Source organism: Semicossyphus pulcher, unplaced genomic scaffold (assembly GCF_022749685.1).
Source record: "Semicossyphus pulcher isolate SPU_LCO1_2020_fin unplaced genomic scaffold, fSemPul1.0.p SCAF_18, whole genome shotgun sequence".
NCBI lineage: Eukaryota > Metazoa > Chordata > Actinopteri > Labriformes > Labridae > Semicossyphus > Semicossyphus pulcher.
Window position 1 is genome coordinate 6,533,744 of NW_027211691.1, and position 144,179 is coordinate 6,677,922.

The window sequence follows — 144,179 nt, forward strand, 5'->3', positions numbered from 1 at the left end:
ATTTAAATGTCTGCACGGTTGTGTTTCAGGCAAGAACAGGAAGGAGACAGAGGTGGTCAAGTTAAATTGCAAGTTCTATTTTATTTAGACTGTATTTAGTGTGTTTAGAGGAGCACAATATAAGAGGAAAGAATAGAAATGTATTTAAATCTTTGCAGCAACTAATTTTTCACTGTACAGTAACCGCCACAGCAGGAAACTGTGTCTGAAATGTAAGATGGAAATTCTCTGTCTCTCTTACTCACCCTGCAAGTCTCTGTCCCACTGTATCCACTATCAGACTTGACAAGAGAGAAAACATAAATGAAAAGATACATTAAAGGTTACTTTACCAAAGCTTTGATCCCGTCACCACAGCAAAAGACAAAAAAAAACAGTAATGACGTAGCCTGTTATTGCTCACACAGCTTTACCTTTGTGTTTCCTGCAGGAACTTCCTGCTTGTTTGTCTGACTTTTAATGGCTTCAGTGCAATATGATTAAGAAAGCCAGTTTTTTTTTTTAGCTGTTTTCATAATTGGTCTTGTTAAAGGAGTTTAAAAGTTTTTGTCCTTACTTGTTTCCAGACATTTGCATCATGTCTAAAAACAGTCCATCATCAGATCTTAAATAGCAGCAGATTCTTGAAAATCAGATCAGTCATCCATACTTTGCTTGGTTTTTGTTACCTGTTTAATTTTGTCATGCACCCATCCCTCCTGTGTATGTTGCTGTACTTCCTGCCTTTGTGTGTTTTCCCGTTCTCTGATAGTAGCTGTGTCCCAATCCATGGGCTGCAGCCTTCGCAGGAGGCTGTCCACGGAGGATGCTCCATTCATAGTCTGCCGTAGACCGTTAAAGCCGAACTGAAATGAGACAGTCTGGTCTACCCTTGCGTCACCAAACGCCGCTCCTGTCGCCTAGCAAAAGGTAGCTAGCAAGCTAACAGGCTAGCATGACTAACGTCAAGTACATTAACATATAATTTTACAGATAATTTGTTTCAAGGACCCTTTCATTTTTTTAAACATGTAAAGCTAGCTATTCGATTGAGTTGAAACCAGAAACTTTTACATACACTTTTTAAAGTGTATTCCGCAATGCATCTCGGGATACGTTGGGCCCGGGAAACAGAGGACGCATTTGTCAGCCACATCTGAAGGAGCCTTTAAATTGGGACAGCCTTCGACGCGCCTCTGTGACGCAATCAAATACGGCCTTCGAAGGCTGCAGCCCCTGGATTGGGACACAGCTAGTGTGCTCCAACCCTCATTGTTTTCACCTGCTCCTTGATTGTCTCAACTGTGCCTCATACCCTCATCTTCCAACTGTGAGATTTCCTGGCCTGCCAATGACAGGGCTGCCTCCCTGTCCTCAATTCTAGAGGCAGGTTTCCAGTCATTACAGATGAGGTTGTACTTCACCTCACTCAGCCAAACTGAAAGTCTATTGTTGGCAAGTTTGGGTCCAGAAAACACGGTGAAAACAGATGAAAGCACTCATAAAGCCACAAGGAATACATCCACAAAAGGAGAAACAAACAGGCACATAGACAGGGCAATACAAAGACTAAGGAAGTGATGGAAATTGTGCACAGGTAGGACAATCAAGGAACAGGTGAAAACAATAAGGGCTTTACATTATCCCACTTATTACATGGCTACTGAAAAATAAAAATAAATAATTTTATAGATTAATGCACATTTTAATTTTAAAAATAAAAATAAATAATTTTATACATTAATGCATATTTTTAATTAATGCATAATTTAAACATCAAGAGGCCTGCCACCAGCACAACTCTCTCCCACCAATCTTTGCTGCTGACCTTCATCCAGCGATTTCTGGTCTTGGGAGGAGGCAGGGGGAGCAATATGTTTATGCTTCGCAGAGTAGGTCTAACAGCTTCTTGTGCCTGTCTTCTTCTCTCCGTTGCTTCCATTAGCAGTAAGCTTACGTTGGTGTCACACTGTTGCTTGCTTAATAGCAACACAACAAAGGCAACCACTGCTCTGTACAGACGATAGATCTCCCTACTGAGCCGAAATAAAAGGCGCCGAACCGAATGTACAATGTGCGCAAGACACACAGTTGCCGCAATTAAAAGCGTTGGCGCATGTAAACACCAGATTGTAATGGATCACACCCCATGTGAACAGGTGACCCGAAATCTTCAGTCGCAATGATTTCAATCAGAATGACAAAAAAGTGTGCATGTAATCTCAGCTACTGTGACTCACATTGAGCTGAACATGTCCCATTGATGGGACCTGATTAAGGTTTCCTGTCCAACAACTGTCAAAGTCTGCAGACATTTTCTTTTCACGTTAACAAGTCTCAAAACATTACCATAGTCCAAATCATGCTCCCTTTCTCTGTACTTGCTGTGTCGTCTTATATTTTGTCGATTTCTTTGTTGTGCAGCCCTTTTGTGTGTCTCAACCTCTCCTGGTTTTGCTTTGCAGTTTTTCTTCTTCTCTTTTTCTTTTATTTTTCTGCCATACTAATTGGGCAGATGTGAAATTGCATCCGGAGCAATAACAGGGTATAAAATGCCGTAAAGGACCATATAGAAATAAGTATTTCACAAAGCCATGATGTATTTTAATTGTACAAACATTCATTTTCAAACTGAAAATGTATCAAATTCTATTTAAATGTCCATAAACGGAACTCAAAACCCCTCCTAAAAGTTACAAAATACTCAAATCACATCAAACAATTGTCTCTGAGTGTGATGGATAAGAAGCACAGGAATGAGCACCTTTGATTAGCTGTAGGCAGGTAGGTAACTGCATAAGGACGCACTTCTGGAGCAACTTGACGACTGTGAAGGATATTTAGGTAATTGTTCTGAAGGTTTTTTTTCTGTCTGTGTATTCCATGCCAGCTTCCCTGAGCAGCAGTTGAACACTGAATGTCTTAAAATGGTCTGGTACACATCCAGAAGAGAGAGCTATTAATAATGGAGAGCACATTAGAGCGTATGGCCCCTATTATCTCTCTGGACAGTCCTGTGGGGATAATGTCAAGGGGACTGGATGAGGGTCTCGTGTGCAACTCAATATTCATAAGTGCATGCAGGGATATTAGCCTGAAGCAACTTAACATAATTTAGAAAGAATTCAGGTGCAACAGAAGCCCACTGCAGAGACAGGAGGTGTGATGTTTGCCCCAATACAGTCAATCTTACTGACAAAGAAGCTAGGCTAACTTTTCTTTTTTTTCGCAATAAGTGGCAGGGGAAGCATTAGAGTTAAGCTGACTTGTGTTAGGTGTTCTACATGCAAGACATATGCTGAACTCTATTACAGTATATGTTTTTATACATATATACATATTTTCTACATGTGGCTGTACATGTGACATTTTAAATAGTATCCTTCATATTTGGATAAAGTCACTCAAGAGAAAAAAAGAGAGGGTGAGAATGCATACAAAAACATAAATACATTCTATGGTAAATGGACTGTACTTATATAGCGCTTTTCTAGTCTTTGCGACCACTCAAAGCTGCTTTTTACACTACATATCACATTCACCCATTCACACACTGATGGCAGAGGCTGCTACGTAAAGTGCCCAACTGTCAATCGGATATCACATTCATACCCGTTGGCTATGCCACCGGGAGCAATTTGGGGTTCAGTGTCTTGCCCAGGGACACTTTGACATGTAGCCTGAGGGAGCTGGGGATGGAACCTCCAACCTTACGATTGAAAGACGACCGACTCTTCCACTAAGCCACAGCCGCCCCTATATATGCAGTACACACGTATGTATACATATACACACACATTTTACATTTTGTTCTTCCTTATGATATACTGTACATCATACCAAAGCTTTTTTTGACTGGGTTGGCCAAAGTGGAGAAAATGCTTATTCAGTTGTGACATGAGAACACAAATACACAACTTTTTTCTTACATTTAAGTGTAGAAGATAATTCTGAAAGGAAACACTATAACATTTGTGTAGTACCACTTTGTTGAGTTTGGATTGGTTGTTTAAGACTCAGTAAACTAATGTTAGAATCTTCTGGTCAAAGATCTAACCCGATCAAGTTCCCAATTCTGATGTGGCAGAGAGCCATAACAGTAGAGGACAATAGGGTGGCACCTGGAGTGACTCGGAATTCAGCAATGGCCTGTGTCAACCCATCCACTCCTTGGACGTGCCCCCTTGTGCGTCCAAGAATCCACATCCAGACAGAAAAATAACTTAAACATTGTTGGCAGCATACCTTGTAGGGCATCATTAGACCAACTTACAAATGTAAACCGGTCAAAAACCTGTCAGCTCAATGATTGTAAACGGGTCCAATCTTCAAATTCATATTACGTTGTTATATAATACCATGAATCATCTGCACTATGTATTTACAGCTAATATATGTCAAATATTGGCCTCATTTGCAAGTATATTGTAACTTATCTCTCATTCTGAATGCATCTATTTATATGCAGCCACACTGCGTGCTGTGTAATGATGCCCCCTTTATGTTTTCCAACATCTCATCAGTGTCACTGGTACAAATGTTTTCTATTTAGGCACTGCTGGAATCAGATTTATTTTTGTATCCCAAGAGTCAACTACATGGTTTCCATTGAAAAAAAACAGGCTCTATATGGGCATACACAACCTATCGTAGGTCAAAACATTGCTGGATTTGGCTGCATTATCAAAGCCAGAAGTGGAACTAAATGAAGAACTGTTTTGGAGCTGATAAAGCCAGATCTTATGGCTCCGCAGAGCCAAATGATCTGGCTCACTACAAAGAGCCTGAATTCCCATTACTAATATCTTGTAGAGTTAATTAGAAGCAATGTAGTCTGGCTTTATTTTTGCCTTTTCAAGAGAGGAATTTCGTCTTTCTGTGAACATTTTGTGCTATATGTGTCATAATTGGGTAAAAGTTTTACATTTTTCTTGCCTAAAATATTTTTGACCTGTTATTCACTATAAACTGAACCCTGGTTATGTGGCATATAGTGTTTTTCTTCCACAGTGCAATAGCACTTGTTCTACTGGGATCTGGCCGCCTTTTAAAAGATCATGTTGGGTAACTGTTGTTATCCCTTCCTTCCTGCTGGGAAAACCAAGAGCCGCTCATGTGTATTAGAGCTCCACACCAATTTCTCTCTCCGCCTTCCACTCTTATGTGACTCAACATTCTGAGTGAGGCAGAGCAAACAATAGATGGAGAGAATTGGGGTTGAGTGTGGCTAAAGATCTACATATATACAATACAACTAGCTGGTAGAATTACAGATATTATAATCATGTAGCAGGTGAGGTTAGGCAAGGTGAGGTGAGGTGACTGCATGCCCCTATCCAGACTGTTTCAATCATGTACATCATCCAAGACTAACATCAGTGTTTACCCATCTCCAAAGGACACAGATCTCCACCCAGTCATCTACGGATGAATTATTGACACATTCCTAATTGAAGTTGTGAGCTGTGGGCACTGCAATACAACTTCGTATATTATGGCTGCAGGAAAGAAATGGCTATTTTTCCAATACGTGGAGACTTCTGTGAACATGAAATTTCAAATTAAAATTTGTATGTATGATACCCAAAGTATTAATAAACCAGACAACAACAAAGGTTAAAGCTGATTAAAGAATGCGCCTTCAACAGAGAACACATATTTGGCTCCAACAGCTCAGGACAACTTTATAGTTTCTCACCTAACAAATTAATTTAAAGTTGGCTCTCCCAAGGTCCTAAAACCACATTAGCATTGATAGGGGCCTACAACTTTTTTTATGGCTAAATTATTTTGCACAAGTTTGGGGACAAGCGCAAGGACCAAGAAAGCAGCAGAGACAATTATTAGGGCTGAAAGCTCACCAGGTCTTTTCTTTCTTAGTCATGCCTTTGGTTGATGTCTGAGTTAATACATTTCCTAGAAGCGCCAACGGGTAAAATTTACCCGTAGCTGTCTTTTGATTGTATGTAACTTTTTTTCCAGGAAATGTGCCATCAAGTTGCTCATCAAGTCATAAACTCCAATTCGACATGGTTAAGAGGAAGAGATGCATGGCTGTAAATCCGGCATTAGAGTTACTCAATGCCTTGAGTGAAGGTGAGTCTGATGGTGGGGAGGTCTCTGGACTATATGCTGTTCTTTGGTTTGTTTTCTGCAGATAAGCACCTTGTTCAGAAAGTGCTTTGCAGATAAAGTTTATTGTTATATATATATTTCATTGTCATGTTGTCATTTTGTAAGCTGCATTAAGACACCACATCTAGCATTTCATTACACAACTTTGTGTTGTAAAATGATAAATAAATGAACCTTGTACCTTGAAAATCAATACATTCTAATAGCGGGTAACTTTTACCCGTTGGCGGTTTTTGGTATACTGTGACCCCTGGCGGTTCTAGTGTTAATTATGTTTACACGTTTAAATGAAGAAGCATGTTGTCAACACATTGACACTTCATCACCTTGCAAGTGTTTGAACCAGCTCCAGTCATATTTTAAGACATATAAAATGCTCTGCTTGAAATAATAAATTGTGTCTGTTATGTTTTTTCTGCAAAATACGTTTAATTACCCTGTAAAAATCCTCCCAAGACATCTCCTTCTTCTCCCTCATTAAAAATTCCAGAATCTGCATACGCCCCGCCCACTATGCACATTTCCAGCTGGCCCCTCCGTTGCAAAAAAAAAGTTAAGCTAGCTTGAAATTTAGTAATTAGTAGTAGTAACATTAATGTTAGTAGTCAGTGGTGAGTTCGCAAAATGCCATAGGTTGCACATAATGATATGTATAGTGACACCCCATCGATTAACGGGATTGGCTCCTTAGGTTTGTGACGTCTCAGACCCTGCAAATCTGAAAACATTTTGTTCAGCCTGTCCTTGGTACACTGCAGTTTAAAAGCAGACAGGCCCAGCCATGGTAATTACTGCTTATGTTGTGTCTGTATGTTATGTGCCTGATATCAATCAATCAATCAAATTTTATTTGTATAGCGCCAAATCATAACCAGGGTTATTTCGAGACACTTTACAGAAAGAGCAGGTCTAGACCGACTCTTTGTTAAGTTATTTAAAGAGAGGCCCAACATCAATCCACCATGAGTAGCACTTAGCAATTCGGCACATTGGCAAGGAAAAACTTCCTTTTAACAGGCAGAAACCTCGAGCAGAACCAGACTCATGTTGAACAGCCATCTGCCTCGACTGGATGGGCCGAAAATGGGATAGAAGGAGATGCAGGATAGAGACAGGCAAAGAGAGCAACAACAACATATGTTCTTGTTACCACAACAACATATGTCCTTGTTACATGAACAACAACAGACACATACTTATGGTTACAATGCCAATAATAGTGGTAGACTAGGGTGAAGATTGGCTAAATAAATAAATAAATAAATAAATTAGCGAGAGAAGCAGAGTAATGATAAAGGCTGAGGTAATCGTAATTGTAACAGTTGAAGTCAACAGGTCTACTATTAGCATTAGCAGCAACAATAATGATACTATGGGGAAGGCTGATGTTAGTAGTTGTTGCAGTCGAGCAGGTCCACAGCAGCAGGTGGTCTGCAGCAACGATCCTCAGGAACCTTCAAGACAAGGGAGCACAAGAACTCCCGGGAAGATATGTGGTTAGTAATGTTAATGGGACCAGAAGATACAGAGTTAATGAGCTGCATTAATATGACAGAGAGAGAGAGAGAGTCAGAGAGAGAGGAAGAGAGAGAGAGAGAGAGAGAGAGAGAGTCAGAGAGTCAGAGAGAGAGAGAGAGAAGCTTGGTGTGTCAGATCCCCCAGGCAGTCTAAACCTATAGCAGCATAACTATGGGCTAGTCCAAGCCTGAGCCAGCCCTAACTATAGGCTTTATCAAAGAGGAACGTTTTAAGTCTACTCTTAAAAGAAGAGAGGGTGTCTGCCTCCCGGACCTTGACTGGTAGATTGTTCCAGAGGAGGGGGGCCTGGTAATTGAAGGCTCTACCTCCAACACTACTCTTAGAGACTTTAGGTACCACAAGCAGGCCTGCATCCTGGGAGCGCAATATTCTAGAGGGGTAATATCGCGCTATGAGCTCTTTAAGATATGATGGTGCCTGACCATTAAGAGCTTTGTAAGTAAGAAGAAGGATTTTAAATTCTATTCTAGATTTTACAGGAAGCCAGTGCAGAGAGGCTAATACAGGAGAGATGTGATCTCTCTTCCTAGTTCTTGTCAGCACACGTGCTGCAGCATTTTGTACCAGCTGCAGAGTTTTTAGTGACTTATTAGGGCAGCCTGATAGTAACGAGTTACAATAATCCAACCTGGAAGTAACGAATGCATGGACTAGTTTTTCTGCATCGTTTTGAGACAAGATGTGTCTGATTTTTGCTATGTTGCGAAGATGAAAGAAGGCTGTCCTTGATATTTGTTTTATGTGGGAGATGAAGGACATATCCTGATCAAATAGAACTCCCAGATTCCTAACAGTAGTGCTGGATGCCAGGCTGATGCCATCTAGGGCAGCTATATCATTAGAGAAAGAGTCTCTAAGGTGTTTTGGGCCGAGCACAATAACTTCAGTTTTGTCTGAATTAAGTAGCAGAAAGTTTCTAGTCATCCAGATCTTTATGTCCTTAAGGCATGCTTCTAGTTTAGATAGCTGATTGGTTTCGTCTGGCTTCATTGATAAGTATAATTGAGTATCATCTGCGTAACAATGAAAATTAATGGAGTGTTTCCTCATGATATTACCCAGAGGAAGCATATATAAGGTAAAAAGAATCGGTCCGAGCACAGAACCTTGTGGAACTCCATGACTAACTTTGGTTTGCATAGAGGACACATCATGAACATTAACAAACTGAGATCGATCTGATAGATAAGATTTAAACCAACTTAGTGCAGATCCTGTAATGCCAATTAAATGTTCTAATCTCTGTAACAGGATGTGATGGTCTATCGTGTCGAAAGCGGCACTAAGATCTAACAGGACGAGTACAGAGATTGTCTCTTGATATGTCTTGTAGCACATGAAAAACACCACATGGAGATGTTTACAAGGTTAAAAACTTGATTGTCACTGGAGGGGGCATAAAGTTAATAAAATATAATTATAAAAGCAACATTATCATTAATTTTAAGCCATATCTCTTGCCATCACATGAATATTATTCAAATTTTCACTCTTTTCTGGCTCTATTTTGGTGTCTACCAACTCTTGAGGGAAATATCTGGGTTATTAGCTGCAAAATGCTTCACTATGTTCACCAGCTTATCACTAGCTGTGTCTGACTGCTGTTTGTTTCTGAGCAGGTCGTGTAGCCTATCGTGGGTGTTTTACTTGCCAAGGACAAACTACTAGAAAACACATCCCCTGTTCTTCTACTGATTTTGCTTCACTTAGATCTTTCTTTTTTTATTGGAAGGAGATGCTAAACAATTAATTTTCTTCAATTTTTTTTTACAGTGTCCATTTTTCAGTTTTTTTCCTGAAGTTGTGCTTTTCATAGTCCCAAGATATGTATCAGTATTTCCTTAAGGATGATTTCTTCAACATCAATTATCCATTGGTCCTTTGTGCGTCATTCTACCTTCCTCTCTTTCCCTGCAATAGTTTTTTCACTTGCTGGGCGGCTGTGGCTCAGTGGTAGAGTTGGTCGTCTCTCAATCGGAAGGTTGGGGGTTTGATCCCTGACTGCTACAGTCACATGTCAAAGTGTCCTTGGGCAAGACACTGAACCCCAAATTGCTACCAGTGTCATAGCCATCGGACAGATCTGAATGTAGATTGGTACTTAGGCCTTTGCCATCAGTGTGTGAATGTGACATGTAGTCTTAAAGCAGCTTTGAGTGGTTGCAAGACTAGAAACATGCTTTAAGTAATGTCCATTTACAATTCACTTTTTGGGCCATTTTTTGTGTTGTTCTAGTTACTGCTAAGCAATTTTTGAATAATGCTTATTAATTCACCTGAGTTTGCTGTGTGTTCAATTACTGCCTTTATTTTGGGATATATTAAAGCAGAAATAAAAGTCAGCATTTGTTAAAGTTCCACTTTACTCTGGGTCTTGCCTATTTGGGTATTTTCCTCGTCACTAAGGTGATAAGATATAAAGACATTATAATTTATACGCAAAACTAGCTTAGCGGCTAGCTACCTTTAAAGGACCAGTGTGTGCACTATACAACATCAATGCTAGATGCCACTAAATTGAAATCAATGGACATCCGCTCTCCCCGCAACCTCCCCTTGCAAGCGTGTAAGGGTACCTACAGCGGACTGAAAGTTTGCAACAACAAAAAAAGGCCCACTCTAGAGCCAGTGTTTGGTTTGTCCTTTCTAGGCTACTGTAGAAACACTGCGGTACATCATGGCTGGCTCCCTGGAAAAGGTCTTGCTCCCTTTTTAGAAACAAAAACACAACCATCCTTATTTTGAGGTGATGTACACTAATAAAAACATGTTTGCAAATATTTATTTAATATCTGCTACGAATCCCCCAAACTTGAACAATGGACCTTTAATTCTTTCGAATATGAACAAATAAATATTGCTGTAAAAGTAAGATGGAATATAGAGTACACAAGATAACTTTGGCCTGTTTGCAATGGTCACACTGCTCACGCAAGTTTAACACGGTTAATTATGCTTCCACTTGCCATGCCATCAGATCTAAATATTATGTTTATGTATTTAAACATACATAATTTGGTTCAGTGTTCTGTCACTTTAAATATATTTGCGTGGTTGTCCACCAGGGACAGACGCACCCTACTTTCTTCCCAGTTTAACCTACCAATGTAAGAGCTTCATCCTGAATGCATGTTCGAGAACATTCCGGTGATTGCCTTATTTGTCCATCACCAGAATAAACAACCGAACTGGGAATCCTCGTCTGTGACACTTTTAAACAACACAACGCATGATCACACCCAGTACTTTCATCAAGTACATTTGAGAACAATTGATTCCTCTACAGCAGTCTGCACTGAATACTCTTCAGTGTCTCAAACAAACAAACAAACAAGTGCAGGTATGATTGTTTGCATACTGCAAGAAGAAGGGCTTGATATAAAGCCTTTACATAAACAAAGCGGCTACAGACAACATCAGAACTCAAACGTAAAAGGTAAAACACAACATTAGTTTCTTTATCATGTTTGCATACCTTAGAGTAGAAGAATTAATTCAATCTGGGAAATGCACAGAATTAACTTCTCTATTCTTGTCAACAGTGAGATTGCCAGTCTTAAATGATTGCCAAAGAACGCACATGCAGAGGCTAGAATATGTAAAGGCATGTGATATTTAGTCAGTTAAATTTGAGCGGAGCAAAAATCAGGGCAGTTCACACCAGTATCCCTGGGCAGCTGCTCAGGGATCATATTAGCACTCGTCATTGAAAAAAAAGGTCTTCTCTGGTGCTGTGGGACTGTCAACAGACACACTGCAAATTTAAGGATAATTGAATTAAAGAAGGCTATTTCTGGCAAGTCTCAGCTACAGGCTGTCTATCACCACTGATGACCCCAGTGACGGTTATGCTTGAACAGGCATCATGAAGAGATACTAAATTTAGCTTTTTTGACTGTTTTGGAGAAAAGTGCATGAAAAAAATATGTATAGAATATATGTATTTCTTTGATATATTCCTTCCATCGGTGCTGTCTGCAACTGCCTGCAAAATAGGTAGACAGTGCATACTTTATCCTGCAGGCGGATAGAGGCTAAACCATTTGTACATGCATGAATGGGAAATTTCAGTCCAGTTTAAGGACTCTTGTTTAATGTATTTTCTGAACCTTTCCTGTACCTGCTGTTTAAAGTGGAAAGCAAAGGTAAAATACTTTCTGCCTCTCGTTCAGGCAGAACGATGCTGTGCTGTGCTGTGCTGTGCTGTACAAGTCATTCTGTGGTTACTCAGCTCTATTAAAAGAAAATTTTAACTTCCCACTTATCAGTCCATCTAAATCAGCAGTGCATAAGTTTGCTTTCCAAACTGCTGATATATCAGCATCATGACGTAACCCCTCTGCAACTAAGTCTGCAAACTGGGCCGTTCCATTGAAAATCTTTACATGAGCACAGCGTGTATCTGTACATCTCGCCATCTAAAAAAGCAAAGACTTAGATCTTAATTAAATCAGCAGAACATCTCAAACAGTTATTTTCCTGCAGAACCAGAGCTGACTGCACTATTGACTTCTTTTCAGCTACTCGGCCTGTCAGTTAATGATCAGATTGGTCAGAGTAACTTGATCAAAATCAAACAAGACAATGAACACCCAAATGACCCCCCAAACACTGGTGTTGATAGTTGGTATTTGTAAGTAAGCTTGTGTTTTGTCCCATAAAAGCCAACATGCTACTACAAGTAAGAACAGCTCCAAAAAAATGGCAAAGAATCACCTCCAAAGAGGAAAATGTGCACTAAATAAACTCTGACCCGGAAGATACCAACTTCTACACTGTCCTTTAGCAGATGCTTTTGTCCAAAGCGACGTATATCTGAGAGTTATGAATATCATTAAGTGCAGAAGTGTTCATGAAAGAGCTGGGTCTGTAGCCTCGTCTTAAAGGTGGAAAGGGACTCTGCGGACAGAATGAAGTTTGGTAACTCAGGGGATTACAGAGACAGTCCAGCTAGCCACTTAGGGCCATGTTGTGATGGTAGTACCAGACGCCGCAGGAGTTGTGTTACATGCTCTCACAGGCAGGGCCTGATCGACACAACCAAAAATCGAGGCCACATGAACCTTAAAGGTTAGCTGGTTGTCGCTAATGACACCCATGTTCCGGGTGCACTTTGTGGGTCCGAGTTCAGTTTCTCCAAGCTGGATGTTATCTGTGGTTGCATAGAGGAACTGGCTGGGATGACAAGGATCTCAGTCTTAGATAGGTTGAGCTGAAGGTGGCGTTCTTTCATCCATTTGGAGATATTGGCAAGGCATGATCAGGGGCCAAGACTGAGTGTCCACTTCATATCATAGTAGCTCTAACTAACCTGCTTGAGTCATTTTTGCACAGAACAAGGACTGAAGTTCAGTGTATATTAATAGACATAACTCAATGTACATTTACTGGCTTTTTAAAAACTGTTTATACCATGTGCTGATTTTGGAATTTTGAACTTCTAGCAATTGCATCTATAGTTGTTTCAATAGTGGTACTATTAGTAGTTGTAGTTGTTGCAGCAATAGTTGTCTAGTGATGATTGTAGGAGCTACAGAAGTCATACTGATAACATAGACTGTATAAGTGGACCTATAAATGTGGTTCCCTTGACGCTGTGTCACGAAAGCCGTTCATCGTTCAGATTTCGATCCGACCTGCATTCAACAAACAAACATTTTAAAAGTTTTCTTCCTGTCTTGATGACAAACCTGAGAGAGCTTGAATTTTTACGTCTTACAAATCTGCATCATGATTTCGGCGAAGGTGAGACCCGTTAATAACAAGTAAATCACAAGAGAATGGTTTCTCTTTCTGTAACAATGCAGCGGGAAGTCGTTTATCACTTACCGCCTGGCACGGTCTTGGGTGTCCCCAGAGGCTATATCATTTCAGATTATAGCCGATGGGATCTGAGATTGAAGTGAAGCCAATGTGGAAGTACTTTAGACTTGCAGTCATTCCTATGGCGGGGGGGGGGGGGGTTACCCAGCTTGTTGAGGAAGCAGACGAGAACATGAACCGACTTCTCACTTGAGTCAGAGAACATGAACCGACTTCTCACTTGAGTCATTACCTCATTAAAACATTTTCCAAAAAAATGTATTGCTTCAGGTGTTACTTTCAAGAATTCTTCAATACAGCATGATGTATATTTTTTCAATTATGATTCCTTTTAAAGTAAAACACAAGATATAGCGGGGGTTTGCTTTAAGGCGTGGCTGTCTAGTGATTGCCAAGTCGCTACCATGTCAACCTGAAATATGCCTTCGTGTACAAGAAGACACTTTGAGGAGTCTGCCTTTCATTTTTTCAGAAAGTACACTTTTTTAACACCTGTCTTTTTGCAACCAAGTACAGCATCCTAATTAATATCACAATTTACTGTGAATTTCTCATGCACCTTTCCAACCAAGTCAGCACTACTGTGACTACTGAGACAATTTTATTAGCATTTGCTAACCCCTGGCTCCTCTCCAGTTCCACTCCTTTAGTCAAAATATGGTCACTTTTGGCTTACAAAAAAAGGAGATGGCAATGACCAAAATGCGAAAGTTGAGGCTTCTAAATGTTAGTAAACCATAGCTGACATCACACTAGCTACATACTGTCTATGAGTGACTTACAGTGATAAAAGCAGCATGGGTTTGGCAGAAGTAAGAGTATTAGTAGTGTATGTAGTAAAATACACCTACTGCTGCTAGCAGTCATACAGCAGTGAGAGCAGCAGCAGCAATATTACTAGTAGATGTAGTCATGATTATTACAGCAGTGGAAGTTGTAGTAGTAGTAACAGTAACAGCAGTCATATTAAAATTAGAAGTAGGTAAGAGTTACTACAACTACTATTACCACTCCAACAGTGTGACAGGCAGGAGGGCTACAGTAACAGCAGGAGTCATTTTAGTGGAAGAGCCTGCAGTCAATCTGAAAATGATAAATATGGTGCTGCTAGTTTCAGCAGTGGTGGTGGTTGAAGTTGTGACAGTAGTTGAAGTAGGGAGAGGAGCAGCAGCAGTATTGGTAGTCAGCTATTCAAAGCGTCTCTCTAAAAACACTAGTATGAGCCTTTAAAAGCTTCTATCAGTAGAAAGCCTGTTTGATTGTGTCACCTTCACAGCGATGCAGGATTTGAGAAGGAACAAGACAAATACAGAAGAGAGAGCAAAGAAAGGAGTGAGAGAGAGAAAAGAGAGAGAGAGAGGCAGAGCTGGTGGCACTAGGAGATGTTTTGTTCGTTGCAGCAGATGCTGTGCCATGACGCCGCTGGCCAGTACAGGCGAGGCAAACCAATACTGCGACTAGTCACACACACACACAGACACACACATCCACACTCCTCCTTCTTATGTAAATAAAAGATTGTGCAGCGGTGTGAGAGAGGGAGACAGATAGAACCACATGATGTTACAGAGAGCACACAGTGAGCCTTTTCAATACTTCAAAAACAGCGAGAAAAAACACGGCAGGGTGCTGGCTGTGGAGAATGACCACACTGCCCTCTAGTGTTGGAGTACGGTATGACACAAGGGACACTGCAGATGATTTCATTCCTCCCACTCCAACAAGATAACAAGTGGTTTCTCTCTCTGACACCTTGTTTTTTTTTGTCTGCCTTGTTTCTCTCTTTCAGGTCTGAACTTGTGTGGGTTTCAAAGTGTGGCATCTTTAAAATGATGGTTCTATTTTTGGACCGGGCTTTATGATTAGACTCGACAGAATCTGTAAAGCTGTCGCAGGTACTGAGGTACCTTTTAAGCATTTGATAAAACATGGTTTTAATGGAGTGACATCAAGGTAATGGACTCTAGAAATGGAATAGAAAGAGGTAAATGTTATTGGGGTTGAGGTCTGGTGATTGTCATGGCCATAGCATATGATTCGTATCATATTTATACTTGAATTCAGTATGTTTCTTCAATCATTAATTCATCTTTTCTGTTCAGTTTGTCACCCATGTCCATATTTATTATATTAACAGTAGATCAATGTGTAATGTGTGATAAGAAACATGTTGGATATTGACTATTTTGGATCATTCTTTGGGTTTCACTCTGCTGCTTTCATCGACCTCACTTCAGCAGCAGCATATTTCAGTGAAAAACAGTGCCAGATTTATGAAAACCACCCATATCTCCTGTATTTTCGACAAAATTTGGTCTTGACTGACAGTTTTTCAAAGAATCAGACGGCTTTTCTAAAACAGTATTTCACTTTCTGCACTGATGATATAACCAGGAAAGTTTCCTGCCAGCGGAGGAGCTGCAACTGTGCTTCAAGTTATTGTCTACAGGGGAAAAGAATGAGACTTATTTCTGGAAGCAGAGCTGCTAAAAATAGCTTCTATACTTCACAACTCCACAGAGTGATGCGTCAATGTGGTGTTTAATTCGCTGACCACAAATGGCTCAAAAAATCTCAATCAATGCATCTTTCATTGAAAAACTACTGCATATAACACCCCCTAAATCAAGTACATTAAACACTCATAACACTGTGATAATGTACATACAAATGTACGACCTACATTGGCCCTTATTCATAACATTTTCTGAACTTATATCCTAATTTACCGCAGACTTGTAAACTTTGGCCTGGAAGCACAAAGCTTTGAACTTTTCAAACTCCTATAAATAAATCAGGAGTTTTGACTTTAAAGCCCACATCTTTTGTCAGTTTTTGCTTTTGCACCATCCCCAGGTACCCCTTGATGGTTCCACTAAATCTCGGGAGAACTGACTCTCTAATAAGCAACAGAGACAGCATTTTAATTACCCTCCGCAGTGCTTTGCATCACCAGCCCAAAGCGGAATTTACAGACGTTAGTGTCAATTTGAAGGTAAACAGAGCGGGATCTGGCTGCTTTAACTGCAGTCAAATTTATGTCAGTGCAGTAATTAAACCCAAAACACCTCCGAAATGTTCACACCAAGGGCCTTCACCTCTCTGCTGCTTAATCAAGATTTTATTAATTGGGACATCGTAATATTTAACTGTCAATAAAAGCAGCAAAACTTCTTCACTACTTTCTTTATACTGCTTCTTTATCCCTCCCAAACTGGTATACACACTTATACGGTATGTTGCAACATAAACACATTTCCGCATACTGTTTATATGTTCCGCCGAATAACTGACCAAAAAAGATAACATGACATCACTTGTAGCTACGGTTTAATAGCAGCAAATGTTATCATTAATAAAACATTATTGTAAACGGCTGTTGAAAGGCAATCTCAGAAACACTTCTACTGGAGTGTGTGTGAGACAGGTTGAGGGAAAGTGGGAACACCAAATAATTATCCCACTTAATCCCAAAGTAACTCGTTGACTATATTTGGCATCATAAATGCCTGACTGATAGCTGCAGTGTACATTTTTCGTTAACTCTCTACTGGCTGCCTGCCGGAAGCTCATTTAATGAGACATGTTGATCTAATTCCATATAAATATGCATGATTGTGTTTTATTATCAGAGGTAGTGTTATTTGTAGAGGAGGTGGTGGACACCGTAATAATATAAATTAGTACTAATAGCACAAGTAATTATAATTAACAAAGAATATACGTTATGATTGCTTCATTAGGAAAAGGGACAAACATGATTCTTTCAATGCAGCAACACATTATTAATGTAGGAATAAAAACGTATCAGTTGATGTTGTACTTTTTGAGTGACCCCCAACCCTGTCAAAGCTTTGCTGGAAATGATCCATCTATCCATTATCTATACCGCTTATCCTGTTCAGGGTCGCGCGAGGTTGGAGCCATTTCCCAGCTGTCATTGGACGAGAATCGGGTTACACACTGGACTGATGGCCTGCCAATCACAGGGCTGACACATAGAGACAGACAACCTTTCACGCTCACATTCACAGCTTTGGGAAATTTTCAACAATTAACCTAACAAGAATGTCTTTGGACTGAGGGAGGAAGGCAGAGTACCTGGAGGGAATCCACACAAGTACGGGGAGAACATGCAAACTCCACACAGAAAGGCCCACTGCATTCAAACCGGGATTCGAACCAGGAACCTTCTAGCTGTGAGGCAACAGTGCTGTACCACTTTACCACCATGCAGCCCTGCTGGAAATGTTTACTTAGAATTAGAGAAAATGTTCTAATATGACAATGGGTAATTATAAATACACCTGATTTATTTGATATTGGCTGAAAATGCAGATTAGACTGCCTTAATAATATAGTGAAATTCCTCAAATCCTACTGCTTCAGTGTATTGTGTGCAGTGTATGCATGCAGGCTTTACCACTAAGGGCCCATTTACATGGCGGAAGGCGCACAGTCTATGCGCATGGCGTTAAGTGATTTAGGGTGTGTCCAACCCACTTTTGCTAGTGACACGGCGCACAATCTGGGCGCAAACCAAGGCGCAAGGCGCAGAGAGGTTGGCTTAAGTCCCTGGATTATTCATAGGTGTGTTTTCACCATAACATGAATCAAACCAATCATTCCCTTTAAGAGCCCGGTGCAGGCATGTTAATATTTACACAACGAATTTCAGTCATTCTTCTTACATAAACTGGACTCAGATCGGCATATTTAACTTGTTACTTTGCACTGGGCCCCTGCACACACAGAACACACACAGTTCACTGTACAATACATGTCGAAGCAGGGATTGATGTTAAAGCCACTGAAGCGATCCCACTGCCCAGCAGAAACAAAAATGAAGAGACACGCTGTGAACGAGGCTCAGCAGCATAGCTTTATTAATTATTTAAATAATCAGACAGACAGGATGTTATGTTTATTAAAGTTCTGTGTGCTGACCATCAAAGAAAGGTCAGTTTTAAATGTTTATTTAGTTATTGTTGCTGCTGGATCACATGGCTATATTCTCCAGTGCGTGCGTAATGGACACTGGACAGTGTATTAATATCTGTGGGCAATTGTCAGTGCCACAGATAGTTAAGTTTTAGGATTATAATACATTTACCTCTTAGTTGCATGTGTGTCTGTTTCTGCGTATTAAAGAGAGCGTGCATCAGAACGAGCATGCGCGATGGAGAGCTTGGTGTCTCGGCAGTTTTTGGCCCGTGCGCGGCTCGAGCAGGAATCTCCCTAAAGTGAAGCAGGTGTGTGTGGAGGCAGCGGTGAGCTTGTCCACACCTTCCGGCACTTCTCACCATATCGGTAACAAACCGAAAGCAGTATCAAGATTTGAGGAGACGCGGGAAACTAAAGCTTGCTGTTTCACAGTCCATTATTTCACTGTGTCTACAAATTCACTGCTCTTTCCTTATGAGTCAAAGCGCTGCTGTGTGTCCCCGTGTGAGTGACAAGCAGAGACGCGTGTTGTGAACTCGCTGATGTGTGCCCATAATGCACCCTTTAAATACCAGAAACATATTGCGCCATAGACTTTAGACCAGGTTTTTGTTGGTCTATTGCACAGTCGCTTTCTGCTTCCTCAAGATAGCAACGTGCCACCCGTTTGCCTGACCGCACCTCATTTCAAAACCAACACAGTAATGGGTGCTAACGTGGGCTTAAGATCACTTGCTCTTTACACAATGTTGGTGCTGGGTGTGAAAATGACTACTGTGTCAGGTGTAAAATAGCAATGACACTTGCGCTGAGGCGGTGTACAACAGGGCCCTGAATCTATAAGATAAACAGACAACAGAATTGCCATCTTTATTGACAAACTGAGAGTAATTTTAAGCAAATTTAGTTCTCCTGCTCCACTGCTGAAACTGGTGATCAAAAGCAGCATTTTCAGCCCAGCAAATTTCTTCCTGGTTGTTACTCACTTAAAGACTATGAAAGCAACAGAAACAATAACTGCAGATATGGGCCTATTAGCTTTATTATCAGAGCTGTACAGGTAGTACAAAACTGAATGCAACAGCTCGAACAATCAACGCACTGAATCAGCTCAACATCACAGTAACATTCATACATCCATTCACTGTTTTACATAATGGAGTCTATGCAATCACTAAGCTTAGAAAGAGGTGAACAGGTGACACAGACAGTGACGTCTTTGCATCAACAAAATGATTCTCATCTCTCAACTCTGTTTTATAACATATCAGAGAAAAACTACTTCAGCTGAGGACGATCTGGATTTAGATCAAGGTTTACATTTTTGAATGAACATATTGCTTTTCCTCCATGCTGGCTGACAGGTCACTGTGGTTCTTGTCAATCACAGGTGGTCACAGCAAACCTTTCTTTATTGTCTATTTTACTCTAAATGAGAACTTTATTTACTAAATTAACTTCATGTTGTACTTTCTAAAAATAATGATTTAGACAACAAAGACAAAACATTTTGTACTGAGGCAATAAAACTAAAATGAAAATTAATAACTGAAAACATGATAATTAATATGTTCTGTCCTGAATGTGTGGTGCATACTGTATCTTGACAGGCAGGTAAACGCTCTCTAACATCACGACTCCTGACAGTTATCTGTTTGATCACAGGTTTAATGATGTTGCAAGGAAAGTTGTAAAACTAAAACATACAAAAAAGCAGCATCAGATCTATGGTACTTTCACATGTACATTACACACAATGTAAATATACACAATATCCAATGTAATTTAAATTGCTGTTTTTAACCCAAAATGAAATATATGACATCCTGTTTTTTAACCTGCTATCAATAATGAATTTACCTACTTATTCGTACTTATTTATATGAACTTTTAATGGCCGAAGAACAATTTGGCAACTCACAGTCTTCGTAGCATTAAAGGTCCCGACAATAATCATCTATAAATCAGACCCATGATGCTATCAAAGGCCTGAGAGGTATGGCAGATGTAACTGGATTCACTCTGATGCAATCACACAATGCCAGTTAGCCATATGCTCATTAACTTCCTGAAACATCTTGACACACTTCCAGCATATCAACTGTGTAACAGCACACAATAACTGAGAATTAGGTGCATTTTCTTGTAGACTTACAATCGAACTTATTTTGCAGCCATGTCACCCCCTGCTGGCCATTAGAAAGAATGCAGTTTAAGACAATGTAGCTCTGACTACACTTTAGAATTAAACAGGGTACGTCCACTGCCTATGCACTTTATTAAGTACATACAAAAAATTATTTGGTGTTTACCTGCAGAAGAGTCCATTTTTCTGTCCTTGTATGGACTGGACATACCGCTGCTGTCGGGCAGAAACCTTAAACCTGATCACAACCAGAATACTAGTGGGCATGTTACATTCACACACTCATTGTCAAAAACACAATACCACAGCTCATGACAGTATTACAGCTTCATTCCAGCTGTGATCACATATGATAAGAATATAAGAAACATATATGTGCCTGTCCGTCATGTGTCCTGTGTTCCATGGGCAACTTTGGAGGAACTAGCAAGAGTAAGAAAGGGTTTGAAACTACAAAAAATGTCTGAGTATTTGATTGAGTTATTGTTGTGGAAATTAAATAAAATAATTTTAACTAATATAGCAAAACTATTAAGAATTATTGCATTTAATAATAATACAAATCACTTATGTGTCTTCATAAATTTAATACATTAAAAGCATTCCTTTATTATGTGTGGTTCTATTTACTTTTTCCCTGCAGAGCACATTTTTTATCACCCCTGTGACAGCAGCCTGGCTTATAGACTGCTGGCTGCACAACAAATTGCCTGGCTAATGCAGGAATGGTAATCACTTTTAAACTATAATAAAATAATGAGGAGAGTATTTCAGAATCACCATCTCCACCCCTCTGTATCAAAGCTGGTCAAACGTGTCAAAGCTTTAGCTGCACTGCGCTTTTGCTTGATTTGCTGCATTTAAGGAGTTGCGTGATAGGAGTTGACTCGTGTGTGTTTTCATATGATTTACTGAAGAATATCAAAAGTCCAACCTCCCGATCAACTGATTGTCTTTATCTCAAATTGAAAATTGAGTCAAGCAATAACAGCTGTAGGCGGGATTCTGTGGTTACAGGAAAAAAAACTGAAAAAGGCAATCCTGTAATCCTCCTCCTCCTCCCTCTTACATCTCAGTCAGGGGAAAGATGAATTGGCAGCTGTTGCTCCTTGTACTTCAATGAATCAACCCTAATGGAGAGGAGCTGACGGAGGGACCGGGAAAATGAAACCTAGAACTGGAAGTGGGAGGAGGAGGTGGAGCAGGAGGAGGTGACAGTGTAAGCCTGAGGAAGAGAGGGATGAGAGAAGACAGTGAGTGAGTGAACTGAAGAGGAATAAAAGTGACTGGGAGATACTGTGAGGGGGTGGAATGACAGATGATATCAGGGGACTACAAGCACAGCAAAGCCAGGAAGATGTAAATGTTGGTTACTCATTTACATTCATATGGGCAATTTCTCTCTCTCCCACTCCCTCCTCCTCTTGATCTCCCTTTCCCCCCTACTACAACGCACACGACGAATATAAACTGATTCCTTCCATGGTGATCCTACATGCAGTGATTGTGCAGCTGCATAACAAAGTAGATGATAAAATGTCATTGCTGAAACGCCGCACGTACATTTGAGTTCACGCACAGTCGTATGAACTGATGATTCCTGCGGTATCGTATCATTGGCAGAGCAGATATTCAGTGATGTCATATAGAACAGAGGCATTAATAGCTTCTGTCCAGCAGATGCCACCAGAGGAACAGTCCACTCTATGATCTCTGCAGTAAGGATTTCTACCACTACGGTAGATCTGAACCTGTTGTTTCCAAGTATTTTGGGGGGGCTTTTAACCCTGGAAGGCATGTCTTATCACAGGCTGCATGTCATTTGAATAGCTCAAAGTAAGGTTTCCATTTGAGACCATTTTATTTGGATTTTTTTTATGCCTGTTGAGAAAATTTCAATCATCAGTTAATTTTCTAATTATGGCCTTCTACTAGGCTTTTATTTGTGATGGGATTAGAGACAATCAATGGCAAGCAAAAACATCTACCATGTTTATTTGTCCTTATTGTTCAGTATAATGTTAATTACCACAACATTAATTCCCTCAGTAGAGCACGAGTCGTGTCAGGCATCCCAACAGCCTTTTCTCTCTAGAAAATGTATATTAAATTCAACCAACATTAGGTCATAATATTTGTCCGATACCCATGTAAAAACTTCTCCAAAAGAATCCAGCACTCCCCAAAAGGTTGAGACGTCAAGTTCAGTGAGAGAATAAGACTTAATTCATAATAACCATTTAAGAATTACTTTTAGTCTTAATTTTCACTGGTGAGTAAAGTTCAAGTAAAGTAAAACTTCCAATCAAGAATGGGGAAATGAGCTATGGAGACCAAAACTGTTTTTTTGTACCAGGCTGTATCCATATTTATTTCTGCTGTATAGTTGGGTATTGTAATATTGCGCTCTTCGGAGATAAGCTCACTGTTGGAGCCAGCCTCAAGTGGCCACTCGAGGCCCTGTAGGTTGACACTTGGCTGAAATTAGCTGAAACCTGTCTGCTAGCTAACGTAAGCTAAGGTGAGGGGGACTTTTTTATCGATAAGGACTGTTTTTATTGTTTTGAATAATTTATTGAGTTTCGAGTGAGGGCAGTCGCATGCATTTATCTGCATGTGCAAGTACTAGCCGTTTTGTTCAGCAACTGTTCCGGCTCCACAAATCGCTTTCAAAGATTTTATACCAAATGTTAGAAAGCTACTTGGATATTTTGTGAGTGCACAGTGGGTTGCAGATATTTTTACGTTTATTAGACACCTGCAGTGATCGCACTGCAGCAGAAACAAGGAGTCTCTCCAGCGTGGTGCACGACACACAGCACTGTTACTTAATTGATTATTCAAATCTAAAAAGACAGGATCAGTCAGTATCTAATTATAATTAAATGAAATGTGTTTTCTACACATACAAAAGGTCCCACAGTCGGTCGAGGTTACAGTGAAATAGTTTGGAGTGTAACAGCAGTCCTCCTTATAAATCCTGAGCTCCATCAGAGCTGTCTTCAGGATTTTATTTAAGATGCTTTTTTCAGTTCTCTCTGGAGCTTCCTCTCTCCTGCCAATTTATAACAGTTAAAATCATTTTTTAAAATTTTGCTGCTTAAATGTCCCACGGTATTTGCTGCAGTGACATTACTGCACACATGGAAACAATTATAACTGCTGTAAACAGCTTCTCTAATCTTTTAAAGTTAAGAGTTGAAGAATACATTCATACATCAATACAACACAATGACCTGAAAGCTGCTCAACTTCATTTATAATAATTTATTGATCATTTGGACTTTGACTCGGATAATGGGGACTGGACTTGGACTCGAACACAGATAATGAGGGCTCGACTCAGACTTGAACACTGGGGACTCGAGACTCGACTTGGACTCCAGGTTTGGTGACTCGACTACTACACTGATACCTGTTGTGTGTTCCTGCCAGAGGCTTTGTGTGGATGGTGGGTTTAGTGAGAATGACTCTCACTCCTCAATACGCAGATATGTTCTGTGTCTTAATTTGGATACTGCCTTTAGTGCAATTTACCATGTCAGTGGTCATATTATTTTTTTGTTTCTTTGATAATACATCTTTTATTGCCTGTCGAAATTTTTTTGGTTTTTGGTGTTGTTTGCATGTTTGTTTTTATGTGAAATATTGTTCATTTAGAAGAACATGACAAATGTACAGCTGAGACGATGAAGCTTCGGCAAGGCACAACCATATTTTGACATCTTGCTACAGTTTTTGAAATATACTGTCCATACAGAAATCTTGGTTTGGCTTGCAGATTTGCATAGTCGACTGTAGCATTGGCAGAGGCATGTGCCCTCCAAATGCCTTTTTTTGGAAGATTTTTCACCCGATTCAACTATCATCAACTAATGCCTTATGTGTTGTTACAATAATCTAGAAATTGTGTTCACAAATAAGAAAATTCACTTGCACAACCCTTTATGTCAGAACAAAAATTCGGAAATTTGGAGGAACTTTTGGTACACAACTCAATGTCATAATATGTAGAAACATTAATGTACTGGATATCAATTTTACCCAGTGAATGTCTGAGAAAATTTGCAAGTAAGTGCATGTAGATGGTGTGGGACTATTTGGGTTTTGATTGACCAAAAAAGAAACATCCATCAAATTATTGCTTTGTATTTTTTATTTTTTTGGTAATAGACAAGTTTTGTAATTCACACAAAAAATTGCTGAGGTCTGGTTGACCCAATTGTAGACAAAGCCCAGCATGTGATTGGTTGTAGGTAGCAAAAAAAAGCATATATAAATATATATAAATATATAAATATATGAATATATATATATGTTTCAAAAGAAAAAAGCATGTAATTAAAAAGAAAATAAAAAAGAATATTTACCTTCTTAGGGCTGAGGTGAATAGTATTGAATAGTAAAGTATTTTAAAACGTGAAAAATAAATTCCAGCAGCATACTATTTACTACCTTTTAAATTAGATGACAGTAGGCCTACTTTTAACGAAACTACACACATGGAAACTTAGTATTAGTATAGTATTTATTCGTATTTTCTAGAAATATTGACCCCCTAAACGTGTTGACCACCTAAAAGCTCAAAGTTAGCCAAGTATTCTATATATATAGGTTAGAATTTACTATCCTACATAAAATTAAAAGTAAAGTGTCTTATTTTGATTTACCTCCTGAATGCTGAGTTGAACAGTGTTTTTCCTGCTAGAAACTGCAGTGAACGTAATTTTCCACCAGGAAGCTATTATCCGCGCTCCGCCTCAAATCAGCTCTGTAATAGAAAAGGATGCAGGATAGAGTGTTGTGGATAGTGACTGCGTGCGTGCCCACGGGAGCGTGTGTAGCCTACACGTTCATGTGTGCATTGGTAGGTGGAGGGCTTGGATTTAGACGAGGAGGCAGCAGCGCACGCGAGGAGAAAACGCGTTTTCTGATTGGCTATGAGGGATTGGTACCCAGCTCTGTCAAGCCAGAAAGATTGGTCTCTGTATGACGAGAAGTGGGGCCTTCAAAATAAAAGCATACTCTACGTCACAAATAGCTAAATTGATAGGGAAATGGCATTTTATAAAAAGGCCAACTCTAATAGACGGATTTATCATATAATTATTAAGATCAAATGCATTTTCCGTCACCAATTGTGACCATAAACCCTATAAAAGAACTTAACAGGTCATGGTTTGTAAAGCACAATGATAGCGCTGCCCGGAAATGCATGTTGTATTTTTCCAGCTTTACATTGGTCCAGAGAAAGAGGAAAGGATGTGACTAGATCCTCTCGCGCGTGCCTCGTCGGCCCTTTACTCGGTACGCTGTTTGTTTGTGTTCCTCCTGTCTTTTACCGTCGAAATGGAGCTCGGTGTAAACTAGCAGGCGTGTACCTCTTCGAGTCCCCATCGTTACTTTTGGAGAATGATCCACCGGCAGGTTATTTTATCCCAGGTAGGTCGTCTCCATTGTTGCTGTGTAACGTTAGGTGATGTAGCCTATCATATCAGTCTCCAGCAGCGGCCCAGCGCTCTGTAGCCCATCACTCTGTGTGACATTCTCTCCAGTGTGGAGGAAACGACACACTGAATTATGTGCAAAACGTCGAGTGATTTTGTTGAATATAACAGCCAGGGAAATAGGCTACTAAAGAACAAACGGTAGACTGGGGTTCTTCTCAAGTATAGGGCACATATCCTCAAGCAGCACATCAGTGAAATTGTTTATTAGGGTTGGTTCACCTCACGTCCGAACACGGTTCTCCTGTAGCTTAATTTCCTGTGGCTGCTAACACATCATTCCTCAAAGTTGGTATTTGCATCAAATGAAAAGGCTACATTGAGTCATTGTTAGCTGTTGGACGTGTGCCGAATCAAAGAGTGGATAGGGATATGAGGAAATCTTGAGTCACCTTTCATGTCAAATTTCCACAGTCGCCACTTAGACAATGCAACACTAAAGTAATTAATTTTACGAATGATGTTTGGTATGATGTATCGGCACTAGAGCAAAGAGCTACATACTCGCCCTAGTTGCTCTTGATTTTGATGTGCTAAGAGTCCCAGTGTAAGGAGAGGCTTCCCTCCCTCTTTGTGTGGGGATTCCCATCCTCAAAATCCTCTTAAATACTGAGCAACACACAACGGATGTATGTTCCCTTTTGTTTTCCTTTGTTTTTCGGTGTCATGCTATCAGTAGCCTATAAAACAACAAATAATAGACTAGATGGAAGTGTGATGAGAACAGCTGCTCCTATATTAAAGTCATCAGTGCTTATTGATGAGACTTTTGTCCACATAAAACCCATGATGATGGCTGTCAAGCTTTTAAGACATGTAGTAAATTATAATGTCATGCAGTTGTTAAGCAATATATCACAAACCAATAAGCAGGGGTTTCTTTAAATGTCATCTTTATGAAATCACAATAAGTTGTAATGTTTTGCGGCCTATTTTATTTGTTTCTCATACTGAACAACTTGAGGTGCATAAACTCAATTTCACTAATAACAAGGAGGGTAAACTGGGTGTTGTTTTTTCCTCTTCCACTCCATTCCTGAAGCTTAGGATGAGAAAGTTGTGATTTTAGGGTGTCTGTTTAGCCACTGTATTCTCAGCTGTATTCTGTCAAGCCACTTGACAGAATACAGCTCTGCAAGGGTTGACCGAGGTCCCAGAGGTGAACTAAGTATATGGAACATAAGTCCTCCATTACTGAAGGACTAGTACCATTGTATCTTTAGTTAAAACAAACCCAAAACAGTGGTTTATCTTTAAAATCACTCCCATTATCTGTTAAATAGAAGTGTTGGCACATCTATTAAAGTAAAGTAATTCTAGTAAATCTCTCATATTTTCTCTCGATTATCATGTCCTGAGTTCTGTAGATTAGAATTTTATGTGCTGGAGCTGCCTTTCTCTGTGCATTGTGGAAATTAAAATGAACAGCTACTTGAGATTGGCAAAGACTTGGAGTGACTCAGCTTCTTAAACAAAAGATGCGGCTTTGTTATATTTCTATCTCACTGGCTCTGATCAGACAGATGTAGACCCAGCTGACAAAACTCTTTTTTTTTTGGTTAATCACAGTTTGAAGCATAACAACGCAGTGGGGTGTAGTGAAAGACCTACTTACCTGTGACGTTTATCAAAACAAACTTTGAATCAGACTCTTTATTTTCATTATTGTGCATAAGCAGATTATTATCATGTTAATTAACATTTTAGTGTGTAAAATATAAGAATGGTGTGGTGTTGGTTGGATAATTTCAGGGGGTCTAATGTCATCATTATGCTTTAACACTTGACTGAGGTACTGTTCTTTGTGCACAGATTATTGGGCAAATAGTAGGTTTTTCTTCCAGATCATAAGCATCAGTAAAACCTGACCAAATGCTTACATATAAACCACGTTTCCAGATGGAAAAAAAAACCAAGCACTTCTGAGGTATCACCTTAACGAGAGAAAAGTTGACTTATTAGTATGCTGTCATTGCAAAGTCAACGTTGCCTGTAGCTGCACCAGAGTTGGAATATTTCCTCAGAAGCAAGTGGTTGTCACCAAGGTTAGAAGTGGGTCTGAGTTCAGTCATTTTTTGCTGCAGTTTGGCAGTGAAAGGTTTGACACAGTTGGAGCCCTGCAGGTACTTAATGCAGTTTGGGTAAACATCAAAGCTCTAACACACCAAATCAAGTTAAGCAGCAGCCTTTACTGTCCTTTTGATGTCTCACTGTCATGTCAAGCCAGAGAAAACCATGTGAGAGAAGAGAAAATTAATTCAGCAACCACTCTAATAATTTGAAGATAATTTCTTTCATTTTTTTTATGCGAATATGCCAAACTCCCATTGGTTCCAGCTTCTCAAATTGGAAGATTTTCTACTTCTCTTTGTCTAATATGTTAGTAAAATAACATATTATGGGTGCTGGGAAAATTGGCAATGTAGAAAAATACAACAAAAAGAAAAATAAGCATTTGGTGCAACCTGTAAAGTGCACACATGCGAAAGTGATAGCATGGAGTGTAGTAATATAATACCAGAACTGAACAGTAGAACAGAGCCTCCAAAACTTGGTTCCTGTTATGGTATCACAGAACCCTGTTCCAGAGAAGGCACTTAAATAGTCGGATAAGCTGCAGGCTGCCTTCTTCATACAGTGCTGTATATAGAATTTGTATTGATTTACAGTACAGTGCTATACAGAGTTATACTGTCGACACTCTGGAGCACAGAGGAGACGTGTGTTGGACGAGTGGTAAAGTATTAGTGTGTGTGTTATGTTTGATTTGGATGTTTAACTTGTCAGGACTTTTCTATTTTAAAGCCAGACTTGGATTATTGGTTGCTTTTTCAGAAAAAATGGAAATAACATATTGTGAGGCTTAATTTTATTTTCTGTCTGAGCCAGTTTCTTGTAGAGTTGGTTAGGCTGACTCCAGGGTTGGCACACAGACAGACTGATGGCTACTTCAGTTTGTATTAGTCATGCATCAGCTCACATTAGGGGTGGCAAAATCTGGTCAGTCCACATTTGTTCTGACTAAAATATCTCCACAACTCCTTGATTGATTGTAATGACAGTTTGTACAGAAATTCATGAGGCCCAGACTATTGCTCTGGCTGACTTTGGGGGTCCCTTGACTTTTTCTCTAGCGCCACCATGAGACTGACTTTTGTAGTTTTAAGAGATTTCTAAACAAACCTTACACTAACATGGTAAGCATGATGGACATTGCACCTGCTAAGCATCAGCGTCAGCATCAGCAATGCTTTATCTCAAAGCATTGCTCTAAGCGCAGCCTCGCAGATGCTGGAATAGCTTTGGACACTTAATCTTGATTTCCTGCATGGCTTGACACCAAGGGCCAAATACTCTTTGCCATTTACTCAGTTTCAGTTTTTATTCTGGCAACAGTGACCTCGACATGAGGATTAGGCTACCCACTGTAAGGGATTATACTGTAGATAATTGGCTTTAAGACGTGATGTGAAAGCAACCTGTGTTTTAGACAGTAGGTGAACTTAAGATGAGAGATGACATTTTTGGTAGTATTGTAAGCCCCTCAAACTCTTCAGGGCAAGAATATTAGCGATGCATTTCTGTATTTGACTCATTAGAATACACAATGTTTAAAACATGCATGTTAACTCATCAAAGTTGAAATCAGCCTTTTTATAATGCATGAAATAAGTTGGCTAGTTAACTTAGCTATTGTCAGGAAGTGGTTCAATCAAGGAAAGTAAACCAGTGTTCAGAAAGGAGATGCTGTGTGTGGTTGTGCCTTAGTTTCTGTAAAGCTTGGCTCTGCCACTGACTGATGATTGTTGTTTTTTGCTCCCACTAGCAGCCGTTCCTAAGAGTAGCATGTGAGATATCTCAATAAGTAGAGGCAAGTTTGCTATGAAAGTTGCTTCTGTTGCCAAACATTGAATTGTAATGGTTTTGTGTCAGAGAAGAAGTGATGTACAACCGGCAGGTGTTGGAGTGAAGAATGTACTTGCATGTATAAAAGGTAGACTCAAGAAAGTGACTGAACGCCTTCAGCCAGAAACATTTGTTGTTGCTGGGTTGATGTATCCACTTGCAAGTGTAATAAAACCATGAGAGTTGCTTTTCCTGTAGTCAGTCTTCTGACTTCTGATCTTTGCTGTTTGTTCTAGAAATGACCAAGACAGTTCTCGCCTGACCTTTCTTTCAACTTCTTGTTTTCACAATTTCATCGTCAAAACAAACTATGTTTTGTCTCTGTTACTAAGCTGGAGTACATGCAAACCCCTCACAGTAAGCCCTCGTCAATGGGCAATTTGAACAGAATTTGATTACTGTGAGGCGACATTGCAAACCACTGCACAAACCATGCCACCTCGTTTTGTATTAGATACAATATAATCAGATTTTTGTTCTTCCTGCAACTCATGGCCATATGGCTGCTCTGTTGTGAACAGCCTTCCCCATAGTATCATTATTGTTGCTGCTAATGCTAATAGTAGACCTGTTGACTTCAACTGTTACAATTACGATTACCTCAGCCATTATTACCATTATTATTATCATTACTCTGCTTCTCTCGCTTATTTATTTATTTATTTATTTATTTATTTAGCCAATCTTCACCCTAGTCTACCACTATTATTGGCATTGTAACCATAAGTATGTGTCTGTTGTTGTTCATGTAACAAGGACATATGTTGTTGTGGTAACAAGAACATATGTTGTTGTTGCTCTCTTTGCCTGTCTCTATCCTGCATCTCCTTTTATCCCATTTTCGGCCCATCCAGTCGAGGCAGATGGCTGTTCAACATGAGTCTGGTTCTGCTCGAGGTTTCTGCCTGTTAAAAGGAAGTTTTTCCTTGCCAATGTGCCGAATTGCTAAGTGCTACTCATGGTGGATTGATGTTGGGCCTCTCTTTAAATAACTTAACAAAGAGTCGGTCTAGACCTGCTCTTTCTGTAAAGTGTCTCGAGATAACCCTGGTTATGATTTGGCGCTATACAAATAAAATTTGATTGATTGATTGATTGAAAGTAGTGCTCATCTTTTAGCTTCCTCCTCTGGAGTGATCTGCTTGTGAAAAATGGTTGTGAGGAGTGCCGGCCTCCTCTAAAGTGATATCCTAACCTGCTGGTGGCTGCAAGTGAAAAAAGAATCTCAAAAACCAGTGAAGCACAGGGGCTGCATTTTATACAACCACGTTTCTTTTCACGAATGCATCCATCCTCTATGCACTGAGGTTTCATGTCGTGCTGGAGGCTATATGTCTAGCTTACATGGCCCTTACACAGAGTTTTTGAAAAAAGCTGACCCATAATTAAATCAGTTTAAAAGGAATGCTTCCTCATACTGTACAGGTCTACATTCCATTGAGAAGGGGGTGTTATTTTGTTCACTACAAACCAAGATTCATTATAAATAGGACACAATAACATTGAAGAGGTTTGCCTGTTTTGTTGCTTTGAGGTTTACAACTGTGAGCTGAGCCTCCCTGAGGAGGCTAGAGAGTTGAATGGGGTGGCATTGAGGGAGTGACTTGATGAAAATATACTGCATGAGGTGAAGGGGACTACTGCATATTCTAAAAATAACAGTAGGCATTTTAGGGCTTTAACACCCTTAGCACACTCTACTATGAGTCATAACTCAGCCAAATATGAACACATAAATATCAGAAAATTACTGAGAAATCATTGAAAAAGGACATACCGTTATAGCTCACATATGACTCACTAAATCCAATGCAATATTATGATTCCTTTTAGTATCCCTAACGCATTATGGGAACTCTACTTCCAAACCTTTCAGCATTATCATCCTCCAAGTAGAAGTAAGATCTGGCTCACATTTAAGTTTTAAAATCCTAACCAGTTTCAAAAAATAGGCTGCATTGCAGACAACAGGAGCAATTTAACAGATAGTCTTAACACTACATAATCTAAAGAATCATGGTGCATCCTTCATAACAGGATATTATTGTGTATGTGTAAGTGGGAAAAATGTACCACCTCAAGTGATGTGTGATTTCACGTGATCTAGCAGGAAACAGACAACCTGCTGTAGGAAAGCTTTGCATTGAGAAAAACAAAGCAGAAGGCTGAACAGGTCTAGATGAAGTTGGTTGGGTTGATGCAGTAAACGCGGGTTGCCTATTCTTCAGGGAGAACTGGAGGTGAGATTCTAACCGCCAGATTTAATATCTGTCAAAAGAATGCTAGCTAACTTTAGCCTCAGGGGCTACAATTTTTACCATTGCTTGGAAACACCGTCAGCTGCCCGGTCTCCTTTTAGATTGCTCTCTCACTGGCTGTTGTGGTCCTGCTCAATGAGTACAGACTTCATCATCCAGGTTTTCAATCCTAAATATCAAATATTTTTAATATATTCTGCACAGCCCCAATTAGTCTGTTAGGCTTAAGACTGAATCTGTAAACCCCGACATTACCAGATAATCTGGACCAATACGGTGCTAACCAAGATCCCACACCAGAACCTCTTCTGATTGTAGGGAGGGGCGAATCAGATAAAAATCAGTCTGAAACCCCTCTAATCTGAGCCAAGCCTAAGACAATGAATAACAATAGAGATGACAAAACTCATTAATATTAATAATTAGAAGCTGCATTGAGATTTTGGCCAAAGGTCATGTTAAAATAACTAAAAACGAAGGTTATGTCTGTAGTGTTTTCCTACTGAATCATGAAAATTTGGATGATGCCATTACTCACTATTCAATCACCACACTGATCCCATCCCAAATCTGATCCCATTACCTCAGCAGCAACTCCATTGGAGACAATGGGCTCCAGGCATTGCATACATTTTTTCACGAGACACATCAGCACACGTTAAGTGCATATCATCTTTCACTCGCAGTGGAAAGTAGAGCAACCACACAGTCAAGGGTGCATGCGAACTATAATGATTGAATCATAGCTATGGTTGACCATCCTTAGCTGAACTTAAGCTATAGGAGGACGACTGTTGAGTGGTCAGGGAGATCATTACTGAGCTGTGGTTACAGTAGAGGCTTCCAGTCTCTCCCATCATATTGTACCTGCTCTACATGTGTGCTGAATTAATAATCCTGTAGTTTTGATCGCAATTATATCAGGTAATTAGGCGGTTGTCAGAACAAGTAGGGAGGACAAGTGGGGATATTTCCCTGGAGATTATATGTACGAATGTTAATGCAGCTAGCTAGATAGGGCACCATTCTAATATGGTACTTTATGACTAATGAGCTCTGTAGGGATTTGGTCATGACTGTGAAACACGAGTTGTATAGTTTTTGTTTGGTCTGGGATTTCATGTATTTGCATAGGTGTGTCACATAGCTGTGTCTTTTCATTTGCATTCCCAGTTCCTTAAGCAGTCGCTACAACAGGACCACTCCTGGAGTCTGCTACTAGATAGTTGAAGAGATATATTCATATTAAAGCTATTTTGATGTCATGGTGTTACACAACTACTGAAAGGGGGAATAAGACATTTCATTACATTTTCACCAACTGACATGTTGTGGGATGACATAACTTCTTTGAATCCTTGAATCTTGAACTTGAAAAAGCATCATGGGAATTTTTCTTTGATTTAAGGTATTGCTATTCAGCAGTTGACTCGTAGATCTCAGATGTCAGGCTGTCCTTGAACACACCAGCAAAAAAATAATTTCAGTTCACTGGCAGAAATTTGATCAGGAGGAAAAAAAGTGAAACTTATAAAGTAGATTCAGACCATTTCTTATGCTTTAAAATCCTTTAAAAACTCAGCACAGCTAAATCCAGAGTAAAATAGAACTGTTTTCTTATTGAGTGTTCGAAAAAAACATTTGCGCTTTTTGGAGAGTGTAATGGCTCGGTCACACTAGAAGCCTTAGTGCTCAATAAGGATTTATTGATCAGACCAAATTTAGCTAATATTCCAGTGTGAACTGGTCACAGTTCTGAAGTGACCTGCATGTGCAAAACAACAATAACAAAGAGATCACATGCAGCACTCTGTCCTACAGAGGTAAACATGGCTGCCACTGAAGTCAGTGTGGCTGCTTTTATAAAAAATGATGAGGAAGCCAGCAAATTTCTGAGCAGAGGATAATAAGGAGGAAGAGAAAAGATCCCCATTTTACTTGTGAAGCAATGGCTGCTACTTCTGCATGGAGGAGTAGATTCGGAGTCACAGCCAGGAACGGAAGAGTCCTCGCTAAAATGGGTTCACAGAAACGGATTTCATCCAAAATTTCAAGATTTTAAGGGCTACTTTTAAATACATGTTTTAGCATCAGCACAAAATTGTGATGTAGTGTTGCAGTGATTTTGATGACAGTTCAAAGTGAAGTCATTTTGCAAAACTGACTGTACCTAATGCTGTGTTGACGCTAGATTCAGGCAGACTGTAGACGGTAAACCGGATATCATTTTAGTGGATGAGAGCAGGATGGTAAAATGTGGTGAGGCTGGCAGAGATTGCAACGGTAACGGTAGACGGCATTCCTGTCCAAAGTAAAAAAAAAAGCTTTTTACTGTCCTCCGCAACGGAATTTACAACTGAATGTTATGTACCTCACACAACAAGAAAACATGGGCGATATGGACAATGAGAAGCTTATCATTTTGATACAACAACACCCAGAACTTTATTACCTGCGTTGATATGTCTGAAACCTTCTTTAGCTCCTGGATGAGCTGATGAAATTCCCCATACTGTATTCTGCGCTCTTGCAGAATAGGGTGCACCCATATGCACTTTTATTTTTGTTGGGGGTTTTTTGGCTGAACGCCAGGATCAGCCCTACACATGGGTCTGTATGTGACTGACTGATTGACTGACTGAGTAAATGACTAAGTGAGTGAGTGAGTGACGGTACTTTCAGAGCCGTAGAGAGAGAGAGTGGCAACATCGCAATGATGGATCATGGAGCTAATTGGACCTCCACTGACACGACTCTCTGTCTATACCGCTCTGAATACTTTGATTGGGGAGTAGGCGGGGCTGCTCCTCCGCTACTCGTCTGCTGTCCTCACCTACGTCCGCAGCACGTACCTGCTTTCAAACACATTGTTATCGGCCTCATAAGGACAGCCCTTGTAACACATTGCCCACAAAAGCACACATTGATCTGATGAGGTCAGCCACATACTAGGTTTTGCCACCATTCCATGGGAGTGTTTGCTTTTTCCCGTGCCGTCCAAAAGGTGTTGTCCGTCTGCCTGAATCCATGTGAATGCAGCATAAATAAGGACAGTATATGAGTGTGGCGTTAAGTGGAACTGAAAAGATTGCAGGTAATTTGTGCTGTTCTCATTGTCAGATGTGAGTCACATAGGAACTAATCTCTCTTAAAAGACATCTGATACAAATACAGAATCTGTAGGCATGGACAAGATTTAGCTGTTGGTTTTGTAACTTCTGGCATCAGTTTAGCTTTATTACACTCCTAAAACAGATTTTATCAGGGCAATCTGGTAGACAAAGTCAAGCTGCTGTTTGTAAACAATGACCAGTTCAAGAAAAGGAAGCCCTGGCTTAGATATGCATTATTGCTTATCCAAATATTGCTTGCTAAACTAGGAGTCCCAACCTATTGCTGTCGCCCCAAGGGGCTGTATCGCCTTTTGCTCGCTGTCTGAATGCAGCCAAAGAGATACAATGTTCTGATATTAGCAGTATTGATCATCAACCAATACAAACACTGCCCTGGTTGATCCTGCCCTGGATGGATATGCTGTTCATATTTTCATGAAAAAGGTGGTTGAAAAAACACTATTATGGGATATGCTACTCCCTGTGCTCTTTAAATGATAATAAGTCTGACTTGTTGTTTATCATAAAGGTGAAATTGTTGGAACTACAATTTTAGTGTCAGTGGCTAACTTTCTAAGCAATGAGCTGAAAGTGGCTATACAGCTCCAGAGACCCCCTTTTACACCTGAGGTGTTCTAATAAGTTTTTTTAAAGTATTAAGTATTTTTTCTAAACCAGATCACATTTTAAAGAAGAATGGGCATTACACTATATTCCTGCTAACAATTTCTTCCTTTGCAGGCTTGCCTCCTGCACTGTAGCAATGCAAACCATGTGACCATCAGTAAATGTTTTGTCTGTTTCTGTGTTAATGCATATGTTTCATTTGATGCTCTGATGTTATGTCTGTGCACTGCTGTATATTCTGTTCTCCATGTTCCTGTGTGGAGGTCACTGTGTCTTTGTCTCTCTGTTTCCTCTTGTCTTTTGCTCTGCGCTTCTGCTCCTTCTTACATTTTTCATATTTTTATCTGACAAAGATGAAGTATGAAAGTTTGAAGATGCTGTGTCCTTTTTTTCTGTCTAACATACAAATGCCATAATTTGGACTTTCACCTGCTACATTCTGCTTTTTGTTTCTATTGTTTGTAACACGCCACCCTTCTCCTCCCACTTCCCCCAGGTTTTGGTCTGCTTTGGGTTGACTGGTCATTATGCTGATGCAGCTCTGTAGTATCAAGGTCAGTGCCCCCCTTGCCCGCCATCATGATCACCCACCACCATTTTCATTTGCCTGCCTACCAACATCCAGAGCTCAGTTTGTCTGCAGGAATATGGGATTCTGAAGGCTGGTGCCAATACAACACATATTGTTGTACAGTAAACAGTATATGTCCATTTTATTCTGTCATTCACTTTGTGTCTTTAAATGTGATCATGTTTTTGTCATGAACTGACTGCCTCATATCTTGCCTTAAACAAAGAACAGTATGCCAAATCAATAAAAAATCAATATATTTTGTATTTGTATTACCCCAGGCTGAATCAAAAATGATGTTTTCTACTAACATTCATATCACATGGTAAAACAAACAAGCGCATGAAAAATTGCAGCGTGCGTGGAGATAAATATTCTTCATCACACTTTTTGCACAAAGTGCTTCAGCATTTAGACCAATCCATCAAAGCTGGCTGAGTCGTGCCCTGAAGCTCCTCTCTAACTGGAGCATTCTCTGATCTGATCTGAGATCACAGGATGGAAAACTCTCGCTCATACTCGGACTTGCTGGTAATGATGCTATATCGTGCAGAAATCACGGCACTTGTGCTGAACAGACACTGAACTCTTAGCGGGTCAAGCCACACCTTTAAGCCCTCTTTGCAGTTGCTGAAAAGTTTAAAGGCTCCCTTTCATTACCAGCTTCCTTTCCTGAACTGAATCCGAGTTGCTGCAGTGTATTTTGAATAGGATTACAAACGAACTAACTGAACCACAGGGGAGTTCATTTATTTCCCTTTTCTTATACACTGTGGGGTATGAACTGAACTTTTGTTGCCAGTGGATACCAAGGGTGGATGCAATGACATCTATGACTTCTAGTAAGAGATTACAGCCATGCAAGAAGTCCTGACTCAACATAAGGGTGCTGTCTTATACTATATTATGTGGTGTCATGTTAAGGGTGTTTCTGCTATTTTGTCCACCCTACATTTTTAAATTCTAACAACATAACGTGCAAAGATGCAAGTCGATGTTCATACGGTTTCTAGCAGCCAGATAGCTGCTGAAGTTTGAATTGCTACATAATGGAATGCCGGTAGTTGGTGTCCATTCAAGGAATCAAGGTGCCAGACCCTGCCAGACCTAGCTAACAAGTTGGTGAACTTGTCAGTGACCAGAATCAAATAGCTGCCAGACACAGTCCTTGGAGAAGGGCTACACAGCTACTCTTGTTAGGCTTTGATTGGATGTTGATCTTTAGGGGCTAATTTCATCCCATGGGGAAAAGACAATTTCCATTATAACAATGAAAACTACTTCATGTAAAGAGGCTTAAACAGTAAATATGTGATGTTAAAAACATTTCATAAATTATGTTCTATGTTGAAGAAATTATGAGATGCCTTCTTAATCCAAAACAGCCACAGCAGAAAGATATCTTCAGTAAGTATGGACACATCCTCAGTCACCACTCCTGACCCAGGAACTACAAACAGTGTCCCAGATCTTACTGATCACACAAAGCCTTGGGCAAATTAACATCACGTAAACAGGTCAGGGATCTTCTGAGCCAGCCTTTCAAATGCCTTAAAAATACACATTTAAGAAAATCAATTTACAGTCTAAAAGAGCTAATGGATGTCTGCAGCAGAGGTACATAGTGATGTTTGTCAGTGCAAGAGATGACCCAAACAACAGGAAAAAGGCTTTAGGTTCCATCCCCAGCTACATATAGTACCTACTGCCCGTTCCACTGTAATGACCATGCAAATAGACCTTGACTCTCTTTTTAAAAAGCCACAAAATACACTTGGATAAGCTAAATTTGTGCTAACCTAAGTTAAAATCCCCATTTCCTCCCTCCTATGAACAGTCAGTGTCACTCTCATCACGACTGCTTCTCTAAAATGCCTTAATGATGGGCCCATTAAATAGCTTTTGAGGGAAATGGTCCATGAAGATGTCTTGATGCATGTATGTTCCTTTTGTGTTTGTACAGCCAGTGTTACTGTCTTAATGATTTCTCTGCCAGTTGGTGTGAAAATTTTGATCATTTTGACGAGATGCTATTTGTGACACCAGCTCTTAAAATGCCTTCTGTCATGCTTCTCAGATATGAATCTATGCAAGACCATCATAACTGTATTTTGTCATCATTTCGACTTTATTGTTAGCATTGCAACATCTTTATTTTATGTTGTTATTACGTTTTATAGCTTTTACCCTCAATGCATTAAATATGAGCAGTCATTGTGAATGAATGGACATGGTACTTCACTGTTATATTAGATGTGTCCATCAAAACCCAAGTACACAATGACAATGACAATGGTTGGCTGTTTTGTTAACACTAAAAACAAGACTGTAAATGTCACAGTAAAACATTATGTTGACATATTTCCTGTGCAGCTACAGAGAAGTTAAATTGAGAGTCTTTTCTAATATGTAAAACTTGTGCTATTCGCGTTTCAAATTGGTATAACCAGAAAAAAATATTAATCTGTACATCCTTGTGGCAGCACGGAATGACCTTATAGTCATTTAGCAGCATGCTTCTCAGCTGCTAGTTGCAGCTAATAAGTAAGTCGCTAAATCATTTAGATTCGTACTACTGGCTCATTGCTTCTCAGCCACAGAGTGAGAGAAAGACAACATGGACAAGTGTTACCCAACACAGGCCACTGTGCTTTTAGGTCAAATCTCAAACATGGATGAGAAAAAAAGTAGCCTTGAATTTAAAGCATCTTATAATTTTCAGTCCTTATATTATTAACAGATAATGACAAAACTGTTGTATCTTTTTACACAACCTCAGAGAAATCATGTAAACGTTTCATATCTTGGGAACATAATATTAGTTATTTGATCTTTTATTTCTATTATTTCCAAGATTAAATTGGATCTGATTACAAACCTGCCAAATGTCTCAATTTAATGCTAAGATAAACCATTTCCTTTTTAATGGTTTTAATGTTTATTGACAGCCAAGATAGCTCTGTTTAAACTTATATTTTAACATTGGTATAGCGAGGCATCAGGCAGCAGAAATAGAGAGTCTGACATATAAGTGAGTGGGAGAGAAGGTATATATTTCCTACAAAGACTGTAAACTACGAGCACTGAATTTCTGCTAGTAGAGGTAGCATTTCTATTTATACTACTGCTACTTAAATACCAGACTCACCACTCTGCTGACATTTGATTGCCGTATTTGAATTTCAGGGATTCTATTACAGGGATGGAAGATCCCAGAGCACTTCATACGTTATAAACTGATATTTTGGGGCCTCAAGTGAACCGAATAACTGGATTTCTCATTGGAAAAAGAAAAAATACTGCTGCAGTGTAGTCCAAGATCCAAGATCAACAGTGTAATATACTGTTTATTTTAACAACCAGCTCGAAAAAAGCTGTGTGGAGCTACAGTGGTCTAAAATAGTTTCTAACTTAATTGTCACAACATACAAGAAGAAAAATAATTAGAGAAGAAATGGAACAGAAGCACACAATTTGGGGCTTAATACTTCAATATTCTGTGTTCAGAACTGTGTTCAAAACTGCCTTTTTTTGTCTACATTTTTTTTGCTGTATATTTTGTCGTAGAACTTGTACCAGAATCGGTTCCTGGGCCTGGCTGCCATGGCCTCCCCTACCCGTAGCAGCCAGAACCGCCAGCGCTGTAAGGATGCGGTTCGTCACAGCTACGGCCCAGAGAGCTTCGCTGTCAATGGTCTGGACCAGGAGGCCTTCATGCTGGGGCTGTCACGGTCCACCAGCGACACTGATCTGGTCTCCCCTGATGCCCGCTCCACCCTCACCATCAGCTCGTCCCACTACACCATCGGCCAGTCTGAAGGCCTGGTGATCACATGGGACATCAAGGAGGAAGTGGATGCTGGAGACTGGATCGGAATGTATCAAGTTGGTGAGTGAGATGTGAGAAATAATGTGTTATCATTCAAACTATTGTTTGTAATGTGTATTATGTCATTTATAATGGCAATTAAAACCAAAACTATCTGCACGGCAGATACAATTTAAGATGTATGAAAAAAAATCTACATAATTTGGGTTTAATTGAGGCTATAACTCCAAAACACCAAGACAAATTCCTTGTATGTGTAAACCTACTTGGCAGTAAACTTGATTCTGATTACAGCCAGCCCTTGTATTTAGTCTGCGTGATACTGTAGATGTTGGATTCACAGGTTGTGGACAAGCAGACTGAGGCAGAGCTGCTCACACTGGTACAACTTGGCCAGCTGATGATTATCAGACTGACTTCAGCCTGTTGTTTGACAGACAGCTGTCTGCTTGTGCTGTCCGTTTTTCCTCACACATCCCCATCAGGCTGTGACTCACTCCAGCAAGCCTCTACTTATGCCAATGTGTAAAAAAAGCCAAAATTGTATTTATTTTTTTAACATTTCGAATGGTTTTCTGATCAATTGGTGCAAATGAATGATCAGAAAACCATTTATCTTTCCCACCTGTGTGTCAGACAGTTATGAGGCCCATCTCTAAGGCACAATAGCTTAGTATTTGTAGCGCCTCCTGCAGCGATCCAGCAGCATCATGACATTCACTGTCAGGTTTGTGTTTCTGATGGATATTGTCATAATCTGTATACCTCAGCATGTCACAATACCATTCATTTTGTGAAATGACTACTTCTTTGTCACATTAAGGTAAACATTTTTTATGATATGGCATACACCTAACTGGTGGAAATCAATGTGTTTTTTACATGGAGAATCAGTTGCAGTTATGTTACTGTGTTGTGTAATGGGAAATGGAAAATAAAAATGACTTATTCTCATAATTTGTCAGGGTTGAAGTGGCAGTGTGATTTCATTAGTTTTATCTCTGTTCCCAGATGAAGCTTTGTCTGAGAACTTTCTGGACTATAAGAATCGAGGCATCAACGGATCTCACAAGGGACAGATCGTTTGGAAAATTGACTCCAGCGCTAACTTCAGGGACTGTAAGTAGCTAAAATTCTCTCTTACTTTTCTTCACAAAAACTATTTCCCCCCTATGGGATTAGTGTCTTATTAAAATCAGCTCAAGAAACAGTTTGTATAGTTTTCTTTATAGTATCTCTCCAGCCAAGCTGCATATATTGTTTTATATGACTGTTTGCTTATTTCTGTTTGAACTGCTTGTTACCATTTTATTCAGGTTCAGTCACATGCAGCCTACCATATCATTTTATGATTTTTTTTGTTTTAAAATCAAACCATCTTTACATTATTCCCATAAATTACGGCCAAATTGTAAGTCATAATCTCGAAGATTTCCGTTTAAATAAATGTCTGTTAAGTCACTATCTATCACCGAATGAGGTAACACAATGGTGACTGAGCCTATGGCCCGCTGGTGAAAGCCTTTGCATTTGCAGAATCACAGACTGGGTGTAGGTGGCGACTTTCGCAATAAAAATCACAAGCGGCGCCCAGTTAGTGTTGCGTTTTCCATCACCCAGCAGTGGTTGGTCAGAGAGTGTAGGCGGAGCTAAGCGGCTGCTTTTCCTGGTCTCTGCAAGTGTTGCGAGTAAACAGTAATCTACTATGGCTGAACAAACAGAGAAAAAATCGATGACAACAGATACAACTTAAAAGTGAAAATCCAAAGAAAAAGAAACAAATTCAACGCTCAGATGAAGGCAAACAGTCTAAAAAGGAAAGCTTAGAAAGAGTTATAATCGGAGCCAACCGTGGACGTCACACATGCAACACTGTCTGGCTATCTGGGAAATGTGCTCCCGCAATTACCGTTTATCGCCATAGGTGCCGCCAAAGAGAACAAATCTGAGATCTTCGAGATTACGACTTTAAATGACTCTGCTAAAGATGTTGTAAATGTTGTAATCATGATATTAAACAACTTTATCTTGTATGGACACAGTGAAAAACAGAAACATGATGCAAAGCACAAGTGTGGTTCACCTTGTCTGGACTAAAGGAAAAAAACACATAATTGCTTTTTACTTATTATAGATTGCATTTACAATTTTGAGGTAGCAAGACCTCATATAGAATGCTAACAGGGTTACTGATTGAGCCTGTCTGAGTTAAAGCTTCCCTAGTGTCTTTAAACATACAATGGGACAAATGACTAACAATGTGAAATTAGGCTGTGTTGCACCCCCCCTCAGCTGCACAAGGCTGTTTGGCATGCTTGTCTTTGTTTTTCCAGGCCCTAAACATTGTTGCTTTGTTCAGGCAGCTTTACACTACCCACCAGCACCCACCAACAGCAGACAGGCAAAGTAAGAGACTAGCTGTGCATAATGGAGTAATATGCTGGATTTTGAGTTGCTGGGTTTTTAAAATGAAAATGAATGTTATTTTGCTAGAAATACAGACCGCTCTAAATGATGCTCTTTGTGTGCTGGATGTCTAAATAAGCAAATATTTGATTACGCATAGCCATTTCAATTTTATAAGATGATAATATGTCAATCTTGTGTTAACAGTGACAATAAATATATCAACAACTGCTGGTATAAGCTTTTATATCAACCCAAATATCAAATAGCTAGTATCACATATCCTGTGGTAGGTCCACTTTGCATTTGCACCACAATCGAACCAAAGCTGTCTCGGCCCTTTTTGTCCACATCAGAGTTTGACATATACCTCTTACACCAGCCCACTTAAACTGAACCAAACAGGCAAACACATAGAGCGGTAACAGACAGGTTCAGTGTGAAAGCACCCATAAGTCTCCACTGTATAAGTATATCAGATATAAGTGGTCCTAATGGCACTACATTCGCTACTGGTCTCAAGTTTTACAGCCAAGCCTGCGTTGTTTTTATACTCTCTCTCAAAGAACAAAGTGGATTAAGCCTATAAGCCCTGTAGCTGTATCAGCATGTGAGGTACAATTCTCTGGAAAAGAATTGGGGTTGCTTACAGAAGCACATCATCAGAGGGAGGGAGAGGGAGAGACTGTGTGCAGGGAGACAGTCACAAATGGTGCACCATCGCTGCGTTTAGGGACCTGGGGAATTGTGTTTATGTGTGAGAGACTATGTGGATTTACACAGGAAACAGAATAAATGAATGAGTGTAAAGTTGTCCAGGTGTTTCCATTTAGCAAAATCAGCCTATATTTCACAGGTGGTGTTTGTTTTCAGACTTCATGGTGGTTCAGGACTGAAGCGGTGTATATCTGTGTTTCCCACAGGATTTTGTGAGACTATGCTGGGTTTACTCCAAACTCTCTGTGGGGTCCCGGGGCACGCTCCCCCGTAACAAACTGTTGTACATTTTAAAGTTAAATGGAACAATCTGGTGCACTTTGAGACTGAAATTAAGAGGCTAGAAATGTGCGCTCTTGTAAACAAATTGGTTGTATAGATGTGATTAGTGATAACATAGCAAACCAGACAGAGTTCACAAATTATCAAAACACAAAATCAACCAATTCTAATAATTATCAATGATAACTTCTGCAGATAATTAGATAAATGTAATGATTTTTTTGTTACTTACTAGGGCTACACGATAGTTTAAAAAAGTGACATTGCGATAACTTTTTGTTTTGCGAGTTATGGCGATTTACAAAAATCTGGAAATTATACCAGATAAATGCAGTGTGTTTTTATGTCATGGTTCAGCGACTGTGACACCCCCATGAAAAAGTAGAGAGAGCACAGGTGGAGGGACACGTTTCTTTATAAAATAAATACAAACAGACTTGTGGGCTGCAGTTGCTTTACTTTATATACTTTATGCTTTAATATGTCATCTACCATTTCTAACAATGTTCAAATGTATGTTTAATCAGCGTGTCAGCCCAGTGGCGGTACATTTTGGAAACAAAATCTTGTAGCCCACTTCCTTTCGGCACACACATCCTTACGCTGTGTGTGAGCTGCAGTTATAGCTGCTAAAGTAAATACTCCACAGCAAGTCTGCTCCATTACCAGCCTGTATCTGTAGCCACAGCGCTAACGAGCACCAGGACACGGTGCTGCTGATAACGGCACGCACTCCAAAGCCGCCACGCGTAACTAAAAGCCTGCCTCAAAAGCAAGCCTGGTCATCCCGCTGACATTATTTGTGACAGCAGCAGTGTCGTGTGCATGTTTACAGTTGACAGACAGGTGACACACAGACTCTGCAGCGCAGCGGACAGTTCACTCTGTGATCTGATGAAGAGCTGCACTAATGTTGAGTCAGATGGACTTTTGTTGTAGATTAGTCATTGAAAACAAGGAAATGGCGAGTACTCTTTTGCACCGAGCAACAATAAAGTAGCAGCACAATCGCACGTCCTGCAATGTGACTATTGCACATGCACACTTTAGCACTGATGTCTAAAACCATTTTCAGTTCCTTATGAAACTGTGGCGAGACAAATTAGACTATGGCGGGACCACCTTTGTCTAGGTAATTATTGGGAAACACTGTATGTAAGAGTTCTATTAATGCTTTCCAGAATGTAAAAGCCTCTAAAACTGCATAAAAACATATAATATTCAAACTAATAAACAATATTGCTGCAATGGAGAGACCATATGTTTATCAACATATAACAAAACCACAATCTTTCCCTAACATTACATTAACATTTTTTCTAAATCTTGTGGCGGTGTGTATTGGCAAGAATCTGGTAATACAGTTCATCACATTACAGGGGTCACTATTAAATATAGTGTGATACATTGTGCTTATAATCCCTCCCTGGGATTTGTTTTGCATAAGTGTGCATCAGTGTTTATTCATTCAGATTATAATGCAGGCAGCAGTGAGGTTTGTAGCATGGTAAGGTTGCCCCGTGCTGCAGTTCTTACAATGATTATTACCTCTAATGATTGCAAGCAGCTTACTGCTAGCTGTTTTTTCTGTGTATATTTTTGTTGACTTTATTTTATCAGCAGCATGTAAAGTAATAGGATCCCTGTGTGTGTAACTACTCTCAGTGGTCTTCTAAGTACTTGTCTCCTTAAAAGGGTTCTTCAAGACTTTACTGTTTTCATAATGGGACTGTTATCAAACCACGCAGGGCTTTTTTGCCTCCTTCCGTTTGACCTGTAAATGTGACTGCAGACACTCTTGTGGACATTCAATTACTTGCACGGAGTGTTTCTGTGTGTGTCCCCCCCTGTGCTTGTCAAGCCATCACAGTGTGTCTGGCCAAACAAGCAGAAAAACATGGAGCTTTAGGATGACCTTAATCTCCCTGTGTCACCCAGGCCTTTTGCTTTTGTGCTCTACTTGCCTTATTTCTCAAAGACTACTGAGGCCCAGTAATGTTAAATATCACCTGTCAGCTGTCAGTAATAACTACACAAATGATTGAAACAAGTTACTAAATCTTTTTTTTAGCATATCTATTTAAAACCAAAAACATGTCGTGTTATTATTTCTCCATCATTTATGCATAATAATGCTTCATTTCTGTTTTATTCCTTCTGTGAATGATTCAAAAATCACTTCTGTCATCTGTCAGTGTTTGGTGTGAGTGTGTGTGAATGTGTGTGCTTGTTTGCTGGTGACTGTAAATGGTGCTGAAGATACTGTTTCACACCTAATTGATTATTACATACATTGGTGCACACAGCATACTTACAATACAATATGTTCCTTTTCCTTTTTACAAATCTCTACAAAAATGTGTGTATATATACACTTACTGGCCACTTCATTAGGTACACCTGAACAATCTAATGTAATCCAATACACAAGCTCAGCCATAAGATTTGCTTTTGTTGCCTGTGACGTACAGGCTTTTTTCTAAGCTGTCATAGAGGTGTTAATTCAATGATATTTCAGCATCAAGGTCATAACTGGTGGTGGTGTTGTACTGAGCTGCATTATAGTCAGAGGTGTTCCTAATACTCTGGCCCCCTCATGTATGTATCTAGGGAGGACACAAAAATAGAGATCTATAAGATCTATAACATCTCAATATACTTTAGTTCAGTACAACAGCACCTTTAACTATGGCCTCAGTAATAAACATCATTGAATTTACACACTTCCGACTCTCGACAAAACAAAAGTCAACAAAAACTAAACTTCATAAAAGCAGAATCCATGGCAGCATACATGGCAGATTTTTCAGGTGTACCTAATGTAGTGGCCGGTGAGTGCATTTATATAGTTATTTCTAATCTTAACAGTTTCTGCAAGAATCTCTAGGCCAGGAAAACGATTTTGTTATTGGAAGCGTTCTGGTGTGTAGTTGAAATAATTTTGACCAATCACGTTTCTGCATGAAGGAAAACAGCCCTTACTGAGAGCAAAAGTCATACCCACCCCCTGCTTGACAGCATTTAAGCTATTTACTAGCTTTTTTTTCTCAACTTATATGCAGAAATCTGTCTAAAGACTAGCTGTAATTGTCGTCTTTTGCTGTTAATCAATTGCATAGAATTATCGCGTATTTACGAGTCTTGACCTGGGTATCAATCCACACCCAAGAGGCTAAATCTTTGTCAGATGATGAATGATGGGTTCTGAGATTGAGTTATTCCCATCTCTTATCAATGCAGTTCAAATGGTCACACAGGACATCAAGCATGAAGTCATTGCTGGAGACTCATTCAGAATGTATAGAAATTAAACTATAAAACCACTAATACTGTTGTTAATACTGTAATTATCACCATCAATCATCAGATTAAGACTAAGTTTTAATATTGGTAAAAAATAAACTAATTGTTGTTTAATATTGTCTCCTGTTTCCCCTCAGCTGAGACTCAAGTCTGCTTCAGATACTACCACGGCGTCACTGGAGCACTGAGGGCAACCACACCCAGCGTAACCATCAAGAAGGGCTCTCCACCTGTGAGTCTCACCAAACCTTAAAACTTCATTAAGACAAATGGAGCTTTCTTATATTTGTGGGGCTTTATTGCTACAAACTGCACCTAAAGTAGCTACACTTCAGCTATAACTCTCATGATAATTGAACGCAGCTTTGCAAGCCACTGAAGATATTACAGTCACAGACATGTATAGAATTGACCATTCAGTAGAGTTTACAATTAGATTTGTCAGAAAAGAAATCTGCTCTTTAAGGGAACTTTCAAAGAATCTGAGCAGCAAGGATGTCTCGCTGAGAGCTAATCCCCTTTACTCTTATGATACAGCATCAGATATTCAGGAATAATGGACATAGAGCTTAGCAAGATAACAAAACTACAGCTTTAGTGACATGAGGAGAAGGTTGGGGTGGTGGATGGAGCTGCAGGAGGAGTCAGCGCTGGCATTAGAGAATCAGCAAAGTTATTGCGTAAGGAGCTGGCTACAGTTTATCAGGACACAATCATTGTCTAACTATAGGGTAACGGCCCACACCTCCTTAAAGACATTCAGAGCGATTGTACTCAGTTGTTCACATGAAAGTTGACCGAAGTAGCTGAGAAGAGATTGAAAAAAGAGAGCTGCGAGAGAAGTTCAGAATGTCAGATAGGTGGTTGTTTAGAAAGTTTAGAAAGTTGCCTGAGAAATATCACACAGGTGTAAATGGGTTCTCACCTGTCAAGACACGTAAAGGTTCCCATCAGTTGAGTTTTAATTGACCTTTAGGGACTTTTAACTCCATGTGACACTTTGTGCCTATGTTGTTATACAGAGTGGTTTGGTGGTAAATGGAATTTCTTTCATGGTGATTACACTATTGCCAAAATGTTTTTGTTACACTAGATAATTCAGAGAACACCATGTTTGCATTGGGTTAATTGTTCCTATGAAACTAACGCATGGTTACATACTGCTAGAGATACATGATAGTAATTAAAATGAGCTGGCCATTAGGAACAGATCAAATGTGAGTGTCAGTGTGATTAATTTGCTTAAGTTGGTTTACAGGGAGAGTTAGCACTGCTAACAAGTGAGGTAAACAACCTTTTACATAAAAATTACAGTGTGGTGTATGTGCCAAATGAGGGCTGTTTTGGGTTTGGTCACAACCATAACAGATGTCTGTGGGATGTCTCCATCCACGTTGGATGAAACCATAATTCCCACTGGTAAAATTGTAGAAGTCCCCATTAATTGTTAATCCCGCCTATGATCATGATGAATTAAATTGGTGGAAAAACAAAGAGAATTTAAAATAATTATTTTAAAACAGACATATAGAAGATATTTTCCAATGTCTTTGGGGGAGCACGATCAATTAGTAATGTAACCCCCTAGCTCTGGAAGGCAAAGAAAGGAAGTCAGTGTTTTTAATTGCATTGTCTGTACTTGTTCTAGCTGTGATGAGGACTTTGGAATTCCAGCTTTAGAGAAAACTTGTAAATGTCCAAAGAGATGTCGGAAAATCTGCTGCATAGAGGTCTTTGAGGACTTTCTAGTGCAGTTAGTTTGGCTGGAACTCAAAAAATAATATCATTCAAAACAGAAAAAAAAAATGCCCCCATAAATGTATGTTTTGTCATATAAAATGCAAATGTAGACCAAGTAACATGCTCAGAATGATTCATTTAATCACATTTTTTAAAGCACCTTTTTTTAGGCAATTGCAATTCAAAGTGTTTATCAGATGAAATACAAGAAGATAATATGAAGTAGGGCTGCAACAACTAATCGATTAAATCGATTATTAAAGTAGTTAGCAACGAATTTCATCATAGATTAATTGGGTCTATGTTATGATGCACGGCATGCACTGTGAAAACGTCACTGGGTGCAGCCAGCCAATGCCGTGGCTTGTGTAGCTCACGTGATGAATTACAGGAAGTTACAACATCTCTGGTCTCCTTTGGGATAAAAATGAATTATTTTTCAATGAGAAGTATCCGTTTGTTGTGCAATGCTGCATATGCAATGCCTCCGGTAGATTAGTGTCCGTTTACATGGACAAACGCATGATTAAGGTTTCTAATGTTCATTTAAAAACAAACGTAACAGACTGAAATGCCGTCTATTTTCAATACATATTGGTTAGTTACATTTCCCTATTATACTCAGCTCATGGCTGCATCCCCAATGTCCTTTTAACTGTAGTGGTCTTGTCTGTACTTTCCTTTTACAGAAGCAATTATTAAGTAAGTCAAGTCAAGTCAAATCATTATTAGGAAAATTATTATTAAGATATTAATTGAGTTACATTATGGATATGCTGTGTTAACATTGAATTGTATAAGAACACAAGATATCATTTTTGTGTTTTGAATACGATCCTGGAAATAAAATTATTATTATTTTTGTTTTTATCTGATGATTAATCAATTAATCGAAGTAATAATCGACAGATTACTCGATTATCAAAATAGTTGTTAGTTGCAGCCCTATATGAAAGTAAAATAAAGAAATATAAGCGTAATGCACAAAAGAAATACAAATTATGAAAATAATATTTTAAGAGGTTGTGAAACATAAATGCAACAAAAAAGGATTTGTGATATCAAATCATTCTGTAAAAAATGGAAAGGAAATAAATGATGTCTGTGAAAACATGCTCATCAAAAGCCAAGCAGGAGTGAGTAAAATCTATGATGAAATGTGTAAACACTTTCACCTGCCACAAAAGTTCCCTTTGCATCTTTTACTATTTCCTTACAGCACATAAGGTAACTATTTAATAAGATACAGTCGCTCACAATTTGTTCAGGCCATTGATAATCATACACTATTAATCCACAATTATTATTTTCTGTGAGAAATACCAGACTTTCTCATTCAGGTCTGGTGACCTGTGCATGGCTTTTGAGCTGTAGATGCAGTATGCAGCATGCGTCCTATGGTCTCTTTAATTTGTTACTCCATAATGCTGCCAGATATAGCCTGGCCATTGCACAACCAGGGTTGCCAGTAGAAATTGGATAGTGATCACAAGAAATATTGCCAAATGAAAATCTTTGGATGAGCCGTAATACTACATATAACTCATCAGCATTTCAATATTGTCATTGCCCTTCGAAAGTCTTTATCAGTCAGGGCCTCTTATCAAGAGGGTGTCCAGCTTGGCGATTGGATTTCAATGTTTGCCTTCCCATTCTGCTGCTGTCGGCCTCTGGAAATGCTGATGGACCCAGAACATGATCTGTACTTGCTTCCTGAGGACAAAGGAATAAAAATAACCGCCATAGGAAGGGAGACAGGGAGGGAGGGACTAGTAGAGATAGCAGGAAATTGTCCAGTCCAGGTAAGCCATTCAGGTTTTTGGAGGCGAGGGGAAGGAAAGCACCAGGTCAGACTGCTGGAGGCCGATAAAGCCGCGGGAGAATGAGGTGGAGAAGATAAGAGTAGAGGAGATGGACAGTCAAGGCGGTAATGGAGGGAGATATGCCTGCTTTGCCTGTTGTTTACTGTAGCCGGTAAAACCTGTCAGAGGCTGCAGAGAGAAGACAACATTTGATTTTGTATGTGGGTGATGGACGGCATGTGTCTCCAGCTGGGACTGCTGTCTCCCAGTCATCCTGAGAGAAGGAGCGGGTGGAGGACGAGGCTCAGCTGGATAGCCCGGGTAACCATAAATATTCACTCTGTACATGTCTTTGCCATTCCTTTTGACAACTCATGGGTTGTCTGCCTCATACTGCATCTTCTTGCCACATATTGAGAGATAAATACGCCAGATTGCATGGGCCACAAAGCCTCAATTTTATGTTAGTAAATCAGTCAATATTCAGAATCTCATTACAGTCTAGTTGAACTTGTGAAGCTTAACAGCCTAGTGTGTTAAAACACAGTAGGCTGTAACTTAAAAAGGATGTTATGCTTATGATAAACTGGTGTTGTGTCTGAGTTATTCTGTTATACATTGCTAGTATGGATTAATTGATTCAAACAAAAAACTGATTAAGAAAATTAAAAGAATAATTGAATACTTTGCAAAATTTGAAGCTTGTTTACTCGCAACACTTGCAGAGACCGGAAAAACAGACGCTTTACACAGAAGTGTGTTTGTTGCGTTAGCTCCGCCTACCCTCTCTGGCAGACCCACCACTGCTGGGTGATGGAAAATGCATCACTAACTGGGCGCCGCTTGTGATTTTCTGTGAAAGCTGCCACCGACACCCAGTCCCAGGCTTTCATCAGTGGGACATAGGCTCAATCGCGATAGTGTTACCTCATTCGGCGATAGATAGTGACTTAACAGACATTAAGTTAAATGAAAATCTTAGAGATTATTACTTTAAGGTTAACTTGTTGTGTTTAATTTGTTTAAGCTTTACACATTAAAAAAGGAAGACATCTTTATTTGCATAGCACTTTCTAAAACAGTTAAAAATGCTTCACACATACCGGTTTCAGAAGCTGCTTCAAACAGATGGCTAAATCTGATAGATTGGTTAATGTGATTCCAGACAGTCGGAGCAAATTAACAGTTTGAGATCCTAGATCCAGAAAGAAACAGAAAGTAGCTCACATGTGTTCACTTTTGCTTGACATATAACAGCTGTGTGTAGTGATTGACCCAGGGTCTTGTCATGAGTGAGGTTGCAAGGTTTTGCCTTTACAGAGATCTATACAAACACTTTAAAACATATGTATGTATCCATTATTAATATGTATAAATAATCATAAAAGTTTTTGCACACAGAGTCAGAAACCCATTTTTGGTATTTTACTTTGTTGTCTTCTAAGTAACAAAGATGAATCATTGTTCCTGTCACTCACCTCTGTCTGATGACGTTTGTTGTTTCAGGTTATGTTATTCTGGGATGATGATTCAGATATTTCCTAAAATACAATGTGTCATATGTAGGCTGATCTCATCCCTGTCTGTTTATCTAATAGTCTCATTATACAGTCACAGATTTCATTGGTGAAACAGCGATAGTCCTGACATCATAATTTCCAAAAAATCAATACAACTAGAAAGTTATCCTCTGTCACATGATATCACGTCTTATGTGAAAAAAAAGAAACAAAAATGCAAATCTAATCAATCTGCTTTGTTTGGTGCAAATCTTTTGTACTTACATTTGATCTTGAAGTTTGGATTTCTAAGGGTTAGGACACTTCTGCAGTTCTTTGATACATTGATTTAGATGTACTGTAACAGTGATAATATTATATTATTATAAAGTAGGTTGACCTTCTAGATGATAAATGCTCAATATCCTGATTTCAAACTTTGCCTCAAATTTAGAACTACTTTCTGGTTGTTGGTCTATTTGACAGCATACAGAAACAGGCAGATGACTATAGAGAGTGCATCTGCTGCAAGTCCCCTTCATAGCTGTGGGAAAGAAAATATTTCATCGCGCTCCAATGTCTTTGTGTTTTGTCAAGGTGCCTTCTTGTCACTTTCATCTGCTAGAAAATAGAAAATGTTGAAAAACTGCTGTTTGGTTGAATGCACTGTCAACAGGCAACGTTCTCATAAGCGACTGAACAGAAAAAATTCAACTTTGATAAGATGAGTGTGGATATAGGCAATAAGACGTGAGACATCAGCAGGAAGATTGGATAAACTGTGATTCTGACAGTCAATGATTTCACCAGACATACTCTAGAAGCTTAAGCTTTGCAAGGCTTGGTTTTGTTTACTTAAATGATAGTCTTACTGGTTGATTTGATAAAATACATGTAAATATAAAAGTATTTCTTGACAGGCCATTCAGTGGGATCATTTCTCCAAGAAAACCAGAGGAAGCAGAAGGGACATACATGTAGACCTTTCCCAGTGTGCTGGACATAGGGTGCTGAAATAATCCCTTGACATGCTGAAATGATTTATAGCTAACTCCAGGCGTTGCATAAGCCTCTCAGCTCTTAGTTACATTATGTTGCGCCAATTGCTTCCCCACTGATTGTGCTGATTTTGGGCTGGTTTTTAGAGTATGACGCGTTGTGCTCTGTCTCTATTGCAAACTGATCGGCATAAAGTTGACAAACCTCCCCTACCAAACTTCATCTCAAAACAAAGCTGACATAACGTCCTCTACACTTCGCTGTGTCTCTTTCTAACCACTCTAACTGAGTTAGATCCCTCGCCCTCTCAGTCTTGTACACTTTAAAATATCTTACACACACACTACCAAAGAGGTTGAAGCAGTGGTGTATCTGACCTGTAATCGGATGTGGATCCACTTTGTGAATGTTGGCTGTCTCTTTCAGGCTTGTCATGGTTGGGAGGATGGGTTCTTTTCTTGTGTGAAATCTCTCTCCTCTTACATCATTTAGAATTCCTGCAGCACTTAAAGGATGCACATGAATTGTACATACTGTTCCTTTAAGGCGCCTGAGCATTTGGTCTTTCTCTACCCGCTGCAGGAGGACAGTCGATTATATAAAGAGTGTTGCAGATGGATAAGGTTGTCATTTGGTTTATCTGTGAGATTAGAATCTTTGAGGAGACCTGCGCTGGCACTTTTCTCTCTGACTCTACTCAGCAAGGCAGATAAGAATCTCATTAAATGAATTGGGTTCAAACATCTGTCATTTCCTTTATCTTGTTGTTTCCACTGCCAGTTTGGTTTTTTGTTCCCAGTCAGTTGCGTAAGCATTCAGAGCTCATACAGAATTTTGTGAGGAAATACTGCAGCATTTTGGAAGACTGTCACGCTGGCTGTTAATATGTTTCTACATTGCCTTCATGTGTCACACTGCTTCTACTTTTAAAGTTTCGTGTCTAAGATGCCACTACAGTAGTAGTTATTAAAAATATGTAATAACTTTGTCAATTTTTTTATGTACAATGAAATAATACTGCATCAAAAATCTTTTCATTTCATATTCTGTTTTTCTATTCAAGAGTTTTGAGTATCAAGTACCTTTGGATAATATTTTCCAGTGTCCACATCTGAGTTTGTTAGTGTACTCACATTGGACAATTAACCATGACAACAAGGGAATGTCTTGGTTTTGCAGCTACTTGGTTATAAACCAATGTCTTCAATAACGAGAAACTTTGACTTGATGATGGTGCTAGTGAAAAAATGTAATCCTGAGGGGAACGTCTATGTATTTACCAAATTTGATTGCAATCCATCTTCTAGTTGCTTAGGCATTTCAGCCAGAACTAAAACGATTAACTTCATAGTGGCACCTGTGTCCGTTCGCACTTGAAGCTGTTTGTTGGCACATACTGACGTTGAGCCCTCCTGTCTAGATCCCCGCTTGTGCTTTATTAACTTTCAGATGTAAGTCGCTTTGGAAAAAGCGTCTGCTGAATGAAATTGTAACATTGTGAAGCAAGATGTCAGGTCACCAAAGGCAGGGAATTACTCATCGGGGCACCAAACATATCTCTCCAAATTCAATCGCAATGGATCCTGTAATGGTCAAAACAACTAGAGAGGTACTATACTACAAATATCACTGGTATTGTAGTACTGTATACCTTAATGCCTTATATCAGTATTGGGACGCTCCTTATTTTTCTGATGATGGCAGATTTTTCTGCACTGACTACACGCATCAATCTTGTTTTTCTTTGCTTGCCATGCTTGAGGGATGGCCTCAGGAATAGCAATGCCTGTCAGTAAGTTGGCACGCAAGACAAAAAATCTGAACAAGTATTGGTTGGATTTTTAAGAAATTTGATACAGTTGTTCACATTCCCCTCAGGATGATCTATAACGACTTCTTAGTTTTCCTCCATCAGGTCCACATTTAAAACTCTCCCACTTTTTTAATTCACTGGGCAACACTCTTGAAATTTTCATCATATATACTTAAAGTGGATTGGATAGTTTGGTGTACGTCCAAATAACTGCAAGACTGTCTTTCCAATCTGTGTCAACTCTACTTTGTGTTTACTGCCAATTAACATGGTAACATGCTTAAAGTGAATGTAAATGAATTTAACTATGTTTTAAATCAGGTCACCATGTTTATTCCATGTTATTTAAAAGTCATTGATGCTGATGTTGTTTTTAGTAATGCCAATTTAGACCTTTCCTCCAACACCATCTTAAAGACTAGTGCTTTCAAAATTGGCAGAAAATGAAGTTCGATAAGTCCTTCTAAAAACACATAGGTTCCAACTATTCAAATGTCTATTTTTGCTCAACATGTCCACAAAAGGGCATACCAATACAACGAGAGACAAACTGATTACAAATATATATATTTAAACATAAACATGCCTTTTAAAGACAAACATAGGCATCCTACACTTTGCAAAATAAACAAATTCACTTTCAGCGCTCCGAGCGAGCTGTGCTGCGACAGGTATATTTATTTAAACAAACATGTCTTTTAAAAAAAATCAATGTACCTAATACCTTTCTATTATGTTGGGGGTGAGAATATCTCGCTTTCTCCAGCTGGGCTAGGATTTGAATTTGCCGCCATCATTACCGTACGCCACACTGTTGTTTCATTAGTTCATTTCAGCTAGACTTAAGTTAATTAGTAACTATAAAGTGACCGGTGCATTCAAAGATGCTCCGTAACCAAGCGGGTGCACGTGAGGACAAACAAGAACCAAGCTAGAACACGCGAGTGCTCACGGGACAGCTGTCGCATCGAATATTAATTTAAATAATCAAATACTCTTTTTTTAATGCAATTCGGTTATATATTTGAATTTAGAACATTCGTTGACAGCCCTACTAACGACATTCAATTGCAGTTACAGCCTTAGGACTGGTAAAACTCCAAGAATACTGGTCTTGTTTTAGATACTTCTTGAAAGGTACTAATAGAGGTTCAAATTCAGAAGAAAGATTTGTGAAACTCAATATTTTGTCCCTGCGAGTTTAATAATTCACTAGGTAACCTCAAAATGTTGGCAAGCACATCTCATTTTTCGCTTGCTCATATTTGGCTGACTTTAGTATTGAAGGTACATCAAGCAAAACCTTTCTACTGTATCGGTGCAGATGACACAACACAGCAGTGTTTACACTCTTTCCCACTTCCTCCTCTTTCCATCAGCTCTTCTGTTTCTCCCCTCATCCCCCATGTCCCTCCTCTTCCTGGCTGTAGAATCAATGTCAGGATAATGAAGACAGAGTATTGATTGCAGGACGCTTTCAAGCCGACTGAAAATGGAGCTTCAGAAAAGGCTGTGTTCAAATGAGCTTTTGTCCCAACATAAAAATACATTGTGTTTTGGAGAGATAACAAAGCAGCTTAAACATTGTCTTTTTTAAACTCAAATATCAATCAGAAATGTATTTGTGTTCTATTAAATTGATTGTTTTTTTTAAATTCAGTTTTACCTTTTTCTTTATTGTATTCTGTTATTTATTTCGTGTTTATTGTTACTAGGCTGCACTGACCTATGTTCCTCATGGGCATCATTAAAATTTCATCTTACAGATAAGGAAGGAAAATGCTGGTGTAGAAGGGGAGTAAGGATGAGTTAGTTTTCATGTTCCTTTCATTTAATGACTGTTCCTAACTCTTGGTGTCTCTTTGTGTCCTCAGGTATTAAAGCCAGTGGTTAGCCCTGAAGTGAACCATGGACTGGGCAACAGGAGACTCATTAACTTTTCCCTGTCAGGTAGGATATCAACATCTGTCTTTATCCTTCCATCCAATCCTGTATTTGTTGACTATGACACTCAAAGCACTTTGATCAATGCATTCACACACTTTGTCCTCGTCTGACCCTTCCCTCGACCTGCAGCTCTCTTTGTCAATGTCTGTTGTTTTAGTGTTGTCTCTTTAAAAGCAGTGGTGCCCTTAAAATCAATGACAGCTGTCTTTTTTTGTCCTCTTAACCGGGGGGGGTTTAAAGTCTGACACTGTGTGCCTCCCATTAGACAAAAACACAAGAATTAGTGAGAGTTAGTGTTTTACCCTATTATGTTAACATTTTGCCAAATTAGAATTAAGCTCAATTAGCTAGCTAAAGGAAGCTATTAGCAGCTCTAATTTGAAATGTACCCATGGATGTACAGTAAACTATCACTGGAAGCCATGTTGTTTTCAGTGAAGTTTTGTAGTTATAAGAATTGTCTTCTTTCTGTCATATCTCCAGAGAGTGTAAGACACACTGATTCTAAAAATGTAGGCACAGTGTCTGTGTTCAGAAGAAGCAGCATTATTTCATGATTCCCTCTATTAGCTGTCTGTCAATCTGCCAATCTGCAGTCAGTAACAATAAGTTATTTACTGTTGGTTTTAGAATAATGGCAAGCTCCTGTCCCTTTAACCTCACGTTGTATTATCATCCAACAACTCTCTCATCCAACTATCACCTTTGAAAGAGCTAGATACATCTGCAAATGCTGTATGATGCAGTGTGGAAAATCTAAATGTGAATGCTGGATACTGGAGGTAGGTGTCGACTTTCGCAGAAAAAATCACAAGCAGTGCCCAGTTAGTGACGTGTTTTCCATCACCCAGCAGTGGTTGGTCTGCCAGAGAGGGTAGGCGGAGCTAAGCGGCTGGTTTGCTGGTCTCCGCAAGTGTTGCAAGTAAACAGTGGCTGAACAAACAGAGAAAAGATTAATGCCTACAGATAGAACTTAAAAAAATAAGTGAATATCCAAAGAAAAAGAGACAAATTTGAAGAAGGAAAACGACTGTCAGTGAGGAAAATCAAGAGTTACAAGGGAGCCAACTGTAGACGTCTGGTTATCTGGGATGTATGCACCCGCAATTACCTTTTATAGCCATAAGGTGCCACCAAATAGAACGAAACTGAGAACTTCGAGATTGTATCTTTAAGTTGCTTTTTACGTGATCCTGTTGATTAGTCCTTTGTGATGTATTTAGAAAGAGAAATTTACAAACCCAGTATACTGACAGGGGGCCAAAAACAAGAGTCACTTCCGGGTAGACAAAAGGCGGAGATAACCTTACAGTCTTTGGAGATAACTCTTTATAAATCAGTGACCTTTCTGTTTGCATTTTTAACTAAAAATTTTAAAGATATACAGATTAAAGCTGCTGTAAGTAACTTTCTGTTTGTTTGTTTCGTTTTGGCAACCTCTTATCTCTTTACTGATTTTGTCCTGCACATGCTTAAGTGGTGTCTTTTAACAAAATCTCATCCTGCTCTCTTTAACAGTGCATCACTCACTTAAAATTTTTGCCGTGGATAATGTAAACAAAGGCCGCGTACAGTTAATCGCTTCGCCTGACACCTACCCCATCAACAATTTCAGGCATTAAAAATAACTATATAGAAATAATCAATTACTCTGACAGTCACTACGATACTGACCTGGTGTAATACTTTTAAATCACAGGTAATGAAATAACTTAAGTATCTCTGTTTAATCTCATGCTTACCTTAACTTGAAAACAAGGCCTTGTCTTGCTAGCCTAATTCTTGACGGAACAAAAGTTAACCTAGCTTCTTAGCTTCTAACTTAGTCCCTTTTTAGACTGTCAAGCTGTCTTGCTGTCTTGAAGAGTGCTTCTCCTTGCAGATGGAAATCGTCAACCCTTACCCCATAACCAAGAAGACATATCCATTTGTCTTTGGACCTTTTGTACTGCATTTAATCTTATGTATGTTACACACGTGTTTTTGGGGGGGGGGGGGTGCATTTTACCTTTTTTGGATAGTGAAAGCTGTATCTGTAGAGAGACAGGAAATGCAGGGAAGAGAGAGTGGATGACATTCACCAACAGGTTGAGGGATGGGATCAAACCTATGGTCACTGCGGTGAAGCTTTGAAGCCAACGGCCACGCCAGCTGCTTCTTTGCTGCTTTATTTTTTACTATTTTCTGCCCCATTATCAAACAGGTTATCATTGACTTTTTAATTACATATTTTTCTCTCAGTCTCTAACCATTGATAAGATTAAATAAGAAAAGATAAGACAGACTTTATTGCTCCCCCATTGGGGGAAATGGGGGACAGCTCAAAGTAAAGACAGGGTAAAACAAGTGATGAATAAAAAAGACAAGGCAAAAAGACAATAATAATATAATACTGATAATAAATACATACACTCTGTTCACCTTTCACTTATTGTGGATGGTTAAGATTTTGTACAAAAAATTGCACCAAGTCAAAAACTCACACGGTGTGTATCATGGTGATATGGTTGATGATAAGTAAAGTGACCTACCGTATTGCAGAATAAATAACAATTGCACATGAGAAGTAATTGCACAGAAATAACTGCACGGTATGGATGAGGTAATAAAAAATGCCGAAGTATATGTACCAAAGTATGATATTATACTATAATAATATGTTACAGTAGATATGCATAGATATAAAAACAGTGCAAAGTAGCTGCCAGGTAGTGACTGGTGGATGAGTTACAGAGTATTGTGAGCCGACTGTGATACTGATGTTATAAAGTCTAACTGCAGATGGGAGGAATGACCTGCGATAGCGCTCCTTCTTGCAAGGTGGGTGTCTCAGTCTGCTGCTGAAGGAGCTGCCTAAGGCCCCCACAGTCTCATACAGGGGGTGAGAGGGGTGGTCCACTGTAACTGGTTGCCACTCACATGGTGCCATCTTGTATTTTTGGATCCATGAGACTCTCTTTTTTTTCTCTGTCAAACTTGAAGTGTAGTGCAGTACAATCTGTGATGTGTGATAAAAGTGAAACAACCAATTTTGACTGCATTAAACAACAATCCTTGGTTAGAATCTGCACCAGAAATTTACAATTACTATTACAAAAGAACACAAACATTTTTGTGTAATTTCAGTTCTCACATATCGCTCTGCCTCTTGGGTTTCATCACTTACAGACCTCCAGGCACTTGGTTTGAAGAAGGGGATGTTCTTCAATCCCGACCCCTACCTGAAGCTCTCCATCCAGCCTGGAAAGCACAGCATCTTCCCCTCGCTGCCACACCACGGCCAGGAGAAACGCTCCGGGGTGGTCTGCAATACTGTCAACCCACAATGGAGCTCGGAGGTACAGGCACACAGACGAAAAACACACTCTCACGCGTACGCTCACTCACAGCAGTTAGATAGATTTCTGTACTTTATTTAGACATGAAATAGTTTCAACTTATTATCCTTATGTATCTTGCGTCATTTTTGTCCTCGGCTGTGTTTAGCTTTAAGTCAACTGCTTTTATTGAGCTAGTGGAGAAGAATTTCACCTTGAACAGAGAGTCGTTTCAAGTAGAAAAAATTAAGCTTAGGATCTAGTTGTGATGGAAGATGGATGAAAGAAACATGATAAGCATGCTGTATGTTCTCTACTTTGAATACAAGGATTGTCTCGGAATTTAAAAGGAGATTGATAGCAGACACTATGGAGTACATTTTTAATGCTTTGAAGTTTTTCGTTTTTGGCAAAAATGTTTATTAGTTTTTGTCACATTTTTGTCATTTGATAAGTGTTATTGTTGTATATTGTTAGGTCATAAAAGCTCTCTGAGGCGACCTCTCTCGCCATTTTTGATGTGTAAAGTTACATAGGTTACAGGTGTTCTCATGTAACTCAAGGTCAACAGAAAAGACATCTTTACCTGTATATACACGACCAGTGAAAAGTTTGGACACACTTTCCCATTCACTTGTATGAGAAAATCTGTCCAAACTTTTGACTGGTAGTGTAAGTCTGTAATAGTACTCACACACAGTGTTCATATCACTTTGGTCTGCAGTAACACAACAGGCTTGTTCATCTCAGTGACTGTCTGGTGTTTCACTTGAGGACGAGAAGCTTAGACAATGCTTAAACACAGAACCAATCATGGTGTGTTTATTTGGGATTTTAATGTTTGATGAAGGGGTACATTTTGGTATAAAATTTTCGTGTGCATGGATGGAAAGCAAACAGTGGTTCTTTACAATATAATAGATTTTTTGTCCACGATTATTTGTCCTAATATCGGCTTGTCATTTAAAAGTTTTTCAAGGACAAAAACTTCGCTGAAATTCATACATTTCTAACATAACTCCGGCACAGCAGATTGCACAGCAAACAAAGGGGATGATTGGCTTCTCCTTTGGTTTCAGCTGTAGAGTAAGACGATCAATGTAATCCATGAAAATCACGTTTGCTTTGTGGAAAACAAGATCAGCCAATTGATTTTCTCATTTAGAGACTTTTTCTTGGAAAACCAGACATTTCTGGAATGTTCATTACCAATCAATCCTGTTATGGATTCAGCAGATTAGTGTTAATAGCAAATTAGTTTAAAGTAATATTAACATTCTACGTACTGCAGTATATGGTAGAATTACTTAACAAAATAATTATGCATATCATAAAAGCTTTCCAAATGACTGACATCAGTCTGTTTTTACTGATTTTCAACTAGACTTCTATCAACACTTATCCTGTGTATTTAGCCACAGAAGTACATTTTTCACTAGTTTGAAGAGAACTATGAACATAGCTCTGAAAATAATATGGTAACCATGCACCATTGTAAAGTAGCACTGTAAAAAAGACTGCAGTCAAAAACTCTGTTTCTGTGATCTCTGTTCATAGTTCTGGCCATCAGCATCAGTTGTGTGTGATATTTGCAAGTCTCAGATTGGTTGTTCAACATTCAGAAGAAAACAAACTTACAAGACACTAAAGGAACTTGATGTTGATAAATAGTAATAAATGAAAGAGAAAAGTAGTGCTGGGCCTAGACCAACTTTTACAGACCATGTTTTAAAGTTGGCATGAAATCAGGAGGTCTTTGCAAGTGTTTTAGTATTTTAGCATTAGCCTTTTATCTCAATCATTTAGTGAGGTGGTCATAAAACTCCTCGCTGTCTTAAGGTAGTATTTTTCATGTTTTGATGTTCCAATAAAAATCAAAGATGTCTTTGCCCATTCAAGTGAAGTTCAACAATGTGATCTTTGTCAGCAGTATGTGCGTTCTCTCCAGTACCAAACAGGAAAGCGCAAACTGGGCTAATAGCTAATATTAGGGCCTCAATCCCTGCAGAGAATGCAAACGAACGACACAGAAGCAATAGCAAGAATAGCTTAGAGTGTAAGTACTCAACTTTCTTCTCCTTTCAAGTTTAACAATAATTTCAATTACTGTTTATATTAAAGAGATAATATCATAGAGATAGAGATAACATCATCATTATAACAGCTTATTCCTTCCTATTTTTCAGCTGACATTTTAGATGCTTTCACCTCTTATATTCAACCTCGACTGCAGGGCTTAAACTCAATACTGCATTTTTAAATTGCTGTCATATATTACACTTCAACACACTCACACTTTGACTCTAGTGAGTGCTTCAAAGTCCTCTGAATGCTGACCTCCTTTAGTGACCATAGTGAGACATTTAAATGTGTTTAATATTCAGTATATGGGGTCAGGCATGATTACAATGATGCTAATTTTGGTTGGATGACAGCCATGGTCAGCCTTCCTGTGGGCATTGTTATAATGATTAATCTATTCCTGTGATTTATTATAATGGCCTGTACTCCGGTGTCAGTACCACTTTATTTCAATCACCTTGGCTTATTACCAACATTCCTTAATCATCTTTCTTCATAAACCTAATGGTTTATAGTTTGAGGCTTAACTGTATGAGAATGGCATTTAAGGTGAGTGATATCACTGATGTCAGCTGCTGTAATGTCACCTAAGAAGTGTTCCTCCAGACTTGCCAGTGCATCATAATCAGTGTCATTTCGGGTCACTCTTGCCTCTGAGTTTGCTCTACTTACACTTTCTTTGTATTGAATGAAATGTCTCAATTTTTTAAAATATATTATTTATATCATATATATATATATATATATATATATATATATATATATATATATATTATTTTCTGAAAACTTGAAGAAAAACAAAAATTCAGAATTCAAAGAATCTCCATATGGCAAAGTAATATGGACAATTTTTCAATCCTAGAAAATGTAACTCATTCATTTAACATGAACCAGGAGGCAGACCCAGTGTTTACATCAATGACGCTAAATTCCCAGACGTTGATGGACATTGTTTATGTACATATTAACAACACTGTCTTGTAGTTTTTGTGTAAACTCGCCCAGATGCAAATATTAGATAAAATAGAATTATTTTTTTACAGTGTATAGGTATATAGGCTTGATACATTTCTTTTTATAACTGGGTATATATTGTTTTTTATTTGTATTTTTTTTCAAAATTTAATTATGTCGTTTTATGTGTATGTAATATAAAGGTGATGCAACTTTACTTCATTGTGCAAAACTGTGCGGTTCAGTGAGATATAAATGACCTTTTATTAAGAATAAAAATGGTCCAAGCACTGAATCTTGTGGTACTCCTCATCTTAGATTAGAAGCATGGCGCCACCTAGAGAGCAGCTCCTGCCTGAAAAACCTCAACCTTTCTCATTGCTGCGCTGTTGTTACCCTGCAGGTTAAAGCTGCAGAACAACGATGTCAGACATACAACACTAGTAGTTTTGGCTAACATGTTATCAAGCAATTGACCACTTACACATCTAGCAGTCATGGAGCAATATTAGCATTTTGTAATTTTGGTCGTTATCAACTCCTGAAAAAAATATGTAGCTTTTTTGGTTGTGACATGTTCCTCTTTATTGTCCACTCAGTTGCTAACTGTGTCTGTCTGCTGTATATAATATTCCTTATAAATAAGCCTTTTAAACGTTTAGACTTTTCAAATAAAGTATAGATGCAGGTTTTTGGGAGTTAAGTACTTTACTCTGCAGTTTGTTTCTTCAGTGAACAGATGCATCGGTTTGTCTCTGCAGTTTCTTTAACTGATGTTAAAGATGTGTCCAGAACATCAACTTCATGTCCAATTAGTGGCTTTCTTTCTGGTGTTATGACAGTCTCTACCTACACTCTAATGATTCAGTCAAGAGAGCAACAGAAAAAAAGCTTTTATTTGAAGAAACATGGTTTGAGCTTTATAGACGTTCAAAGCCAAATAAGAGGATTGCTGTCGCAGATGACCCAGATTTACACTCAGCCATTGACTCAAATAAGCCAACTTTACTTTGGCTGATGTACAATGTTTTCTCAGGGTCTGCTGCAGCTAATCAGCTGTGCTGTCATCTTTGTGGCTCAGTTGTTTATTTTAAGCTTTAAAGGTACAATTGAACAATATTATGGATGTCCTCTATTTTTACATGTTTCTTGTTGATGGGATATTGTGGAAAAGCATGAAATGGGATTGACTGATGAAATGGTCATATAGAATCATAACAGCACATGAGAATAATCTGCAGCTGTTTTGTGTCTTGCTGCAGTGTCTGTCTCAGAATGCTGTATAGCACAGCCTCTATCTTTTTTATGTCCCTCAGGAGACTCCATACACTGATTTAATGCAGTGTCTCTCTTGGCAGCATCCACTCAGCTCAAAGCCACTCTACTTTTCCAAACAGCTCCCATGTTGAGAGGTGCTCAGCTTGCTTGGCAGTAGTGTACTGTATACGTCTAATGCAGCTCTGTACATGCTAACTCAGTCAGCATACTCCACATACTGAAGTCCACTACTGTGCAGATTTAAGAATACTTTTATATTCTACAGACGGTGTTGCTATAATACCTTTTGTTATATTTACATTAGATAAATATTCACCTTGAGTAATGCCATTTACTTGTCATGTGCAGGATCCATTTGATATGTCTGATTGATTTGTTAATGACGATCGATCTGCAGACTTTTACTCCTCCATAGTTTAACCTTTTTTTAATTTGGTCATGGGAAATATTCTGTCATGCTAAATGTAAAAATAGGTCACAGAGTGGCTAAGCTGGCTGGTGGGGTGGCCATCACCCTCTAGCAGTTGTCCCTCTGACAGGTAAAGTGGATCTGAGTTTTGTGTCTAGGAAGGAATTTTCTTTGTTAGGGTTATTTAGTGTGGTTCTTTGCCTCAGGGTGCAGTTTGCTGGCCCAATGATCATATTTTTAATTACATTTTTCGATGAATGTGGACTTTCTGGAAGTCGTTCAGCAAGAAAAGTTATACCGTGTGACATTTAAAGTATTTTCATGAATACGCTTGAGATATGCAGCCACAAATCTTGCACTGCTGCTATGTAAAGGCCTAAGTCCTAAACCCAACATACTCCAGTTTTAATCTATTTCTTTCTCGCACTGCGCTGTGTAACAGAACAAACAAATCCCTGACAATAAAATTTCACCACTAGATTATCAAGATTGTCAGAGTCAGAATCACAATTAATCTTAAAGTAATAAGATTTTCAGTTAAATAAAGTATAGTATTATTATAGACTGGGTGTCGGCGGAGACTTTCACAGAAAAAAATCAGTAGCGGCGCCCAGTTAGTGACACGTTTCCCAGCACCCAACAAGTGCGAGTAAACAGTAATCTAATATGGCTGAACAAATAAAGAAAAGATTAATGACTACAGATACAACTTCAAAAATAAGTAAAAAGCCAAAGAAAAAGAAACAAATTCGACGCTCAGATGAAGGCAAACAGTCTAAAACTGAAAGCAACCGAGGAACCAAGGAAAATCAAGAGTTACAACCGGAGCCAACCGTGGACATCACACATGCAACACTGTCTGGATATCTGAGAAGTGTGCTCCCGCAATTGCCGTTTCCCGCCATAGGTGCCACCAAAGATAACGAAATTGAGATCTTCGAGATTACAACTTTAATTCACGAACTACATGGAATTTCGTTTGAAACAGCAAAATGAAGAGATAAGATGAGATAAGAATATAATAATGGTTGGTTATAGAAAGAAAGATAATCAAAAGCCTATAAAGTTAATGTAGGTTAAACATCAAATATTTCCATTGTACAGGCAAAAGAAAATGACCTCTATGACTGTGTAAGGATCAATACCTCTCATGTGGCGAGAGGCATGCAAACTGATACTGTGTCTGACTCTGTGCCACGCTATAGCCTGTTCTGCCGCAGTGATAGCGTGTTGTGCTGAAATGTAGTCTCATTATCTACCTTTTTGCATGTGAGAGCAACAATACCTCGGCTCGGCTTGGTTTGTCACTGCAGGGCTTTGGTAATTTCACTGGGCCAGAAGGGAGAACTGAGCAGGATGTGCACCCTATGATAATTCAAAAGCACTGCTGCTGTAGCTGTGATTCACACTATAGAAACATGTATGCAGAAGGGATTTTCTCATCTCCCATGGTCTTCTACTTAACCACTCTTGTATCTCTTGCTTAATAACACTGACATCTGAATAGTGTTTCCTGTTATGTCATCTCAGAGAGGAATAGGAATGTTTTTTTCTGTCCAGGTTAGTGAAGATGAAAATAAAACATTCACTAATGGCAGTTATACTGACACGGTCACATCCATATAGTTTGATCCTTGGTTGTCATGCTAATGAAATGGTCTGTACCCACAAGCATTCAATCCAGTACAAGTACGCATAAAATCTTAAAAATAGTATGTTGCCATTTTTTGGTATGCAGCATGAATACAATTATGTCATATTTAAAAACACTACCCTTTGTTATATAATTACTTGTGGCAGTTTTATATTACACTTATATAGTTTTTAAATCTGTTATCTATAGACACATTATTTAACTGCACATAAAAGTCATTTTGTTTTTTGTCTCCAAGTTTGGAATATAAAGTGTTTCCAGGTGTTGTAAAGTACTACTTTATATTACGTTGTCTGTAACCTTCAGTGTCTGCAGAGGGGGTGTATGAAGTGTGATAAATAGCCTTGGAGTCAGCGTCACTTGGGTCTCAAGGCTGCAAATACAAATCTTTGGATATGGACCTCTGTAGCCCGCTGCTTAGCTCTGCTTATGGTGAGAGTCTCCAAGCTACATTAGCACCACTTGCAAAACACAGCCGAAACTACAACAAAACTGTCAATGGTTGAGTTGCACAGTGGCTAATGTTGGCACCAGGTTTTGACAAGGAAAAAGGACGCATGAAATATATATGGGTAGAGTCGGTTGTCTTTCAATCAAAGGGTTGGTGGTTAGATCCCCAGTCTACATGTCTAAGTGTCCTTGGGCAAGACACAGAATCCCAAATTGCTCCTGGTGGCATAGCCATCAGTGGTTGAAAGTGACGACTGATTGACAGTTGGACACTTTATGTAGCAGCCTCTTCCATCAGTGTGTGACTAGACTAGACTGGAAAAGTTCTATATCAGTACTGCACCATTTACCACATATCTGGTTCTGCTGCTTTGATTGAAATTAATTTTTTTACTGTCCATTGCAAGTTTGAGTAAAATTCTAAATCTGTGGAAGGCATAATTTACATCCAAATACGTCGTATGAGAAATCATCATCTTCCAATTCCTCCCAGTCCTTTGAGGGTACTTAACGGGCTCCTGTAAAGGACCACTGGATATTTTCCAGAAATTACCTTGTAGCAAGAACTGAGCTTGTGAGATTTAGGCTGACCATGTAAAGCTGGCTGGCTAGCACTATTCAAGTTCTCAGCTACAATGGAACAACAGGTTCAACTTCAGCAGTCAGAATTTTGTATAAAAGTTGATTTTTATTATGTGAATTATAGTAATTGCATTAGATTCCACCAATATTAACAATCTAAATCGGTGTACCTGTCAAGCAATGTCTTTGTCAAGTCTTGTCATATAGAGGATATCTCTGCTTGTATAATTTTAACTAAGAGAGTGAACTTTAAGTAGAGGGATGGAGCCTGAAAGATGTGAGCATTTACCAGACAGCAAGAGCCTAATGAAGAGACCCTGTCAGGTTGCATTATAGAAAATGTAGGATCCAGTGTTTTCAGAGCTTAACCCATACTAAGGACTGAAAGTTTGGATATTGCCGCTTCTGCTGCACAGATTCTGACTGTTTCATGTATAATCTGTCGCACAAAAAATATCACAGCTTCATGACTATGTTGGTGCATTTCCATTGTCTCTGATTGGCTATTTCTGCACTGAGCAGTAAGAGCATTAAGTTTCCTCCTTCTCTTTGCTGAAAGAAGCTGGATTAATGTATCTTACTCGTGATTAGCAAGGGACTTTTTACTCAAAGTTGCTGTTAACTGCAAATCTCACTTCTTTCATTTGATAAATACAGCCTCAGCTTCCCATATTCCTCCTGCCTCTCCTCTCCTCTACTCGTCCTTTCCCTTTCTCTCTTCATACTCCTCGCTCCTCTATCCTGTCTGTCCTCTGGTCCTCCTCTACAGCTACATTCCCCCCTTTCTTCCTACAGATTAACATTGTACTCTGCTGCTGCAACATCACCCACCCCCTCCTCCTCCTCCTCCCAGCATTTCCTCTCTCTCTCTCTCTCTCTCTCTCTCTCTCTCCTGCACAATCGCACCCTGTTTATTGAGTTACTCTTGCATTCTCCACTCACAAACACACACTTTTGCTCTGTCTGCTCCCTTCTGGCTCATCTTGTAAATTATTCACTCCGACTCCTTTTCATCCTGCTCCTTTATCACCCTGCACACTGATTTCCTCAGCCAAGCCTCTCTCTTCCCCTCCTCTTGTCATTTTCCTGTGCTCCTCACAAATTAAATTAATTTCATTTTATCCCATGCAACCAGGTGCATTTTTAAAAAGTTCGCTCTATTTGTCATTTCACTTGGTCTTGCCCTATTTTCCTTCCATTTCATTTTTCCTATTTATTTTCTTTTTTCATCAGTGTCCCAGCTGTAAAGTGGAAATAATACATGGGGACCACATCAGAAAACCAAACATACATACATACAGAGTATCACCACTTTAGGTTGAGTAGATTTAACTGTAATTTAACTGTATATCTACACATGTAATATAAAACAATGACTGACATAAATGTTAAAACACAATCAAACTGAAGTAGAGAAGAAAGTCTGCAGCTGGTAGAGAACCAGAACCTCAGAAAACGTATAGGGGAATGCTTATTGATGCATCAAAATAAATTTCAAACTAAATCAATAGCAGACCTCCTGAGCTCCCTGAACAACACATTTTAGTCCAAGAAAAAATGATGTATAGCTTTTATTTTGATGCTTAGAGAAAGTGGTAAAAGTAAGGGATTCTGAACGTTTGTCTTAATCTTTTCTTCCCCATAATTTCACATATAGTAGTTTGACAAATAATGACTCTAGTTTTGGTTTTTTGATGTCGTCTTGAAAACGTGTGTGTATAACACCAAAAACTGCTCATGGGTGACTTTCAAGTAATTTTATATCAATCAAAGCAATAATTTACCGTAAAATCCAGAATATAAATCACACCGGAATATAAGACACAATCTGTTTTTGGGGGTATCCCAGGGGTAAAAAGGTTTCCTATAGCTATTTATTAATAAAAACATGTATACAATTTATTTATTCATAAAAAAATGTTATTTTTAATAAGTTATTTCAACACTATTTCAATTAATTTTTATTTGAAACACATTTAAAACACACAAATTACAGCCTTTCATCTGTTTTCGCCATGTCGAGTTTGCAATCCTGCTAGCTAGCGGTGCTGTAGCTAGCGGTTGCTGGCAGCCTACAGTAACGTTGATTGTTGTGAGGGTGGAGGCTGCAATGGCGATCATGACGGTGCATGTCTGTGAAGCGTTAGCAACAAATAGTGTAGCAGCTTGGACCCAGAAACAGTTTAATGCAGAGATGTGACATTACCACTTAACAAATGGATAGCAGCATCACCTGGGTAAAATACTGAACACAATAAAATACCTCTCTCTGCATTTTATACTGATATATTGGTTGCACAGGTATATAGGATGCAGCCCACTTTTTAGATGAAAAAAAATGGATTAAAAGTGCGCTTTATACACCAAATGGTAAAAATGCTAAATGGACTGCACTTATATAGCGCTTTTCTGGTCTTCCGACCATTCAAAGCACTTTTACACTACATGCCACTTTCACCCTTTCAAACACTGATGGCAAAGTCCGGGATCGAAACCCCCAACCTTCCGATTGAGAGATGACTGACTCAGCCACAGTTTTTTCTTCAAAGCACAGACTTATTGATTATGCACAATAAAAAACACTTACTTTTCAAGGAAAATATAATACAAGACAGGATAGCCATATTACAATAACAAACCAGAAAGAGAGTCATATTGCTGTTTATAGAAGCACCCTGAGTTCATTATAGAAACCTGTGCATAATTTTATAACAGGGCCATACTGGGATGTCGGCTTCAGGCTTGTTCTGTACCACAGTGGAGTCCATCTGGTGCAGTAAAGAACTGTTTCAGAAAGGTTCCCTAAAGCTCCACACTGTTTACACATTTATGATGCTATAAAAATACCTTTCATAAAGGTCTTTGCAGCACTATATGGTGTGAGAACTGTTCAACGTGGCTCAACTGAGCCATTTTAAAGTGTCCTGTAAACTGCTCTAAAGAAAGCCCTCTAAAGATATATTCCATATGAAATGATCCAAGTTTAACCAGTAAATACTTGTGTTCAGAAACGTGCAATATTTGGCAAGTTTCTAAACATGTCATTTAGTTGTATTAATTATTATGGCTCGGTATATTCTCAGAGACGGACGGAAACGGTTTATTTTGGTGTTTTATGGCATTTGCTGATATTAAAATGAGACTATAAACTTTTGACAAAAGAAATAAAGCAATCTTCTTCTTATAAATGAGATGTTGATTTTATGAGAGCTAACTCACTTGCTTAAAACCCCAAAGCTCAAGGGACTTAATGTTACAGTGTTAATTGGTCTATTATGAGCAGTACCTTAAGCAATTCTTTCACTACGATAACAAATGTACTATTTTCACTGTGGTTCATAATTTTTCCTGTACTTTATTAGATAACTTTATTAGGAATACACTATACAAGCCATGTTATACCTAGCCTCATAATACTATGTGTAAATCTTCCTTTCACTGAACTGACTTCCCGAGACTAAGGCTTCAGATATCTTCTCTTTTTGTAGGCTTCTAATGGGGAAATAAATGATGTAGGAACACAAACTGAGGGATAATGTTCGGGTTTCTGAAGCAGATCTATGATCAGATAGGCTGTTTCCACATCAATTTTAAACTTTGAAAGCAAAAGCCTGATGTTGAACCCATAGTTTTATATATATGAACTAGCATCAAGCTGTCACTTATGAACACAGTGGCTATCAGACTTTGCTGTGTTGTTAAATGCTTGCTGTGTAAGAATACAGGTTGACATTTGAAGAAGTCATGAAGGAGGATGAGGATAAAGAGACAAGAAAAGAGGCATAATACAAAGATCAGTTTATATATATAGGCTAAATACTGTATATATACAGTATATGGATTAAACATGCTTGTACCTTACAATTAGTGCCAATATTAATTTAAGAATAAAAGGCTTTAAGCTGACTGTCAATCTGAAATGCATTTTGGTGGGATTTGAAAACCCTTTGGGGGATTTGGGCATTTAAAGTTTCAGGCTCTGAAGCGACATTTAGGAAGCTTGGACAGCGATCAAAGCCTCGCTTAGAAAGACAGAGAGAGAGGGGGGCAGGGAGCAGGAGAGGGAGATAATTGAATTCATCCAAACTAAACCCACATTTATATGTAATTGGCCGGGAGAATGAAAAATTAACTCTTCATTAAGCGAGTAAAAAGCTGGAAAGATTTTAATCCAGCATTAAACTGTGGCTTCAATGACAGAGAGCATCACTTAGTGTGACGAACAAGGACATGAAGGGACACAAATAACCAGTTGATTTTAAAATACGTGAAGAAAGTTATGAGCTTTTTTTTTTCTTGATCTAGTATAATCAAACATGAACATTATAAGTTTCAAAAGACAGGATTCATTGCAAAGCGTTGTATTATGTGTATTATGGTAGAAGGGTTTCCAGATACCTCATTCACTTAAATAAATGAAGCGTAGTAGATTTTCTTCATGCTGGCTAAAGTGGGCTTGAACAGAATCTAACAATGCTTCACCTCCACTTGTTAAGAATAATGTAGCATTGTCATTGTGGTCATGTTAGCATGATTATAATTGAAAGCTGAGAATTTAAAGTAGCTCAAAGCGTAGATTTATAGAAGCACAGCCTCACACACAAACATGCATACATGTACAATATTGTCAAAGAGATAGAGCTTCATGCTTAGATGTGTTTTTTTAAAGGTTAAAAAATGACATGATATGGCCAACATGCCTTCTAGCTTTTAAATCAGACCTGAAACTTGCAAGGCCAGTGCCGATGACGAGTCATTTGGTTGGATTTTTGTCATGAAATTAGAAGAAATAATGTCGATGCCTCTTGTCTATCACTAAGCAACTTCTGCCTCACACATCAGCCCATATTGTCTATCCTCCATTAAAGGCTAATCTGAGCCCTGTGCACTGGCAAACAGATGTTTTAGTCTAGCTGTGGCACTTACACAAATATCAAACATCATTCCAATTAAATGACAGTTGTCCTAACAATCCTAACTCTTTCCTCTGTGTCTGTCTGTGTCTCCAGAGGTTTAACTTTGTGTCCCTTCCCACTGACGTCCTGGAGATCGAGGTGAAGGACAAGTTTGCCAAGAGTCGGCCAATCATCAAGCGCTTCCTAGGGAAGCTCTCTGTCCCTGTCCAGAGACTGCTGGAAAAACACGCTATTGGGTAAAACGCACACTCAACACATACAGAAATATTTTTTTGAAGTTGAGTGCAGCGGGGCTGTCATTGTCATCAGTCCAAATATTACTCCAGTGCTGATGATTCAAGTCTGTAGAGCAGTGGAAGTTTTCCCACACACGCTAGCCCACACAGACAGTCGATGTGAGGAAGGATGTGGGTGGTTGTTGCTATTTTAAATCTCATGGGGCCATGTGATTTTGGCTGTGATATCACTGGTTATATATACAGACAACCTGCATTTTCTTTACTGCATGTACTTGCCAGTCAAAATCGATAATATCATTGCAGCCTCTGCATTTTCAGTGGTCCTATTTCGTCCTGCCTCTCCCTGCATTTCTATTTTACACACTATGTTTCCTTTTTCTCTGTACTGTCTTGTGTCTTCAGGGATCGGGTAGTGAGTTATTCACTGGGTCGCAGGTTGCCGACAGATCATGTCTGCGGCCAGCTGCAGTTCCGCTTCGAGCTGACCTCTTCTATTCACCCAGGTAAACGAGGCGTCATGCCATACAGCAGTGTAGACAGTTATGCTATCAATCCTGCCGTCTACCCTTGGCCCAGGAGAAATTAGTTTGCATATTTTATATCATCCATCGTGAGTAGAATGGAAAATTAAAAAATGTGTAAAGTGTATCAAAGTTCTTAATCCACAGAGGGGCAGCTATTCTTATAGCAGATGGCAATTTCTAGAAGCAATTTTTACAATAAGCTGAAACAGTAGGTACTGCATGTAGCCTTCAATTACAGGAAACAAGGAAAAAGGCACTTATTGTTGATTATGCCTGGGAGACTGAAAGGACCTGAAGCCTATGTAACATCGAACTCCAGGCATTGTGGACGGTTGTTTTATTCTAACTTCTCTCCTCCCTCCTCTCCTATGTCTCAAGTGCAAAATAGAACAGTCAGTCCCACCTTTGCTTCTGGTCCTCCTGGAGTTTTGGAATATTAATGAGCAATTGAAAAAATCATAGTGTAGAAAGGCATCCAGTATGCATCTTTCTTTTGATATCAAATAGCTTTAATATTAATAAACGTAACAAGAAACTTGCTAAAATACCTATCAAGAAAGTGCATCCCTTTGAATTGGACAACAGCAATGTCTCCCTTGCCTGTCTTCTACTGATCCAAAACGCCGCCGCTACGGTATTGACTCTGACCTGCTGGACAACTCTCATCACACCCATCCCATTCTCTCTACACTGGCTCCCAATTAAATTGAGAATTAATTTGCCCTGCACAACCAAGCAACCAAATCCCCAATAGATCCCTCAGGTCCTCTGACCAGGGTCTTCTTGTTGTTCCTCGTGTACGACTGAGGACAAAAGGTGATCGCGCCTTTGAATCTGTTGCTCTGACACTTTGAAACACTCTTCCAACTCATATACGGTTTGCGGTTTCAACTGATGCTTCTAAAAAGCAATTAAAGAAGGATTTTTTCTATTTGGCTTTTGACCATCTAACATCATTTTTGGGAAGCACTTTGTGACCTCGCTCTGGGAAAGGTGCTATAATAAATAAACTTCACTTACTTACTTACAACTCAGACACAGTGTTATAAGATTATACTTATTTATTACTAATATATTGTGTTGGATTACATAACATTGTTAGCTAGATTGTATTTACAATGTATTTCATAGAACACGCAAGCCTTTTATGTCCTATATGTTATTTATTTATTTTTTGCTGATGTTGTATTTTGTTTTCTTTGGAAAACGATTAAACATATCTGTTAAAACTAAGACGTCAGATGGACATTTAGCATCTACCTGTACTCTTATCTTAGATGACGAGGAGGTCTCCCTGGTCATCGAGGCAGCCTGTCCTGAGGGGGAAAATGCAGCAAATGAGAACCACGCTGCTCATGCACCTGATGATGACACACTCAGTGTGGGACCTGACATGCCTGACCTCCCGCTGGATGCCCCTCCTGACCCTGAGACCTTTGCGCCACCAGCATCCGTAGCTGAAGCCTCCACACTGGAGGAGGTCGTACCTGCTGAGGTGGAGGAGGCTGAGGAGAGACCTCAGGTGGAGCAAGGAGCCGTTGAGGAGGAAAGCACAGTGAGGGAGGAGCCCCCGTCTGCAGAGCCCCAGGTGGAAAATGAGGAGGGGCTCTTGGCTGAACAACAGGAGGTGAACGATGGAGCGGCAGGAGAGGAGGGAGGAAGGGAGGAGCGGCAGCAGGAGGAAGACGAGGAGGTGCAGGAAGCAGGGTCTGCACCACAAGCTGGGGAAGCAGAAGATAAGGAGATTGGGGAGGAAACGCAGCCAAAGCTAGACTCAGACAATCCTGAAGCAGTATCAACAAACAATGGGGATTCTATTGTGGAGGCCCCCTCAGAGGGAAACAACACATCCCAGGAGGCACCTGCAGAAGCAGCTGAAGGTGCTCCACAGGAGGTAACAGAGGGAGGGGAAAGAAGCGGCGTGCCCTGCACCTGCCAATCCATTTTTTCAAACTACAACTCCCACGCTCCATCCCGTCGCAAAAACCGCCCCTGCTCCCTCCCGGTGTCTGAACTGGAGACGGTGATTGCGTCAGCCTGCGGTGAGCCGGAGACACCCCGATCGCACTACATCAGGATTCACCACCTCCTTCACAGTCTCCCCTCGGCCCAACACAGAGCTCCCAGCCAAGAGGAGGAGGAGACGGGGGAGGGAGAGAATACAAATAACACAGATACAACATCACCGACACTTAAAACCTCGAAAGAGGAGGAGGGGCAGGACGATGAGGATGAAGATGATACAACCCTGTCTCCCTCTCAGGTATGCACAGTTGGACTTGCAGGACATGGGTAGTGTGTGCCCATGTGCAGTATGGTATAACGACTTGAGTAACTTTGACCATAAAAGAATTAAGACATAAGACACTAAGACACTTTCATAGTGCCCTAACATTGAATTCTAATGACTTTGGAAATTCCCCGGATTTTCATCTAACCATAGAATTTTAGTGAAAGTTTCTATTAGGTCGATTATGATAAAAAATGTATCCTAATGTTCATGCTTCCCTCAGGATAAAGCCTACCGACTTTATGATCACCTCACTTTTCTTCATATTTTCCTTTAGGTCCCTGAATGTCCGGGCCCCTGCTGCCGCCGCTCCCTACCCCGCAGCCTCTCCATCGAACGCCTCTCTGAGCTCAACCAGCTCCTGGAAGGTGAAGGGTTGGGAGGAGGACATGCAGCGATCAGGAGGATCTCACCATCCTGCCTTGAGAGCGAGGAGGGAGATTCCAGTAACGGAGGAAGGAGAGGAGTCGGGAGCACCCACAGACACCCGGGTGAGAACGAGTGCGAGTTTTGCGACACTTCCTGCTACAGTACCTCCTGCTACAGCACTTCCTGTTACAGCACATCATGCTACAGCAACTCAGGCTACGAGGGGAGAAGCCGCTTCTGCAGCCACACCCGCCTCTCCTCAGTAGACAGCAACAGACTCTCCGGCAGCACTGTGTTCTCCTCCCAGGACGAAGATGAGGAAGAGGAGAGCGCGTTCGAGTCAGTACCTGACACCAACCTCGGGCCAGAGGGCCAGGAGATGGGCGGGGTAGGAGGCGAGAGGAGGACAGGGAGGTGGAAGGAGGCCAGCAGAGGAGAGCAGGGAGAGCCAGCTGTGGCGGGGCCCAGTGATAGGAACAACTCTGGTGAGCTACAACATGACCTGCTTGTTGTTTATATGCTTGAGTCTAAGCTTGAGTCTGTGTTAATACTTAATAGCGTTTGTCATTATCCTCTGCTATATATTACAGTGGCTGAAGTAATAGTATACAACAAGCATAGATTTGTGTCTGACATTGACTTAATAAAAACAGGATGTAGCCAAACAATTAGAAATAATAATATAATTTATAAGTACAATGAATGTTGGTGTGACAGTGTTATTCCAGAGCTCTTGTTCCAGACAATGTGTGACTAGTGTTAACTGTTCATCAGGGTGACAGCCTGAGGAAAGAAACTGTTGTTGTGTCTGCTCATTTTGGCGTGCAGTGCTATGTAGTGCCTACCAGAGGGGAGAAGTAGGAACAGGTAGCTGTGATGGATCTGCACTGATATTTCCTGCTTGTTTCCTGATAGAGTTTTTTGCAGCCCTTACCATCTGTTGTAGTCTTTCTTGCTATTGTGTTTGATGACATAAGTGCAGGGAAGAGTGCATGACCAATTCGTACATATTGTAATATGGATATGAAAGGCAGGTATAAACTTTTACATTACGACATTTACATTTTGAAGCCTTTTGAAAATAGCTTTTGAAGGCTGTTCTGGCAGCATAATGGTTAAGACGAAAGCCTTATATCTGTAACATCAGTGCAATTCAACCCAGGGATGTTGTTGCATATCATATCCCCCTTCTCTCCAAACCTTTACTTCTTCTCTCTGTCTGCAGTGTCAACAATCAAAGAAGGGCCGAAAGATCCATTTAATTAATCAAGCTACAATGTGGTTCTTTAATCGATCAATTAATTAATTAATTAATTATGATTTATAACCTTCTTCATTAATCATTCCAGTGTCACACAACAGGCTCCATAACAGCATGTGTATAAATAGGAATTATGACAAGTTCTCAAATCGGGACCTTTTATTAACTTAAAGGGCAGGGAAAGTCTTCTTTTCCTTGTTCCTATATCCTTCCTACAGGTGTACTCTTAATCTTGACAGATTTAGCAATTCCATCAGTCAAATCTCTCTTAAGGTAGCTCACAGGATGTTGACTCTGTGTTTAAGCTTGCCATTGGCTGCCATAATTGTCTGCCTGTTACCAATTTCACAATACCTGTCACCTACACGCTGAGTTTAGTTTTGAAAAAGATTTGGAGCGTGCCATAAGGCAAGTCTGCTTTGATATTTCGGGCTCGCCTCCCCATCTGCAAATGATCTGCCAATTAAAGTCCCTTCCAACACTTGTTTTGGAAGGTACCAAAGCTAGTTTTGCGACTTTAATTGGCTGAAAGAAATACAAACAACCTCAAGCGTTTTCTTCCCCTTACTGGGAATTGTTATGGTTTCATCCAGACCTTTCTCTAGCACTGCCACAGAACTATTACACAGTGTGGAATTAGTTAAGCTTAAACATTGAAATTAGTTTCAGATATTTCACATGCAACACTTTGTTTAAAAGTAATTTCGTGACATAAATGGCATAATTCCTCACTGTCCTTGTAACTTTTAATTTGAAAAATCTGCAGAAAGTTTAAAGTTTAAAAGTAATTAACAGAGACTCAAAAACAGCAAAGTAGAAGCTGTGAGAATCATTATAATATTTTTGTGTTAAAAAAGAGAAATTAGGAGCAACAGGGTGGTTTACCATGTGGTTTTGCTGATGGAAATATGCATAACCCTGAATTTACCATACGCTGTCATGGTAAAGGGGATACCACCTGCCTTTAGGAAAGCCTTTATTAGAGGATATGCCCTTTGTTAAGTTTAACTGTGCCTGTGTGCTTTCACACTGTGTAAAAAAAGGCAGCAGATTTATTTCATCAGTTAAATAAATAATGATTAGAAAATGTATCAGGGAACACTCTGAGGGGGAGGGAGGATCCCTTGTGCACGTAAAGGTCATTAATTAATGGAGACCTATGTTCGAAGCCCTAAGGCCATTAACATTTAACCGATAGATGAAAACAGAAATGTTCAATATTTCATGTGTGAAAAGAGCTTCAAGGGAAATAAGGTAATACTGAGGAACACATGATCATATGTGTGTGGAAACAGAGCAGATTACTTTGGCAACATTTGTACCTTTTTTAAAACATAAGTGAAAAAATAAAAATAATCTAATTAAAAAAGTTAACTTTACAATTCCAGTCGAAAAGAATGACTGTAAAATTTAACTACCTTTGGTTTAGCTGCTTCTTATTGCCTGCAGTCAAATTAGACTGACCTTGTTTCCCTGGATTCTTTTTCATGTTTTATACTGTATTTGTACAATTTACATGTCGGCTGTAATAGACTGTCGGAAAAGTAGGTCACACACATGCACACACGCACACACACACGCACACACACACACACACACACACACACGCACACACATTCACAAACAGAGTTTTGCAGAAACAAAATGAAATTCCCTCCTCAGAAATGCAATCAGCGCACTGCCAGACTCCCTGCCAGGTTTGTTCTTTGAAATGATTTTCTTCTCTTTCCCACCTCCTGTTCCTTTCCAAACACACCAGGACATACTCCTGTTTTCAAAATAAATGTTGTGCTTATTATCAGGAGGTTTACACATTAAACTGGTCCAGTTGTTTTTAATCATTTATTACAGAAAGGGCTCTTTGGGTGATTTACATTTTGATCACTACAATGAGTATTCAGGGGAAGCCCTTAATATATTGTTGATAAACCAACTATTCATTAATATAAAGGACATTTTCAGTGTTTTTTTGAGGAATTATAATTGTCCAGATTTCATCCTCTGCTTCATAGTTTCTCTACATCTCTCTACTGTAACACAAATGTGATGCATTCTCCCTAATTCAAATATCTCCTCTCAAGTGTGAAACACTGTAGCTGCTGTGTTTAGTTTAAGGCATTTTTTGTATCGTGGATGAAAATTATTTTACATGTGGGTGTAAGGAAGACCAGCTAGGAGTCTGAACTACCGTGACGTAATCATGGTGGAAGACCAAAATGCGGCAAAATGAACAAGGAGGTGTCTGAGTAATGCTGTGGTAAGTGCAGAGCTGCAGCTATTTCCAGATACCTGCAGAGAGTCATTGTGTAAGTGTTATTTTTGGTTTCAATTGTTGGAGTTTTGGGTCGGCCCTGTGGGTCTGTGCTGGACAGCAGCTCTGCATGACAAACAGGAGTGACTTATAGCTCTATGCTGAAGTCATGAAATATTTATAGAATGTCTCTATCTAAATTACTATTACAAAGCCTGAGTTGTTTACTGATGCAAAGTTTCTTCCTGGTTTCACATGCATTACTTTAATTGAAGTCATTTTCATTATTATATATATACGGTATATCAGCTCATCTAAATCTTTAGCAAAAAAAACAAAAAAAAATCTGATACAGAAGGCAGTATAAATAAGATGATCATCTATAAATGAAATGCAAATTAAAATGTCTTCCTCTGAAGTCGAGTAATGAAACATTACAATATGCAGAGGCAGTTTAGTAACTCCAATTTCCTTTGATTTGCTCCATGTATTTGTCAAATTATCATAATTAGATTCATAAAAAGCAGCCAACTTTGGTTTCTCACAGCTCTTACATTCCTCACAGTCATATTCAACCTAGAAAATAATGATGATAAATGTTCCCTAATTTCAAGAATTGATCTTTAAACCCACCTTTAAAACATGTTTTTTGTGAACCTTAAAACACAAGTTCGTTTTTCAACCCTTTTTGTTGTTAATGCCATTTCGATACTCCATATCCATATACACACCTAGGATATATCAGATAAGCCATCTGATATATCCTAGGTCCTATTAATAGCTTCAGTCCTTTGGTTACTACCATTTCCTTGAATAATCCAGAACTAGACAAACATGTGAATCAGTAAATTGTTATATAGCAGAGATTGTCCAGAGGTTGTCCGTAATTTAATAATAAAAATTCCACTTCAAATTACCTCTCTACCTTTTATGCCTAACAAAGAATCATGTGTTGATATTAGGCCTGCAGGAATCAGTATCTGCGTGTTTTCGGGTCCAAATTTTTTCTTTGGTCTTCCAACTTTTTTATGGTTCTTTTCCAGTAAAGAATTATAGAAGCTGCTTTGATCAATATAAATGAAAGTTGGCTGAAATTGCTGGAGGCTCACCTGTGGTAAGGAACATTTTCTGACCTTAAAACAGGTTAAACAATTATTATTTAATTGCCCATTAACAACAGGATTGTGTTAGTAGCTTGCAGACGGCTGGACTTACCTCAGATGCCAGTGTTTAAAATACAACCTACCCAAGGTCTTCTTCTTAAGACGATCTACAAACTTGACAAACTGGTGATCATACTATGCCCTTCATCTAGACATATCCTGATGATTTGAACAATCCCACTTTGACTATGGATTTACACACAGTACTTACATGCAATTTAGTTGACTATGTTCTTTCCATACAGTGCTAAGTTCTCATTTTGGCTGGGTGTGGAAGGGGTTGGTGGTGAGTTAGTACTTCTTCATGGTATGTAGCTGAAGTCATGTTGCAGGAAATATTAACCAGATATTGTTGTCAAACATTACTTTGGCTTTTTGGCTTAAAAACATAAAAATCTTTGGGGTTTTTTTTTCCTGATGGGCATGTTTTGCGCAGAGATTATGCTAAACACATGTCTACTCTTGGCAATGGCTCTTCTCCCTGTTGTGATTTTTGTTCCACATATCTACCTGCTGTGGTTACAATTATCTTTCCGCTTTTGCAATGATGAATTTACTCATGCTGAAGACATTTTCCAATGCTACAAGCATGTTTCTGCCTTGGCAATAATGTTTCTACCCAGTGGAGGAAGGCATCCTCATTAATATCAGAGCATTGACTGGCATACATTTCCACCAGGATGACTCCAGCTGTTTTTACCACCTTCCCTTCTCAAAGCATATTATGTGTATTTCGACTTAGCATTAGGACACATTTTCCCTCATCCGGCTTGTGTATTCAGTCACAATTAGCATTTTAAATGAAGATGGATACGCCGTTAGAGACGAGTTCCAAAGGGACGTATCCGGAGACTGTCGATCACTCTGAATTACCAATCAATTCAAAAGACACACATTGATAACAGACTATTCTGCAAAACTCTGTAAAATGTCAATGTGTTTGCAGTGGTTATACATTTTCACTGTTTTAAGAATAGGTAGGTGTTGTGGTTAATGAATAAATCATGGTTAAGGCTAGGAAAATTGAACTCTTAAAGGGGGGTAAGGGAAAGGTTTTGGTTATGGTGGGGAAAAAAATGTTAACTGACAAAAACTTAGGGAACACCATGAATACGAAGGCATGATGTATTCGATTCACTACAAGTCCATGTACTACCTGACGTCAACACCCTAATGTCCACCACACTGCCGTAAAAGTATTTATAAAATAAGAGTACATTTTATTCATTAAGCATCTTTCCTGAAGGAGTAGTTCAGGAGTATCCTGAAGTGCTGTTCAATATAATTAAATGCAGGCACCAAATATCATAAAAAGATACATGCTAAAAACTGTTGATTATATGGAAAATGTGGAACAAAAAGTACTCAAAAAAAGAAAAATAGAAAGTAAGAGTGACAGATATTTAAAGGACTACTTAAATAAAACTGTTTTTAACTGTCATTTAAACAATAGTAACAGAGTTTGCATCTATTATAGACACCAAGGTATTAAGTTCTATGGTTTGGAGCAGTGTTAAAAAAAGGGTGAGTTTCCACTTTTCCATTTTGTGCTATAGTTTGTGTTTAGAAAACTGGCTCCAGAGGATCAGAAGCTGTGAAGGATTATAAAATATTTATAAAGAAGACTAGTGAAAAATGCAAAACAATAGTCATATCTACTTGAAATAAATGCATGAACATATTTTGGCCATATTTTTTGTGAGCCAAATGGCAATATTACTTAGAATATAAGTCAAAGCTGCTGTGGTGACCTTGGTGAAGTTTGGAAAGAGCGATTTCTCTTCTTGTTTGTGGACCCAGTAATAGATTTCATGTTTTTTAACTGTTTAATTAAGGAAACATTATCTCCAGCCACCTCTTTAATGCAGCCCATGAATTTGTTAAATGTCAGATCGTTAAGTCATAATTAGCCTCCAAAGCAATATACTGCTGGGTGTCATCAGCATAGCTGTGGAAATGTACCTAATGTTCTCTGATAACATTACCAACAGGAGGCATGTTCAAAGCAAAAGGCAGAGGACCAAGTTAGCTTCCCTGAGCAACACCAAAAGGCACTATAAATTATGCATTTTTGCATTTAGCTTTGCCTGCAGGACAAATGTCATGCACTACAAAAACCGCCCAATGTGAAAATAATTTCTGAGGATACTATGCTGGAATTAGACCGTTAAGTAAAAATATGCAGTTTCCGCATCACATGTGTGTGATGTCAAGTCCGACAGATAGTAAAGTATACCCCCATCCTTATGGTAATTCACACCCCACTGTCTCTCTGATGTCCTGTAGGCTCAGACTTCTCCCCTCCTGTTGGCCATCTTCCAGTCCTGCGACCCGGCCATGACCTAAACCATTTTCCTGCTGCCACTGACCCAGCCTTACCTCCAAGTAAGATCCAACACATCCCAGTCTTACTCTGGAGTCACATCCCCACACCTTGGTTTGTTTGTGTGTTTCAATCAAGTGCATGCTGCCTTGTTTGTTTATGCTACACATTTTCTATCTCCTTTGTGTTTTCCATCATCATCTCATCCTCCCCTCTTGCACACCTCTTTAGGTTTAGATGTACAGCTTTATTCTGCTCTTTGCTGCTTGGTTCATGGTTGGATCTTCACTCAGTATTGGATGTTGGATGGCTCACTGGTCTTCGCTGATTTAAAGCAGGAAGGTCATCTGCTGGAAGACCGGTACTCCACTTAGCTGTTACATCATCATCCAACTGAGATTCCCTTAAAAGCAGACTGTGTCCCTTACATACAAACTTTTTCAATACATTTTATAGTTGGTTATATAGCACCAGTTTATAACCCTCAAAAATGTGCCTATATGTTTAATCAATGCACCACAACAGAAAAATAAAGTTTGTACTGTAAGGGAACGTTAGATGCTTGAACTCTTTTTTGGCAAACAACAGCCATGCAAAGAGACTATGTGCAGCTTCCTGACACCTTGTTATCACAGTGGGGTTGCCAGGTAGAGTAACATTCGGCCATGACAGAGACATATACCAAAGCCTCTAATAACATAAATCCCACTCTTAGCTCATCCTGGAACAACAAAAGATTAGATTTTTTTATGTTGACATAGCCAGCCTAGCTGCTTTCCTGTGCATAACCACCGATATTGATTCCCTTAGCTCACTTTAAAAAATACAACTAATAAGCTTTTTCTTCAATTTGGAAACCTCACAGTGTTGTGCCAATAGATGCATCACATTGTTTTTGTTTATATGCTTACTTTTTACTACATGTTGTTTTCCCTTGCAGCGTTGGTTGGTTGCATCCAAAGAATATAAAACTAACTGGGAGAAGTATAGCAGAATATGAATTAATAGTAAGCAACAGACTCAAAAGAGAGTAGCACTCTTGGAATGAGCCCAAACTTATAGAGCCAGTTGCTTTGCAGCTTTTTCTGCCCAACATAAATAACTACATTCTTAAATGTGGCCATGTTAATGCAAAATCAAAAGTTGTCATTGAAATTCCCTCTGTTTGTCAAAGATGATTCGGTACCGATCTGCTCTCTAGATCCCTAGGGTCTAGTGGAAAGTTGCAAGGGGGATTTGGAAGGACTAACACTGTCAGCTCAAAGATGCAATAACGGCAATGGTTTGCACCTGCAAAAATCACACTTCTTCTAAGAGTCATAACTCAATCACATCTGAAAATGCAGAAATGACACATACTTTTCGATTCAGTGTGACCTACTCTTCCTTTATGAACAACAGTATCTCTTTCCATCGCATTTAAATGGCTACAACTTGTCATACTGGTAAGACAAAGAATAATACGACCGTGTCAGACCCTCAAACCTTTGCATTACTTAATACACTTTATAATGTGAGGGGTAGTCTGATCAGTCTACCAATCCATAGACTTTAAATGTAAAAGGATTTAAAATAGACAAACAGACCATCTATCTTTACAAGAAATGCCACATCATTTGTGGATAGCACTAATATTGATCAACAGAATTGAATCAAACATAATTTAAAGTTTATTCCCCCTTCACTTGTAAGTATGTGGAGCTCAGTCAAAGGTCAATTTTGTGAAAATATAGAACCAGTGACAGTCAGCTGCATGTTTTTTTGTTTTTTATGATCACGAGAACAAAGCCTGAACACAATCACTGCCTCATTTTATTAGATACGAAGCTGAAAAGGTGGGTGTCACAATTAGATCACACTATCACCTGACTCAAACCACGATGACACAAAGCACAGTTAAAAAGCAACAATAGGAACTCCCTAATTATGGTGGGGACAGGCAAAAAAGCAGCTGTTCGCACACGTGTGTGTGTGTGTGTGTGTGTGTGTGTGTGTGTGTGTGTGTGTGTGTGTGTGTGTGGGAGCAGAGAGTGAGTCGTGACAACCAGCAGAGGGTTTTTCTTTCCTGAGGGGCAGCCTTCATCTTTCTCCTCCTCCTTTAGCAGTTAGTCAGAGCTGAGAGAAACTGCTTGTCTCTCACATTCAAATGTTGGTCCAAACGGCAATCCTATTTCAGACAGCCACAACAACAACAGCTTTCCAATTCCCACCGGGTTTTGTTTCTACTTTCTATAAATACATTTCATTACAAGAAATCAAATCTCCTTAAAACAGGCAGGCGACAACAATTAACAGAAATTATAGTTATAGCATGCAGCATTTAGAAAAGTGTTAACTGTTGTCAGTGTTGTACTCCAAAAAGAGGTCTACATGAATATTAGTTTTTGTACTTTTGCTGTTGCTGTATGTCATTTGTAACTTTGTCTATTGTCACTGCCTGACTACAGGGAAGGACAAAGAGGAGAGGACCACACACGTTGAACTAAAGATTTATTTATAATTAAGTATCAATTAAATTATGATGATGCTAAGAATGTAAGTCAGTAACTTCAGTAATGTGTTGCAAGTTGGATGAGTGTCAAGTGAAGTGTGGTGAATAAAGAAAATTAACTAAAACAACAATCTAACCCAACAACAAATCATATGGAGAGGGAGAGAGAGAGAGACTGGCTGAATCCAGCAACTTATATAATTTAGAGAGCAGCAGACACAGGTGATAGTAATTGATTAAGTGCACTTCCTGTTTCTCTCCTGAAAAGGGAAAGACAGCCCACACAGGAAGTCAAGAGGGCTGTCACACTATACATGACTCCCAATAGTGTCTTGTGTGAATTAGTTTTTGTTAAAAAATATTAGGTGGAAAAGTTCAGAGTAAGGGGAGGGTTATTTTCCTTTTGGTTAGGGGATGTTAGTCTAAATAGCTGGGTAGAGTAGGGGTTGATGTGATTGAACTTCACATAATCAATTACTATCTTATAGCAGCTCCCACCTGCTTTATCCTGCATGTCAACAGAGCGGAGAACTGCAGCTAAGTGAAATGTGTTTATTTTATATATATAATGTGGAATATTAGGTAAACAGGATGCATCTTTTTGTTATGTTACCTGCTAATTCTACTAATTCCACTTCTGTTGTGTAATTTCACATCCATGGCAAAAGGTATTGCATTTACATGATAAGGTTGAAATTAGAGTTCACCATTAAATTCTGAAAATGAGTTGTTCCAAGTCAATATAGTGTCAATAGTGTGCTGACAATTTCACAAATGATTTTACTTAGAAATGTATTATGGAGAACTTTTTCTCTTGCTTTCAAGAACAGTTAAACATTACTCTGTTCATTTGATTTTACAGCATACGAGAGTGAATATTGGACTTTCAGCAGTTATCAGGTGAAATGTTCATGATTCATTGTATCCGCTGGATGTGTAAGTTGGCAAACAGGTTGGCACAACAACTTTGTTTAGAGCGTGATAATGATGATCTGAAGAAAAGGGAGTTGTGTATCCTTAAACTTTTAACTTGTGTTGGACTGTATATTTTTCTTGAATTGGAAGTTGTGTAATACTTCAGAATCTGTCTGAAATTGATCTTGCATCTTATTTACAGATTTCCCAGTGGTGGACACAAACAGTGTTAGAGGCATGCTCACACTGGTAGTAGCTGTATTCCCACAGTTTATTTATGATCTTAGTATTTTTTCTACAGAGTGGAGAGATAAGCTTATATTCTTCAATCCTACCACCAATCAGCTTGTCAGAAAAAGATCTGAAAGTGTGAGTGATCTCCAATGCAGGCATCAGACCATGCATGAGGGGATTAGTTATCCACTCAGTTTTGGTGTTTATGATGTGCAGCATCAAAGCAGTGGGAAAAGGCCGTACCACCCTTCTTCTCTCTCTCTCTCAGTCTGTGTGAGTGGATGGTGTTCAAAGCAGAAAGATTTAGAATATATGGTGGGGATACTGAAACTTCGAGTGAGTGATTACGAAAGTAAGGATTTGTATGCTATTTAAGTCATATATTTACTTTATAAATCTGCTGAGGTTGGCCGATAATTTCACTAAAACACGCTGTGTCTAAGTCTCCCCATCTCTCTTGAACCACAGACTGGGAAGCTCGTATTGACAGCCATGGCAGGGTTTTCTATGTGGACCACGTAAACCGGACCACAACCTGGCAGAGACCGAGCCACGGCGGCAAGTGTAACCACGGCATCCCCCGCTCTGGATCCACGCAGCAGATGGAACAACTCAACAGGAGGTTAGACTGAAATGCAAGAAGAGAGCTCCAACTGGAATGATTATTGGACACTCTTGTAATAAACCAGTGTTGTCAAACAGCCTGCAAATGCAACTACTCTGTAAAAAATATTTTGGAGAAATGTATCCATTCATCTTCTCCTTCATGGCGTATCCTTGACATTTGTTTAAAATCAATCAATCAGTTAAATCAATCATTTTTTATTTATACTGCAACTACAACTGAAATTATCTCCTGACACTCACAGAAGTCTTCGTAGTATAAATTAGAGGCTGGACATTAATCTATCAATGAGCAAACGCTTCTTAAAACGCCTTTTTAAGAAGCAGACTCAGACACTGATGGCTGCCACCTTTTAATATTTACTGTTAAGTAAATACTTCAGTCTATATCATCATGGGCATGTGTTTGCAGTATTTATAAGCAGTATCACATTGTGTGTCTCTAAGAATAAGAAGTTAATGGTTCTTATTCTTACTGAAACAACATTTAGGAGTTTTAACACTCAAATGTATCATCCAAGTTTTGTTGTGCTTTTAATGCACTGTGTGATAAAAAATTAAAAATAAGATAATTAGAAAATGTAATTAGAAATTAGAAAAATACATAATTATAATATGAAAAATACTGTTGTTATAACTGTAAGGATCTTGTCCCAAGAAGACGTTTGAAGACGTTTTGCCAGAACAAGGACAACAAAGCTTAACAAAGACTAGCTAACATACACATGCACATAATTTCCATTAATGGGTCAAAATGTTTCTGTAAATTGTAAGCAGGGAGCTAGTGATGAAATAAATATGAAATGGGAATCTTTTTTAACATCACAGGACATATTTAACTGCCCAATACAACATGCTATTTACACACACACCTGAATACCAATACCTAATTGCCAATAAAAATTGATTAATTAGTAGGAGTAGGTGCTACAAAAAAGTCTTACTGTAAATCTCATTATAATGGTTTTGTGCGTCTTTGTCACAAAACAATCATTTGGAACTGAAAAGTGCTGTAATGCTGCAGTGGAGAGGCAGAAGATATAAGTGTATTGTGAGCTGGATACAGCTCTAAAAGTGGGGTTATGCTGACATCTGGTGACTGCAAAGGAAACTCAAAACTCCATCTTCTTGATTGTGTAGCAGGTTTTGTGTAAAGAAGTACAGCGCAATACATATTCCAAAGAAAATGCTCATGATGAATTTAATGATACAATAACATTTGACAAAAACACTGAATAAGTATTGACAATAGTGCAGTGTCTTTATCTTCATACTCCTATAAGAGGATGACTTGTTCCTGCAGGTACCAGAACATCCAGAGGACCATGGCTACAGAGGAGGATGGTGGGGGTCCGAGGTTAGAGCGGAGTGGCAGTACAGAGACTGAGTCAGATTCTCCTCCAACAGGTACAGAGCCTCGTCACAGATTGAAGTGGCTGCTTCTTCATGTCAGTTTAGGGACAGACGAAAGAGATCATTCCTGTAGTGTACTGTAGAGTTGTGGATTGTGTTTGTTCTTATGAATGCCACAACTGAACTGGTTTTAATATTGTACAAAGTAAGTAATTCACCTGTTGTCTGTCTGCAGGCCCCGCCTCCCCTGTCAATCATCAGAAGATCAGCAATCTCCTCCAATCACCTGCCGTCAAGTTCATCACACACCCAGAATTCTTCACTGTGCTGCACAGTAACTATGTAAGAGATATTGTTTATTGTTTATTTAGGATCCCCATTAGCAGCACACCAATGTGAGTGCTAATCTTCCTGGGGTCCGAATACACACACTAGCATGCACCTACAACATTGCAGTATTCTGAGGTAAATTAGGACTTCATACTTTTTGCTTGTCTGTTTTATTTTAATAGTCTACATAAAGATTAGGATTAGACCAATATATCAGTATATCCTGCTGCACACTATTAACACAGTGCCCAATTAACTTTATGAAATGTAAAGTAAACCTGATGAAATTGTCATTCCAGGCAGCCTACCGGATGTTCACCAGCAGCAGCTGTGTGAAACACATGATCCTGAAGGTGCGTCGGGATGCCAGGAACTTTGAACGCTACCAACACAACCGGGACTTGGTGGTTTTCCTCAACAAGTTTGCAGACACTCAGCTGGAGCTGCCCCGAGGCTGGGAGATCAAGACTGATCCCCAGGGCAAGGTAGCTTACATGCTGTATGTAGGATGACCTTTAAATGGATCTGTTGGAGGGGAAGGATGTTGGTACGTGACAGACAGCACTGTGTCATAACAGGAAATGCTTCCCCAGCAGAATGATCCTAGGACAAACACTGAGGACTAATAATTATGGTCTGCAGTTTGATTATGTAGTTTTAAGCATTGTGAACACCATTATTTGTAGATTACGTTACATACTGTGTATTGTATTTACTGTGTACCAGTAAATACACACACACTTTCAAATGCAAAGGTTAGACATTAAAATACTTAAATAACTAGATATTGGGCCTCATGCGAGAGCATCTCCATATTCGTATCCTGAACCTATTTTACTTTTTTCCGTTTGGTTCACTTGTTTGAGAGTTTCAAGTCAGATTCACCGAACTCTTTTTGAGGGCAGATTTTATTCGCGAAAATGTCACCAAAGCGGAGCTTTAGGCACTGTTGTATGAAACCAACAGAGAAAAAGATGACTGAACTTGGGGAAATAGAAAAAAAGGCTATAACAGAAGGACATCGGGTGTAAATAGTACTTCTTGAAACAGTCTGACTGACTTCTCCACTGGAAATCTGAGTGTGAGATTGAGTGTAGACCTGTGTTATACGAGCGTGTCAATGTGTGTGCATTTTTTTACATATATCGATTTGCCTATGGGTGTATAAAGGGTTTAAAGGAAGAGACAAAGAAAAAGAAAACTTCATTTATGGTTATAGAAAAATTATATTCACAAAGAGACAATATCAGAAGATTAGTTTAAATAAATATTACACGTACATACTGTACAATTTCAGCCCTCTGTTTTGTGTCCCTCAGTCTTTCTTTGTGGACCACAACAGTCGAGCCACGACCTTCATCGACCCTCGCATCCCTCTGCAGAACGGCCGGCTGCCCGGGCACCTTGCCCACAGACAACACCTGCAGAGACTACGCAGCTACAGCGCTGGAGAGGTATACACACAGACGGCTCTAGAACAGCTGAAGTTTGTTCCTTTTCTCCTTTGCCTTTTGGAAAATCATTGGAAAAAGCAGCATCATTTAAAGAGTTGGAGATGCTCTCTATGTGCTTTTGTGGTACTAAGCCACATGCCCACGTGTTTATTGAAGTCATACAGTATATCTTAAAAGACAGTTACTAATAATAACTTATATTAATAATTAACTTGCCTGGGAGTCATTATGTTTTTTTAAGTTGTCCTTAGTGTTAAAGTAATCCACTGATCATCTGTACAACTAAGTACACCACATACAGGAACTGCTAATAGTTATTTTGGCACTCTTTTAACTTTTCCTTTTTGCTGAAATGTAAATAAATATGGCAGGGCATATATGTTACCCCACAGGGGCAACATTATACTTCCTGTTCACATCATCCATTGCACTTTGTGGGGAGAGGAAGGGGGATATAGTCTCAGAATGTTCCAGTTTCTCAGTGTCCTGTTTTTGTTTGTTCCCAGGCCTCTGATGTGTCCAGGAGTCGCGGGGCTTCTCTGATGGCCAGACCTGGCAACAGCCTGGTAGCCGCAATACGAAGCCAACATCACGGTGACTCACAACAACTGACCGCTCCATGTAGGCACAATCATAGGCAATATCTCACCCTTAATTTGATGAACTTTATATTACACATTATTTTAACTTTGATTAGTGCTATCTAATGGCCTTTTCTAAGACTCAAGCTGTGTTCATGTCTGATGGCTTCTGTCTCTCTTTCTCTTCTAGCCTACAATGACAAGATAGTGGCATTCCTACGACAACCGAACATATTTGACATGTTGCAGGAGCGACAGCCCAGTCTTAGCAGAAACCATGCACTGAGGTGCGCTTCTTTCTTAGATTAAAAATCTAAGTCTACGTCAATTTATATTGTTACTGTCCAGATGTATGTATTTAGTGAGGTTTCCTGTGCGTAATGTCTGAAGCTTCACTCTGATGATAATGTGCTGCTTTAACAGCCCAATTTGATCAATTTATGTGGGTATTTTTCAAAGAATGTTACTATTTATTGTGTCTTTGCTGAGGCTGTTATCATTGTTGTTCAGTGGTAGTTGGATGGAAAAGTGTTTCATATATTTTTTAAAACTTTATTTGAATTTAAGCCAGTATATATAAGGAAGAGTCCTTTCCTGTTGACTTTTCAGGGAGAAAATCCACTACATACGGACAGAAGGCACACAGGGGGTGGAGAAGCTGTCATGTGATGCAGACCTTGTCATCCTCTTAAGGTAAACAACAAAATAAACCACCAACAACATCTCTGTTCTTAAACAGGGATATACTCTAATGTCTGCTCTGCTTTCCTGTCTTCTTCCTGTAGTCTATATGAAGAGGAAATCATGTCCTATGTTCCGCCTCACCCCATCCACCCGGGCTTCAGCTTCTCTCCTCGCTGTTCACCCGTCTCCTCACCACAGAACTCTCCTGGTACGTCCTCCAGCCTGACAATCACAAATGATTTCTTTTTCTAAATAGGGTGACATTCCTGGACGTGATACTGATGTTATAGAGATTTGTTATTGTAGAAGGCGACAAGTTTCAGGTACCAAATTATTTTCCTTGAATACTCCCCCTTCACAAAACATGCCTTACAACAGGGGGCTTTTTCACAGCACCCTGTAAAATTCTCTAGAGATTGTAATAAAATAATGGAGATTTAAACTACCAAAAAAATGTAACACAGTGAAATACAATTTACTTTGTGTATTCCTTTTAAATTCAGAACAAAACTCACAGCGAAGAGGTGTATTACATTTCAGCGTTGTCCAACAGAGAGCAGCATAGACCTGCCAATACTATACACAAAGCACTAGCTTTTATAAGGAGGTATGAGTGAGATATTTTTTAAGACGAAAGCACGGTCTTGGTGCAAAAATGAAAAACAGTTAACAGTCCAATCACAGCTTGGGGGCGTGGACATGGCCCCGTGCTTAGAGTGCTGATACAAGCTAACAGGCAGCTTTTCAAATATAAACAGTCCTTTGGGCCTGCCCTAAGAGGAGTCTTCTTTGAACAAGATGATTTGGAATTTAATGTTGCATAGAAAATGTATTTCATAATCAAAAACATTCTTTCAGCTTTAAAGGCAAAGGGTTGAATATATGTCCTTTCATTATTTGTCATTTATTTAATTATGGCCTGAAATTCATAATGATTTTAATACCTGATTTTGAGTGTTAGTTTTTTGATGAAAATGTGAATTAGTTACGGTCAAATCATCCTAATTTCAATATTTGCTATTTTAAAGAAATTTTAATCTTATAAACATTTCCATGAGGTGTTTTTTGTGTGCTACAAGACATATCAGGGCTTTTAAACTGCAGTGTACCAAGGACAGGTTGAACAACACGTTTTCAGATTGGCATGTTTGAGACGTCACAAACCTAAGGAGCCAATCGCGTTAATGGACGGGGTGATGCTATGTATATCATTATGTGCAACCTATGGCAACCACTTCGGCGATGCTGTACCCATCATCGTAATTTTTGCAATCTCACTACTTACTACTAATGTTAATGTTACTACTACTAATTACTAAATTTCAAGCTAGCTAAGTTTCAACAAGTTGCTACTAAACGATGGCAGAGACGTGTTTTGTTTTCATGACGGAGGGGGGCGGTTGGATATTTACATAGCGGGGACTATGAAGATAGGGGATTTTTTAATGAGGGAGAAGGAGGAGATGCCTTGGGAGGATTCTTAAAAGGTAATTAAACATATTTTGCAGAAAAAACATATCAGACACAATTTATTATTTCAAGCAGAGCATTTAATATGTCTTAAAACATGACTGGGGCTGGTCTTTAAGGAAACAAAAAAATGAAGACATTTTAATGTAGTTTGCTTGATTGCAACTTTGCCATGCATTTAAAATGTTAAACTTTTATACATGGAGAATGCTGCTTTAGGCTTTTAATAATCAAAAAAGAGTTATTTGACATTACTATTGTCAGGCCTGGACTAAAAAGTGGACTCAGATGCAGAGGTTTGCGCAGATCAAGCAGGCTTTTATTCTGAAAATCCACTATTCAACTCTTAAACCAGAGTGACAAGAAAAAAGGCTATCAACTCTAGACTATCTGAGAAATAAGGAACAGGAAAAAGTAAAATTCAAAACGCAACAGAAAATCACTCCAAAGGGAGGAAACAAAAAGGCTGAAAACTGATCTACTCTGACGAGGAATATTAACTATGAAAATTTAATAACAAAAAGCACTCCAAACGGAGGGAGGGTATAAAGGCTATAAATTTAGGCTACACTCTTTCTGAAAAAACTATGAAAACAAAACCACTCCTACAGAGGGAAAAAAAGGTTACAAAACAAGGCTAGCTTAAACACTGCTCTGAAAAGATTACAACACAAAATCACTCTAGTTAAGAGGAGACAAGGGAAATCGAATACTAACTTAGACGCTGAGGACAAGAACGAGACAAGTACTGTGATCATGGGGCTGGAGGCACACGAACAAACGAGATACTCTGGCACAGGACAAAGGGAGACGCGGACTATAAGGCACATGAGGGTAATGGGAAACAGGTGGAAACAATCAGGGATCAGGGGAGACGTCAGACCGGTGACACAAGAGGAAGGGCAAGTGACCTGAAACGAGAGGAGAGTTACTTTTCAAAATAAAACATGAAATTCACAAGACAAAAAATCCCAAGACGAGACACCCCTCACCGCGGTGTGACAACTATGTTTTTCTGTTACCTGTTCAGCTTGGCCCACTACTGTACTGCTTTTTGCAAAGCAGGCAACAAAGCAAGCAATAATAGGAGACATTATTACTTTATATAATTGAATTCTTTATGTCAGGGAAGTCACAGTAATAAGTGTGCACATACTCACATTTGCATGTAAAGTGGAAACCCTCTGGAGCCCTGGTAACAGTGAAGATACATATTTATCTAGCACACTCTTGCACACACAAACACACAGACACACAGAGAAACCCCATAACAGTAATTATTGCAGTTTGACAGAGCCTGCTGTGCTGTGCAAAAGGTTCACTAATGTTATCTTAATGAGCCACAGTAATCCTCAAGCCTGCCACAAGTGTATGTGTGTGTTTGTCTATTTGGGTATGCATGTTTTTGATGGGAGGTTCTATAAAGAGAAACTGGGTCACAGCAGAGAAGCCTGGCTTGTAATAGTACTTCATTCATTAGTTGTGCCATTGTTTTTGTGACATAAACAGAGTGAGAAATGTTGTGAACTCAGCTGAACTGCTCTACATCAGTCAGCCTCAATGTAAGAAAGATCCTTCAGAGGCCACTCAGTTCATATTGACGTTAAAATTTTTATTTGATCTTATTCCGTAAGGTCTTATTTTATAAGACAATGAAACTGTGGTGCTGTATTGATAATTTTGAAGTGTTCTCCCCAGTGTGATATACAGTTTAATTGAAATTGACAACTCTAGTTATTTATTAACTTATTAAAGCTCCTGTGAGGAGTTTTTTGCTGGTTATGAAACATGCTGAAATTAATTATCATTACTCTATATGACCTACAAAAGCAAACAGACCACCAGCAATAAGATTGATTATTATATTTATATAGTTATTTTTAATGCCTGAAACTGCTGGCGGGGGGTAGGTGTCAGATGAAGCTATTAACTGCACACTGCCTTTGTTTACATTTTCCAGGGCAAACATTTAGTGTGTGATACATATGACTGTTAAAGAAAGCAGGATTACATTTTTTTGTTATAAACCACGACTTGTGCAGAACAGCATGTACAGGACAAAATCAGCAAAGAGATAAGAGGTACGGCTTTGTCCAGAGGTGGCGCCAAAATCAACATAAACCAAAAGTTCCTCACAGTAGCTTTAAGTGTTCTACTCATAATCTAATTTCCACCACTGAATTTACCTGGAATTTTTTTAATATTTCAAGTTAAAACATCATACTTGTGTTTTGAACTAACCAACAATATACAGTATAAAGTAGTGCAAACTGGCTTTGGCTTGACAAACTGCAACAATAAAATACTGCTTTTACTCATCGATAAAGATACTCAAATCATTGAATAATATAATCCTTTCAATAAAACCATTATAAATGATCATGTTGATGATAATACCACTGTCCTTTTGTAAGGCAATATTTTAGAAGCAGTGTTTTGGCTTTTTTTTTTAACTTACGTAAAGGATCTTGGTATTTCTGCCACCACCGGTTAACAGAAATTATTACATCTTATGTTAAAAGCTTTACTCAAGAGCTTTAAAGCCTCACAAAATCAAGGCCTCAGTTACTTTTGACATGTTTTGTCTCTTATAGACATTAATAAAACCTCACATCTAGGTTGGGCCCTCCTAGTTATTGAAACATAAAGTCCACCCCATTGAACATTGAACTCCCCACCTCTGAACAACAGACTAAAAAAATCTTGATTTTATTTGTATTTGTGTTACGTGTGTTTGTAGGCTTGCAGAGGGCCAGGGCTCCTGCTCCTTACCGCAGAGATTTTGAAGCCAAACTGAGAAACTTCTACAGGAAATTAGAAGCCAAGGGATACGGCCAGGGACCAGGCAAGATCAAGTAAGACAAATTACACTTATAAGGCAACTTATTGTACAAACAATATAAAAGTGGAATTATTGACAGTCCTAATACTGTATAGTTCTGACACAGCTCACGCTGCTTTCTCCCATCTTAACATAAATAAGATTATAGTCCAATAGTGTATGTATAATACTAAATGCATTGTGTTATTACATATGTTATATTAAAACAGTAAAGTCGTATGTTCGAGTATATGTTCACTGTGCTTTGAGTGAAGTGACAGAGCCATAGATTCCATTGAGGAAAGTGAGGCAATGTCTACAGACTGTTGTGAGCTAGAAATTTAAAATCCAGCTGAGAATTACTTTAGATTAAAATACTTTTAAGAATTAACCATTGCACCACCAGAATTGTATTCCTGCAGCTGTTGATAAGGCTGTGACGCTTAATTTAAACCCAGATGTTGAAAACAAATCTTATCCCGCTTGCTGTAGGTTGCTGATCAGACGAGAACACTTGCTGGAGGGAACCTTTAACCAGGTGATGGCGTACTCCCGCAAAGAGCTGCAGAGGAACAAACTCTATGTCACTTTCCTGGGAGAGGAAGGGTGAGACACTCACACACACACACACACACACACAACCAAAAAACCACTGTACACTACCTGGCCAGCACCAAACAACAGGCGGATCCAGTGAGGCAACGATTTGCTAACACATCCCCATTACAAATGTATTATTATGTATGTTAAGTCAGTTCTTCTGTCAACGACCTATCCATAATGGCTTCAATTGATCTTTGAAACATTATTTATTTAGAGTTATAGAACACTTAAAAGAAAGTGTAAAATATCTCTGTCTTCTTGTCTCTTCAGGTTGGACTACAGCGGCCCATCCAGAGAGTTCTTCTTCCTCTTGTCTCAGGAGTTGTTTAATCCATACTACGGGCTGTTTGAATACTCAGCTAACGATACTTACACCGTTCAAATCAGCCCCATGTCAGCATTTGTTGAGAACCATCTGGAATGGTAAGCTTTGCAATACAATCACACAACACAAGCACACTGAAATGATTGTATCCCACAGTGCTGGGATACACGGATGCATTACTGTACAGGCCAATGCTACCGTTGCCAAGTTTCAGAAGTGCCAGGGTGCCCTAGTTTTATACAGGGAGAGACAGATACCAAATAACTGCAGGGTAATATGCCTGCTTCAGTTTTGACTGTCTACCTTTAATGCATGTCGTGCAAATCACAGTGATTTTTTAAATTGAAAATTTAAGGAAACTAATTAGTCAGATGCATTGACAATCTCAAAATGCTGGCGGATTACAGTTGACAATGTCACTCTATTAAAGAAAGAAATATAAAACTACTTACATGTACTGTGTACCTCAAGTACATAGCTTAATTGAAATTCAAGCTACGTGATCAGAGATTGAAATATTGATCACTGAACATACAGCTCTAATAAGCCAATGGAGCTCAAAGTATACTGACTGCCTTAAGATTCATTTTAAGACTGACATGTATTTGACTCCTTCTCCTCAGGGTGAATGTCTTTTACTGGAGAGAGACTGTCTTTCCTTGTTTTTCTGACAGTCGCCAATATGGAATACATCACTTCAGAAAATCAGTCACTTTAGCAGCAAAGCATTGACATCAAAAGTTATATTTCAAATGATAGAACGTAACTTGGAGAATACTGTTTTTTTTTTCCAGCGGGCTCATTTTACCTGGTCATGTGACAATGTCAGAATTTTGTTTAACGGATTTTATTATTGCCTCTTGTGTTCCCTCTATGTGTGTGTGTGTGTATGTCCAGGTTCCGTTTCAGCGGTCGTATCCTGGGCCTGGCTCTGATCCATCAGTACCTGCTGGATGCTTTCTTCACCAGACCCTTCTACAAGGCCCTGCTCAGACTGTAAGTACACACTCACACTTAGCAAAACTTCTAACATGTTTTATTTAATTGTTTAAGAGGTTAAAACTATAAACTAAATTGCATGTATTCCATATGCTGATTATCTTTTCTGTGTACTGAGCACTGAAGATATGTATTTGTCCATTTCAGTTACTTTCAGGAAGGATGAAATGAAACTTCCAGAGCTATCTGATTAGCAGACTGGCACTTTATGGTTTTGATGGTTGCTAAGTGAGCTTTTTATTTTTTGTCCTTCAGGGCAACAGACCTGTCTGATCTGGAGTACCTGGACGAGGAGTTCCACCAGTCTCTGCAGTGGATGAAGGACAATGACATCACTGACATCCTGGACCTCACCTTTACTGTCAACGAGGAGGTGTTTGGCCAGGTCAGCATGTGTGCTTCTGGAGTCATTGTATATGACAACATCAGCCAGATATTTACAATGTCAATCACATGCATATCATCTGCTGTGCATGCAGATCTCTTTTTCCTTTAGTATACACACAGTATTGTCATACCATAACATCTATCTACTGTCTAACCACAGTGTACTGTAAAGCTTTATTATACTGTTCTGATTAATTACACTGTTAACTGGACCGAGCACTTCCTGTGTTGCCAGGTAACAGAGCGAGAGCTGAAGTCGGGCGGCTCCCACATTCAGGTGACTGAAAAAAACAAGAAGGACTATATAGAGCGAATGGCCAAGTGGAGGGTGGAGAGAGGAGTGGTGCAGCAGACTGAGGCACTGGTCAGAGGCTTCTATGAGGTAAACAACACAGCTGTCAGATGGTACATGACACCATGAAATGACTCTAGCAACATTATTAGGAGCTAAACACTAGTTGGGAATCCTATTTTAAACAATGCCTAGGATTAAAATAACAAGTCCTTATTCATAATACACAGTGAAACACATTAATATTATGTTAAAGGCTTCAAGTAATTGCTTAAAAATATAATACATTTTATTCGATATAGTATCAGATTATTGGGTTTATAAGATTATATATAACACGTGTAAGTGTAAGCACACCTAAAGGCTGATGAAACATTTTTGTGTTGTTCACGATCCCAGGTGGTTGACTCCAGGCTGGTGTCAGTGTTTGATGCGCGGGAACTTGAGCTGGTTATCGCCGGTACAGTAGAAATCGACCTGGGTGACTGGAGGAGTAACACTGAGTACAGAGGAGGTGTGTGTGTTTACAAAATCATTCCTAAAACCTTTACACACTCCTTTTATACCTGCAGAGTCCAAAAGTTTTACACTTCCGTTCATATATGCAGTCTTTTTGCTAAGCTAAGCTAACCAGATGCTTGCTAAATCCCAGATGGGCTCATCAGAACTAGTTCAACATTAATGGTAGTTCATGGAATTAGTTTTTTAGAAAAATTATATATAGTATACTGTTTATGTACCACATAAAAACAAGGATTTTTTTGCAGTCAAAATTTTTATATTTAGCTTATATGTTTGTATATATGTTTACATTTTTGTTGCGTACAGTAAGAGTCTGTAAACTATTCAATACTTGCCGATGTAAATCCATTACCCTGAGTCTCTTCCGATATCTCTCATTAATACCCTTATTTGTGATTCCTAGGTTACCATGATGGTCACATAGTGATGCGGTGGTTCTGGGCCGCTGTGGAGCGCTTCAACAACGAGCAGCGTCTCCGCCTGCTGCAGTTTGTCACCGGGACTTCCAGCGTGCCCTACGAAGGCTTTGCTGCACTGCGGGGATCCAACGGCCTACGACGCTTCTGCATCGAGAAGTGGGGCAAAGTCACATCACTACCGAGGTATCTGACCCTGTTTCCCTGATGTTCACACTGTCCTGCTCTCATTAGTTTGTTCCCTAAAGTCAAAGGCATGCATGTGTCTATGGGATATTGAGATAAGCATCTAATGTTTTTGATTTTGCTTAATTGACAGAAATTCATTACTCGATTCATTGATCATTTAAATAGTTAATTGTTGCGGTTTGACCTGAATTATCCTTAAAGAGCTCATTATCGGCAATATATGTTCTTTCATTACTGGCATCTGCAGCTTTACAAACTGTAAATGCTCTGATCTTGGCCACATCTGTTCTCTACAATACACCAGCTCGGCTTTCAGAGCTATTTTGGTGATATCCCACCTCTGTAGTGCAAGTACATCTAATATTGTGTAAGGTATATTCGTCTGACCTTAGAGTAGGACACTAATTTGGCAGACAGCAGAAAAAAAAGGGGGAATGTGCTCAGCAGAAACAGAGCAGGGCTCAGGTTTCACTGCAGAGCGGGGAAAAGAGCCAGAGGTTGACTTTGTGGACATTAGAAGCTTCAGCATCAGCAGTTATACTCTGGTCCAATAATTATAAGAGTTTGGGCGATAGTGGGTTTGTAGAAGTGTGTGGGTGTGTGTGTTTGATACAGTTCAGAGAGTAAAGGGACACTATACCTTTTGAAACAGGGAATTATCATAACTACTTTTTCATCCATATTTAAGAAAAATATTGCATTGTTGTGGTAGTATTGTGCATCATGCCATCCGTGTGTGCATTTTAGTCTTCAAGATCTACAAAGTAAAAATCCATGCCTAGACAAAATGCTACACTACTAGGGGTCAAAAACTCCAGACAGGAGCATTTAAAGCATTTCCAAGTTTTCTTTGGAGCCAACAAGTTAAAGGGTCCCAACTCATTTGGTGATCATAGGTCTGTTGCCATACATGGCCATGACTTTAGATAATTCAAGAATGTATGTATGTATAAATGTTATGGGGTCTACATAGGCAGTGATCTTCCGACCACTTTTTTAGTTTGCATACTTGAGTGGCTTTCGTGAGATTTTACTGTCCCCTCATTATCACTAGCAGTCCAAAACGTATTAATAGGGGTTCTGTATAAACTGATTGAGTTACTGACTTAAGTTACTTTAGAAGATAGATACAGCTGTCCTGTTGTAAATGAGGCTGAGGCTAGTGCCAGAAGCGATGAGGGTGGTGCCAGAAGTTTAGGATGAAACTGAAACCAGGAGGAAAAATATACAAACCGAAAACATGGCACCAAAGGAATTGGTTTGCATGCATAGAAATATGTATTCATTTGATAGATCCCTCTTTGTGTGGATGTCCTGAATCCTCATATGTGTTTGTCAAAGTGAGAAAAAAATTGAACATATGGTATGAGCTTCAGGTACCCCCTTCAGTTCTTGATTCTCGGTACTCTCTAAGAGACTCTCATTTGCTCTCTCTGTTTTAGGGCTCACACCTGTTTTAACCGGCTGGACTTGCCTCCGTACCCTTCATACACCATGCTGTATGAGAAACTGCTGATTGCGGTGGAGGAAACCAGCACGTTTGGCCTGGAATGAGACGGACGGGACAAAAAAGTCAACACTGCATCCCTCTAAAGATACCTGGATTGTACTAAACAAAGTTTTTGGTCATGTGGATATATGTCAACACTGTTCTGGTACTATGTGTTAGCGTCTCTCCCTTAGCGATGAGGATTTTACTGCACCACAGCAGGACGGCGGTTATTTTTATATCAATCAAAAAGACTGGAGAATATGAAACATGACAACAGCGTTTTTTAAAATATATTTATATATTTATGCATACATAAGGCACTGTTCAATGGAATCAAGATCATTTAAAATTGCATGTAGCAAAAAGCATCATGTCCCATGCAATGATATAAATACTGAACATGATAAGAAAGACTAACAGTTACAGTTAAAATTATAGTTACAGAATAGCACTGAAAACAAGAACTTTACATGGAATCTAAGACATTATTATGACAGCTTGATACTTAAATGTCCTTGGAATTTACCTTGAAAATAATCCATACACCTGGGTTAAGACTTTGGATTCACAGAAAAGATTTAAGTAATAAAGTGAATTTAAAAAGAAAATACAGATTATTTCTATATTGTAAAAATAGATTAACAAGAAATAATATATATCCCTGAAAAAGGTTGACTATTCAAAAGAAAATGAACATTTATTAAACATGTTGCAGTTTGTAACAGAACACATTCAAATTTTACGTATACATTTGTGCATCTTCTCTGTGAATTCAAACTTGGATGCGAATGATGTGTACCAATTACAGCACACATTTTCTCAGGTGGTTTGCTGTTCAACATATTCAGATAAATCTATAAATGGGGCTTTAAGGAAGTGGTTCAAAGTACAATGCAGATTTAAACAAGCTCATAAGATGGATGCAAGGTCTGGTAGCCGTGATGCCAAAGGAACAATCATGTCTGTTTTTTAATCTAAAGGGTCTACGGGGATCGATATGTATTTTGTGAAAACTGTGGCAGGCCAGTAGGAACCTGCCTGAGGAGCTAAGACTGGGATCTGTTAAACAAGGAATTTAAGTAGTATAATGGAGCGTAGAGCCAGACACCAACTATTTCATGGCCTTTTGGTCAATCAGTGAATCCTATAATTCACGTAAAAATGCTTGAGTATTTTTTTTTTTTTTGCTCCATTCAGGGCTGTAAATTGATATAAAAAAATACAGGGCCAAAATCTGATCCCTGAGGAACTGTTGGGGAAAGTAAAAGCTGAAGAGATAGGTCCATATCAATAATTGATAAGCCATACACATTCTTGTGTTATGCTCTCATTTAACTATAGCAATGAAGTTTCTTTTTGTAAGCAATGTTAATCATTGGAAGGCAAATGCTGTTAAAATCTTCAACAAGCTTCACAGTAACAAGCAAAGACTCAAGATGATGTAAAAAGCCTTTCTGGAACTGGAGAATTTGCTAGAAACTGGAAGCAGAGAGAGTTATATATATATTATAAACCTTCATAATCTAGCAAATCAAGACAAAGGGTGTGGTACATAGGTGTCTCCACTACTACAGTACTTTATCCATATCTGATACTCAAGGAGTAATGGTCAGGGATACAAAATTACTAAAACTACTATGGTGAACATATGGCTTGCTTTACTCAGTCTCTGATTGACTAATACTATTGCGTCCATTGTTTGGGTTGGTTAGTTTTATTCATGGGATTGGATGAGGGGAAAAATGTCTCAGAAGGCCAATCAGAGGTTGAGTCGGTTGGGTCATACCTTCGCCAAAGTAGGAAAGAAAATATGTCCAGAAAAGTCTAGATTTGGACCTTCAACTTCTCATATCCTGCCTCTTTGGTTCCGTCCAAAGTGAGGACAGAAGCTAGGAACAGACATTTCACATTCTGATCTGAATGGACGCAATGTTACTGACAAAAAACTCTATAGTCTCTCCAAGGTTACTTGTTCTGCAATGCTTTCAAAAGCATGGACAATGATGTCACGTCTCCTCTATCAAAGTAGCCATCAATTCCAACACAAGGGCTTCTGGAATTCCTTCTGTGGAGACTAAGGGTGATCATGTCGACCAAGCAAATAGGAAGTTCTTGTTCCCTTGACAACGAGCTGGCTAAAGAGGACCTTCTCGTAATCCGGTTGACCAGTGTGGTGCTTCACCTTTCAGCATCTTTGGTCCTTCAATTTGAACTGGAGCTGCTTGTAGACTTATTCAAGTCCTCCACTGATGAACTTCTTCCCTCAGACTGTGTTCCTTCACCTTTGTGTTGCTCTTTGCATGGAGCAGGTACTCCAATATCTGAACCTTTACTGTCAAACAACCTTTACAAACAACATGATTGGTGCAAAGCAGCATGTAGGTCTCCAAGGGCCTGGGATCATTGGATCGGCTCTCAGATGCAATCTGACCCTTCTGGTACAAACTCAAAATGTGTACAAGGGCCCTTGGGTAAACCAGTGTAATATATGCAATAGTTAAGACTATGAACTACAATCTATTCCACAGTCTACCATATTCTGTCAGATGATGAGTGACTGCAGTGTACCCTTAGCATTCCCAGCCCCTTGTCTACATCTTTATTCCAGTAATGAAACTGTGCCTCAGTTACTTACTGCCTCATGTGTGGCCTGTGGGGTTGTGATGCTAAGTGGTTTGACAGAAGGAAAGTCTTTGGTTAAAATATTGGCCTTTGGTCTTTTTGAAAAAAATTGAAATTTCTCTCTCTCTATCTCTTTTTTTTTTTTGCGTGGCTTTCCTCTCACACCCCAAACATAAGGTACATAGAGATTTCAATCATTAGAGACCACATTTATGCTAAGCCATCTTGTGCATCTTGGGCAGATAGCTATCTGATATATATAAAAAAGGCATCTACTGATGATCTACATTGGTTTTATTGAGCTATTTGATTCTTTGTTTTTTAAGTCAGCTGTAACGCAGGTGTTTTTATCTGCAAAGTGCTCTCTATTTCCTGTCTTTCATCCAATCTGCTGGAGCTCCTCGTGTGTAGGAGCAGGCCCCCTTTAGCTAAAAGGTGCACCATAAACAACAATAAAGCGCAGTAGATCTTTTATTTTAATTATTTGCCTACATTTTTTTAACTTGTTTTACCTTTGTATAAGAGTCTACCCCAAAAACCTAGTTTATTTGCCATGACAATAATCTGCTCTTAATTTCAACCGTATTGTAGTAGCCATGCACCAATAATTTCCATAATAATTTTTTTTTTATGCTGGCATTGGATGTCAAAAACATTGTAGTTATACCTTATCTGGGGTTTCACAGAATCAAAGAATTCTATCACAGCTGAACATTTGACCATCATTAACCATAAGTGAGATTACATGACATTATCTTATATTTTTAAAAACATATGAACACATTGGTTCAAAACTTCACTATTTTCTAATTTTATGTTGAAAGACTACTGAATTAAACATCTCAAATCACGTGTAATATCACCTAAATGGTGCTTTTTTTGTGTGTGCTAACTACAGAAACAATAACAAGGTGTTGGCAGTACCAAATCAACAGAAATGCTAGATTTTCCTATTAGTAAAATTAAGAATGAATTTGATTAAAATCAGATAACTATCTTTCCTGGTAATCTCATTGTACTTTTGGCAGTCAGATAATTATAACTGCGCTCATCCTTGGCAGTGGCGAGGCCTTATCCACCAATCTCTGCACCCAAGAGGAGAAGGCTGTGATTATGTTGCATCTTCCCTTTTTTTTGACTACAATCTTTTGTACTGTTATTTATACTGTATTGTATTTATAAGTAAAGGGAGGTCCTGAAGCTTTCCCTGAATGTTTTATTTGTTTGAGTTTTTGATGTTGTGATAACAAGCATCAGTCAAAGAGTTTGCCTTCACTTTTGGAGCCTTTCTGTTTTGATATTTGTGTCTTTTTTTCTATGGTCTATTAAGCTAGCTGGTTATCTCTCAGTGCAGGAAATGTGCTACTGTGGTGTCTGTTTTTGTTTCCACTCAGCTTTTTCTGTTAACCACTCTCTGATGGCATTTCAAGTTACATAACTAAGGGTATGGCTGTGATTTCTGAATTATTATTTTTTTGTAACAGATGTCCAAGCCGCATGTATCCATCAAGTTATCTTTGCTTTGGGCCGTTCATGACAACGATGACGTACATACAATTTTTTGTAGATTTTCGTATGTTATTTGCGGAAAACATAAAGACAATGTACGGATGTCTTGTTTTTATTGGGTTGATATGTTGAATACATACCTTGTAGATATTGAAGACTGATATTCATTCTAGAAAAAGAATGGTGAAAACACTTCCATAACAGTGATATGTAAGTGGATTTACAATAGCTATTATATAAATATTTGAATAAACTTTTGGGGAAGTGAAGAATCATAGGATGTCTATAGAAAGGTGGTGAAAAATTGTAGCAGCTGTTTTGTATTTATGTTTTTTAAGTTATTTATTATTTATTTTCATTTTACAAAAGGGAATTTAATAAAGGGAATAAGTAAATGACTGGATGGAACGTGACAACTTTACTGGGACGTTACACTGAAGCATGCTTTTTTTTATTTGTTTCTTTTTGTGTGTGTATAGATCATACACATATGTAAATACCATTGAGAGGTACAGTTCTGATTCGTCTGAGAACGGGTTGCTAAATACTCAGGCTGTGCTATCGCTCCACCACAACAATACAACTGTTTATGAATCTCAATAAAAAGTCACTTTGTTACTTTGCTGTCATTGTTGGGATTTATTGTAAAGGTGGAAATTTTAAAAAGGCGATCAAATCTCAATGCTTATTTCTTAGAAGTTTGTCAAAACATGCTACATACTAACTTCTTCTCTGGCAATGAGGGTGAGTACGTTTTCACTAGAGTCAATAATTGAAAAAGCCAAAAAATTAATATTTTAAATCTATTAATTTTAATATTTAAGCTTAAAATTCAAATCTAGGATTCACCATATACAATTTGTATAACAAAATACATATGTTTAAGTTTCTGATTATGTAGAATGATCCATTTCAGGATATTTATGTATTATGTTAGCCCTATAGATGTTGATGATGAATAAAAGGTAATCTGTTGCTGTGTTTATTTACAGCACAGACTGTGATTTAGGATCATTTTTTGCAGGGTTGATCTAACTAGCAGGGGCTAAGTTGAATTGCAGAACTAAGCTTGTTTGCTGAGAGGCATCTTTTTGTCTAAATGTTTTGGGGGTGATGATAACACCCCTCAAAAAACCCCATAAAAAAGTAAGTAGGAAATAAAGATTTATATGAAATAGAAGTGTCACTGGGAAATGTCATCATTTAATAATTTTTAATGTACCTTTCTTTTACAAGGAATTTCAACATTGCGATACAAAATCTCTTTTACCAGTAAGTCTTGGCCACAACAGCAGCATAAATGTAAAGAATAAGCAACAGACAATACACTGGCAGCATTCACCAAAGACGTGAATTCACTGGTCAAATAATTATTTTTGCAATTTTAAAAAGTCTTTTAAAGTGTGAAATTCAAATTCAGTAATTAAAACAAGTATAATGACTTCGTTTTTGTAATCTCTGCAAATAAATATAACTTATTTGTTGTTTGTTTTATGTAGGAGCTGTGACGTCACATCATACAATTGCGCTGTTCAATCCAATTGGCCAGTCCACCTGTCAATCAACACAGTCTCCCATGGTTACTGAAAGCACAGCACCACTTCGGTTTTGTCAGTGAGGAGCACACCGAGGAGCGCTCATAAACGGAAAGCCAAGTACGACTGAATAACTTCACCAAAATGAGCTTAACAGTTGCGTTACTTGACAGAATATTGAACTATGCGGACGCTATTAAATATTTTACTGCCAAACAGTGATACCTTTCTGACACACGAATGTTTTTTGAAGTTTTCGCTGAGCGTGTAGTCAGCTGTGTTGTTTAATAGCAGTCTGCTACTGTTTGTTAAAGTTTTTATTTTGCCAACCAACCGTTACAATCAAACGTCGCCATGATCCCCGAATGCCCACGCGCCGGGGACTCGAGAAGCCGGACCCGCTTCCAGCACAACCCGGCATCCGAACCGAACCAGAGCCGAAGTGTCAGCGGCTTGTTGTCAGAAATTAAAACCACCATCAAGTACGAACCTTTCACCGACCACTACACCATCATCCCCGGTAAAGAACTCGGAAGGTAAGCTTAATTGTGGGTGACGTTTGTTAAGAATTAAATTGCGGGCGTTACACGAGAAATATGCCGTAAAGTTGATTTTATATGTTGAGATTTTTATTTACTGAGTGTTGTGTCTGAAGAACCGGGCACTGGCACTTACAATGCAGCACCACATTGCCAATTAAGGGGTAAGGCTAATACATATATTTACGTCAATAAAGGTAGATTTAAGAGTACTTGAAATTATTTTTCTTTAATGTGCAGGGCAGCTCAGCCAATGAACGGACTGGCATCGGAAAAGGTATCCGTGATTAGTTTTAGAGGGGTTTTTTATTTGCAAATACAGATTTATTGCTTTTCCATACAACTATATCAGAAAATTATATCTTACATCTTTTATTCAGCAAATCATAGAAACCCTCAGTTTCTACCTCCTTGTTTTGTACCAAGTCACTTAAAAACAGTTTATAAATAATTGCTCTCACTCCCAGTGATTATCAACCAGAGCCTGACAGGTGTATATCGGTTGGCCAATGTTATTTGATGGATATTTTCAGATCTAAGTCATATTGGTTTTGGCGTACATTTTTTCAGGTATTCACCAATGTAAAAAAAAAAATGTTTTATTTTTTTCACAAAAGTGGCCATCCAAGTAAACCATCCACATAGCAAAGATCTATCTTCATTCAAGTTTAAAAGTTAACAATATCGGCTGCAATATCGCCTCTTATGTCTCTATCGGTCTTAAAATGTCTTCTTCTTTTAAGTAGCCTATTTTATGGTCTGACAAAAGCTGTACATGATAAGATGTATTTATGAATCATCATCTGATGAAAACACATTACCTAATTTATGTTTGGAACTTGAAAAGTCAAATCCAGTTTACTTTTTAAGGCCATGGATCTTGAAGCCACGTACCCTTTTGATTAGTGTTTCACAGGATTTCTTAATTATTGGAGGAAATGTCCTTCATCCTCCTAGCTAAACTGATCTGCAGTATAACCACTAAAAAAGTCACAAGGCCAATCCTTTTTTGATTCGAATATGTTCTAACCATGACTGATCACCCACACAAAGTCACACTGTCAGAGTGACTTGCCCCTCTGTCAGCTTTTTAACAAAGCTAACTGTGTATTGGCTGTGTGTGGACCCAGGTACAACTCCAGAGATAAGATATGAGTTTGGACTTGACTGAATGAAAGTTATTTCAGCCAGATATCTCCTGTTATGTTAGCTATGTATGCTTAAATTGTAGAGGGCCACAATAAAGGCTGATGTGTGTATGGTTTTGCATCACATGACCTGACATTGTGACTGAGATTAGCTGCCACAGAACAACATGAAAGGTTACATTAATCTGCATCTGCTACTCTGATCTTCAGCATTGTAGTCGGCAGATCAGCTGACCTAAGGTCATGTGGTCAAGTTCATTCACATCAAGGTCTTACATTGTTGCAATGACACGTCTAAATCACCCTTCTTATTATAGTTTTCTGCATTATGTGTTTGTAATAAAAAATACTTTTAATATTAGCACATATTGGGAAAACATACTCTGATTCTGATGTGATTGACAATCTCAGCTTATTGATATATTAGTCAAGCTTTCCTAAACACATTCATGACCGTAGCCGGAGTAAGCATCTCTCTTTCTGACACTTTCAAATCTGGGTTTTTATATAAATCCGATTAATTCTTCAGCCCTATTATTGGCTCATTTAAGGCTGAGTACTACAGGTAAATCTCCTTGACTGAAACTGCTGATTATTGTTATTATAAAATAAATCTGTCAACTATTTCTGTGATTTATCTTTTACAAAATCTAGTATATGGTAAATGGCGATTTTCTAGTCTTCTGACCACTCAAAGCACTTTGACACGACTTGTCACATATATCTTTTCACACACGTTCATGTACTGTTGGCAGAGGCTGCTATGCAACGTGCCAGTCTCCAATTTAACATTTGCTGCGCCTTCTAATAAAATTTGGGGTACAGTTTAGTGCATGTAGACTGCAGGAGCCAGGGATTGAACCGCCAACCTTCCAATTGAGAGACAACCCACTTCACCACTAAGCCACAGCCATCCAGTACTAGTTAGAAAATAGTGGAAAAACATTTTTCTCGAACTCAAGGTGATGTCTGAAGACTGAATACTAATAATCAGTTGATCTACAGTGTGCAGGACTCAGGAATGTTTCTGAGGAATTTCCCGTTTTGCTTTTATCCCTGTAGCTGGAAAACTACTGGCTTCAGCTGCTGCAGGGCGTCAGGTTCACCTTCTTGTAGGACTAGTACCATAGTGTAGTGCTCTGACAAGATCACTTTGAGATTTTGTCCACCAAGCTCAGATGAGTTTCAGTTAATGTGTAGCTGAGGCCGTTGTTTCAGAGGGGACATTGTTCTGTTGCTTAATCAGTACAGGTACAGTTTGGGTTTGCTGTTCTTTGCCCTTACAACTTGTGTTTATTCTCTGACTGACTCTTGGCCAGTTTCTGGGTTGAGCCTTCTGAACTCAGGGGAGGAATTTCATTCATGAGGCCTTTTCAGATTAAAAGCTCAGCTTTAACAAGGCCCTGTATGCCCATGCACTACTCTGGGCTGCGTTCTTACATGGAGTAAGAAAACATCAAATGTACAAAAAGAGAATGAGTGCCAGCTGGAACATTAACCTGTCATGCCTTTTTTCAATGGTAGGTTCCATCACATTATTTCACCACATGGTTTGTCTCATCATGGGACATTATCAGTGGTTTATAAGGGCCTTAAACCGAGACAGGATCATGAAATTAGCCTGCAGAACTTTCTGCCTGTAGCTCGGCTTACTGGCAGTTTGAAGTGTGATGTGAATGGAGAGCTGTTTCCTGACTGAGATGTGGTGCTGCCCAGCTCAGTGAAAACTGATGTAGTTCATAACAGTGAGATACCAAATAACTGCACAGGGTTCACACAAAAAATGTGAACTTGCCCACCCGGTTCTTGATGGTTTCAGTGAGTCAGGTAATAATTATGGCATGAAAGACTCTGTATTCAATATGTGGAATGTTGTGTTATCTCAATGCCTGATATGCCTTATAGACTACCACAGACATCAGTATAGCCAAACCAAGATGCAATGGAGCCTGGATACCTGCCTAGACCAACACAGAGCTAAAAATTAAGAGGCCAACTTTCCTGTTGATCCAAGGCCAGAGCAACTCTTGACTACTAATCCACAAATACACTTAAAGGATTGGCTGAATGAGATCCTTGTAGTTCAGTCATGTTTGTGTTCAACTTTTCACTGGATCCATTTCAGAGATTTTCAGATGAAGCATCATCACAAAACTACTCTCCAGCCTTATTCAAGCTGGTTATCTTTTCCCCAATGACAGCAACATGGCTGACGAGGGCTTTCTCAATGAGAAGGATGCAGTGTATTTGACTTCAATTAAATAATCCACTTTGCTAAGGTCAGCACACACATGCTGCAAATCAAAGAGAGCACGTGGAGTAGCATTGAAAAAAAAAATTGGCAAATGAAATCCTGTATTTAATCATTTGGAGCATAAAGTAGGCAAATTGATAAATGAAATATGTCGGTCCATATATGATGGCAAAAAATCAAATACAGAGGCACATCCCCCAGTGGGTGCTGGATCCAAAACAATCAAGTATATCAAAAAAATATAGATCTGCACACCAGGAAGCTCCTGTAAAGGGTTTTATTCAGCACATAGTTCCGTTTCGAGCCAACATGCTCTTCATCAGGCTTGTGGTCCATATATGATGTCCATACCCTTGACTGGTTTGCTTTATAACTTCTCGGTGTCCCTGTCATTGCTTCCATGCACTCACAGCCTGCAGCTGTAACCTCAAGAATTATCCAGTGGGCGAGAACATTTAAGGATTATGCAGTATATTATAAGACATCACTTGGACCTATATTTTTTTGTGCATTCATTTTTATCATCCACATAAGACGCATTACCACCACATACATTTAATCTTTTTACAGACTTATCAGTCAAAGCTGAGTGAAGATTTACAGCCTTCACTTGAGAAGTTGGGAAGTTAAATGCTGATATCAAAAGGATAATGTTATTGTTGTGTTCCTGGTTGCATGCCCTAATGAGGGAATTCTGACAGATCTTATCATTTGACTGTTTTTTAATTTCTATATAAAAACAATATTGAAACTGGATATTGTAAAAAGGATTAGATTTTGTTAGTGTATTGAAACTGTTGCTGTTTGACCACCACTATCTGGCTACTCTCCACATTTAGGGGTCGAGATAGGCTGAGGATGGGGGAGTTTAAGGTAATACCCTCCAATGCGTCAGTGGGAGTCCCAGATGGCATTCAGCCAAGCTCCTTTAGTGACTGCGACAATGGTGAAGCAGTCATAGAATTCCATATGGTTAAGACCAAAAGCTTTTTCCATGAGGGGTCTTAGAGACAGAAATGGCCACTCTCTTATTAGTCCATATGGTCCCGGGCAGAGCTCTTTAGTGATTGCACTAAACCAGCCTTTGTCCTTTAGCTAGGATTTTACACTAGGAGCCCACCAATGTAGCTACGGTTACCCCATGACTTTTAGAGTAAATCTTGCCATTACACATTGTTTTAATCCCAGAATTGTTGTATTTCAGGCAGTGAAACCTTAAATGGTCCTTGAAATTCCTAAACAAAATCTGTAATGCTGTAATTAAAGGTGATATTAATGAGAAAGATATTATACATTGTGAAGTGTCTTGAAATTAAAAAACAACCACAAAGCAGAAGCAACATTTTCAGATTTGTTATGGTTGGTGGCAAGATAGCTTTTAGGCATTAGTTTGACATCCCTCTACATTTATCAATATTAAATTTGCTGATGATGGAGGTATGAACTTCAACTTACATCTATTTGTCCTCGCCTGAGAAGGAACATTTATACATTTGATAACTTATTGACGAATATGTTTTTTCAACATTGCCATCAACTTTTGTTGAAGGACAAAAGACACATGACTTCATCATATTTGAGAAATATATATGGATGTTATATCCACAGTCCTGTTAGAGATGAATCAAAATACTGACAGGAGAGCTCAGTCCTCACAGCTTTATCTAAAACATGTTCTCTGTTATAAGCTTTGTCTGTCTATTGCATACTTATGCAGTAGTGTAATCCAGGTTATCTGAAAACTCTAACCCACACTATACGGGCTACTTGCTTACTGACCTTTCCCTAGAAGCCAGTCGAAATCTGGAAACAGGGTCACCAGCTGATTGATTTCTTTCTTTTAGAACTGCATCTCTGTTTGGGTCATCCTATCTATGTGTCTGTGGCTTTGAGCCAACACTGGTGTGCACATGGGGAATCTGTTGATGTTGGTGAAGTGTTTGGCCTTAAGCCAGTGAAAATCTTTATTTCATTAAATGCATCCAGGGCTGCCTGGGAGCCCTCACAGAGCCTAGCTATGTGACAGCTAACAGCCTACACAGTCCACATGACCAGAAGCAGGGTTCCATTGATATGGCTTTAGTAGCTAGAACTCTCAAAGTACTGAATTCTTTATTTATTGGCTGAGACACATTTCTAGTGCATGGGACAATTTGTCAATCGATGATAAAGATAAGGACAAGCTACCTATAGACAACCACCATATATCATAATAATACATGAAAAAATTATCTGCATTATAGCATCATGTGATTGACTGCAACACAAGCTCTTATTATAATTTCATAATGTCATAATGTCATAGCAAATCATGGGGCATTTCAGCAATGCAGCATAAAAACATCAGCATCCTGAGAGCAGTCATAATAGTGTATTTGAGCTTGAAGGCATGTTGGCAGGCCAGAGTTTGAGCTGTGAAAATAGTAGTTAAAAATATGTAAGCATGACAAAAGTCAGCTGTACTGCAGAACCTCTCTGCAGTTAAGATAGTAAGAGAAACATAAGCTCTAAATAACAGTTAAGTATGGTTCATCCCGCTTGAAACCTGTGATGCATAAATCTTTGTTTAGTAACCACGACACTTTAACTAGGCCATGGTAAACCTGCGAACAGCTGGTGCAGAGCACTGTGAGGCTCTCTGCTGCAGCTTGGCTTTATAGTCTGTAACCTCCCAAAGCCAAATAGTGCATCCATTAGACTGCTTCTTTTACAGTAATTGTAACCGTGCCATCACCTCTGGCTTGGCCTGTGTGTGTACACACACATATACAAACACACAAACGCACAAAAGCCATCTCTTTCAGGGTGTAGTCTGTGAATGAGGCTGCTGGCTTTGGAAATGTGCTGACACTGCTTTAGAAAAGGCTGTGGTGGCCCAGTATGGTTTCTAAAGAGCAGGCCCAGACTCCCAAACCAAACAGCATCAATCTGCTGTTTCCAACATGTCCACACCCAGACCAAAACCTACTGGTACCAGGGGTCTTTGAACTACACTGATTTAGATTTAGACTTAGAGAAAAACTATTTAATAGAACAAGTAAAATAAAAATTACAACTTAATTCAGTATTTTCATAACTTACGCTTCTACCAACCCCAACATAAAGTATGTCCACTTAAAACAAATATTCATCAAAACTTGTGAAAGCAAGACCAATCTATCAACCAGTTCACAGTGCAGTGGCACAACTGGTGTCAAACTGAAGAGACCTGTTCAATGTAATTTTTTCAAGGGATAGGCTATGTTGGAAAGCATTCTTTGTCTGTGTGCCACAGTGCATATTGCTTAAGTGAGCTGAGCAGTCCATTGTATGTGTTTTTGTTTCATTTTAGGTGCAATTAAACTAAAGTTTTTGCAACTTTTTGCCACAAGCAGTCTGCTGTGTTAGGAAGAGACATTACCTTAGACCTTCATGGTTTGAATGGGCTTTTATTTGTTTCATATGTGTGAATTAAGTTAACTTAACTTTTCTGGCCTAGAAGTTCTGGCCTACACATCATATACATATGTGTATCAAATCTCTTTGTTTGGTACAGATCCCTGCAAAAATCACACCGTAATCATTTTAATGTTTTTCAATATCAATGAGAATAATGATGTAAAAATGATCATTTTAATGTCACAAATCATAGAAAAAATTGCAATCGTAGTCAACAATTAGATATGTTCTCAAAATCGGTCGGCCCTACACACATACTGAAATACACTGAGCGGTGCACCTGCCAGTTTTTGATGTTGTCCATATGTGTGTAAAAGGTGAAGCGAAAGGTAATTACATGGCTAATGAGATTAAAGGGATGGTCGGAGGTCACATGTGTCGGTGCTGTCATCTTCTAAGAGGGATGATGTGAGCGACGATTCATTTATCCTTTCTCTAAAAGCAAAAGAATACTTTCTGCTTTGCCCTGTGACAGCTTCAATGTATGATCACTTTTTATTTATTTATTTATTACATAGTGCAAATTCACAACAAGTTATCTCATGACACTTTACAGAGCAGCTCTAGACCATACATTCACTTATTTTTTTGCTACTAATCTAATTAGAACAATTACTTGTTTTGTCTTATTAAGCCACTTATTGTGTTAGCTCTAAAATTGATCTAGTACTTTATTTATCCCAGTGAGTATTGTAAAATTATCAAATATGTTTCCAGTGCAAAAACAAAAGAAAAACTGTTATCATTATGAAGTCAGAAAAGTTATGGGATTAGTTCGGAAAGAGTAATGGTTATGGACTCAATCATTTTTTAGATTTGATTTAGTAGAAACAAGTCGTACCCATAAACTGACTTATCACAAGTGTCTTCTGTGATGTTGGAATCTGTAGCTCCGAGCCACTCCGGCCCCATGACTCCCACATGAGGATGAAGCAGCCTGGTCTAGTGCTTCAGGCCCAGAGCTGCTCATCATGCTCTGCACCCTGATTCAGGTCCTTTATGGCTTCCACACAGTCTCATTCATTGTGTATTCGTTTCACAGATTCTGTTCTCGCTCTTTGCTGTGGTTTCATAAATTGATCTTTTGCTCTTGATGTGCAGGACAGCCAGTTCTGACTGTAATAAATGTTTTAAATGCCCCTGTAGCACAGAATGATTATAATACTCTGTTTTTGTGAAAGTTCTGAGAACATTTGCATTCTGTTGGTTTATTTTCAAGTCTTCTTGTCACTGTGTTCTCTCAATAACAGAAAACTAACTGAATAGGTTTCCACTACATTTACATGGTTAATATATCATTGAAAGAAAAGGCTGATGATTGTTTTTTCAAAGCTGTGGCCTTTTTTCATCCTGCCTACAGCCTGGACAATAGGTCATCTGGTCTAGCATTTAGAGAGTTGTTTGGTCCAGCAGTTGTGAAATTCATTTTGAAATGTCAAATCAACTCTAAATAGCAACGTTTTTTTTAAATGAAAGGTTTTCTACTCAACTAGACATGAAGTGATTTTTCTCCTCTTCATTTCCATTCATATCTCTCCTTCCTACTTGAAGCTTTGAGTTGTACGTAACTGAAAAGCTTCATTTCATTCAAGTTGTTTGTCTTTATTGCTATGGCAAGATGATTTTCTTGCTTTTTCATTTAGCTCACAGAGTTGCTGGTATTGTTTGAGGGGATGTTATTCATTTATGAGAGTGAGTTTGACCTTTAATCGGGTGATTTCAGCCTGTAGAGAGCTGATGAAGTCACTAAAGGTCGAACAGGAACATAACGCAGTGATTGGGGCTCCTGAAAGCAGGTCTGAGAACAACTGGCCCACATACACGATTACATTTTCACTGTAAATCTTTAGGTCTTTCATCATGAGCTTGGTCCTATTTGATGTCTCATTACAGTGTTGCTTTGACACTAAAAAATAGCCTGGAATATACTCTTTGTACTTTATAATTGAATTGCACCAAATGTACTCTACCAAGGTCACATGGAAGATGATATATCAACGATACAGGAAGTGTATTTTTCTAGTTTTTGTAATCAATTACCTGCTTACCTACCTAATGTTTTAAGTGACTAAGCTCAGAGGCATTCCCACCATTCCGCCTCTGTGAGTTTCACATCAAAGATGAGGCGTAACAGACGTGTTACAGTCCTGCCTTGAACTAGCGATGTAAAAGGGGCTAGTGGGACAGTGTTCTGTTTTTGCTCTCTGTTGAGGTAGCATGCAGTGGCCTGCAGGAACAGACAGCGACCAATCAGATCCAGATCAAACATTGGCTTTGTATCCAGCAGCCTTCGAACTGGCTGCCTGCTATGCTGCTCTACATTTAGGTCCCTGGATGCTTAACAAGTTTAACATTTGCTGATAGTTAACACTGCTTGTCTTTGGTGCCTCATAGACAGAAAAAACATCATCCATAATTGATAGATGAGGTTCCACTTCTTCACTTTCTTACATCTGCTCTTTCTGCCTCTGTAGTAATAGGTTAGATTTATAGATTTATTTCATTTATGCTTCTGAAAACTTATAAAACTCAAAGAAATATGTTTTTTTCCTTTTTTCTATAATCCTAATACCCCATCTGTCTTTATGTCAAGTCACATTTAAAGAAGCGAAGAAGGGAGAGCAGTATTGGCGTGTCAGTGTGAGGGAGACTTGGCTGTGGATCGGTCACGTTCAGCCAGGAAACCACTGCTGATTATTGGAGCATTGATGCCAACAGTAGCCAGAGGGGAGGCACGATGTGGGCCTGTCATTTCCATCACCAGCCGCATTTCAGAGGATTTCCCCTGGGCAGTGTCCACACACACACACAACTCTGCGGTCCTCACACGGGTATACCTTCTAGCCTGAAATAGAACTGGGTCAGGCCAGTCACTTGTGATAGAAAGAGAAGGGAAACAACATCCACTGCGAGGTCCACAGAGTGTTTTCAAGTTGTTTTGAATCCCAGCATTAACACCAAATACCTTTCTGTGAAGCTGTGTTCCAAAATAAACGTGAGGTCAGCCTCTGCCTCTTTAGCTGGACAACTTCTGATGCCAGAGTCCTTTTAAGCAGCTTTCAATCTGACTTTCATAATAGCTCTTACCTTGTTTTCCACATTAAAGAATACTGGTTTACTTGCAGGAATAGGCTCTGAAAACGTGTCATAGCCGCCAAGTCCGTGCTTATCTGAAAACCCTTTGTTTTCTTTAGCTTTGTCCTGCTTCAGAACTTTTATAAAGTTGAGTAATTCACTTAAATGCAGTGGAGTTGGCGAGAACAAAGCTGAAAAAAAGAAATAAGACATCATTTTGAGCAGTCACTTCTGGAGCACAAATAAACAAGCCAACACAGCCCTGCTGGAAGGTGACTGATTCAGTATGAATCTTCTGTTCATGCTGCTCGCTGTGACCTTTCCCAGTGGTGAGAGATGGAGACAAATAATGTAACTGGGTCGCTTCATATTTTCTTGAGTCATAACTGTCAATAGAGGCATTATTTTTTTATGAATCTTTACATTGTTTTGGGAAATATGCTGTTATGTGGCTCTAGGGATGGTAATGTTTGATTGATCACCATGTTTGTTTTTTTTCTCTGAGCATTTGCGGTCCCCAGAGGACAATCTTAATGATGTTAGATGGGTTGCCTAATTTGACTTTAATCTGCACACATTAACACATTTAGAGGATTACTGAAGGTTTTCTCAAGCGCCATTATGTGGTGAAAATTTGAATTTATCATAATTTTAGCACAAACTCTGTACTTGTGTTTAGAGCTGATTAACTTATTTTAATGTAGTAACTGAACTAAGGTGGTAAAGGTGGTGAACAGAATCCCTTTTCACCTTTAAGAAAAAGTTAAAGACCCAGCTCTTTCATGAACACCTCTGCACTTAATGGTATTGATGCTATTGATGATAATGACATTGAGGATCTTGTTGTTGTTGATTAGGATATTCATGATGATAATGATGATATTGACCTTGTTGATGTTGGTCTTTACTCCCTATGCACTGCCTGTCGGCACCTGTGTCCAATCACACTTGAAGCAGTTTTTTGGCACTGACTTGCTTTGTTCCCTCCTGTCTTGATCCTTGCATACTAAAAGGCCTTTAGCTCAAATTATCGCTGTGCTTTAACAGTCCCACAGAGACATTAGCATCGCAGTAAAATTTGTCACAGTAAACTGTGTCCGAAGTCATCGTGACTTAAACAGGACCATTGTATTAACAGTATTGATGCTCTTTTTGTCTTCCAGGGGTAAGTTTGCTGTGGTCAGAAAGTGTGTGGAGAAATGCACAGGCCACGAGTACGCTGCAAAGTTCATGAGGAAGAGACGGAAAGGCCAAGACTGCCGGACGGAGATCATCCATGAGATTGCTGTGCTCGAGTTGGCCACAGCCAGCCCCCGAGTGGTCAACCTCCACCAGGTCTATGAGATGGCTTCTGAGATGGTGCTGGTCCTAGAGTTGTGAGTAACCAACCTGCGCAGCACATCAAAGCACTTTATTGGGAATTTCTTATTCTTAGAAACACACATCCCATTATCAGACGCCTCAGCACCGACACAGAACAGACTTCAGTCACTTATAAACAGTCCCAATTATAAAATGTAATATCACTTTAAGTGTTCATATATGTTTGAATATTTTTAACACTGCCGTCATATAACTGTGTACACAATTAAGCTCTGTGTTTTTACAGGATCTAGTGGTGTACTTTAGAATAAAGGCCTTAAGTGTAACTGGTGCATACACTGAGATTTGGCTTGCCTGAGGATAAACAGGAAAAACCCACAGGAAGTAAACTGTGTGATGAGTAAACAGAAAAGTGTGAGAAGGGAACGGGCAATATAACTGGAGCTCTTAAGTCCTGCAGAGCTTCAGGCCAAACTTTAATGCTCCAGCAAACACTAGCTATTCCAGCAATGTGACTCGCCTGTGTCCTTTTGTATGCACACACTCTCTCACACTCAGATTGTGTTGTTGGGTATGGGTGGATTGGGTTTCCTATGTGCAAGGATTATGTTGGTGGAGAGGTGAAGGGGATGTCATAGAGACTGACAGCAGTTTGATGTGTTAAGTCCATCAGTAACACCGAATAACAACCAACTGCTGCATTGTGGAGTGTGACCCAGTATGTGAGATTCACACACACAAACATATGCACACGTGACGTGCATGGTGTTGACTACAGTAGCTGCACCAGTTGTCGATGATCTCATCTCACTGGTCTTGCCCGGGCCATGCTTGACCTGGTTCCCATAGTGTGTATGTTTGTGTGTGTGCATGTGCGCTTGAAGTCTATCTCACTTCCTCTCTCTCTCTTTCTGTCACATGCCATATAGGATTTAGCCTGAATCCCTCACCATAATGATACCCAGAAGCCCTCATATTTACACACAAACACACAGATGAGAGTCTGTGTTCAAACTGTTGAGGCCTAACCAATAGATTAGAAAGTATTGGCACATTCTGCATCAGCTGTCATTCGCTGTTCATGACCTCTACAGCGTCTGATGGATGCTGGATAGATACATTGTCAGAATTGTGTATTTAATAGCAGCAGGTCATATTACAGTAGGTGATTTTGAAACTACATTGTTGAAACTGGAGACCATCTGGATCAGGTGTTGAATGGGATGAAGGACAGGTTAATCCCAAGACCTTTTACAGCTGTTTTCACAGGGTGAGCAGGGCTCCTCTTGACTTATAAATAGGGTCATGTAGTAGTAGAATTTCCCCCACTGTAAATTCCCACATCATCTTTTATTTTGATAATATTCTTAATCATTTCTAATTTTTCTTTGTGTCTGGCATCAATAACATGCCCAGCACAAAATAGGCTTACAAGAGCGACCCGAAACAACAGTAGCATCATAAATCCCAAATTATACTAAACAAAAAAAAAATCCTGATGTTCTTTTCCAAGTTTTAGAAACAGAAGCACTCAACATATAAGCAATAAATATAAAGCTCATTTGAGGAGGGTTATATAAAGGCTGCAATTAATTATGATGATTCTATATGATGTATAAAAGCAAACCAGACCATCAGCAACAAGATTGATTATTTCAATATAGTTATTCTTAATGCCTGAAACCGCTGGTGGGGGGTAGGTGTCAGACGAAACGATTAACTGCACGCTGCCTTTGTTAACATTTTCTATGGCAAACATTTAAAGTGAGTGATATATCACTGTTAAAGAAAGCAGGATGAGATTTTTTGTTAAAAATCAACACTGTACAGGACAAAAACAGCAAAGAGAGAAGAGGTACGGCTTTGTTCACAGGGGTCGCCAAATCAGCCCAAACTAAAAGTTCCTCACAGGAGCTTTAAATAACAATTTCATTCTGTTGGTAACATAATACCAGAACATCTTGAACACGCATTTCATTTAGATATTTTTCATTCATAAGAATAAGGACAATACAGAATAAAATGTGCGTATAGCTTAACTTAATTTGCAGAATAGTCTTATTAGTCAATCAAAAGCACAATAATCAGCATTACCAAATTGATAATTGACTACATCTTTGACTAATTTTCAACTTTCTGATATTATAAAAAAAAATGACTGACTTATTAATTAATTCTTTTTTTCATAATTACTTGACCATCACTTTAATTTGGAATAATTATAATTAATAAATGTGTAACACTTTCTTTTGTCACTGCAGCATTGAGAACATGTCTACTAATTTACCCATGAGCCTTTGCCACCATTGCTACAGAAAGTCAAAAGTGCATATCAGAGCTTTAGTGAATTATTGTCAGTTGTCAAGCGGCTGAATTCATCCACTGACTGAATTAGAAACTGAATGCGGTAGTTTTCAGCTTCAGTGGCACACAAGAATTTTATTCTCATCAAGCAGCATCAAGTTCAGCTGCAATAACCTAAAATTGTCTGTGACAGGTTTAACCTGGAGCAGGTATTACTCCTCCCAAATTTCTCCTTTTACAAGTAAAAGACCAGTAGTGTATTAAACTTAATGTAAACTTGTTCCCTGCTTTCACTCAGTGTTTACATGGAGTGAGAGAGGAATAGAGCAGAGAGGATGGCAGTATTGTTAGGATTGTCTTTTACAGGATTATGTGCTGTCAGCAGCACATGCCATACAGTACAATCTGCCTGTTAAGGAGATCCCATTAATGCCCCTTTAAATGCACCAGTCAACCAAATCCTCCCCCACCTCAGTCCATAATCCCAATCCCAGTCCTTTGTTCAGAAAAAGGATAATCCCAGAATTAACTGCTGCCTGGAATGAGGATAGCGCTCCTTGTCACGGACACACCGTCAACTGGCACATACATACCCAGACTAAACCTTTCTTTAATTCAAAATACATTAAAGAAGGTTGGACAAGTGTGTTGATAAGTATTCATCAGTTTTTTTTTAAGGGCAATCTTTTATTCCTCAGAAAATATATAAAGTGGTAGAACCTGAAAGTGTCCTCAGTGAGGTCCCTGCACCAACCTCACAAAAGCCGGCAAAGGTTTCCCCCCATTGATAGTCAGATAATTCACAAGCAGTGATAACTCTTTGGGACTTATCACTGCATCCACATTATGAGTGTTTCATATCATAAACTGGACTGCACTGGAGAATTTTAAAAGCCCTGCTTGTAATTTCTAAGCAGTGTAATAGATAAGTAGTACCTGTCTGCTTTTAAACTGTCCAACTAAGGACAGGCTGAACACACGTTTTTGGGCAGGTTTAAGACATCAGACATCAAACCTAAGGAGCCAATCCCATTAATGGACGGGGTGACGCTATGCATATCATTATGTGCAACCCAGTGTTTCTGCTACATACATTTTGCAGCAGCGCCCCGCTCCGCCAAAATTATTGCCGCCACTGCTTCAGATTTCAATAATGTGTCCCGAAGTTGCAATTAAATGACTCTGCGGAGATGCCCGCTCCCCTCGTTGAGGAAGAGCACTGAAACAGTGACAGGAGTCACAGGACATCGATCACGTGAAGTCGTGGCAACCAAATAAACAACAGCGGGACCAGTTTACTTCTAACACAGCGTTATAACGGCAAAAGGGGGTCCCACACCGGATGCTCTCTGTCCGCACACAATCATATGCAGTTCTGTTACGCAATGTAAACAATCCTATGGTGTATCTCCGTATGTCCCTATTATAAATGCATTGATTGTCGCTCTTTATAAAGCTAATAACGATCGATCAGTCGTTTTGATGGCTACGTCATTAATAACGTCCCCAGTGCACATGCGGCTCATGTGCTGTGAGAACTGAATTGCGAGAGAAAATTAACTTTTGTAACTTAACTAAACAGACTGCTGATGAAGACAGTCAACACAGCAGACAGAGAGACAGACAGAAAGAGGGGGCGGGGCCAGCAGCTGTTCAGAGAGCAGAGACGCAACTAATTTTGCCATAAAAAAATTTTTTTCAACTCCTCGTTCAACCCCCAGTCAGAAGGTGTCGGGCTTATGAGAAGCTGGAAGTAACTTCTGTGGTCGTGATTCTGGTTCTAGGGTCATTGCAGTATGACACTTTTTACAATCCATATTAAAAATAATCTGTGTGAAATCTCAGCTCTGTATAAATTGCTATATTGATCAGATCCAGAATAAATGCTTTTAAACAAAGGAAGAAAAATCAGTTCATGTCTAACATATTTTATGAATGAAGGGATCTGTGTTGAATTCAAGTGATCACTGTGTTACTGCCAGAGCTCATGTCGGCATCCTTTCAACCCCCCCGTCCCTTTCTGTATTTTTCCTTTGAGCAGTTATATATCGGAGGGAAATAGAGCAGAAGGCTTTCATTCTTTCTGAGGAGGGATGTTGACGACATACTCTCTTTTTTTCCTGCCGTTTTTTTATTTGGCTGCCAGCTGACGGATATTTCGGGCAGTGGGGCAAGTGGCAATGACAGAGGATGGAGGGATAGATGGAGGGATGGTTGGAGGAATAGATGGAGGGAGGGGGGAAGGGGAGAAATTCTACGAATGAGGGTCAACTTGACATAGAAAGCTATTTATGCTACGATGAGGGGGGGGGGGGGGGGGAAGTGGTGGGTTTTGGTGAGGACAACAGGCAACGGGGCCAAAGCCTTTTTTCAGGCTGGAAGGGAGAGAAAGAAAGACACAGATGAAGAGCGAGGGAGATGACAAAAGAAGAGAAAGAGGCGAGAATGGTGTAAATGAGAGGGCGATGGAGAGAACGGTTAAACAGAGAGATGAAGGTGTCCAGAGAGAATGAATGAGAGCAATAGAGCGCTCCATGGCCTCATTGCTGGCTGAGCTCCAGCCGAGAGTTCATTATGTCAGTTGAGCCGCACGAGCGCACGTGACCAGCCAAAGCGTGGCAGCTCGCCCAGAGAGAGAGCGAGTCATACAGGGGGGAAAAAACCCATGGAAATAGCTTGATGCTTCTGATCGACTTGTTGATATTCACTCCAGCTAACTGGTTTGTGACTGATTGTTTTTGAACTCACTGAACTTCAACGAAAGAGAAATCCTTAAAAATGTTTCACAATTTCAAAATTTCATTTTTAAACAAGGCTCTATACCTTCTTTAAACATCTGGCCACTGTAGTGTTTAATAAATGTTGCTCAGAGAGGAGAAATAGTGCATTTGTTTGGGACTATTTTCAACAGCGGACGTATCGGAATTTGGTGCTGTATTGAGTATTTGGGGTAGCAGGATGTATGTGGGACTGTGTTTAAATACACAATAGTTTGTGTCAATGGAAGTTCTCTCCCCGACTCAGAATGCTGCCAGTCGAATCAAATTTGGCTCAATACAAAGCTACAATTATCCGTTCTGTTGTTTTAGTTCAGCCTTTCAAAAATAGTCCTTTATCAGCTTACATAAGTCTCATGATTCACCTGTAAGAGCAAACGTTTTCCTGAAGCTCTATGGCACAGAGGAATAAGATATAACAGTCTTTAGGTAAAACCGTAATCCTGGTTAGTGGGAAACATTTGTCGTCTGTTCAGCTATTTGTAGCCTATTTGTTGACAGTAGGCAAAATACAGAATGTCACCATATCTTTTCTGTAAACTCATTGGCTTAGGATATACTGTATTACAGAGAGGAAGACATAGCAAATGTAATTTTAAGATTTTTTGACGAGGTCATTTAACTTCTTGTGGAAAAAAACAGCAATAAATTATTATTAAAAAAACTTAATTTATGTACCGTAAAATCCAGAATATAGGTCGTACTGGAATATAAGACACGGTAAGTATTTGTGATATCCCAGAGGAAAAAAACATTTTCTATAGCTATTTATTGATAAAATGTGTAAGTTATTTCAACACTATTTCAATTTATTTTCATTTGAAACACACAAATTATAGCCTAACTATCTGTTTTCGCCATGTCGGACTAAGTGGTTAGTTCTTGGGTCTCTCAGGGATTACGTTTGGGGTTGGGTCTAGAGGGGCCCACAGCTCACTTTTGCCCCGGGGCCCCATAGCAGGTTCATTCGTCCCTAAAAGTAATGACTGGTGATGTCATATTTCAGGCATTTGGACAAACGTGGGTTCATTATACCAAACTGTAAGTTGCTATATTTGTCTGCAGTAAATGGAGCCATTAACATGTGGGAAACTCCAGTTTGCTGGACATGAATACATCATGCAGGATGCAGGATGAAGGGCCGCTCGGAGGCATTCACTTGACCTCACTCTGACTGTATCGTTCCCCCTCTCTCTGTCACGCACATTTGTCTCTTTGTCTCTGCTCTCCTTTGTGGAGTAGTCCTTTCTAATCTGCGGATATGCTTCTCTTGGACATCTCCTTCTACCTTAATTGTGATGATGAGTCACTGATTAAATCTCATCTATCCTCTAAAACCCTGTGAATCTTTGTAAAACAATATCCAGTACTGTTCCAGTTAGAGGCCTTCTGATAACAAGTGTAGTCCCCCCGATCCCTCCATTGTTTTCAGTTTGTGTTTGTAGGTCAGCTGACGTCCATGTTGTCTTTTTTTTTTTTTGCAAATAAACAATCGAGGTTGAGCGTGACGGGTGGCTGGTCAAAGCTGAATCGATCCATTCCCACAGAACTGTTCTGACAATGGTTTCATTAATTACTTTAGCGACTTGCCAATCAAACTGTGCCTGCCCTCTGTGCTGCGTGAACCTGACCTCTCACTGGGCTTCAAAGCCTCTGTAGGGCGTCAGAGCAACAACACACAGGCAGCAGGCCAATACGCTTCTGTTTGGGATCATATCAGTGGAGAAGTGTCGGTTTCTGGTTGATGACCCATTTAGTGAGGCTTCTTGGTTACTAAGGTCTTCATTGAAAATGTTAACTTAAAAATACTGAGGACAGGGGCAGCCAAAATCCACACAAAATCAAAGTTCCTCACAGTTGCTTTAATTGCTGTTTTTTTTATCCATAATAGAGCTGCAGGATTATGGCCAAAATGATGATCACAGCTATTTTGATCAATATTGAGATCCCGATTATCAATTTTATTTATTCATTTGAGGGACTTTTTTTTATTGTTTAACATTTAATTAAACAGAACAAAGTTTTCAGTTCCGTTTTGTGCTGCATTCTGGCTCATGTACAATTTTGCATCAAGCTAAGGCCGCATTGGTGCATCATTGGTTATTTCAGTGCTTGGCCTAAACCAGAGATACCTCCAAACAACGGACGACGAGCCATTTTGGGGGACCAGCTCTTCGTCTACAGACGTTTGACTTCTGTTTCTCCCGCTTCTGTTGTTGGCCTCTTCCACTCTAAACTTCCAAAACAGTATAGGCACTCATGACATGCCATGCCAAAAGTGAAACAGGAACCTCTCGATCGCCCACTAGGGGAGTGGCTAATAGTTTAGGGAGTGCTTGATTTGATATGCAGCAGAGTTTCTTATGGGTGCAGCACACATTTTAAACTTCAATATCGTCGTCAATCATGTTTATATAATTGTAGGAAGCCAAAATCGTGATTGGGATTCATATTTTTTATTAATTGTGCAGCCATGTCCCCTAATAATGTATATGTGCAAACAGGAAACAAATTACGAACACGGTGTGCTAGTGAAGACAACATCCTAAAGTTTTTGTTTGTTTGTCTTTACTACCAATGTTTATTGTTCAAATACTACAAATCCCAATTAAAGTGCTTGTATTTGCAGTCATTTCGTAAAGCTCCTGTGTATTGAAGCTTTCAAAGCTAAGCTGGCAAAACACAGGAAGTTTTTAGTTGTTGGTTTTTGTTTGTAAGACTGGATTAGTTTTTGTCTGATCCTGTGAAGAATGAACTTTCATTCCAACAGTTTAATGCACGTGCAGAAAGCGGTTATGCCTGCAGGTGTGTGTGCAACGGTGACACGGATTAGAACCCAATCACTTCCCAAACAAATTCCCTGCGCTGACCTAATTATTTATAATTCTCCTCTTCATGTGCTCTCGGGTTTCTGGCACTCCATTTGTGATATTTGGCCTACATACAACAAAGCTTGTGTGTATGTAAGGACTGCTTAAACCTGGTGTTAAACCACGCTTACTTCAATCATTCAGGCTTATATTAAGGAAACCCTGATAAATAAATAAAGCGAGTTTACATGAGTCTGACCTGAAAAACTATAGAAACATTACCAACCAGAGTAGCCTGGTCTGGTCAACATAAAGACTCACCTCAGGATGAAGACTGTAAAGGTGGTCCATTCTGTTTCCAGGTTCAAGGCCTGAAGTATTATCTACACTCTGGGAGTTCAGTAGCACAATGTACATCAAGGACAAATGTTTCAGCTTTCTGATGTCAGAGGTGGAAAGAAATGGAGCATACCTGACTGCTCCAGTCACATGTCGAAGTGTCCTTGGGCAAGAACCCCAAATTGCTCCCAGTGGCATAGCCATCGGGTATGAATGCATAGATCCTGATTGGAAAGTGGCACTAAGGTCATCACCAAGAGTGTGTGAATGTGACAACACTCATTAACGGTTAATAACCGGTTAAGATTAGAATGTACTTTTTGGATTGGATAAAAGTCTTCTTTAGAAAGAACAGCCGGAGACCGACAGCAAGCTCTCCATCATGCATGCTCATTCTGATACATGCTCTCCTTAATACTCGCAGAAACACACACATGCGCAACTAAGAGGTAAATTAATTATCATCCTCAGACATAACTACCTTTGGCAGTGACAATCGTGATATTAATACACTGTCCAGCGTCCATTTTACGCACGCTTGTGAGCATACAGTCATGTGATCCAGCAGCAACAATAAGTAACTAAACATTTACAGCCTACCTTTCTTTGATGGTCAACACACAGAGCTTTAATAAACATAAGATCGTGTCCTGACCTGACTACAGCGTGTCTGGAGGTTTAAATAATTAATAAGTTACGCTGCTGTGCCTCGTGCGTAAATGTTACGTTTTGTTTCTGCTCAAAAACAGTCAGTATGTTAGGAGAGGGGAAATAGCTACATGTCGACATGCTGTAGGGTTAGTCTGGTGCACACCTGCAGCGGAGAATACACGCTCAGACGGTACCGTGATCTCCCAGGAGCAGAGATATGCAACAAAGCTTTAACTGTTTAACTGCTCGTTTCATTTTGCTCTTCTCTCAGGCTCAGCTCGGCTAATGACAACAAAACATGGGTTTCCCAAATATATGTATATTTCAAAAAGACAGCATTATATTTAACCATTTAACTGCTACCAGTTAAAATTCTTATCGGCCAGTGAACGGTTAACCGGTTAAAGTGCACATCCCTAATTCTGTTTAATCTCTAATGAGCTAAGACGAACTTCAATTTATTATATAACTAACCTTTTCAGCTACAACCAGTGTGACTGGAGAAATTATTTCATAAATGTGATTGAAAAAAAGCTTCCTTACTTTTTCTTTCAGTAGCACTTATAACTTGAACAAGACTTTACTTTTGAGCATGAGGTAACCACGAGTCTGACAGATTCAGAAACACGAGCAGCTAGATGATAACAGGAAGGATGATACCACAGGAAGGATGGCCACATTTAAAGCAACTGTAGTAACAAACCAGAATTATCCTTCAATAATGTTTGACTTGATTGCTCTGAGGACTCTGAGGAACTGTGTGTAGCAAAGGTTGTAGTCAGACTGCACTGTGATGTAAAAAGGCAGTTCTGTGGGAAACAATTTGACTTTCAGTTTTCCTCAAGTATCCAGCTAGGACTATTGGTGGGCTTGCATTACATATTTAAAAGAGTTGCCTAACTGAAGGTTAACAGGTAGTCAATTATGATAAAGGAGAATTAAGCTTCCTATGCGGTTCAGCCAACACAGTCTGTGAGTAACAGATTAAAACAATCCCTATTCCTATCTGCTTAGAACTTTTTTTGTTCAGAATCATTTGACATTTTCTATTCATGTCTTGACACCACCACTGCATGGCTCATAAAGACATGACACAAAAAGTGTTTTGTTTTCCTGGAAGTATAAATAATTTTGAAGGGACATTAACAAGGTTATTTTATGGCCGGACTCAGACTACAGGAGTTTTAGGCCAATTTATATCTGATTCACACCTCGACAGTCGGAGAGCTCTGGTCTGGGACTTTGGTTGGTAATGATATTGGTAATTTGAGGGATTTAGAAATCAATTCTTAAACCTCAAGATTACCTGGTAGACTCATCAAAGCCCCTCGATAATACCAAACTTTACAAGGAGATGGAGCAGTTGTCAGTGTTTCAAAGCAAGAATAAACACTCTAGCCACTGAGGCTAATGTTAGCTAGCAAACTAATGCTGACAGAAATCAAACAGGTGCAATTCCACCTCCAGTTGTTGCTTAAGGATAGACGAGCTGTGTTGACAGCAACTTCCCAAACAGTTTGTCATTGAGGCTTGTTAAGCCTTCTGCTTTAGTCATTTCTCACTGCGAAGCATCACAACAGCAGGTTTTAGACGCTCGCCGTGTTGTTTACAGCAATCCAATTGCTGTAACTCCTCTCAACTCAGCCGCACCTTACGGTGGACTTTAATCCTATAACCTATTCAGAGGTTTTTTTCAAATCTGTCAATCAATGTACACATACTGTATGAAAACTAGTTAATCAAAATAACGAGATTTTAGTCAAATAAAAAATTGTGATAAAGTAGGGAGATGGACTTAAATTAGGCTAGTACTCTGTTTGGCTGGCAAACATGAAAGCTTTAATCAGATCTGACCTTTACACTTTCTGGCCAGTGTTTTTATTCTCTCTGGCTAGGTTAAAGGCCTTTTCTTCTCACCTTGAAAACCAAAACACACTCCCTCACCCCTCCTCTTCCTCCCCTTCCCAGCTTCCACTGAGATAGAGCCTAATTCAGCAGCACCCTGAGGGGACGCCTTGTCTATTCCTGACCGCCCGCTCTCTTTTTCTTCTCAATCATGCACCAAGTCTAATTGAGTTTATCCATCAGAGTTTACCTCAGGTCAGAGGAAATTGAAGGTTATTTAAGAAGAACAGTAGTCAAAGTCTTTTTCTCTGGTTCCAACTGTGTTTTATTCTGCTTGTTTTATGATCACAATCCTGTTTCTCATGTGAGAGGCGGACAGAGAGCAATCAGCAGACGGGACAAACGGCCTCATTCAAGTGAAGTTCATAATTAGTTAGCAATTTGCGCTGCTATTTCTGCCACCGCCTCCAGCACGTCGCACACACACACACGCGCGCGCGCACACACACACAAACACACACACAGATAGTGATTTATTTCCGTGGTGTATCATGGGATTCTCCATAAAAAGACTTACGTAGGACGAGTCTTCAATCATTTTGGTGAGTTTGTGGATGAAACTTGAAACAGACGTAGTGTAGTTGGGGAGTCCTGCAGAACTTCGGATTCCTCCCACAGCCCAAACACAAACATTAATTATGTTTAATTACTGTGTGTGTCTGTGTGTGTGTGTGTGTGTGTGTGTGTGTGTGTGTGTGTGTGTGTGTGTGTGTGTGTGTGTGTGTGTATGTGTGTGTGTGTGTGTGTGTGTGAAATGGGTTGTCTGCAGCCCTCCCCTGACCATGCAAACGTTCAGCAGAAGAATTGCATTTACTCTAAAGAAGGGCAATTTTCATGTGTACGTCACCTCTGTGTGTGTGCAGTGCGGCAGGAGGCGAGATCTTCAACCAGTGTGTGTCCGATCGAGAGGACGAGGCTTTCAGTGAGGAGGACGTGAAGAGGCTCATGAGGCAGATTCTGGAGGGAGTCACCTTCCTCCATCAGAACAACGTAGTCCATCTCGACCTGAAGGTCAGTGAAAAAACACAAACATGACTCTCCTTTTTTGGGGAGGGGGTTCTTGCATGAGCCAATGCATTTTCCACTCTGGTTAACATAATTTCGGGTTGTCCCCTTCATTTTAGACAAGGGGTGTCCAAACTTTGCTTACTTACTTTACATGGCCAATAAGATTAATCATTCTGGGACATGAGCCTTTGATTTAAGAGAATGTGGTAATGAGAAAGTTTGACCCTTAGAACTGCAATAGAAATCATCAGCTAGCAACTACAGTGTTTTTGTTGCTAATTGTATTTTCAAATGCTTTATATCCCTAGCATCTTCAAAACCTTAGCAAAAAGGGTTTGCCAAAAGGGTTGCCAAAACAACACACAGCGTATACCTTAAATTGCTTGAATGTATTAATATGAAAAAAATATAATAAAAGAAATAAGTGTAAGGTGTTTGATAGATCACCGCCCCCATAATCAATCCCATGCACATGGTCTCCACATTTCAAACAACATGCAATGTCATCAATACATGTACAATGTGATAAAATGGAAGATGGAAACCTTAGTTTTCTCAAAAACAATGAAGTCTCTCAGTATTATAGGTTTTATTTTAGATAGATTTATAACAGGATTATGCTAACAATTTTTTCCTGCAGGAAGTCAGTTTTTGTTGGGTTAGTTTAGTTCTAACTTAGTTAACTAGTTCTGAATTACATTAACACATTTAAACCTATGAAACTGCACCATGAACGAGTCTATCTTGTATGAAATTGATGAAACAAAAAAAGGACTGTTTGACAACATACATGAAGGAGAAAAGAAAGATGAACAATGTTAGACAGGAACCATGTATCTGTCTATCTCCTTAACATGTGCCCTGTGTGTGTGTCCCTTCAGCCTCAGAACATCCTGCTGACCAGCAGCTCTCCTCTGGGTGACATCAAGATTGTGGACTTTGGTCTGTCCAGGATGGTGAGCAGCCACCAGGAGCTCAGGGAGATTATGGGAACTCCGGAGTATGTGGGTGAGTTGGTGTACGACAACGCTTAAACTACTTTGCACTGATATATGCCTTTAATACAGAATGTTAATAAGTATATTTGTGTTGTGTTTTCAGCTCCTGAGATTCTGAATTATGAGCCCATAAGCACAGCGACAGATATGTGGTAAGAAAGTCCTTTGTACTCTGTTGTACTGATGACTTTACTTTTATAAACTTTGGCTGGACACTTGACATTTTTATCTGCTCTCAAACTTTCCTGCTTATACAGTATAGCATGAACATTAATGAGACAAGTGAAAATGACTGACCTTGGGGGGCCACCTAGTGGTAGTATTAGAAACTACACTTTGACAAGCTGAAAACCACACATTAGGTTTTTCTCTAAGTCAAGGATATCCAATAATTAATATAGTTTTACTTTTATCCAGATTATTAGTTTCCAAATTAGGGGACAGGATTGTGCACGTAGGACTGGGTACTTTAGCGAATTCAAGGATACACCACAAGCATCCTCCAAAATTCTTTCAACTAAGGACCCGGCTCTCTGTTAAAAGTCAGAGGAGCGTGGAGATTGGAACACGCCTTTGGCAGAATTCATTGACGTAGGAGCCTTGAAATTCAAGAGATAAAGAATCCTTCATGACTCTTTAAGGGACAACTGCCAGCAGTTAAACTCGGCTTGTCTCATGTTTACTATGACTTAGAGTTTAAAACCATACCACCAGCTGAATGAGGCTGCATTACCATGCTCACAATGACAATGCTAAACAGGTATAATGTTCATCATGTTTTTGTTTTATCTTTAGCTTAATATGTCAAAATGTCAAATTCAGATAATGAGCAAATATATTATAAGAGATCCTGAGTGGGACATGCATGTGTAAACTAAATGTGATGACATTTCCATGAAATTGTTGTCTAAACATTCTACTCATGTTGTGTGTTTAGGAGTATTGGTGTTCTGGCCTACGTGATGCTGACAGGAATCTCTCCGTTCCTGGGCGAGGACAAGCAGGAGACGTTTCTCAACATTTCCCAACTCAATGTGAGCTACACCGAGGAGGAGCTGCAGCAGCTGGACCAGGCGGCCCTGCCCTTCATGCAGATGCTGCTCCGCAAACAGCCACAGTATGTCCACACCCCACTCATCAGCATGAAATATAAACTTATGCGGTATTTCTAAAATTGTCTAGAAATGGCAAAAAAGAGAAGGAGCAGTAATTTGCTGTCTACAATAAGTGAATCTAGTCGCTCATTTTGGAAAATGGTTGGCTGTACTGTGAAGTTTACCCAGTATGGAGACTTTATGTACGTTTTTAAAAAGAGGGATCATTTTAAAGACCAACAGGAGAGTGAAAGAAATACTAAAGTTTAATTTATCTACTCACGTTTGCAACTTACAAATCAATGAAAAGTCCACACAAAGTGTTTTATTTCTAACATTTAAAGAAAAACATAATTAAAGTATTAAAAGAAAGTAAAAAACTATGTACACAAAGGAGTTACCAGAAAGTAAAGCATAAACCTCATTATTTAGTTGAACCATCTGCTGGTAAACCACATACAGGTCAGGAGACATAGACAGTGATGCTGATATAAAACCTTGAGTTTTCCGCAGCCGACAGTCTCTTGTCTCCTCCTCATACACATTTTCAAGCTACCTGAGGTCCTCAAATATTTTCTGCGCAATGAAAGTAGACAGCAACCGGCTTCTGTGTTCCAGCACAGTCAAAGCTCTTGGTGTAGATCTGCTGCCATTCTAGGTGGTGTTTGTGTGTCCGCTGGGTCAATGTCTCGAGCATCTCTCTCTTGCTGTCTCCGCACTGTGGTATCTTTACAAGCTGGTTGAATTTCTGCCACAGAAACTCCAAACTCTGCCAGTGTCAAACACATTGTGAATCTACTCTATATAACTAACTGTATTTATCGGCAATATAAACTGAGGGATGACAGAGAGCGTTAGAAACAATGAAGAATTTTCATATATCCACAAAGCACCTGTTACCACATTTACATGAGATGCAAATGTTTAGTTTACTGATGCTTGTAAAACACAAAAAGATGAAAGAAAAACAACTAGAAAATACATTGTATATGAGGCTGCTGAAGAACGCTCCAGTTTTAAAGCATACTCAGAGGACAATGAAACCACAGCAGAGCAGTGACTGAGCCTCATTGGAGCCAGAACGTGAGGCTGTGTCTATCCCCTTATAATAAAGAGCTGTTTTTCCATCCATCCATCCATTATCTATACCACTTATCCTGTTCAGGGTTGCAGGGGGGACTGGAGCTTTCCTTGGGCGAGAGGTGGGGTACACCGAGGACTGATCGCCCGTCAATCACAGGGCTGACACAGTTAAACAGGCAACCTTTCATGCTCACGTTCACACCTACGGGCAAATGTAGATTCCTCAATTACCTAATTACCTTTGAACTGTGGGAGGAAGCTGGAGTACCTGGAGGGAACCCACACAGTTAACTAAATAAAATAATACAAGTGTAAACAGAGATAAATGATATACTTCGACTTAATCTTTCAAAGATATTTTTGCCTACACTAATTAAAATCTAAAAGGCTCTCCACCCTCTGGGAAGCTTTGGGTACCCTTAGTTGACATTTGGAGGCTCAGGTTGGGAAGACAGATACCAAAGATTAGATCAGTAATGAATCTCACCTTTGCCGTGTCTGTAGTAAATGCCACAGTGTCCTCACAACTGGACTACCGCAGTGTGGTCACTAATGTGAAAGCAAAATATGAGATGCATTCTTGTCTGTCTCTCTGTGTTCAGGGATCGGGCCACAGCAGAGCAGTGTCTCAAACACCCCTGGCTTCAGTCCTTGCAGCGTCAGGAAACCCAGATACTGGAGGACATCCTCCCTGTGGAGGACCAGGAGGCGTCCAGCTCCCTCTCCAGCTCCACCAGCAGCCCCGAACCTCCCAGCAGCACCACCACAGCTGATGAGGAGGAGGAGGATGATGGTGAGGTGACGGAGGAGCTGATACTTGTGGCTGCCTATACCGTGGGTCAGTGCCGCCAGTCCTCCGCCTCCTCCTCGGAGAAGGAGGCACTGGCTGCCGAGCAGAAGGCCATCTCCAAACGCTTCAAGTTTGAGGAGCCTTTCAGTGCTCTGCAGGAGGTCCCTGGAGAGTTCATCTACTGACCCCACCCACCACATGACTGTATTGTCTGAGGAGGAAAAGTTAGTGTTGTCACGGTAACAAACATACACCTTCTGATTATACAATCCCCCTCCATGTATACTGTATGTGAATTTTCAGATGCAGGTGTACAGTCAATCTGATATTATTTAAGCAGCTGGATTTTAAGTGAGTTATTTGAGCACATTGTCATATTTCTTCCATAAAGCATCATTGGCTTGACACCCACCCACCTCCGTAAACAGTAACAGCAGGTTCTTGTCTTTTACTTCATTTGGTTTGCTTGTATGTTCTTGCTCATTTAGTCTTCGCGTCTGCAGCGTAGTTTAACATTTCGATTCGACCAGAGACACTGCTTTTTGACACTCATTTTTTCATCACAATACTGTGAGTAGCCACCAGCACAGACAGAAATTTCTAATGCAGAATGAACACTGTTCCCACTTTGACAGAAAAAGTTGTGTTCATGTAAGATGATTTAAAAAACAACATAGTTTTTGGGCTTTAAATACAGGGGTCAAAGGTAGGGATGCACGATATTATCTGCACGTTATCGGTATCTGCAGATAATGGCTTGAAAATGACATATCGACATTGGCAGATATATATGCAGATATTTTCCACCGATAAAACAACGTGGAATTGTGCCTAAATGCTCGATTCCCTAAAAATGTGACGTAATATATCGCTATCGGCAAATAGGGTTGGAAAATATCGGCATATCGGATATCGGCAAAAAATCCAATATCGTGCGCCCCTAGTCAAAGGTGAATTACTAGACATTCATTTGCTGTCATCAAGTCAGTAAACAATTATCAGCAGCCATGGTATCAGATAGTTGTAACAAAGGCAACTCTAGTCCTAATCCTTATACAGAAGTTTAAACATTTAGAGTACTCAGGATGAGAACTGTGATGTTGGCACTCTGGGAAACAATCTGTCTGCTTGACGTAGGTGTAACGCTGTAGGGTGTAAACTGATGCTGAGGGTTCTGCTTTGCCAGGTGGAAACCTCTCTACAGGATGGTAAACATTGTGTATATACAGTTCCAGTCATCATATATGTGCATGTGTACTGATGGCTGGAGGGGTTGATTTGCAGTTGGGACTGTTTGTTGCACTTATTTCAAAACATTTGGACTTCTCAGACTTTTCTCCTGATGTTAGAATTCAGAAGCCAAATCTCTGTCCATTTCTGTCCATTTCCTTGTCGAGGCTGCTTTCATCTGAACAGAACCAGCTCCCGCTAACTTTACCCTGTTTGTATTTTTCTTATTTTGTATTTGGTGCCATGCTTGGAGAAAATATTTGACTATTTTAGCTCTTGCTTTTTTTTTATTTTAAGATATTTCTGTGTACCATTACAGATATCTCTAAAGCAATATTTTGGGGTTTTCTAATTCTGTGTAAATAATAATAATAAAAAATGTTGTGAGAAAGTATATTCAACAGCACTGTTTAAAGAGCCATTTCAAATATTCTTCTTGCATTACTGAGTGACCTTCTTATGGTTCAGCTCTCTCTGAAGCAATAAAGACAGCAGAGCACTCCTACACCTTCAGTGGGTCTGTACTGTAAATGTATGTTTATGAAACAATAAGCTCTGTTACTATGGGAACCAATTTGTACATGATTGTCCTGAACTGTAAATAAACATTGCAAAAGTGTTAAGAGTTTGAGTTTGCATTTGATTGGGATGAAAAAAAGTTAGTTGGTGTTAAAAACATAATCAGAAAAGAAAAGTAGGGAACTGTGCTGGGTGCCCCATGAAGAAAGTTGTCCTTCACGATAATCAGACTGTTTACAAATGTGTTGGAAATATGACAAATTAAGGTTCGATAACAAACTAAAGTTGTAGGGCCGTAAGGGGACTGCATTTTTGGCTGATCTTGAGGCCCTAACTTTTAGAGGGGCTGTTTGAAAGTGTAGTTTTAAAATGTTAAATATTTCAGTTTACTGTCACCTTATGAAATTAACTTAAATGTAACCAAAGTGGATTCCATCCAACTGTGTACTACTGTATTTATACCTACAAAGCATGATACATGCCATTGTTCATATGACCAATTCCCCATCCCAACACTCTCAGTGTATGTATTTTTTTAAATTTTTCTCATAGTATCACGTAGAAAAAAATCCTTAAAATAAATGTCATTCTGAAAATTAGACATCGTTAATAATCATAGTTACATAAAAAGACAAACGTTTTTAGTTCATGAAAAAAATTAACAGACAAATGTTTTAAATGGATTCACGTTAAAACAGGCTTAGAAGCAGGAAAATAAAACCATCTAAAAATCTTAGATTAGGGCTGAGATTTATTAAACATGTATTGCACTTGCACAGTAGTCCAACTGATTGGACTTTTCCAGGGAATTTAGCTAATTCAAAATCAATTAATGTAAGTAATGTCATGATTTGTGTGTAATGTACTCGTACTATAAGTTACTAAAACATTACTATAAATTGTATATATAAAATAGAAATCCTAGAGAATACCATGCCGTAACTAGTTTATAAGCAAAAATAATAATACATTATTTGTATATAATAATATGCAAATATGGGTGTGGTTATCGCTGTTGCCTCACAGCTAAAAGGTTGCTAGTTCCTACCCCGGGTCGGACAAAGTGGGCCTTTCTGTGTAGCGTTTGCATGTTCTCCCCGTGCATTCATTAGTTCCCTCCGCGTACTCCGGTTTCCAAAGACATGCTTTGTGACTTTCCCGTAGGTGTTGGTGTGAGCATGAAACGTTGTCTGTCTCTATGTGTCAGCCCCGTGATTGACTAGCGATCAGTCAAGGGTGTACCCAGACTCTCGCCCAAAGGCATCTGGGATCGGCTCCAGCGGTAGGCTATAGATGATGGATTGAATATGCAATTATTAATAACTGTGTGTTAGAATAATAATTAATAAAATAGTGTTACACAAAGTGGTATTTGTATCTTATAAGACGTCAAAGCTCATCGACCAGGAGTCAAGGGAGAAATTCAAAGTAATTATAGTCTTATTCTTTTTTTTTTTCTCAGATTCTTACAATTGTCATATTGCTAAACTGCAGCATTACCGTCCAAGACCACTAGATGGCAGCAACAATAGTCATATTACAGGCCATGTAACGGTTTTCATTGCAGTGCCTCTGGTTTGAATTGTTTTAAACAGACTGAGGTGAAAATGTATCAAATAAAAAAAATGTCATGCTTAACAGGTCGAGAATATACTCTACAAGACCACCTGGTTACAAATACAGGCATAACTGAACTACCAAAGGTTATAATTGCAGCCACAGTTTCTATTGCTTATGTTTCTGTAACTCCACAATGTGACAAACAGAGTCACAAACAGAGCAGAAGCTCAGAAAACAGCACATCCATCTTAAAAAATATATATTTTTGTCTGTTCAGCAAGACTTTCTCCTTAGTTGCTTCTTTATTTTGTTTTGCTGTATTGTAGAATCACCAGTGCTGTATTTGTAGCACTGGGAGCTGCTCTTTATGGCTTCACCTTTTTTTAGGGCGGTCTTCCTCTGCGGCACCTCAGCAGCAGCTGTTTGTAGCGAAGTAAAAGATACTCACAAGCTGTCCTTAAAGCACTTTCCAGCTGCTGCTGGGCTTCAGCCTGTGTAACATTTACATGTGTGTTTACCTTTTCTGCTTGACTTCATGTACAATATGTACCCATGTGTCAGCAGGAGCGATGTTTCCAGGCGGACTAGAAGACTGATAAGCACTGAAACACTCATCATAAATCTCCCAGGTAAAAGCCTGACACTGGTGGTTAATGAGGATAAATGTACGGCCGATAGTGTTGCTAATTCAGCAACACTGTATGGTGTCAAGTATAGAGTCACTAATTAAACCTGACACCAATTACCCTCTTGTGTCAGGGAGCTCTGTCTAGGGCTCACACACACACAATCAAACACACACACACACACACACACACACACACACAGTGACTTCCAGTGTTAGCAGGATGACGGTGGGCGTTAGTCAGCCTCTGTCTCCTGACAACACTGCTGTTCCTTAGTAGAAAAAGCTGCTGTTTCACAGCTACACAACCTTTAAGACCTCAAAACAAACACCTTCTCATGACGCACAGCTGATGCTAATAATGCGCAATGAATCCCTGACTCATCTTGTGCAGTGCACATTTAAAGCACTCTAAATGGTTAGAGTTTTGGTTTAAAGACACTGTGAATTTTATGTTGTTAGCACTTCTCCAATATTTGATGACTTGACACAATCCTGATTTAAATTCTGGATAGTCAGCTTATTTGTCTCACTGTTCCCTGGTTGAATCCAAGAGAGCTGCAAATGGTTTAGCCTGCATATAGTCATATTGAAGATCTCAGTTTTGTCTCTTCTCTTTGGCAGCATCTATGGTGGTAAACGGTAATTGCGGGAGCACATTTCCCAGATATCCAAAAGTCACGACACCCAGTCGGTAATTCTGCGAATGCAAAGGCTTTCATCAGTGGGCCATAGGCTCAATCACCATTGTGTTACCTCATTCGGCAATAGATAGTGACTTAACAGACATTTATTTACATGATCATCACTTGTTTGATAGAAAACTTATGGTGGGCAATTTGTTTTGAAAGCATTCTTTGTAATTTAAAATTCTCATTAAATCCTGGCAACAATCAACAAATCAATGCTCGGACGACCAGACCTGTAATAAGCCATTTCCATTGGTCCATACATTGAAATGATAATGTACGTGGCTAACTTTAATATTTTTGGCTGTATTGGTAAACATTTCACAAGAAGTTATAGTCATATGTCAGTAACAGCAACATTTGTATAAAAATTGCTTGATATTCTGCATCACAGATCCTAGAGTAGATTCTGTTTTGCAGCCGCTTCTTTAAATGGAAACTGTTAAATTTTTACAGTGCTCACAAACCTGACCCCGTTGCAGTTTAATGTTTGAATGGAAGCCAAACTCAGCCAGCAGCAGCACACTGAATTACAGATACTACAACACAACCTCCACAGAGACCAGAGGGCGGCCTCAGAGAGAGAAACAACAATACCAAACAGATTAAATCAGCCTGACAACAAAACAAACTGAAAACACAGTGAGCTGCAGATGAGCCACGAAGAAGTGAAAGAAAGGGGATCATTAAAGAGGAGAGAGGAGAGACAAGGAGACAGAGAGATGTGGAGCTGTTGGACTGATATGCATGTTTACAGACAGGTTTTTCACCACAGGACAAACGCAGAGGACAAACACTTTAGGTCACACTTAGAAAATAGATCTTGGGAATTTATTATTCACTTACATCCCAAGGCTGTGGACTGACCCTATAGCCTGTGGAAATGCTTGGGTGCTGGGTTACAGTTGACCTCTAGGGGGCGCCATCATTTTACATTCACTCTTTCACACATGTGTTCAGCCTGCTATGCAAGGTACCATGCTGCACATGATAAACTCACCTTATCCCATTCCCACACATTCCCACACTGATTGCAGGAATCTGGTGTTCAGTACCCAAGGATACTTCGACATGTGGACTACAGAACCCAAGCTGCTAATTAGAGGATCCAACCGCTCTACCTCTGATGCCACCTTTGATTTAGTCTAAGTGCAGGTGGGAGTGTCCAGTGCCACTATGCTGTGCTAAAGGTTTCCAGGACAGGAAAGAAAATACTCTTGACAAAAAAAACACTCTCTACATGAGATAGTTAATCCATGAGCAGCTTATGCTCAGAGTACAGGAAGTACATTAAAGATCTCCTTGTAGCACAAAGTAAAAGGTGGAGGGGTTCCTTTAATTAATTTGAACTAAGCACAATTTCAGGCCAAAAGCGGTTATCAGTTATCACTCACCTAAGTTCCAGAGAAAGAAATATCTTTTGATCAGGATCCTACTTATATTTTTTATTAAGAAAAACAGGGATACCCAAACAGGAAAATGCCAGGTGCTCTTAAAGGCTAATAAGTTAACCATCGAGGAAGGAAAGCCACTGGGCTTTTTTAAAGGGCCAGTCCGACAATTTTGAATCTCAGTCCTATCGTGCTGTTATGGGGAGCTAATGCCATTATGGTAGGAAGAAAATGCGATTTCGCTCTGTGCCTTTGGAGGACGCTATCCACTTCTCCAATGGGACCACGTAAACGTGTCATCTGGCGGAGGCCAGGGAGTTTGCTAAACTACACCTCCTCAATCTAGGACACCTGCCTCCGATGTCATGTCTCGTTCAAAATTGTCAGGTTTGAAATGTAGACTGCAGACCTGAAGATGTTTTAGACGATCCACTGGTACATTCTCATCATATTTCGGATTCTGTACCGCTCTGAGCCATTGCCTGCAGCGATCAATGTCCTCGACTGGAAAACGGTAGTATTTCACTCGAGCGTCTCTTGCTGGGCTGTTCGTTTCAGAGGGAGGGGTGAAATGCATGCTGGGTATTGTAGGAATGTAGAGTGGGCGAAAGCACGAGAGAGGACACCGGCTTTGACTGACAGTGGCTTTTTCCAGGGGCGAATTGCTCCTTTAAGGCACACTCGCACCAAGCCAAGGATGTTAAAATGCCTTCATTGTATCAGGGCATGTCACGTAAAAAAACAACAATAACCAAGAAATAAAAGGCAACCTGTTTCAACCGTCATAGCATCCTCCTCTGGGCGTGGCTAGGAAGAGTCATGCAACAGAGTGAAAGGTGAGGTTCACCTAAATTGTCTAGTGGCCTTACGGCTGAACTACACCAGTATATGAATGAATAAATATATCATAAAAAGTCAAATTGAAAAAAGTAAGACCATAAATAGTTACTAAAAAATATGTTTTATATGTAATTTAATTCCACTTCTTTAAATGATATAAAAGGGGCTTGAATCAAAGTTTTAAAACTTGTAATAACAAGCTGTACATACACAGAAAGAGTCTTACACATACACAGCTTTCAGAGTCATTAAAAAAAGTTTAGTTGCTGTTATCAGCAGTTTGTCATGCTCCCTGTTCATCATTCACCTGAAAACAAAGAACTGCATGTCCTGAGACTGAAACATATACATCAAACATTAACGTCCAGTAATGACGAAGAGCCCAAATCATCATAAGTGACAAAATCATCTTCAAGGTCACATTCATCCATCAGCCTGCTGCTGCTGCTGCCTGCCTCCATACCAGCATCATAAATCAGCTTCATGCAAACATGGAGATTATGTGGCTCTTACATAGACGTGAAAATCATTATATGATAAAATATTCTTTAATCCACTTTTCTGTGTAGTTTCTTTTGTGGGTTTTGTTGCCATTTAATGATGAATGATTTTTCTCTCCTACATTATACATGTACATTTACAGTCCATTGGTAATGTAACGCACTGAATTACACAGTGAAACAGCTGACTAATGTTCCTGAGCTGTGCTGCAAATCTGTGCTACACAGACTGGAGTGTTTACATCCTCTGATAACCAGTAATTACTACATCAAGGTTCATTTGTCTGGGGGCACTGCTGGAAACTGAGCAGATGAAGGCTTGAAGCGGTAAAGAATCACTGAGTGTATCTGTGTCTGTTCATGTGAGTGTGTCTGTGCTTGTGTGTCTGTTTTTCTCCCTTGAACATTTTCCTATTAGCACCACAGCTCATCCTCATGCACTACAGTCTCTTTGCCAAACAACAAGAGGCTGCAGCAGAGCCCAAGAGCCACTTCTCATCAGCCCCCTGTCCCCCTATTATTCATGCGAGTAGCAGAAGCCCAAAACCATTTTATGCAAAATGTAAAACGGCTAAATCAAAACAGTTCACACAAACAAGTAAAGTGAAATACAATATTAGCTTTATTTTATGATTCAATGAAAAATCTATGTTCAAAGGTCTTTCAAGGCTATCATGTCATGTAAATAATGATAAGCCATCTCTTTATTAGTGACTCAAATACACCTGTGTGTGTAAGAAATTCAGCCTTGAAACACACTACATTCACTTTTATCTCTGTAAACAGATATCTGTATAAAAGCTCTGATCTGTGGGCGAGCGTTTAGTTTTTTGTTGGTAGACCGAGCAGTACTGACCAATCACGCTTGAGCATACTTTGGTTGCATGCAGGAAACAGTCCTTGTGGAGAGCAAGAGATGAACCTGATCAGCTGTAATGAAATCTTGTAAGCCATTCACTATCCTCTGACAGCAATTTAGCATTTTATTAACTCTGCTATCTGCTTATGACGCAGATAACTTTCCGGTTGTAGACATCATCTCTCAACTCCAAGTCCATTCTTGTATCACATGTTGCTAGGCGAAATATAAACTACCAGCAGGCAGAAGAGGACATCTTGGCCTGGCTATACTTTACTGCCTATCCGAGTGACCACAACAAGGGTCTAGCTTTTCAATCAATCAATCAAATTGTATTTGTATAGCACCAAATTATAACCAAAGTTATCTCAAGTCACTTTACAATAAGAGCAGGTCTAGACCATACTCTTTTTTATATTATTTAGAGAGAGGCCCAATATGAATCATCATGAGTAGTACTTAGCAACATTTGGCAGCAGTGGTAAGCAAAACCTTGAGCAGAACCAGGCTCATGTTGCTTCAACTGGATGGGCTAAAAAGTGGGATAGAGGGAGATTCAGGATAGGGAGAGGAAAAGAGAGCAACAACAACATATGTTCTTGTTACATCAACTACAACAACAAGAACGGATAATACAGGCTTCTGGTTACAATTTCAATAATGATGTGTCTTGAAGTACTGTGTACTGATGTGCATCAGTAGAAAGTTCTTCCTCTGCCGGCGGCAGTACCAGCAGCACAGAAAAATCAGCTGTGAGGCGATAGTAGATGGGTTCTAAGATGAGACACAAAATAGTGTTGATATATAAGTTTAAGTGTGGTCATTTAAAGATCACCACAGGGCTTGTCCTAAGACTACAATTAAAGGGGCAGCTATGGATCAGGAGGTAGAGTTATAGAGTTATAGATATAGGTAGAAGAAATGGCCAAGACGCAGTGTAAAGCCTTTTGTCTGGTGGAAAGATTAAAAAGTATGTCCTGTATATATATGTAGAAGAACTAAGTAATTGAATGAAAAAAGCATCTGTCACAACAGTGCTACAAATGAAGTTTGATCACTTAGATTATCCCTTTCTTGGAGTTCGCACAGCACACGCTGTGCTCTGCAGCGAAGGCTAGCATCTCAGCAGGAGGCAAGTCGACAGACAACAGCTTTTCAACATAAAATCCGACGTGTTTGAAAGAGGCAGATTGTTTTTATTATCATAACAAAATGTGAGCTTAGATGCCTTTTACATTAAATTGTTATCAATTAGCTTTCTTTACTTTTCAAGAAAGTTCTCTCTGATATCGCATTCATTCACTTACTCACCTTATCCCAAACACAAACATACACTTTCGTCTCCCAAACATACAGCGCTGAATGCCATTCATTTCATCTCCCTGACAGACATCCAGTTGTATGTACTCCCTCTCTCTCCTGTCCTGATCTCATTGTGCTTGTCTGCAACTCACAAACACTCACACTGTGGGTTAGATCTCCTCACAATGGATATACAGCACAGTATAAAGGCTCATCTCCCGCATAATGGGAGGTTGATTGTAGGCATCTGGTGCCAGTTGATTAAAATCAATAGTGAATACACAAACACATAAAGCATGTAATAGTGAAGGCTTGAACACTGGTTGCACTACT

The 144,179-nt window shown here is 39.3% G+C and overlaps 2 protein-coding genes across 2 annotated transcripts; both read left to right on the top strand.

Annotated features, from left to right (window-relative positions):
- The first annotated feature begins 36,481 nt into the window (after nucleotides 1-36,481).
- On the top strand, nucleotides 36,482-101,191 carry LOC138595732 (E3 ubiquitin-protein ligase HECW1). Its single transcript, XM_069667123.1, has 29 exons — nucleotides 36,482-36,531; nucleotides 40,116-40,437; nucleotides 41,389-41,496; nucleotides 47,223-47,317; nucleotides 56,813-56,888; nucleotides 60,054-60,223; nucleotides 72,621-72,763; nucleotides 73,169-73,269; nucleotides 74,568-75,553; nucleotides 75,858-76,416; nucleotides 82,911-83,009; nucleotides 87,056-87,209; nucleotides 88,515-88,618; nucleotides 88,800-88,906; nucleotides 89,194-89,379; nucleotides 90,214-90,348; nucleotides 90,855-90,969; nucleotides 91,120-91,216; nucleotides 91,539-91,622; nucleotides 91,715-91,821; nucleotides 95,824-95,938; nucleotides 96,397-96,510; nucleotides 96,778-96,930; nucleotides 97,730-97,828; nucleotides 98,087-98,216; nucleotides 98,454-98,600; nucleotides 98,910-99,024; nucleotides 99,436-99,634; nucleotides 101,080-101,191. The coding sequence occupies exons 1-29, from the start codon at nucleotides 36,505-36,507 to the stop codon at nucleotides 101,189-101,191; spliced, it is 4,959 nt and encodes a 1,652-aa protein (XP_069523224.1). The 5' UTR covers nucleotides 36,482-36,504.
- A 5,719-nt stretch (nucleotides 101,192-106,910) lies between these two features.
- Nucleotides 106,911-134,751, top strand: stk17a (serine/threonine kinase 17a). The gene is made up of 7 exons (XM_069667445.1): nucleotides 106,911-107,331; nucleotides 118,413-118,625; nucleotides 130,222-130,369; nucleotides 131,248-131,374; nucleotides 131,468-131,516; nucleotides 132,302-132,481; nucleotides 134,144-134,751. The coding sequence occupies exons 1-7, from the start codon at nucleotides 107,150-107,152 to the stop codon at nucleotides 134,514-134,516; spliced, it is 1,272 nt and encodes a 423-aa protein (XP_069523546.1). The 5' UTR covers nucleotides 106,911-107,149; the 3' UTR covers nucleotides 134,517-134,751.
- The last annotated feature ends 9,428 nt before the right edge of the window (nucleotides 134,752-144,179 follow it).

Bases quoted from the DNA above. Each gene is read 5' to 3' on its own strand.
- stk17a (XM_069667445.1), top strand. From the start codon at position 107,150: ATGATCCCCGAATGCCCACGCGCCGGGGACTCGAGAAGCCGGACCCGC. The intron at 107,332-118,412 runs GTAAGCTTAATT...TTTGTCTTCCAG, and splicing joins CCCGGTAAAGAACTCGGAAG to GGGTAAGTTTGCTGTGGTCA. The intron at 131,375-131,467 runs GTGAGTTGGTGT...TTGTGTTTTCAG, and splicing joins GGGAACTCCGGAGTATGTGG to CTCCTGAGATTCTGAATTAT.
- LOC138595732 (XM_069667123.1), top strand. From the start codon at position 36,505: ATGCTGATGCAGCTCTGTAGTATCAAG. The intron at 91,623-91,714 runs GTAAACAACAAA...TTCTTCCTGTAG, and splicing joins GACCTTGTCATCCTCTTAAG to TCTATATGAAGAGGAAATCA. The intron at 97,829-98,086 runs GTAAGTACACAC...TTTGTCCTTCAG, and splicing joins TACAAGGCCCTGCTCAGACT to GGCAACAGACCTGTCTGATC.